This window comes from Xiphophorus hellerii, chromosome 1 (assembly GCF_003331165.1).
Source record: "Xiphophorus hellerii strain 12219 chromosome 1, Xiphophorus_hellerii-4.1, whole genome shotgun sequence".
Lineage (NCBI taxonomy): Eukaryota > Metazoa > Chordata > Actinopteri > Cyprinodontiformes > Poeciliidae > Xiphophorus > Xiphophorus hellerii.
The window spans coordinates 19092253-19228073 of NC_045672.1; the positions used below are offsets into that span (position 1 = coordinate 19092253).

Here is a 135821-nt window from a genome sequence, read left to right on the forward strand (position 1 = left end):
TGAAAAAACTGATATCGGCCAAAATTGGAATCGGTACTTGCTGATCGGCCAGAAACCTGCAATCGGTGCACGCCTGCTTTAAACGTGTCACCCACTGTGTCCCTTTCTTTGGTTTTCATTATGCTGTTTGTTCACTTATGTTTGCTTGCAAACTACCGAAGCCTTCACTTTGCCTAGCAGTTTTGCGACCAATGCAGGCAAACCGTCGCACAAAACTTTGTTTACAGAGATCAGAGTAAAGGCAATGAATAATACAACACACTTTTAAAGCTTTTATAAAGAAAGATTTATAAAAATAAATGAATAAATCTTGGAAACCATATATCTTATTCCTACATAACTTTGCATTACTGTATGTCGGTCTATCACATAAGAAGACATGGAAGTTTGCGTCGTGACATGAACAAATGTAAAAAAAAGTCTACAAGGTATGAATACTTTGCAAGGCACTGTACAAGATCATGTGAAGTGAAAACGTAACTGTAGTTGTCCTTTGTTTGCATGCAAGAGGAGGAAGCTATGAAAAAGTCTTGGCAAGTAAACAAGCACTCTTGTGGAAGTCAAATTGCCTCCCCTATTGGACATTTCTGCAGCTACAACAGTCATCCCACCTTCCGGATGAGGTTATCCCCTCGCCAGTTCTCTGCCCCTCCTTTTATCCCCTCATGCATGCCCACTGAGGTTTGATTTCAAATGGAAAAATTAATGGGAGAATAATAGCCCTAGGCGTCGCTTTCCTCCATGCACATCTCTGTAGGTCTAGAGGGGCGTGGAGAACGGGGAATAAAATTAAGATGGAATCGCCTCACTTGGTCTGCGATTCTTCTGTGACATATTCTCACATGAATGCATAAATGCGCCTGAGACCATCGTAACCCCACCCACTGTTACACCCCAAAGGGCCGAACTTTTAAATATTAGCATAGGGGCTGTAAGGATTTAAAATAAATAAATAATGAGCAATTCTCCTGATAGTTCTGTCAATTCATATTCAGTTTTACAGTGAGTTTTGGAATTTTGCAACAGCTCACCAATGACTTAAAAAAACAGATTCATCAACAATTCTTGTTCTCTTTAGAACAATTAGAACTGTCAGATTAGTATGCTGACGAATTTTAAGATTATTATAGTTCTTGAAGCCATAATATTGGAGATTTTAAAGGGATTTTAAAGGGAACAAACTTCTGCACACTCACACAAGACGGAAAAGATTCAGTTCAGCTGATACAGAGCCAGGCTGGTTGCAGGCGATACTAAATCAAAGTTAAGAGTCGATGCTCTCAGGCAAGCAATGCAAGGAGTATGCGTGCGTAACTAGTGTCGGGGGGGGGAGGTGCGCTTGTTAAGAGTTTAAAAGCGGAAGATGAGTTGGTGTAGAACTCGCATTGATGTTGGGGAAGCCCACTGGCACTTTCTGTTCAAACATTTGAAAGGACAGACCTGCCGAGCTGCAGCAGCCTGGATCAGGATCCCCGCTCCTCCCGTTTCTCCTGACTTTGAGGAATTTTTCGGTGAACAAACTCCCAGCGCTCTCCTCTTACACTCCCCGCATCTCATCCCAGAAATCTGCCTCAGCAAAACTTGAGAAATGGTCTAACAGATTGAACTTTCCAGGGCCTGTCTCTCTTGCTCGAGACAAGAGAGAGAAGCACCTTGTCTGCCCAATGACCAAGTTCTGACATGAGTCTGGTCATTCCTCTTAACTAAAATGTTAGAACTACCTTAAACAGTTTTTTTTTCTTGGCATATACCAAACTTTGATTCGTATAAATTTTATTTTACACTTGAAGTCAAGGTCATTCCTGAAGAGCTTGTATGTTTACCTGGACTAACAAAACAAATTGTGATGTGTTTAAGTTTATTGGGGTAGTATTCCTTCATTATTTAAAAATATTTTGATCATTGCACCTCTGTCATACAATTATTTTCTACCCTAATGTTAAAAATATGTATACCGAGTATACAAAGCAAGTTAGTGCCTTAAATTAGCTCTGAAAAGAAGGATTTAAATTATTCAGCCAAAATTATGCCAACACCAAGTTTGCAGCCACAAAGAATTTGTGGGTTTCCTGCAACTTGCTTAGAGACGTTTATCCAAATATTACAGGGTAAATGGGTAAATCAAAGACTCAATTCAGTTGACTGTGCTTCCTTGGAAAGGAAAACCTTTTACCAATTGACAGAATAAAATGATCTTGATTGCACTGTGTTATAATTAGGATGCAGTCTGAATGTAATATAATTCAATCTGACTCTATACGATTGTATTGATTTGACTTTATATTTGTGGATGGAAATTGGATCCGTCTGTCTTGTAAAGTGCCTTGAAATAACATTTGTGAATTAGCCCTAAAGAAATAAACTGAATTAGCCCTTAATATCGGGGCCATAGATAGAGTGGAGAAAATGTACAGCTAAATTCAAACTTGTTCACCGAAATGTATTTTAAAGTCATTATGCTGCTACCCAAATTCAAAAAAGAAAATTCGTTGAAAGCATAAAATCAAATTCTTCAATTAATAAAATGTAAAAGTTCTGACTAAAACTATAATCTGATATCTTTCCAAAAACCATAAATAAACACAGTAACTTGTGGTAGAAAGAATTTATTCTACCTGGTTTTGTTCTACATTGTCTATAAAAAGTATTCACCTCCTTGAATGTGTTACTCTTTTACCTATTTTACAAATTAGTCATGATAAATAAAATCTTTTTTGACAAAAAAAAACCCTTGTAAAGTGAAAACTGATTTCTACATAAATAATGAAAATTGAATAATAATATGTAAGATAAAATAAATATTTAGAAATATTCATCCCCTTTAAATTGACTGACCGAATTCAACAGAGGTCCAGCCAATTAGTGTTAGTGTTAGTGTCTCACAATGAGTAGAATGGAGATCAACTGAGTGCAGTGAGTGATTGCAGTGTAAAGACACCTGTGTCTGGAAATCCTTTCACTGGTTAATCGGTATTCCTGGATACTATGACAGCATGAAAACAAAAGAACAAATCAAAGGAAAACTTGGTAAGTATAGATCAAGGAATGGATATAAAAAAATCTCTTAGGCACTGAACATCCCCTGAACTTCAGTTAAATACGTCATCAAGAAATAGGACAACGGTGCATGTGAATGTAAATGAATGCAGCAAAAATATAGGAAAATCCTAGAGGTCATTTTGTTTTCATCTGGAAGAGAATATTTATTTTCCAGCAAGACAACACAAAGCATCCAGCTAAAGCTACAGTGAAATGCTTTGAAGACAAGTGGACCAGTCAAAGCCCAGACCTCAATCTGATAGAGAATTTGTGGCAGGACGTGATTTATGGCAGCTGTTCTCCACGCAACCTGACAGAGTTTGAACAGTTTAGCGTGCAAGAATGCAGTTAGGCTTCAGTGTCTAGATATGCAATCCTGATTAAGACCTGTCCATGTTCCACACACATCATGCTGTGATTGCAGCCAAAGGTGCATATACTAAATACTGACTTGAAGGAGGTGAATATTTAAGTGCTTTTGTATATGAAATATTTTCTATTTGTCTTTATTTTGTAGAAATCTGTTTTTACTCTGACATTAAAGAGTGTTTGTGCTTGTTTTTTTTAAAATCATGATTGATTTGTAAGAGCGATAATGAAGATAAACATCCAAGGAGATGAATACTTTGCACAGCACCTCCACCTCCATATAATTATAGCACAGGTTTACTGCAATGTTTCCGAAACAGTCTGAATTAGAAAGAAAGCGTTCTTGGTGCATTATCCAAAAACGTCCTTTTGCAAGGCCCTTGTACTGTACCTGTTCTGCCTGTTTAAGCCGACCAGCTCAGGGATCCAAATTTGCAGATTGAATGATTTTGCCTTTTAAACCATCAAAGGAGAGCTAGACAAAAACATTACACTGAGTGAAAACAAGAGCTGTGGAGAAATGTCTTGATTAGTAGTGGCATTGTACTCTTAATCCAAAACAATCCAGCGCCATCCCTTTGGGCACATGTTGCATTAATTGCTGCCTCCATAGAGCCTGCAGACTCTACCATCTAATGCTCTCATCAAAGAAACAACACAGAGAACTTTATGAAATTTTTATTTAATGTTTTCCCTTCTCTTCCTTCCCCTCCCTGTGCTTTCTTCCTTTTCTCTCTTGCCACCTTTGGCTCCCTTCTCCCTCTTAGGCGGCACCACCAAACAGACAAGAAATATTTCTTTCTGCCATGTTTTTCCATGCGACTTCCTTCCTGCCCAGAAGCACTCAAGTGTCTCGTTAGTTCTCTCACAGCTAACATCACTCCTGTGTCTGCCAGGAGCAAAAACCTGATTGGAGGGGGGTAAGAAAACATAAGGTTTATAAGGTTCTTTGTAGAGCTATAAAGCCGTAGTATTATTTAGCTGCAGTGATTAGAGCTACAGAAGGCTCTAAAGGAAAGAGATGTGAGAATTTCCCCTCCCCGTGGACAGTGTACACTGAAGAGCCAAAGTTTCATCAGCAAGTTGTTACATTGCAAGAACATTGTTAGTATGATGTCCTCATTTCTTAAAAATAAAACAAAGGTTTATAGAAAGCTCTTATTTCCATAGTTTCTTCCCTGTGAAGCAATTTTTGTCTTAATTCTAACAGAGAAAGCTACCATGACTATTCTTTCGTGCATTGATTTCCTTTAAATATGTACTGTAAAGTGTTTGCACCACTTCAACTTCCATATATTGCACATTTAAAACCAAACCAAGCAACACAAAGCACACAGGCGTGACTTCAGATTGACACATGGCTTTAATAGCAACAAAAAAAAAAATGTCCTGAAAAGTATGACATGCATTTGTATTCAGCATCTTTTAGTCTGGTGCCCTTCCAATGAACCTGCCTATGAGTTAATAAGAGAAAAATATACAGATGTTAGGGCATTATAAAAATCAAGGAACACACCAGACACCCAGCTGAGCTACTAGTTAGAATAAGCCAGTCAAAACCCCACCATAAACCTAACAGAATGTATGACAAGACCTGAAAATGCTCACAGATTATGATCTTGACCCAGACTATAAATAAGAATGGAGAAAACTGCAGACTCTAACTGTGCAGAGCTGGTACACACATACCCTAAAGTACTGACTCATGGGGTCAGTACTTGAATGTAAAGTATGACTTTGTGTTGGGCTATCACATAAAATCCCAGAATATTAAATAGAGGGGTGTGGCTGTAATGAGACAAATTGGTATGAATATGTTTGCAATGCACTGTAATCAGTGATTGAAACACACACAAACACACCTCCAATACATATAGGTATAAATCACAGCACCTGATATCAGAGTCCAAAGCTTAAATAATTAAAAATCTTTAATTTCTTGGGACTTAGCACACCCTGACAGCAGGGCTGATGAAAGAAAAACAAAGGTATATTGCAAAAAGGGGGGAAAATATCACACATTAGAAACGCATAGTAAAATAAAAACATTACTACATCAGAGGAGGACAAAAACGTTCACAACAGGCCTTATAAGTAGGACCAAACACTAGATAAAAGAAAAAAACACAAGGGTTCGGTATGGGAGCTACTTAATCTGCTAGCAAGGATATTCACGTATCAGTTGGTAAACCAAAAATGCATTGCTTCCATGTAAAAATTTGTATTACAGTCTAAAATTGATCTGAGACATCAAAAGTTATTGGGGAAAAAAATTACGCAAAAGCATACAGGCAAAACGAAAAAAAATAATAATAAAATAACCCTGCCCAGCCCTAGAAAACACAAACCACTGCTGGAATTTTCTAACCCTGCATGCAAGCAATATTTGGGTGGCATTCGATATAAGAACTAAGATTTTGAAGATATAAAAGCAATGTATTTTGGATTATTACAAGTTTCTATTCCAGCAACACGTCACAGCACTTTACATTTAAAGTTATAATACCTCACCATGTAATTTAAAAGTTGTATTCATTGTATTTCCACTAGGACTAAATTATTTCACTAAAACCTATTTTTGTATATCTGTGATGCCGTCATATAATGCACTTAAAACCAAAGAGCAAAATGAAAATGCATGTGAAAAAACACTTAATGAAATCTAGGTTGATCTAGTGTTGTCACAACTAGAACTGTCAGGGAAAGGTAGAACTCTAGTGCCCCCCACTGGCCAAAATAACCGACACAAAAATTAGGGGGGAAAAAATGACCCACACAACTAATTGATGCCGACCTTCTTGGATCTGCTAGTCCCCAGGATGATCTAGATTAGCCCTGTTAACTTTAGAAGTCAGAAATAAGATTTACTAGAAGGCACAAAGACACAAAGGGAGGAACATTACAATGAAGCAAACCACCATCTCTGGTTCCGTTTGACCCTACACAAGTTATCCGTTTCAGCACATCCTGGAAAATAAAATGGAAAAAACACTCCAACCAGAAACAGCATAGATTTAAACATACCCCTTTGTCCCTCTCTCTCTCTTGAGGCGGTTATTTTATAAGCACAGCCATTCTTGGCTAGCACATCATTTATTACTGTTGCTAGACAACATTCCCTCATAAAGTTTATTTGTTGGCGATATTGAGCCACCTAGTGGTCGAACCCTCTCATAACATCAAGACTTCTTTTTCCCCCCTCTCAGCCCCCAACAACTTTGAAAGCTTTTGGTCGTACGACACTAGATTATTACTAAATAAATGACTGAAAAGTAGTTAAAGTGATGCAAAACTAACTACAAAGAACACAGACTCAGTAGAGGGGAAGATAAAGGATTATCACACTTGATACACTCCAGCCCTAAATCAAACAGTACAATATGTTTCAATCACATACCATTATTTATTGTTTTATTTTAAATCGTTTAGATTTTGAAGATGCAACCCAATGTGCCCTTTAAATAATAATTATCCATAGTGATTCAGTACAACCGTCCTCTGGATAGATAAATTGATGATACAGTGTGTTTTTTTTTTGTCTTTCCAAGACAATCTCCTGCTCTCTTCTCTGGATTCCTCTTTCCCTGCTGCTACATTGTTCCTCACACTTCACTTGTCCATGAGGGAACGCTGTAAAGCCTCTTGAATCATAGTGGCCTCATCTGTGGCGTAATCCTGCAGAACACCACAAAAGAAGAAATAAAAAAACGTCGCACAAGAGATTAGTTGAAAACCGAAGTCTATTGCTGATGGTGTTGTACTCACAACAAAAGTGTCATAGGAGAAAGTGTGTCTGATCTTCAGGTGCTGGAAAAAGTCAGTACTCCTGTAGTTGGGGTCTCCCCAAGGCATTGAGGCACAGATAGGACACACCTTACAAAATGAGAGCAACAAAGCAACCATAAACAATTTATTGGTCATGATTAAAGGGAAAAAAAAAACTAACAAAAAGGATCACATAACTTTGTGGATTTCTCACCACTTGGCGTGTATCCCGTGCATGTTGGGTAGTGCAATGTTCAACTAGGCTGTCCTGATCCAGGTTCGGGCAGTTGCAGAAGGGACAGGAGAAAGTGAAGCGGTTTGGCACCGGGCTGAAGTAAGGGAATAGAAATAATTCTGTGATCAGTCTTTTTACCCATGATTACAACAAACTGGAGTGTAAGGCTGAATTTGTTATGAATTCGGTTTGCTAATTAAACTAAGGAACTTCTGGGAGACAACAAAAGAGATGGTGCATAATTTTTCATGTAAAAACAAAATCCATAGTTTTCTTGACTTACATTCCCAGAGTTTCCCCAAACATTTAGCTCTTTTTAAAAAATATGTATGTATTCCCTATGAAGGGATAGCAGTCACTAGCTACATGAGAAAACTTTTATTTATGGCACAGGCATAGACCAGACAAAAAGGAAGGAATGGAAGACACACCAAAGAAACAAAAAATAGGAGTGAGGAAGGAAGAACAAGGGAAAATGTATAGACAGATAAAAAAAATGATATAAGAAAGAAAAGAAAGAGACCAAGAAGAAACAGAAGGACGGACACCAAGAATACTACTGTATAAAGAGGCAATAGAAGTGAGGAACGGACACAGAATGAGACAAGGAGGATACAAGGAAGACAGGAAAGAGAAATATAGAAGGAAAGAACAATGCATGCTAGAAAGGATGGGCACAATTAATGGGCTAAAGATAAAGGCAAGAAAAGAATGACAAGGATAGAGGGCAGCATTAAAAAGGGTGAAAGAACACATTGACGGACAGAAGAAAACAAGGAAGGGCGATAGTGAGGAAGGAAGGACTCAACAAAGAAAGTGAGATAGGGAAAGAAAGACAGGAAGAAATGCAAGGAAAGCCAAAACAGATGAAGAAAAAGAGGAAAGTAGGGAGAGGAAGAAACAGGAGTCACAGAGAATGTCATGCAAGAAGGAGAAAGAAAAGGAGACAAAAGGAAAGGGGCGATTAAAGGAAGTCAGAGAGTACGGGATGGGGAATGGAGCCTGGAAATACAAATATTTTTTCTTAGACTATTTTCTTTTCCATACTTATCCAGACCTGGAAAATACTTCAAATCAAATTCCATACTTTTACACACAGAGAAGAAGCACTATACCCACTTAATTATACATTATACTTCTATGCTTCCAATATATTCCTTTTGTCATTTTCTATATATACTATTCATTTTTTCCTGGTAAATTGTATACTTGTGAATTGTGCTATAAAACAATCTGCTTTGTTTTATAGTATTTTTTCTTTTCTTTTTTTTAACCAAATGACCTAAATAAATACTTCATTGGCAACTCTATACCTCAGTAATTCTGACATAAAAAATTTATTATTTAAAGAAGCATTTTAAATAAGCAGGATACAGTAAGATTACCGGTGCTCATTAAGCTTTAAACTTGAGTCACTTGCCTGAGCCAATGCGCTTTCAAAGATGGCCACTTAACAACACCAGCAGATCATTATACAACCTCAGATAAAAAAGCAGATTTACTTTCACTTTTATCATAATGCACATTTTACATTTTTCTTTTACTGACTTGCATCTTCAACCAAAAAGGGATTTAAATGTACCAACGCTGTGTATATTTCAATTGTATGGCAAAAATACTTTTTACTATGCAATACATTCTGGAACTTCCTTGCATTAAGCTTTTTGCTTTCTTCACTCCCCAAATATTTAACTGTAAGCAACAATACCAGTTTGTCAAGAACCTGGTTTCAAATTCCCTTTACTCGAGTGCCAGCATTTTCTACCTCTATCTTTAAATCTCTCTTTGCATGCAGTCTACACCCAAAAAAATAAATAAATAAAAGGACAAACAACCATGCACACTCACACCTGGGGAGAATTTAAAGAGACCAATTAACCTGACAGTCATGTTTTTGGACTGTGGGAGGAAGCCGGAGTACCCGGAGAGAACCCACACATGCACAGGGAGAACATGCAAACTCCATGCAGAAAGACCCCAGCCGGGAATTGAACCAGGACCTTCTTGCTGCAAGGCAACAGTGCTACCAACTGCGCCACTGTGCAGCCCACCAAAAAATAAATAAATAAATCAAATTCATACCTGTAAAATACAGACTTTCAATGTGATTATTCCATGGATTAATTAAATAGCACAACTGTGCAGCAAATATGAAAATAATAATAATAATTAGTTATACTTGAGGTTAATAATAAGTTTCCAATAAAAACAAAAATGCAGCTTTTATTTATGGTGTCAATGAATTGACTGTAGAAAAAGAAGAGCAACAACCTCAACTATCATCAGTTTTTCTTGAAGTTTACAATCAGTTGCAATCAATAAACTGGTATTTCTGTAACATTTACATTAAATTTTCCCCACTATATCCTGACCCATGTCAACGTAAAATACATGCTCATAAAATCCTACGTGAATATTTTTCACCCTTTATTTCAAGAAAAAAGAAAAAAAAATCATAAAACAAACCAAAAAAAAAAAAGAGAGAAAAAGAATCAAAATACTACTTTAGCATAATGTCGATGCCTCACCAACCAAGATAACAAAAGTTATTTTGCAATTATAGGCAAATATTTTCTATAGGTGAATATTGCCTGTTCTATCTGAATAAACAAATACTTTGCTTATTCAGTATTGCCCTCTCCAACACTAAAAGTTAAAACAGTACCAGTGAGGGAATCATTTGTGCAAACAATTTAACAGTTGGTGTTATTTATCCTATAGACATTCATGTCAATGTTTCTTCTAGGATTAAAAACAAAGAGTAATTCCATTTTATTTATTTTTTTAAATACACCCTCATAACTTAACAGCTTACTGGAACCATAGACATCTTATGACATAATCTCTACTGCAGTTGAGTGTGTTTGAAGTACTGTCCTTTCACACAGTTGTGATATGGCTCGGTTATAACTCCTCCTGCTGACTGTCCTTAATACGCTGGGCAAGGAGACAGTAAATGTCTGAAAGGATATCTTACTGAATTAGAATATCATTGAACAGTTATTCAGCTAACAAACTGAAACTCATAAAGTCTTTACATACAGTATAGTGATACATTTCAAGTGTTTTCTTGTTTAATGGTGATTATGGTTTGCAGTTAATATGACATAAAATTCAGTCCTCTGGAAACTTCATACTGGACCTCTACAAATTTGGAATCTGTGTCTCTCTACCAATTTCCCAGATGCCAGGACCAAATGCAATGCTATATTTACTTTCATCCAAGAAGAGGACACTTGTGACCTTGTTTCTGGTTAAGCGCTACCCCATGTCCCAGATGCATCTGGGTGGTGACTCCAGCCATGGTCCAAGGTTTGTGAATTTACCCCCTCCATCCTTCACAATCCTCTAAAGGCTGTGGTTATCCCTGTTGTGTGTGCAACTTTTTCTGCCTTTCTAATCAATGGAGTTGCAACAGGTAATGTAGAAGTGGGTTACAACAAGACTATGCTCCTAAATTAAGGCCAGAGTGTATATCAGTGCAGCCCTAAATTTATTCAACCAGACAAAAGGCTATCATTAGATACAAAACATTTTCTTATTCTTCTAATTAGTGTGAAGCAGTATGATTTTTTCCCCCCTTCCATATAACAGCAATGATTGTGCAGCATTTCCCTCACCTGATAATGGCAGGCTGACTTTGGGCAGTGCTCCTCACCCCCTCCTCAATGTACTCCTGGTATTTTGAACAAGCAGCTGTGTGGCTCCTCATCTGAGAGAGGCCAACCTTGTAAAGAAACAAATAACATACCACTTTGTTATGTTTATAAGAAGTCAGTCTTTGTGGTAATTAACACAATTATTACAATTTCAAACTGAACATAGAAATTGTAGTCACCAGGTGTTCTCAAATATACAGTATTTCACATGAAGCTGGCGATAGTCTTGGCTTACTAGAGTTTCAATTAAACATACCTGAACTCCACATCCCTTGCAAGCTGCCACAGACGAGTGGATGAGGGTCTCTAAATCAGCAGCTTTAGTCCAGTTGGTCACAGCTGTCCTACATACAGCACACACAGGCTTCTGTGGACGCAAACATTCTTGCAAACAGCTCTGGCAGAACCTGCCAGGAAACAGAGGAAAGAATGCGATAATGGTGTGGTCAGAAGGAAATAAACTGAATATCATATGTTTTAGGGTTTTGTTATTCAAATCTAGCTTTTGTTTATTCTTTTATTAATAATTCAGACACTTTGTTAGCGGAGTCATTTCTTTTTTATGCTACTAACATGAGCTTTCCGTAAAACCGAAGGAAAGTACCAAACTCAAGAAAGCGCAGGGAGTTGTAGTCTTTTACAGCACTTCTGTCAGTCATTGTAATGGAAAATAAGACTACATTTCCCGACTGAGGCCTCCTTCTTGATGTAAACAAAACTGAAACTGATTTAGCAGGTTTTAATTGGGTTTTCCACATAATTTTAGAATAAAGTAGAACAGCATAGTCTCGACAAAAAGCAGACGAAGGAACGCTTAACGTTTTGAGACTTTATCCAACAATGTCTTTAACGCCATCCCTTTTCTCTCATTGTTTTTAACTGCTATCGTTGCATCGCTGGTGGTAGCAGACGTGGGATAGGGGGAGGGAGATGTAAAATTAGCACGAAATACTCACGTATGACCGCACTGTGTTGTTAGAGGAGTCTCGAAGATTTCAAGGCAAACTGGACAAACGAAATCCGACATGTCGCTGCTCCCGTCAGGGACACTCTTCCTGGGCTGTGCTGAGCTGAAACCTCCGAGCATCGCCATTTCTTTTCTTCACTGTGTAAGTCCCCAGCAACACCAACTGTAACAAAACGTCACTGGGTTTGGGTTCTTTTTTAAGCGCGAGGGGCGGAGCTTCGGGAATTACAATCACGACAACATTACAGCAGATGTACTCCTGTAAACATGTCACAACTGAAAGTAATACAGTTTAAGGTTTAAGCTGCCAGTTTATCTATTGCCCGTAATTTAGCAGGTAACCCTCATCTATATATATATATATATATATATATATATATATATAAATGTGCAATCCTTGGCACAGCCAAGATACTGCGCAGAACCCTCAAGCTCCCAGGCCTCTGGTAGAGGACCCGAGCTCAGAGGATAAGAACCACCCGCGGTGGGTGAGAAGGGAATTTTTTTTTTTATATATATATATATATATATATATATATATATATATATATATATATATATATATATATATATATATATATATATATATAAACAAGAGAAAGAATCCAAATTATAGAATTTATAATTTAATTGTAGAATTAAATTATATAGAATTAAAAGTGTTACCTACCCCATGCATGACACTCTTGCTGAACTGGAGAGCTCTGAACTTCTGCATAGGTGAACTAAAGAGTGTTTTTGTAACTCCTTCAGCTGTTAGCATATAGCCATCACTGCTCCTAACAAACTCAATGAGTGTTTACATTCCTGGGGCATTTGTAGCTTTTTCCATTTCAAATAACATTCCTGCTGGTATTTTGCACACAATTGTTTGCACAGTTTTTTCACTTTAATTAGTCCAGTATTGCTTTTTTCATTAATTGCACATTCATACTTTGTACATTTTTAAATTATCCTACTGAGTTGTACATTTCTTTGAATTGGCGTATGCTGTTTTAATAACTACAAGGGATTTTCTTCTGCTATAAATTTGTCCTTACAGTTTGATATGTCAGCATGAATCTCAGCAAAAGAGATATATCCAGAAGATGTACAAGGGTGTACACAAAAAATTGTCTTATTTGTATTTGGTAAGTCTTTTCTGACATTGGTTAAAGTCGGTGACTTTAATGCACTAATTTGTTGTAGCTCTCAAGCCTGACAAATTCCATAAATTCAATAATTTATCTTGAAGAATTAATTTAGCACTACTGGGAAGATTATAGATATTCTGGGGCAACACAAATAATCCCCTGATGGCAACCAGTGCTGATCTTCTCTCCATATATATATTGTTTTGATCTGAGTCAATCAGAAAACCTGCCTTTTCCCATCTCACATAATCATGTCATCTCTTCGTCTTGACTGTCTTGCTACTATTATCATCAAGCTTCAGATAAAAAGTAAATAAAATAAAGAACACTGTATATTTTTATATGTATACATTTTTTGTTAAAGCTGTTTTATTATTTTTGTTGAAAAAATCAGGACTATACAAATAGCCATTCAAATTCAAAAGGGAAAATAAAAAGTCTGAAATAAAAAATAAAAACGAAATAGAACTTTTCTAGATCTCCTAATGCCGTTTTTGCTCTGAACAAGCAAAAAACATCAATAATATAGTTTGTTAGAAACTGATTTTATATTTGTGTCTCACAGTGCCCTCTCTTCCTCAGCACGTGGGTCACACCATGCTGACGCTCTGAGCGCATGCGCATTGCGATGAAGGGAATTTTCAACAGCTGAGGAGGCGTAACTAGCCAGGCTAACATTTGCTTAAGGTAAGATACACGGGTGGCGAGGTTTCTGTTCAAAAGGCGGCGGGTTTCCCTATGAGAAGCATATTTACTGCAAATTACATAGGTTTTGTTTTATAATCTTCCTGTGTTGATAAATGACTCTCTAAACCCGATAAAGAGATCCTGGTTACGATGGAACGCCCTGCTAGCTAGGAGCAAACGTTAGCTAGGCAGCTGTGATGAAATGGGCGTTCACTGCTTCTTTTAGTTTGGGGTCTTTCTCGATTGCTGTTTTCGGGGTTGAGATTGAGAATCCACCAAAAAGCTGCTGTTGTGTTTTCTCCTGGTCTTTGTATACGGCTACTGATGCTGTCGCAGTTGATATACGCAGTGAAAAGGAATGTTAACACTGCGTGCTAGCTGGCTACATGATGCTCACTGTATCTGTAATGAAACTGGTATAGCCAGCTTGCGAAGGAACGACAAGTACGTTCTTCCTTGTGGTTAACAGTCACACGATTGCAAACAGATAAACTACACATTGGAATTCCTTCATTAATCACTTTGGGGATTGTAAGTGAATAGCTTCATAAAGGTAACTGCTCTTTGCCATAGCCCACATTTTCACTTGCCCAAATTTAAACAAATAAGTGTGTTACTCTCTACCTTTAAATGTGCTTATCTATACTTGAACTATCCAAATCTGTGTAGCTGTTACAAACATGACGGTAATTGAATCAGTCTAGCTGTATCGGTGGTTTAACCAACATTCAGGAACCCACGCAGTGCATCTTCAGCATCCCACTCATGCCACAGAGCTGTACTGCCTTACTTATGGTCCATACAAGAGAATACTGTGGGACTTTTTTTGTCTTCTCCTTGAAATGATTTTAAACTGTACCTTGAAACCAATAATCAGATCAAGACTGTACCAATTGGCTCTATATTTAGACTCATATAGCATGCCTTTTCTTATTTTGATATGTGTGATAAAACTGCCTTTTTTGTAATTGTCCTTTGTGTTTTTTTTGTTTTTTTTTTTTCAGTTTGGAAATGTCTGAGAAGAACCATTCAGCTAAGAATGACTTGTCCGAATGAGTGACCTCAAACTCTACAAATATTGAAGCAAAGGGACTCCATAAATCCAACTTTGAATTGCCAGAGAGCAAATCTCCTCCTTGCTGTCTGTGTGACACAGACCTATTTGTCTTGAAACAAGTTATTCTTTGAGATTAAGAAGAGATGCCCAGACAAAGACAACCATACAGGCTGCTGCCTTGCTCCGCCAACTGAAAGCTACCAAAACACAGTTTTTTGTGGTTAGAGGATGGGCTATTGAGTCTATCTGCTCCTCTCTCTCCAGAACATTGGAATTTAGTGTGTGCCAATGTGCACGGTAAATTATGCTCACCTAAAATGGTGCTTGAATGTGGCATCTCCAATCGAGGCGTGCCTAAAGAGCTGAGGGTCTCTCTGGTATCTGAATGATTGTCTGTTGCAAATAATGGATGCCAAGTTGAGAGAGGACCTGTTCCGGAGGTATGTGACGGCACTGGAAAGGCGTCCGGAGGGGGGATATACGGGAACTGGAAGTACGTTGGAGGGAGACAGAAGCAGACACAAGGACAGCGAGGCACTACTCTCCACAGCGACGGCTCTGCTCGGAGCCTATCAGCCAGATCCTGGTCAGCGATTTCGCATGGTCCGTTTCTACGAGATGGTGGAGAACTCGCTCCGATGCCAGAGAGGAGGCAACCTTAAGAGTCTGGAGAGGGCCTTTCACACTCTGGAAACTATCTGCACCAACCTCCTGCTCTTCCCTTGGAAGAAAGAGTTTCGATGTATAAAGGTGAGTGTAATTTATTGTCATAGTTTTATTATATATCACAGGTGTCATAATAAGACTTAGTATTGGAATAATACTTGTGTGAGCTACTTATTAATAAATACCAGACAGTCATCGGGTTACACCTTTGGTAGATTCTTACCTCAAAGTTTCAGCTCAAAAAGGTTTCATGTTTCAGAGCTTTTTTTTCCCTCATCATTTTTTATGGTGATTTCTGATCACGTAAATGCATTGATTGTAACATATTTTCTTGTTTAAGTCCTTATTGTTATTTTAGTTATTGCAGATATTCCTGAGATGGTGAATCTAAAATAAAGTCAGAATAATTAGCTTTTTATTTGAATACTTGAGTACTTTAAGGACTGCTAGGTTGTATCCAGAAGCTTCACTCTAAGCAAGGTTTTGGAGACTTCCCAGAAGTTCCCAGACCAGCATTTAGGGAGGAAAAGGAACTATAAACATTTATTTTTATTTCGATTGTTGTAAAATTTTTATTTTGTCTGTATTTAGATTGTGTTTTCCTCTTGAAGGGGCACTGTAGTTGTCTTTACCCATTAGTTTCCAGAAAATTGATCAAAGTAAGGTTTTACATACATCCGTAACTTTTCGGTAATTAAAATGATTATGATTTTGCATTCTGAATGTTGAAAAGAGACACAAAACAAGTATTACATTTGTTTTTAGAACAAACTCTGGTTGCAATCAGTATCTTAAGAATTGTAAGAACCTGGAATTAGGAAATAGTTTGACGTTCTTTCTATCCTTGTATGTTTGTTCACATCTAACATTGCAAATTCAGCTCATGTATTGCAATTCAGTACTTTCCTTATTACAAATTATATCTAAAAATGTACTTAAGTGGTTTTGATTTATGAATCTTTAGATTGAGCTGCGGTCATGCTGATTTTTAGACCAATTGCATTAAGGATAAAAATCACACCATGAACTGATGTTTATTTTATATTGTGCCAGTGTTTGACAGATGTCTCTCTCTTTTAGACCTTCACAGGCCCTTATGTGTATCACCTGCAGTCTGCCATTTCTGACGCCGAACTCCGAACACTGATGCGTACCATTGGATATACCTGTGAACATGATTCGCAATTCCGTTTGTTGGACCACCCAGGAGACAGCAGTCATCTCCGCCAGTTAGCCTTTGAGCTGTTCCTGGCTCAGGCAGAGTGTCGTCTTCTAGGGGAGGTGGTGGCTCTCGCCCGCGGTTCCGCCTCGGAGCTGGAAGCTCTGGAGCTCCGCCGGGGTTGTAGAGATGATGCAGCTGGTTGCGCTGAGGCGCTGCGCAGACGAGACAGCCTCGGGGCAGATATCGCTCGGTTGTCTGTTCGACCGTTGGATATAGAAAGGCCTCATGCCCACCATCTGAGACGAGGAAGCCGACCGTCCAAGTCTGTGGATGTTACAGATGGAGCAGGTCACTGGCACCCAGCAGTCAACAAGCCTATCCTGAAGGCATCTCTGAGTCTAAGGAAGGAGCCTCTGTTTGTGGACACAGAGGAAGACATGAAGGATGAGATCATCAGGCCCAACACCTCTGCATCTTTTTTCTCTATTGCTGCTCCACCTTCCTACAGCCCTGTTGCAGACTTTTTCCCCATGCAGTCTCCTCCTCCAGTTGACCCCTACACGTCCTACCATATGTCCTCCTTAGATGACATTGACTTGTACACAGAGAGAGGTGGTGTCGGGACGGGAGGAAGGCAAACTCCGTCTCGACCGCCATCCAGAGAGCCGCGTGATGCCAGAGATGGCTGGCTTCTCAAAGCTCATGGTAGTGTGAAATGTCAGGGTTGTGGATTGGGATGCTCCACAATGGCATCCTGTCAGAGGTGTGACATGATTCTTTGCTCCGCCTGCCACGATATAGATCCGTCCCCCTGTTGTGGCCTCCAGGACTACCACTCGAAATCCCCACGCCCCCTTGATGGATACATTCCTGTGAAGGAAAAGCTATCGGTCTACTCCAACGCCCAGCCTCACCCGCATCTCCATCCACACCCTCTAACCCTGACCCATTCTCATTCCCATCCCCATCCTCACCCCCAGATGTTGGAAAAACCCCTCATGCCCACCAAACTGTTTCCAAGCAAGTCAGTTGCTATGACAACACCAAAGGCAGGGAGCACGGAGCGCATAAGTATTGGGGGGTCACGATGTGGGTTTTGCAACAAGCCAGGCGCATCACACACCTGCGTAAATTGCTCTAAGGTGTCGTGTGACTCTTGCATGGGCTTGTATGCGAAAGATGTGTGCACACGAAAGAATCCTCAGCACAACTTTGTGCCCAACCATCAGCTCAACTTTAAATCTGGCACCATATCACACCTAGTGTATCGATGAAGCAGGCAGGCGGAGTAATCCCCTTCTGTACAATCCCTTAACATTTAATGTAGTTTTGCACTATTGCTTTAAGCTTGGCTTACATAGTTCATTCTCTGGTTTCTGATTTTATCTAGTGGTTTCTTCTCCAACTTGTACATTCTCACTCACTGACAGTAGACCCACGGAATACACATACCACAGAGCCATGTCATTAACCCAGCTCTCCGCTAGGCATGGGGCGGTGTGAGATTCTCACGCTGTGATGATCTCGGGTAATGAGCAGCTCTGTCATGGTATACACACACACCATGATAGAGCACACACAGAAAATGAAAACAATAAAATGTTAAACATGATATAATCAATTAAAACAGAAGCATTAGTTCTTCCCAATGTGGCTAAAATAATGAGACATTGATCATTATAAATATCTTTACATTTATTTTTACACTTGTTAAATTTTTGAGTAGTTTCTAAGTGTTGACTGTGCATAATACAATATTTTTACAATTCTGCTCTTTAGAGTAACAAAATTAGTCAGGCTATCTGCCCGTGGAGCCAGCTGCTTAATGGGAAAGTCACAGTTAAAATGGCACTACCATACTGTGAAAAGGAAAGGGGTGCACTGCATTACCCCATGTATTGTGGCATCTCATTATAGGAACTTTATTATATAATGCAACTTTGAATTTTCCATTGGGATTAATAAAGTATTTTGAACTGAAATTTGAATTTAATATGAAGGAACAGAATGAGGCAAATGTTTTTTTTCTTCTTAGATTTAAAATTTCCATTTTGTAACACCGTCTTATACCTCAGTACCTATAACTGGCCCATGCCTACTCTCTGCCTTGTAAAGCTGTAAGCCTTTTCTCTATTTATTGGTTTTACCAGATGACGTGCTTTTCAGTCATCCTGTGTTGACGTTGCGCTTCCCACTGTTCTTAGTTTTTTACTCTCCGCATGGGGAAAACTGGACAAATTAGTTAAACTTCATCTCATTTTAGTCAAATCTGCCCCAATGAACATTATACACTTTGCCTAACTTCTCAGCTAAAAATTCTTCTTATATATTAATATATATACATAAGTAGATACAGTATATATTTATGTATGAGTGTGTGTATGTATGTGTAGAAAAGACCTGAGCTTGCCTAATATTTAAAGGTAATGTTTTAGAAAACTTGAAAAATGTTGGGAAAAAAAGTAAACACACTGGAAGTCAGTAACTCTCTGTTCTCTAGGACAATGTGAGACTGTTAAATGGGCATGAGGTCTGGCATTTTCTGGATGTACATCTTACATATGTTGATATGGGGTAGAAGATATCCTGAAGAGACATATGTTCTATTTAAAATATTATGCCTTGTAAATTTACCCTGAAATATTTGTAATTTTCTTTCTTTGGATCAGTTTTAAACGCTACTGTGAACTCGAGATGTTGAAGATGATTTCCGTCAGACCGTTGGTGTCAGTTTCAGGCCTCGTCCCTCTCATTACTTCCCACAAACCCCACATGATTCATGATGCCTCCTCCGCAAATTAGTGACTCTCGTTCAGCTTCAAGTGGGGTCACAGGAAATCTAATGCTTGTAAACATGTCTAGTGACTAACAAATGTAAAACTGTTGGTTGGTTTTCGGCAGTATGAAGATTTATGCTCCTCAATGGTTTCTGTCTACCTCAATTCATATCAGCTTACACCCAGTTTGACATTGTGGATTAAAACTAGCCTCAATATTCAGAGGAAAAAATAAACAGAACAAAGCATTTAATTAACAAGTTGTCTGTGTTTAAAAAGTGGTGCGGTAACCTCAAAAAACCATCCAAATGTATTATAAATGGAATCAGGTTCAGATGTTTATTTAGTGAAGGAGGAATTGTGTAAAATATTCTTGTTCCAAATACTTGACTCCATTTAATAAGTAGCAAAACCAATTTTAATTTGTAATTTCTACTTTTCCTTACTTAACTGGGTTGCATTTATGTTTTTCTCTTGGTTGGATTGGCAAAAATAGAAACCACTTATGTTGCAGTTCAGCTCAGCACTGACACCGGCTCAGTGTCTCATAATTAATTTAGACTTTATTGCTTTCTATTATAGAAGTATTTAACGTTAATAGCTTTGCAAAGCAGACTTTTACTACACTACTTTTCGGGGATGCACCAATCAACGAGGTCAGAGTTTAGATCTGGATACTTTTCCCTCGATGTGCTGTGAAGGATGATCGGTTGGTTAATTCAGTGTAGAAATGCATCAGCAATCAGCATGTGGCTTGATGCACTCAATAAAAATTAAAGATTGAGGGTTAATGTTTTATTTCCATTATTTTCAAAGCTACAGCTGCTGTCAATGAAGCTATTGCACATTTTATTTTTGTTGCTGTGCAGAAAAAAATTGGAAGCTGTCAGAATTTATAGGTAAAATGTCAAAAGACGGAAACACGGAATTGGCCTGGAAAAACCTTATTGGTGCATCTCTAACTGAAATTTAAAGTTTGAGCACATTTATTGCAAGTTTACATTGATTTAACCAGTTGGAGTCTTTCAGCTTGCTGTAAAACACTCGGAGCCCCTCTGCTATATCTGTTTCATAGCTGGGTGTTGGAGATATGCTGCTTCGGTTTAAACATTAGCCCATGCTTGAATGGGTCCGTGTGGTGTTTACTCTTGTTCTCCATGTAAAAAGTCTATAGTTACCAAGGGCTAATTTTCAGTCACTACTCATAAAAAATAAAAGTCTGATTTATTTTTGACAGACTGCTTGGGCTGCTCGAGCCTTCATGTGCTGTCATGATTAACCTCTGAATGCCTTAAGACTGTATAGCTCTCTTATCATAGAATATTTTGATTCATTTGTTAACGTTGTCAGATACTATGTTTTATCAATCTGTTGTTTCAGCATTGCTATTTAATCTCCAGACTCCAAATGTAAAGTTCATTTCTGGATTTCAGAAAAAATGGATTAAAAGTACAGAAGGTTATAGATATTTTTTAAAGTGCATCTTGATTTTTTTTAAATTTTTTTTTTAAAGCAGAATATTGTACACCTGTACATGGGATGTGTTGTAATGACCTTGTCTGACATTGGATTCAGGAAGCAATGTCTAATTTTGAACCTTTTTGTTCCTTTCCTTAAAAGCTAAAGTCAGGTGTTGTCTTAAACATATTAAAACGGATCAAAAGGGATGTTTTGATATCAGTTTGAAGTAGATGGAAGGGTCTTTAAGAGATTTCAACTTCATCTAAACTAGTGTATCAATAAGTCTTGTGACCTTTGGGGAGATGTGCAATTTTTTTTCCATCCAATCAAGCCTTTTTAAATGTTTCAGAGTAGTTGTGTTTTAGTAGCTGTTTGCAATTCATAACCAGCATCACCGAGGACTTTCAGAAGTATTGAGCCATGTGTCAAGAGTGATCGTTTTGCCAAATGAAGAACAACTCTCACTGGAGTGGAAACAAATACATTGTATGGCTTGTCTGGATGTGAAGCTAATGTAACATATAAACCTGTGATTTTTACTTTTTATTTTTCGTTAAAGTTGAGTTTTGTCTGTAGATTGTGGGCTTTTTAAGAAGCCTGTGAAGAAAATCAACATAGATGGCCACTTACACTCCATTTGATGTGGCTCTGACTGTAAACAATAGACTGATGACTTGTGTTGGTCACTACAAAGGGCTAAACAGTCTTGAGGGCTGCCTTTAGATTAGTTGGCTCTATTTCAGAAGTTTGAAAAACTGACTTTGTGGAGTTTACATTTATCAACACAAATTGCTGATTTCTGGGAAGAAATGATGTTATACATCAATCTCTTTAACATGATTGGTCTGACTTGCACCATAATTACTTAAGACATTGTGGAAGAAGATACTCCCTTTACCTTTTGTGTGGTTATCTTACTGGTTTTCATACAGGTGTTGTAGTTAGGCTGCCTCATTTCCATGCCCTGTTTCTGTAGCCTTTCTCCTGGCATGCTCTGTTCAGATCCATCCCCAAACACCCACCCACCTACCTTGGCACTAAGGATCATCATCGCACAATGTGTATGTGAAGGGGTATTTAACTTAGGATCAGTGTGTGGGCATAAATGGGGTAGAAAGGGAAAATAGCCAAAACTGTTAATTGGTGAATATTATATATATATATAAATATATACATATATATGGAAAAAGAAATGTAAATGAGATTTTACAAAATAATTTGAAGAATAAAATTCTAAAAACACAAGTTTATTGCTTTGATGAAGACCTTTATTTGCATTTTGGTGTCTGTCATTCATCTTCACGTGGATATGGATTCCCTTCAGAGGTCTGTACCACAATGATTTTTCAAGAACCCATATGTTGATGGCTATATATATATATATATATCAGACCTGAGCAAGTGCATCGCCAAGTAGACGAGGGAATTAAAAAAGAAACTCAAATGAAGACATGTATCTACTTAGTGTTCACCTTTATTTGACAAGAGTAAAGTCCTTTTTGCTTCATTCAGGCCTCTTGCCTCCATACCAAAAGAATTTTTTTTAGAAACAGGAAGTGGTAGTCTTCACAAATGATGAATAAATCATTATTTATTCATCATTTGTGATCAATATGTTACATTTTCCGTAACATATTCAGATAATGTTACAATTATTGAACTGCAGTGTTAAGTTAGTTAAGTCTTCAGTCTGGAAAACTTAAAATGATCCAAAACATGCAAATAACTGCTTTCCTATTGTAGCATAAAATATGGAAGATGAAGTCTGAAGCCTCTCAAATAGGGTATCACTGGAAAGCTCAGGATGCCCTGTTCACTGTAAATTCATGGCTAGATAGTAAATTGGTTATTGATCTACCTTTTACCCCATCACCTTTTGCTGCAAGGTGTTTGGACTGTTCACTTCTCAATCATCCTTCATTGTTTAATTTTCCAAACTTGACCACCAGATGGCGATAGACAACAAACAAGACTTTTTTTTATTTTTTTTGTGGAATATAAATATATTTTGTGGAGTAGATATAGCCTTTATTGTCCCACAGGGGAGAAATTCAGGTTTAACAGCAGCACTAAGACATACAGGTTCACACAAAAGATCAAAAAGTAATTTAAAAAAAACAACAACATATGTATAAATGAAAGAATTACCAGAAATAGAAATATCCTTCTCATGATCCAAGAGATGTGAAACTAAGTATAATGCTTTTGTCTTAAATGTAAATAATGTGCATGTGTATTAAACATTAAAAAGACAGACTGTTTACAATACATATGAGTGCAGTACAGAAACACAGACCTGCAATAACAGTAAAAATGTTATTTAAAAATGAGTAAAACAGACTGAATGATTGCCCAACTGCCAGTAATGGGTGTAGAATCTGACTGCTGCTGGAAGGAAGGATCTCCTGTAATTCTCCTTTGTGCATTTAGGATAATTTTATCTGCCACTGAGGGAGCTCTCCCGTTCAGCAGTAGATTCATGCATGGAGTCGAAGACATTGTTCATCATGGATGTTATTTTACCCAGAGTCCTTCTGTCTCCCACTACCTGCACTGGGTCGAGGGGGCAACCTAGCTGGCCTTCCTGAGTTGCTTATTTAACCACTTCCTCTCAGCTGTAGATAAGCTGTGGCCCCAACATACTGCACAATGGAGTTAATGAAGGACTTCAGGACTGCCCCCCTGTACTTCTGTGAAAATGCTGTATTTAGAAGATAATGCATCTTATTAATGCAGATAAGTGTTTGAATGTTAAAGAGGACTGATATTCATAATTTATTATCATATATACCCCAGATAACATTGTCAAACAAACAAATGTTCATCAGAATCAACAGAGAACTTGTCTACTACAGTTTGGGAACTTTTACTTTCCTGTTCTACAGTGCACTGTTTTTTTTTTTTTCTTATGGATTACTAAAGTTAAAAAAACGACATTATTTGCAACCTGGATCAGATAAAATCTTTTTCATATTTGCATTGCATAACATATCTTATTCTGTGCTTATGTGGGATATTTTTATTGACTTTAACAGAGACATTTTAGAATTTATTCATCCTTTGGATTGTCTTGCAGATGGCTCAGGGAGATTTAGCAAATAAAAACCGGAGTACGGAATGTGCCGCCAACCATAATAACACAACAAACTGGGAATCATAATGCACCTGCTTCCAGCAACTGCTTTGAATAGCAGTAAGGGTTTTCACCAATAGGGTAACAGCAGCGATGGATGTTATTGAGATCTCTGTAGGAACTGAAATGCTGAAGTAGCATGAGGAGTGTCCTTGCATCATCCTTTCCTCTGGGACATGTCAGAAGTGTGCTGAGTAACAGCGTTTACATGCCTTGAGGGAGTCAGAGACATACTGAGAAGAGAACATTACAGAGCAGCAAGACAAAAAGATAGAGACTGAAGGCACACATTTTAGCTTTTAAAAGTATAAGGATAAAGTGAGAACACAGTATAAGAACATGTTGTTATTTTCAACAAAGATATACAATTTTATTGTATTTTGCCCTTAAGTAAAAGTGAAAAAGTGTTATTTTGCAATTCTCTAAGTTAATACACTGGCTTGTGAAGCCAGTATCATGACTCGACCCATAAGGACTTGGAAAAAGATTTTAGCCATTCTTATTTAAAAGTCATTTTAAGGAGTCTTATGACAGTTATCTTAAAATACACACATCTTTTCTTGTAGCAGGTTCACTACAGTTTCTTGCAAAAATACCAATATCATTTAAAAATTTTCACAGTTTGACATATTCCAGCTACAAACTTTAATATATTTTCTTGGAATTTTATCTGATCAGTCAACACAAAGCAGTACATAATTGTGAAGAAGAAAAAAATCTGAAATTGAGAAATTATGTCAAAGAAGTGTGACGTTAATTAATAATCAACCCCATTTTCTTGAAGATCCCTAAACACAACCTATTTTGCTGCTGTAGTTATCAGAGGATGACTTGTGGAATATTTTAGAGTGTGAATACTTTTGTACTTCATAGGTGATAATATCACTTGTCTGTCTGAGTAGAATGTATATAAACCAGATGTACCCAGCTGTGGCATTTCCTTTCTTTCTTTCTTTCTTTCTTTCTTTCTTTCTTTCTTTCTTTCTTTCTTTCTTTCTTTCTTTCTTTCTTTCTTTCTTTCTTTCTTTCTTTCTTTCTTTCTTTCTTTCTTTCTTTCTTTCTTTCTTTCTTTCTTTCTTTCTTTCTTTCTTTCTTTCTTCCATCCATCCATCCATTCATCCACTAGTTAATTAATGAATTAATTAATTATCAAACATAATTATTCTTGCAGGATCGCCAAGGGTTTTGGTGCCTATCTCCAGCGGCCTACGAGCGAGAGGCAGGGTTACACCCTGGACAGGTTGTCAGTTTATTGCAACACAGAGACAAAGAGGACACACATTCATGCACACCCACACCTATGGAGAGATTAGAGAGAACCCACACATGCATGAAAATTCTGTGCAAAAAGAACCAAGGCCAGAACTTGAACCCAGGACTTTCTTGCTGCAAGAAGACACTACTATATTACTGTGGCACTTATTAGAATGAATCCAGTGAAACCAGTTCACTAACCATACCTGTAACAATTTATTTTACATTTTTTCCCTCCAAGCTATTGTCGTCGAAGCTGGAAAGCATAAAAAATATTAATCATACAACTTAAATGCTTTCCAAATGTGTCCTTGCCTCTATTTCATGCATACTAAAGGCTAATATCCGCTCTTGTACTCGCTCATCAAGGCTTGAAAGGTATTTTTCTTTCTGTCCTTCAAGGTCTGTTTGTTATATTTTGTCAGATGAAAATATTTTTTCAAGTAAGTCATACATTGTGTTGCTGAACATAAAGCTTTTTGATCCAAGGATGACCAATAATTTAATCTCAGCTCTGAAAAGTTGTTCTGGTTTGGATATTTAACATATTTTCCATCAGGTTTCTGGGTGGAAAATATGATCTGATCCTAGCACCTTAAATCTCTATGTTGACTGCAGGTTTTAGGGTTCCACGCCAACAGCACTAAACAAACAACCCCTACAATTTATGGCCGTTCCCCTTCTCCCAGTGCAGCAAGGAACCCTTTTGTAATTGTTCTATTTTTCAATCTTCTTCTACTCTGCAAGCTGTGGGAAAATAATCAGAAAATGCTGGGAAATGTGAATATAACAGTCTAGGAAATTGAAAAATGAGGCAGCTGAAAATTCAAATACCTCAGTTAACCAAGAGACAAAATTATGATCTACAGTGCGTTTTGGTTTACAAAAAATCACAAAGTGGTCCTCGACCATATGTCATAGGCTCCACCCACTTCCGCTTTGCCAAAATATTTGCTATGTAACCAAAAAGGCCAAGCCTGTTTTCTATACTCTATCATCTCCTACATTTAAAGCTTGATTACTATGAACCACATTCTATCCATATATACACGGAACAAAATTATTTAAGGAAAAAATTTGACATTTTTTAAAATTGTAGAAGCTACATGAGCACAATTTCTTTTAAAACTAGCACAAAAATTTATTGATTATCGTACATCCCTACTTTATACCACGATTTCCTGAAGAAAATCCAGTCTCAGTAAGAAGTATGAACTCCTGTAGTATGTATTTAATTTATAAAATTACAGAAGTGGATCATAAATGTAGTGAAAAGAACTGAGATCTTCAGCGTCATCATATCTAATTTCCCACAGGCTAATTTAGAAATATTTTGCTCTTAACACCAACAAGATAAAATTCTCTTGCATCTGTAATTGTGATTTATTTTTTTGCATCTTATTACATTATAAAAATTTTGTAAGAGCATTTAGAATAAACTGGGAACTTACTGTAGCTGACAAGTCATCTAGTAGGTAGAATGGAGGGTTGTTTCATTTTCATCAAAAATGCTTTTCCATCTTTTTAGTAGCAGGTATATTTTTCAAGGTTGGACTGGAGTCAGTTGAAAGCATTTCTGTTTACTGATATTCTTTCAAAATAAAGGAAAGGCAATTTGTAAAAAAGAAAAAAAGTAACATGAAAAATAAAAACTTGGAAGCGTTGAAAAATGTCACTACGATTTCCTTTTGTCCCCGTTTTGTGGATTTGGTCCTTTTTTTTATCACCAAGGACTTCCTAAAGTTATATAAAAAAGAAAATTCAGTCATAGCTTTTGACATTTCCACAAGTTCAGAGTATAGAGGGTTTTCTTTTTATGTGCTTAACTTAAGGTCCAATGTAAAAGTCACATTCTTTGTGAAATTGTTTTATAAGTATACCGTTATATAGTTATGATGTTTTTATATATTGGAACATAATTGGGAAAAATTCACCATCTTTTTTCTGAGAGGTTTGATCAATTAACTTTTGTGCTTAGGTTTAAAACAAAACAAAACAAAGAAAAAGTAAGAAATAACAATAAAAAGCAGACTTCTATTCAAGCTGATATTTCTAAAACCAAAATGCCAAAGGAGAAAGAATGATGGTGTTGTGCTCAGTCATGCTTCAGATTCAGACCTCATCTTGATTAAAATTCTGCTGCAGGACTTTGGGTGGGTTCTGCATAAACAGATGCCACACCTCAATGAATTACAGCAGTGGAAATATGGGTGAGGAAAAGTACCTCTGCAATGTGACAGAGTAATTTCAGGAGATGTGCACTTGAATTTATTCCATCAGTGTTATGGAAAGGACTTTTTCACAGTGTTTCTACATTTTTTGTATAATTGTTTGTCCTTTGTTCTCATCTTTTCTGCGTGGAAATTGAATGCTCTGTCTGTGTATGATGGTTTTTCTTTTGAATAATGTGTTTTTTCTCCTCCCTGCCAAACTCCTGAATGCTAAATTGGCTAGTGTGCAAGTGTGTACTATGAATAATCATTTGTCCCGTATATATATATTTTTTTATTTGGTCCGTGCTGGACTGGTGACCTGTCCAAGATGTCAGCCTCGCTCATACTGACTGCCGGAGATTAGCACCAGCTCTCCTGCAACCCTGAACAGGATGAAGTCGTTACAGGAAATGGATGGATGTAGGACTTGATAAGGACCAAGGATCTTATTAAGAAAAAAGTCTTTGAAATAAATAGTTAGGACTGACTTTTTTTTACCATGACTTTAAAAACTCAATTACCTTAAAGCCAAATCCACTATTAGAAAATTTAATTTTTTTTGTAATATATTGTTACAACTAAAATTGCAACAGATCATTATTTTTACAATCCCAGTTATAAGAAAACCTTTAAACAGGCACACAGAACAATTGCAAACATTGAAATATAGCTGAACATGTCAAATTTATATTCAGTGTTACTGTCCAGTTCTGCCCAAATTAATTTTAGTTCAAGCTCCTTAATGCCAATAAAATCCAGTCAATTCAAACCCAGTTAGATATAATCCAATTTATTCAACATTACGAAACAATATTCAAATTCAGTTTCTCACTTAATGCCAGTTGATAAAAAAGTTATCTGTCTTAGAAAGTCCAATCAGTTGAATACAGTTGTTGACTTTGCAGCAATCCTTCATCCAAAGCAAACACATGGTGACTGTGGAGAGGAATGATTCCCTTTAACCTGGAAGAAACCGCTTGTTGAACCTCACTGAGTATTAGCAGCCATCTATTTACCTTGACTGGAGACTGAAGGGACAGAAAGGAGAGACCACAGAAGCACTAGTCTAGGAAAACGTTTTATTTGAAATAACAGAAAGACATGAGCAAAATTAATTGTAGTCTGATTATGTCATGGAGAGAAACACAGTTAAGCAACAGCCCAGACCAGGATAACTCTATGGCAGAGAGAGAGAAAAAAAACATTAACTAAGAGTTTATTGTGGTAATAGTTTTCTCAGTGGCATTGGTACAGAAAGCAATACAACTAACCACAGAAATATTAAGCTAAGACTACTTTATACAGAAAAGAAAAAAGTATTTTTAATATAGATTATATATATAAAAAAACATGTTATCAAAGATATAAAAAGAACCTATATATACCTATATACAGTATATATATATATCTATATATAAATAGGTTCTTTTTATATCTTTTTATATCTTTGATAAAATGTTTTTTATATCAACAAAAGTTATAGATCTGTATGGAAACCACAACTGGATATTGCAGCTTGTGAGGATGAACAAGTTCTGCAACACTGACAAAAGTGTATAAATTAGTTACCCAGGGAACAGCAGAGAAACATGGGATGCAGGAAGGAAAGAAAGCAACAACTATTGCACTGCCGATAACATCCTGCCAAGCTGCTTCACATGTTGCTACAGTAACCGCTGCTTAAATAACTCACAGGAAAACTCTGTTTTCTGACTCGAGACTTAGCGAGTCATTGGAGAAGGAGTCATTGGGGTCTCACTTCCCCACTTTTGAAGAAATGTTTTTAGAAGAAAGCCCTTTGTGTTGCGAGACATCATTCTCCTGCTTCCCTATGGACTTCTTAATCTCCTGCCAGCTTTAAGATGATGTTGCTCCAGTGAATCAAGAACAGCCAGAATGTGCTGTTCTCATTCAGCTGGCAGTAAGTTAACCTCTTAGTAACATGTATGCGTTTGTTCTCTTTTGTGTCCTCATTTGGAAAAGTAACTGTTTAATTTGAATATGTGAAACCAAATACAGAGCTCTAATATGAAGTATTTTCAAAGAAACATACATTTTTAAAACATAAATTTTTTATGTAAAGTGCTATCCAGTTTTTTAAAAAATGCATCTGGTTTATAGAAGCAAAAAGTAATTGTGCAAAATATACAGAAAAAGTAGAAAAGTTGAAACGTTTCTATGATTTAATAGAAGAAAAGAAGGACGTGTTCTTTTTAAGGTGAACATCTGTGCAGTTTGTCGATGTTTCATTTTCTGGAATAAGGATTGTACTTCTCTGACCCTGAAAGATGTTTGTCACGTCTCGTTGTTACAGATATTGTGATTCTTAACCCACCAAATAGAAAAAGAGACTTTGTCATTGGACTGTTGTGAAGTTAATAAAGTGCAATACTTAAGTTTCAAGGTTCTTTAATTTGCTTACAAAGAAAGTTTTCACTTAATGGACTACAGTTGGATAACTGCATCATTATTGGACTCTGAGTACACAGATTGAATTCTTTAGGTGTTCTTTCTGTGCTTCTCTAAAGGAATGATTCAGTAAGTTGCTCATTAAAAACACATTACAATAAAAGCTTCTTTACTCTTACCCAAAAATCTGCAATTCATATCCATAATTTAAAGGGACAGTATTATATTTTCCAGGCAGATAGTGCCATTTTGTAGCACAATTAAGTAACTACGTTACCTTCAGCTGTTACAAAAATGCTCTCTATGTAAAATATCACATAAAAGACATTTAACTTTGTAATTTAAAGCCTTGAAATCGGGCCTCTGTCTTTTTAAAATCTCCTGTTCTTTCTGAAACCCCGCTTACGGGAAGTAATCTCGACAGTGCTCCTCTATTAACCCTTTAAAAACGTTTTTTTTTCTGTCTTACCAGCATTGCAGATGCGCAGTTCCAACAGATATTTGCTAATTGCTGCTGGCTAGTCTGAAGGAGCTGAGTGGGGGAGTGACGTGGGAGGGGCGGTCTGTGAGGTGAAAGCGCTGTAATTGTATCACCAATGATTTAATGAAAAAATACGTCACCTCCCTAATTGGTTATTAATTTTACCATCTCCCTATTTTCCTTCGTGGCTCCCCCACTGGTTATTTCTTCTTGGACTGCTTTCACAAGTCTGCCAATGCAAACAGCAGCATTTCCCCCTCGCACATGGCCTGCCAAGGTCAACTGAATCATCACTTCATGCAGCCTCGACATTCCCTTTTCTCTTCCCTCCCTGATAAATCAAATGAGTCAACTCACTCTCAGCAGCAATCATGGACAGGATTTAGTAAATATGTTCCAATAATTCAGTGCATTAATTAATATTTATTGTGCATATTTTTTTCTTAGCATTTCATAGGTCAACAAAATCAGTGGGGTCAGTAAACTAATAAGAGTAAAAAAAAGAACTATATTTTTATGCAGTGAATCATATTCTAGATTTGAGAAGCATTGTTTTGGTGTTCTTGCAAGAAGAGACATTATGGAAATCTATTGCAAGTCAGCAATTTAGAAACATTGCTAAAATCAACCACAGTAACCAAATTGTTACATTGAAACAATCACTGTGTTAATTTTTTGACAGGTGTTATTTTATACGCACTTCATGAAGTGAGAAACAGTACGCTTGTAGTTTTTGACATGGATTTTCTTTGTTTTCAGCGTCACTGGCAGCTGTTCAAAATGTGGGGTTGCAATTTTTATTTATTTTGGTTAACTATTTTTTTTTATATAACTTTTTTTCAGATATGCATCATCGGGTTATTTAAAAATGTTTTATCTAAAATAACTAAAAGTGTGCGACATACATGGAATATGAATCCTGACATTTGTATCTGGGATCCCGTAGGTCACTGGTGCTCATCTGGCCAGACTCAAGGAAGATTAATAAGCCAAGTGTGGGAGATTTAATCAAACAATCTATTTTAAACTGCTATTACATTTTTTCTTATCTTGCCATAGATGTCAACTCATCTAAAAACGTGGGTACAAATTCCTCGGCGGCCTGGTATGGATGGGCATGACATTTCTTACGCCACAGTATCAGATATATAAAAAGGTGATGGCGGAATATGGTTTTCTTATTGCTGTGTACCTTGATTTCCAGTTGGCAAGGAAGGCAGGTACACAATCATGTGATATGGGATTTGAGGTGAAATGAATACTACGTGCTTCTGTAGTGATGAGATACAGTGCCTATTAAATGTATTCACCTCATTGGATGTTTTACACTTTTTATTGCTGTTGCAAATCAATCATGATCAGCAAAATCATCATGAAAACTGATCTAAACAAATTAATGACGATCAAATAAAAATATTTAGCTGAAATAAGTGACTTTAAGGCATTAATAAGCTGACTCTAGGTTCTCATTTTTTGGGACAGGCCAAACTTAACACTTCTTTTTCTCTATGACTAAATAAAGAAAAATTCAACCTGAAAACCATGACTGATCTGCACTCAAGATGAGCTCTGTAGTGGTGTTAAAATCTCTACAACTCATTAAAGCCTGTGGAGTTTTAAGACTAGGAGATTTAGTGTAAAGACACTCGTTAGATCTCTGTAGTTCCAATACTCTTGGCTTCACCAATTTAGTCTTACCCTCGGCTGTGCTCTCGGGTTTGACTGTCTGGTTCATTTTCATATTCTACACACTGCCAACTTCTCTTTTCCCACAGGAGGCTTGTGCTTACATTCCATTTCATCCTGAGCAGTTCCACCAATCTGTAACCCAGCAGGTGTAGACGGGTTACTTGGATGATGAACATTGGTTGGATCTGAACTACTCAATGGGTTTATAGTGTTGGCACACTCTCAAAACACCCGCACCACTGCAAGTTCTTATTCCAATCTTCCGAGCATACACAGGAGTAAATGCTGCATCTTCTTTGTTTGGTCAGTCCATTTTATCTCATATAGTCACTTACATCTATACAGTTTGGTTCTCCAGCAGTGATGTAACCCAATATCTGCTTGGCTCAATGTGTCCTTTCCATGCGTCAGTATCAGGGTGGCTCTGAAACACAACACCTTGTTTTCTTAAAGAAATATTATAACTTGCTGATTGTGGCCTTGTCCTTTAAATTTTACTCACTTGACCCAAATGACTTAGATGTTGTTCATCACAGGCAGACATAATAAGTATTGAAGACACATCTGTATGATTGTGCATGAAGATAAGTAAGCTTCAGAAAACAGTGGGTGTACTACCTTGAACACACTGATATGTATAGTGTTATTCAATGTTTATACAATGTGTAGTACATCAACATTAAGGTTGACCCTTTTATGAAATCTATGTAGTGGTTCATTCTCTGACTTAAGTTGCACTTGACTGTGACATGCTTAGTTTTATAAGCATGTCACATGTCTAAATATTTAGGCCAAATGTTTAGGCCTAAAACTCTAAAACATTTGGACTCTTTTTATATTTTCTGCCATTTAGTTTTATTTTTTTTTATTACAATTTTCTTTGGCACTAGTGGCCTTTATGTGACAGTAGTCTGAAAGGAAAAAAGCAAAGAAAGCAAGGATAGGAGTTGAACTCGGGCCTGCCGCGTCTGGGTCTAAAACCATGATTTAATATTTCCTTTTTTTTGACAAGTTTGGGTTTATAGTTAATTCTTGCAATCTGCCTGGTTTGTTTTTCTCAGTGGATTCCTTGTTTTTTCCATGTCCCATATTTACAATGATTTTCAGTGTCATCTTGTGAAATCTTGATCAGTTAGCTCGGTACTAGGTTGCACACGCTAACATGGGATCAAAATTTGTCAAATTAGTGATAGGCAGCCACATATTGGATCACTGCATAACTCATAAATAAAGTCCAGCTTGAGGACTTCTCTGCATATGTTCCCCTTCAATATTTTCCTTTTGCTGTCAAATAAGAAACACTTGTGCATTAAAATCATTTGAAAAAATGCATTGCACTGCAAATATGTGTGTTTTTCTCATGCATCCAGATTTATATCACACATTGTAACCTATATATGCAATATGAAGACCATTGAAGAATAGTAATTTAGCTACACAATTGCATTTAATGAGGTTAGCTGTCTTGAATGTGTAAAGTTCATAACTATTATTATTATTTTGAGCGGTTTGAAAATACTTATTTTGTGTGTCCTGATAACTGCCGCAGGAAAGAAAGTTAAGTTAAAATTCCTCTTATCCGCTGCTAATCCTTGGCATCAGAACTTAGCTGCAGTGCACAGTTTTGTGGATGATGACACAATTACTTCTCTTCATCCCATTTCAAGAAGTGAGCTCCGTTCAAGACATTCCATTGCTTGCTCAAGTCCTCAGATGAACATCTGTAGGCCATAACAACCATAATGTAAATAATTTGGCTGTTTTACCTTGAAATCATGTTTATAAATGGTTTTACAATCTCTTTCTTTGACTAATTTTCAAATACACACTTATTCAAGACGAGAAAAAGAGAAAAAAAAATCCTCATAAGCTCTCAGGGCTAGCTGACCTAGTTTTTTATGTATTTTTTGGACTCCCTGCTACCTCCCCACCCCATGGAGGAAAATAAAAAGAGACAAAGTGTTGTTGACAGGAGGATTTAAAGAGGAGAAATCATCCGGGGTGTGATTTTATGTGCTAAATATTAGAGAAGCCACAGCCGGCTGTGTAACTGTGACTGCTTATTTAGAAAGAATGCTGGGCCTTAAAACTAAAGCATGCTTGCTATCATCCTGTCCTGAGACTCCACATTAAACCAGTCACTGGACATGAACACCTTACGCGAAGCTGCTAGTACTGTAATGTACAGAAAAAATACCTAAAGAAATGCACCTATCCAGCATGATAATAAAAATAGAATAGTCAAACATTCATTTATACATAAAATTGCAGAAGTGAAGCAAGCATTTAACTTTAACTCAGATTTAAAGTTTTGTTCCTGACATATGTCCTTTTTTGACTTATTTACAGCAGAGTTTTCCAGTCAGGTTTTAAGCAATCGTATTAGCCAAAATGTCAAATGACGCCTGAAATGTCAACTTTTTTATAGACTAAAACCTGGATTCAAGAAAACAGGAGATAATCCTTGTTATATAAATGATATTTGACTGAAGCTTAGTTGTTTTCAGCCAAGGTAACACAAGAGTGAGTCTGTTTGTCTCACATTCTTCAAATATGGGCATTCTGACAAGCCTCTGTTTCCCTGTGCTTCTTTTTTTGGCAATAAAAAGAAGGTAGTTTTATGGTTGAATATATTTCTTTTTGTTTTGTTTTTTTTTGAGTAAAATATTCTGACTGGATGCTACACACCAGCTCCCAGTCGATGGCTGACGACCTGGACTCTCTACCGGAGAAACTGCGTGTGTATGAGAAGAACATTGATGAATAAATCTCTTTCCCACTTTTAAGCATTTTTACCCCTCATTTAATACACTTTAAATGGGAATTCATATTTTAGAGCCACAAAACCTAAAAATCTTGAAATTGTGAAGCTTCCATAAATTACAATACATACTTTAGAACATACTTTTCTGATACAAAATGGACCTTTGGAGTTAACCTCTATAAAACAGGAAAGCATTATCATACAGTATGTAAAAAATGAAGTAGCATGTATTAAGGCTTAGTCTTAAAGAACGTTGCTCACTAAACTGTAAAAATAATACATTTTCTTAAAAAAATAAGACCATTTAAAAATCTGTTTGACAGATATATGGTGGCTTACCGAAGACACTAAAAATGGGCATAATGAGTACCTGCTTGGAAAACCTTTTGCTTATTTAACAAATGGATTATTGAATTTAATGGAAGGACAACCCAGAGCTGACAACACAGTTTATGATTTCTTTGACAGATAGCAGTCAACAGCAGTGGTGAACATATGGAAAAATGTAAAAGCAAAAATTTATATTATGCGGAGACTCTCTGAATCTGCCCACATACCATTGGCATTTCCTTTTTCTTTTGTTCTCAATCCAGCGTGGACTTTGTTCCCATAAGTTATGATCTACTTATAAATGTTTATGAAAATGCTATAAAAACAACAAGAAAAAATTGTTAAGTGAACCAAATAGAGCATATCATGCATGTGTTCTCTACCTCACCACAAAAGGTCAAGCCAATTACTTTCAGCTAAATTTAAAGTGGAAATAATGAAACACGGATTTTATTTAACATAAAAAGCGACGTTGCATAAAAATGTACTTAATAACAACATTTACAATGCAAAAGTCCTGTTCGTTTTGCTTACTTCAGAGGACTGTTGAATAACAAGCAGCTCCCACTCCTCTATTTTGCCTTTGGTTTGCATTCAGCAGGTTTCTTTGTTCACTGCTAATTGCTTTCCACAGTGTCATTTTCCAGGAGAAATCTATAAACAACACAACATTTCAACACTTTTCAAAAACTAATTTATTTTGTCATCATCAATCTACTTGTCTGTTTAATAAGGGAATTCGATTCATCATCCTTTACACATGCAGCACCAAAAAGATTCCTGTTCACCTTCTGATGCTTACTGAAGGATGGAATAGATCTTTTGTAGCTACTGATTACATTCAGTGGATACAGTAAAGGGAAAATTAAATCAATTAGAGTAACTTTACTGGTACAATGGAAACATCATTTTTAGTTCGTCAAAGTGTGTGGTAATGTAGGTTCTAGGAGTTGGATGTGCAAACTCTTTCAAATGTTTATCAGGACTTTTCAAATCAGCACAGGGTCATGGCACTTCTCTTTCATACTTTCATGAAGTGATCAATAGAAGAGATCAGTTTTTGATCAATTAATGTCCCAACTATGTGAGTGAATGTAAAGGGTAGTTTATTTTATATTTAGACGTTCATTATGTAAGTTTTCTGAGACGGTGATGTGTGTCAGTTTGAGCCTTTGTGAATACACAAGTGTGAAGAAAAATCCTGATTAGTTAAAGAAGAGTCAAGTGTGTAAAGAATAAACACTGGAGTGACTTTTATGAACTTTTGTGTATATATTTATATCCAACACCGACACAGAGTAGGGTTTTAGATTTACTGATAGGTAAAGAGCTAAAGAGAGACATTTGCAGATGAGAATGAAGTGATGGGAAATAATAAGATTGATGAAATTCAGCGGTGCAGTGGAGAGAAAATGGAACTTGAGGAGTACTCAGGGAAATGAGACAGATGTGAGAGAAGGCGAGCTGGAAGGAGATGACGATCAGTGAGAGCAGTCAGCAGAAGAGCTTAAAGGAATGAGGAATCTGCTGATATGAAATGATGACGGACAGATGTGTTGACAGAGAGAGAGAGAGAGAGAAAGAGAGAGACAAGAGATGACAGTGGAAACGCTTGAAGTATGAAGAGCGAGAGATTGAGGGGCAGGAAGAGAAGCGTGGTGGAAAGATGGAGGTTCAAAACTGGTGGCTAATTCTTGGTGCATGAAACTATTATTCTGTATAACAAATGATAGCCCAGATCTATTCTCTAGACAAAACAGAGATGGTAATTCCTGTTGTGCTCCCTATTTATGCAAGCTATATTAGGCAATCCTGCTTAAGGGAATATACAGCAAACATGACTGAGTGTTAATAGCTTCACCGCAGACAAAAAAAACCTTTCTGACAATTATCTTTCAGCAGCTATATCTTTACCAAAAAATTAATAAAAGACATAATTTTTTTGGGTGATTTTTTTTTTTTTTTAACTTTTTTTAAAAATGTGATATTAGTTCAAAATGAAAGGTTTAAACTGCAAGTATTTTTGCTAATGTTTACACTTATTATAGTGGAAAGAATATCCTGAAAAACATGCAGTAGATTTTATATAGATTCTAGATAATAATATATTAAATTTGCACATTTTTTCAATAATTTAGCAATTGGATTATTTAAGACCTGAGTGGCATTTGATTGAGAGACAGGATAATTATTTAGGATTTATTTCTTCATTATTGCAATGACTTTTCCTGCAGGTTATTAAAAAAAAAAACTCATCACCTATTAAAGGCTGACAGCAATTCTGTTTGTTTATTTTCTGTCTCGAGTTTAACCAGTTTAACCTGAAAGCAATGTGTTTCAGTTGACGGCTCTAGCAAGCTATTTTAACTCTGTGGTCATTACTTCCTTGGTTTGACAGATATTTTATTTTTTTTAAATATGTATTTCTAGACTTTATTTTGATACAAACATACATCAGAAATCCCTAAATCTGCACATCTGTAAACTACTCAGTATTCATACATCTGTATAACGAAGGTCTCTTTGGGTTTGTAAGAGGATATTAGTAAACAAAGTGCCTCATGAATACAAAGCAACACAGCAGACAGGTCAGGGATGAAGTTTTGGAGCAGGGTTAGATTATTTCCTTATGTGCTGTCACAAATGTATAATGAACTGATTAGAAATTTATATTGCATGAGTTTACCGCACTGATAAATGCTACAGTTGGAGGGACCTTTGAGGATTTCTCCTTCGTTCTGCACTGGAGTTCTTGTGAAATATAAAATATCCCAGACAGAAAGAACTCTGTTCAAGTTCTTCCAGCCTTGAGTAAAAGAACACATTTCTCTGTTCTTGTGGGGATATAAATGCATACTGTATGTTGCTGTTGCTACACATGTCTTCAAAACAACATTTTCTAAGACCTGCAAAGTTTTGGCCTCTGATTTTAGTTGACACATAATTTTTTCAGTATTCTTTTACTTTTATATTTTCTCCAACAGAAAAAGTTCAGGGAAGGTTACGTGAAGTGCATAATAATAAGAGCTAATTAAACATATCAGTAACCATTCTTTCCCCTTGTTATTGTGGGCAAAATGAAGATGCAGGAGTTTCATTAATTCAGCTTTAAACAATTGTTAACTTCTATAATAAGTCACATCTTTTTAATGGTGCTGGAACACAACTGCTTAATCCCTTAAAATTGCTGCTATCCTTTATATTTGTGAATACATTATAGCAGGGGCGTCAAACTCATTTTCATTTTGGGCCATATCAAAAATTGGAATGTTCTTAAAGGGCCAGTTGTGCCAGAATATATTGATAAAATCAGTAAATAGCTGTTTCCTCTGGATTTTGAGATTGTATTAGTGTACTTTTTGCAATCAAAATTACAGCTTTTGTGGCACCAATCTAGAAATGTTTGTAAGGAATTTTAAAATATTCACGCTAATGTACGATGTTAAATGTGACTTTTTATTCTATCGATTACGGACTATAAAATCAAGTAAGGCTGAGGCAGCAGTCACTTATATTCAATGGTTTTGACCAATTTGCAGTAAAATCAGAAAAAAATATAGAGATTTTTTGATTTTGTATGAATTTTGCATATTTGTGAAAAACTGGAAGGGCTTATTGATGTAATTTGGAGTCCAGCGGGCCACATAAAAAGCTATGGTGGGCCAGATTTAGACCCCTGGTCTTGAGTTTGACACCTGTGCATTATAGGAACGTGTTAAAATGGTCAGCAACAATGACTGAAGTGAAAATAAATGGGTAAAGGAGCAAAGAAAAACTTTGAAAGACTTTCAGAAAACCTTAAGAACTGCAATGGAATAAAAGGCAGAACTGAAATTTATAGGAAAGAAAGGGAAGTAAAATGTGTGTTAAGACCTTCCCTATATGGTGGGTAAGAAATAGATGGAAGGCAAAAAGTGAACTATTTTCTTGAATTATTAAGCTATTCTTTGAAATATCTTTTACTGTGTCATTAAACGAATTTCACTTAATCACAAACTTTTTTTTTAGATCAAATTATCTAGACATCATGCTGAGAGAAGGCTCTGCAATGCATTGCAAAGAGGCATGTACTGAATTCTAAGCTTAGTAATTGCAATACATTTTTTGTTTCAAATCAGAACCTTTTTCTATTTACGGTCTTCATCTAATACCTTAGATCTGTTCACAGTAAAATATATTTCTTCCCTCTCTATTTATATATTCTTAATAGTTTTCAAAAACTGTTTAGGAGAGAGGGGAAGAATAATATTAAATAGCTTATGGGTGTTTTGATGCCATCCAGTTTTGCAACACTGAACACAAACTAATGCCCTAGCTGTTGAATAGCCTGACAACTGCCTGAGAAAACAAAAAGAGCAAATATATCTTCTCAGCATGTATTCATAGAAGAATATAGTTTTTATTCGGCCCAATCTGTCATCATGCCATCTTTTTTCTCTCCAGCAGATTTTGTGAAGTGAATGGATGAACCTAAGAGTAACAGTCTGAGAGGAGCTGCTTTAAGTTAATACCCTTACTGACACCTTGTGACTACTAATGAGCGTCATGATGTAACACTCAGAGTGACAGACAAGTATTTCCTCGCTGGAATGGTGGAAGCTCTACTTGGTGTCATTATTGTCTCTTCAGTAGCTGCTGTTGCATGACTGCTGTTAGTTCCCAGCAAGACAATTCAGGTCAGTCAGGTTTACAGATAATTTAAAGGCATTACTCAGTGTAAATGTCTGCATTCACTACTTTGCAAAGGGCAGAGAATTACTTTACTTTGGAAGTTTCTATTTTTATTCTCTGTGAAAGTTCGGGGTGTGATTTTGCATGCCAATTGGCTTGGATGCTTGTTTGTTTCTTTGATATTTTACTAATCAAAAAAACATCAAGTCATACTGCTACCATTGTCTATAAAATAAATATTAATTTTATCAATAAATACTCTTCCGGAAGGATTGCAGAAAATGAAAAAATAAACTTAGTAAGCACAGAAATAAAAACAATGTCAACACATTAATAATTTATTTACCTTCTTGCTTTGTCATGCATACATTATGTTTGGGCTGACGCAAATTCACTCACCTCGACATGCTGGATGCTAGGAGGAGCTACAGTTTCCACAGTTCAACCCACTGTCTGATATACAGAGGACCCTAACTATTCACGGTTCAGAATTCTCTCATTCATCTTTTTGCTGATTTTCCTTTGGAACATGATTCCAAATTATTTGTGGAATATTAACCTGTTCATATATATATATATTTTTTGTAAAGTACATATAAAAATTTGAAAGAAAATGCAACTCAGCAAGCTAAAATACCTAGCCGCAAAGCTACTTGACAGGTGTTTGGCATGAATTAACCTTACCCACAAGACTGGAAATAAGAAAGACTGTAAATAATAGCTGTAAATAATAGCCACAACCCCTGAGTTAGGTGACAACTATAAAACAACCCTGCAATGTGAATCACAGCATAGAAATGATGCAAAATTTTGTCTAAATTTCCTTGCATTAAACAAATAAGTTTGATATGTTTAACTTTCCTCTGTTTTCCCCACTTTCAATCACAGAGCTCCTGTTTTCCCCTTAACATGTCAGTCATGTCTCGTGTCTGCCTGAGTAGCTCAGTCAGATGTAATGATGGATGTAGGCATCTGGAAGTTAGGCAATACTAAGATAAGCTTTATCTTGATAAGTGAGTAAAGAGATTAGGGGCAGGAATCCCTTCACCGTGAAGCTGTAGATCCGAGTCTGGGAGATTAGCTACAGTCTGTCTGACAGACAGATGGAAATCCTATCATATCAATGTTGCATAATAATGACAGGAGAGTTTTCCAAGTCTACATGAAGGCTGAAAATGCTTTTCCTTTGAGAATTTTCAGTCTAATTTTAGTATAAATAACAGTTTCTCCTTGTTATGCTCCTACACCTAATTTGTTGTCAGGAAAAGTGCTTGGACAGCATCTCTGGAAAGAGGCCTGTGCTGAATACTAAAGTTCACTAATTGGGTATTTCTTGCTGGATTGCACAATATTATTTGAGCTTGATTCTAAATGTTCAGGTTCATAGACAGGTAATGACTTTTTAAAAAACTATTTTGCAGTTCAAACTGAAAGTAAAAAAAAAAAAAAAAAAAAAAAAATATATATATATATATATATAAAAAAAAAAATTCCCTTCTCACCCACCGCGGGTGGTTCTTATCCTCTGAGCTCGGGTCCTCTACCAGAGGCCTGGGAGCTTGAGGGTTCTGCGCAGTATCTTGGCTGTGCCAAGGACTGCACATTTCTGGACTGAGATGTCTGATGTTGTTCCTGGGATCTGTTGTAGCCATTGGTCCAGTTTGGGGGTGACTGCCCCGAGGGCCCCGATGACCACAGGCACCACTGTGGTCTTCACCTTCCAGGCCCTCTCCAGTTCCTCCCTGAGGCCCTGGTATTTCTCTAGTTTCTCGTGCTCCTTTTTCCTGATGTTGCAGTCGCTTGGTATTGGTATATATATATATATATATATATATATATATATATATATATATATATATATATTTTTTTTTTTTTTTTTTTTAAAGAATAAGCAATAAGCACCTAAAGGTCTGAGGCACCCCACTTCTTTCTCTTCAGCCTCATCTGAATTTCTTTGCTACACATCTCACAAAATGAGATGTAATAGATTTCATCGCACTGCTTATGATCTTTTTTCAACTTTTAACATTGTGAAATACCCCAGTTTGCAAAGGTTTTAAACCTCTCCTAATGGTCAAATGCATTAGATTTGTTTTTAAGTTGTCTTGATCAATAGTTCTCCTGGCTTCTTGTAGGATTGTCTAAAATTTCTGTTTAGTTGCTCTTTCACTTTTCTTCAGTGTATAGATTTATCATTTTAAGATAAATGATTTATTGTTTGTAATTTTATTAAGCTAATTCGCTCTGTGTGAATTGTTGAGGCAGAAATAGTGTTGGCCATAATGTTGTGGTGGTGCACCATAAACAAAAATTAAGAATAAGTTAAGTTCACCAAGGTTAAAAAAAAGGTCTACTATTATGCAAATTGCACTATTATTTCCTGTTTCTGTACTTCCATTTTGATATCTCTTGTTTCTAGAAACAGTCCAAGAGCAAAAAAAAAACAAAAAACAAAACAAAACAAACAAAAAAAAAACAAAACACCGAGCCGTTTTGTGGGAATAAATAAATGTTCTGCTGGTGTCTGTAAAACGACCTATTTCAAAAACAGGTTGAGAGATGTTGAGAGAAGTGCTTCTCCTGTAACTTTGCAAATATATATATTTTTAAAAAAGGTCACAATTGTGAGCAAAACACACACACACACACACACACACAAAAACTGTTTAAAAAATCCCTGTTTTGTTATTCTGGGTTTGCATTGGGGTCAAAGATGTATGGTTGTACCACTGTGTATGTGTTTGTAGCCATTTCCATGTGTCTGAGGTGCTAATGTGAACACAGAGTTGGGGGCAATTTTTTAATATTTTCTATGTTGTTTTCATCAAGTTAGTTTTATACTTTCCCCTTCATAAATAGATGCAGGGACACATTTTCAGACATAATTCTGATGGAAAAGCTCCATGCTAGTCACTGGCCTGACCTTCAAAAATGAATTCAATGTTTTTATCAAGGACATTTTGATGCCTGGATCAGAAGAGGGATTAATTAAACTGTCAATAAATAGAAAATGATTAATGTTGTGGTGCACCTAAACTTAAATCAGTTTAAGTGCAGTGATTTAGCTGTATATAGGAAACCTTCAACCACTTCATTCTTGAAGAGTGTGTCCAGCTTTTCTTTTGTCTAGGTTTTCCACTGAACCTAAGGCAGAATAGGCAAGCCAAATTATCTGTATAAAATAAATAAGGCTTGATCATAATAGAAAAATCAAGAAATTTAAAACAAGGATTTGCAATGTAACTAATAGTGTTTTATATCAATCCTATGACAATTTACACATGCGAGCAAAAGTAGATCAAAACTAGCTAGCATCCTAAAATTGATTTAAGATCATTGCACTGTTCGAAGTTGTAGATATAGAATGGAGGGTGGATAAAAATGATCAAAAAGAGTCAAATGATGCTGTGCAAATAACAGAAGGGAAAGAGGGCTCTATGTTAATACGAGGACATTCACAAAATTCATGCTCAGCAGCTGACACCAAAAATATAGTGAAAGAGAAAATACCCTTCTTGCTTACAAACTCTAGAAGACAAACTCCTATTGATTTCATAAGCTTGCATTAATTTGAAAGAATCATTGTCATTTTGCTGTGAGATACTAGCCAAATGAATGTGAAACTATTTTAATTTTTCAATCTGTAGTCAGGGCTCTTCTTATAAAAATCCTCTTTCAGCTGTGACGTAAGTAAGGAAAAGTGGTGATAAAGAGATTAGCAGGCAGCTCATCTATCTTCACGTCTTTAATGAAGAGGACTCTCCCACCCTCACCAGAACAAATCTTCTACACTGATATGTTAACCTATTGTGGTCATGTTTCTACTCTTATTAACTATGAAATGTCATTTATTTTAGTAATTAAATGTACAAAGAGAAACTCACATTTTAAAGGCTGTGTACATAAAGAGTGATACCATTAAAAACAGAAACATAGTTGATCCTCACAGTATTCTACTGAGATTGTTTTGATCATTCTCTGAGCTTCAATACATTGAAAGTTTTGAAATACATCAAATATATCTGCCCTCAAATTCACAAGTCATGTTATTCACAAGAAATATTTTATATTCATTGTAAAGTATTTAGTATCTGCATATATATTTATTCTGTATGCAATATTTAAACTTTCAGACTCTTGTTTTACAAAACTTGCTTATAATATTTTTGGATTGTATTTTTATTTCTGTTTGGCCAATATTTGTCTTCATGTTAAGTATATTTTTATGATCTCAGACAGTTGCTTTTCAGTCGCCCTGTTTGAGTCTCATTCACTAATTGTACAACTTCACTCTTCAGCTCCCTCAGCACATTTAATCCGGGATTTTCAGTTGCCCTTTGTCAGATACTCGTCTGTGTTTTTGTCTGCACCCCCCATGTTGGTGCTTTATAGTCCTCCATTGTTCTCATGTTTGTTCAAGTTCCATTCACTTCTCAAAATATTTTCATTTTTCTCATTGTTCGCCTGCTCATGTGTCTCTGGACTCTGTCCGAAATTTAATAGCTATTTTCTCTCAGCTGTATAAAACTAGAAATAGCAATACTGACTCCTAATGTCCTAAGGAAGCGTACATGTAAAAAAAAAAAAAGAGACACTGCAATTACCAATTACTTCTGTTGTATCAGGCAAGTTATATATGTGTAAGAGAATTTTTTATTTTTTTAAAATTTTAGCCATTAACCTTCTGTCCACAGTGAAGTTGGTATGCCTAGAAAACCAAAATCAAACCAAACTGCAGAGACTCGATCTGTACTGTAAATGGAAATGAGGCATTTTTTTGTCCAGTAGAGGAGAGATGATCTGTCCAACATGTAATGACTGCTGGAGATAGGCATCAGCCACATTTGTTTCCAGTTTTTGGACCATATTTTCAATTGTAAAACAAGGTGCAAATAAATGCAATCCTTTTGATTGCTTAGCTTAATTTTCAAGTGAAAACCAGCAGGATGGGCAACTTTATGGAATTAATGTCTTGGGAAACATACATGCACCCTCTGTGAATATTTGTATGCAATGCAGGACAGCTAAAAGGCATTACATAAACTACATAAACTGTTCCTTTGAAAACATAACCTTTGAATTCCCATAATCTAACAGTACATAGCACTTTTCATCAAACATGTGGTTTTATGAAAAATATTCTAAAGTTGGTTTGACTGTGAAATTGCTGTTCCAAAGGAAGACTTAGCTGTTTTCTGAAAAAGAAAGAAGAAATGTCGGATGAAGTTAGTTGCTGCCTTTCCAGCCCTGCTGCTCTCACACAGGAAGAACTAATGGAGAGATGGATGCTGCTGACATTGCCAGTGGGAAGCCTGATATATAAGCATGTCAGTGTCACATCACAGGAGACACAACAGTCTCCCCAAGCTTGCTTCAGGCATGTCTCCAGCAACAGCTGCCAAACATGTACATCAGTTTAAAAAATATTTGTTGTTTTTGTCCACACTTTGTTAGCCAGTGTAGAGTGGGCGACCCTTGTTTCCCTTGTGATCACAATCTCTATCACAATATTATTTTCTATGAGATATATCCAAACAAGGGTATCAAGAAAGACTTTTGGCTTCCTATGGTCATTAAGAGCTGTAAATACTACCCAAGCTGAAGAAAATAAACTTCAATAAGTGTTTTTTTTTTCTTGGAGAGCCCCAAGTGCTGATTAAAACATATAAAATCTTTCAAGTAGTTCCTGTCCCTGAAAGACAGCAATTTCAGCAGAGTGAGGCATAAACCCTCTGTACACTTTGTTTTCATGCATTTATCTTCACTAGGCTGAGATAAATGCTAACTGCTCATTTGGAAAACACCACTATGGCAACAGTAAATTACATTTGAGCAGTATAAAACAGTTTCTTGTTTCATATCCTGGCACGCACACAAGTTTTGTTCTGTCAGTTTAGCTCAACTGCATTTACTCAAGTACTTAAAGCAGCTGCTGATGGAAAACTGATAGCTGGGAGTCATCTGATTTCTGTGAGTGTCTGGCAACTAAAGTGGACACATTCCCTATCCATGAGTTGGCTTTTCGGCTATCCACTGGCACTTGTTTGATCTGTAGGTTAAAACTGACCAACTTCTATTTAAGGAATAACAACCCTAACCCTAACCCAAATAACAAGCAGGTCTTTTTTCCATTGTGTGGTTTTAAGTGGTGCAAACACTTGGCAGCTAAGCTTAGCCTAAGTAAACGTAAGAAACTCATAAAAATATTTATAAGAACTTTGGGGATTTTGTTTACTAAAGTTAATTATCAGATGGAAAACTAACATTTAAAAGCTGTGTTCAAGTGAAGCTTAAGAGAAAAGGGGATTACTCGTGATAGCTTAGTCATGAATGTGAGATTTTAAAACCTGTTAAGAGATCAACCATTGGTGATTAAAAGGATTATCATTTTGCAATAACAAATTATACTAATTAGAAATGTACATAACAAAAGCCATTTAGGAGGATTTTCAGCAGCAGAGGATAAACAAAAGATTATTGCACTAAAAGCAATAACCTTGAATCAATTCTTGAAAGAAATAAACAAAAAACACGAGGTTAATGAAAAAACGTAATTTATGAGAACAACTATTTACAAGTGTGTGTGTGTGTGTGTGTGTGTGTTTATGCAGGCATGTGGAAGGTGTTGTTTATTTTTGAGACAAATAAGAAAAACAGAAGGCATCAGGTGCTGACCTGTGGAGGTGGTGATGAGGCTGTGTAGGTGTAAAAGCGAGGAGACAGGTTTTCTGTTTGTTTTGTTTTTTTGACTAGGTGGCAACTTTCAAGTCATTTTGTTTGAGTTTGTTTTAGATTTAGTTTAACACCACAGCTGAATTGCCTGAGTACAAATAAATGGTGTACTTTAGAAAAATAAGGAGTTGATGCAGAGAAATGAAAAGTTAGTTTTAGGTGAAAATAAACCTTTTTTATTATTATTTTATTTGGAAAAGTCAATTATCGTCTTGTTGATCCTCTCAAACACATCAAGAAGATCAACAAAATCATCAGGAAGGCCAGTTGTGTCGTAGGAGAGGAACTGGACTCTAGTTGGAGAAGAGATTCAATTAATTTCAATCTTTATTAAAGATGCAGTAACCTGGTCAATAGTAGAGATAAAAAAAATTACCAATATGAGGACAATGTTAAAGAATATTCTTCACTACCTCTCCATTATATGATGGACAAGTGTGGGAGCTCATTGAGCAGCAGACTGACTGCCACAACCTTGGAAATCATTCCTGTTAATCACTGTAAAACAACTTTTCCACACTAATGAATTACTTTAACGTGAAAATCCATTTTTTAAGAAATCTTCAATCTTTTTCTGGTTGTCAGGTGTTTTGATTTTGTAATTTTGAGAATTTCCCCATAAGGATTTATGTCACTGAATAAGAATCTAACATCGCAGAATACCAACCCTCAAGGATTGACCTTTGACACCTCTGTAGAGCCTTGAATTTTTCGAAGTGAATATTTCAGACATGCTTTTATATGTAAAGTGCAACCAACACAGAAACTGTTTTTGTTCAAATCTATGGCACATTGGCGTATCATGCTTTGACATACATCTCTGTCCTTTCCAGTCAGAAGAGACATGTTGATAAATTTAAATGGCTGAGTTAAGATAGATTTCAGATAGATTCTGAGCAGAGGATGAAATCAAGAGAAATATTTGGATCAAATGCAATTTGTTCTACCTCTACAGAATATGTAAGAAAAGAAGTTCATCTCTGGCGATTTGATCAAGCTATATGCAATGCACATTAAATAATTCAAACACATGAACTACATTGTGCCTATAGTAGGATAAGATTGTGAATTAGTTGGCTTAAGATAAAGCCAGATTTATATGAAAATTTAGTTTTGTTGATGTGCTTTAGACAATAGTATTACAATTTCATTTTATTTAAAACTTTATATGAAATGACAAATCACCTACAGTGACACTGAACCAGAGTAGAACTTAATACATTTGGTTAGAGTAAATCTAGATTTTCTTATGTTGACTTCCATTTACTTAATTTCGGTAGCTCAGTTAATGATCACCTTGTTAGGTTTGTTTGGTCAAATCCTTATTTGCTATATTTTTTAATCATAATTTCTAATGCTCTTCTGTGTGACAAACTTAAACATTCCCATAACTTGAGTGCAGATTGTCATGTCTTCACAGTATGCCTTTTCTTTCTCATTTATCTCCCTTCACCTACTTGCTTAATCGTTCCACCCTGCCTCCATGCTCCTTTGGTTTCTATTGATCAATGTCAGATACCCAGTTGCAGTGAGGTGTGACAATGTTCTCAATTTTCATTATCTACCTGTCTTCAGCATGCTTGTTCTTGTATGTGTGCCCTCCATTCACCAGAGAGTGTGACAGTCTTGTGTACATATTCAGGAAACCTAAAAAGATACAATAAAGGTACTGAAGCAAAACCAAATGTGTAATAGTCTCAGTGGACCAAACAACAGCATGAAAAACTGTTTCCCACTGCCCTTTTCAGCAGCTCACACCATCTGAGAGGGCAAACTCAATTATTCAAAAAAATATAAAGTTATGTCATTCTGTATGAACTGCATAATTTTCTTTGCAGCTGCAAAGTAGTTTGTCACTTGAAACAAAATGTTCTCATTTCAGTTGACTCCAGGAACAGGGTGTAGCCATTTTTATTTCTAACAGCCCTCAGGGAGACATCCACTGCAATTAATTTCTACAGTGCATAGAATATTTTACATTTATGTAAAGCTTCCATCAGTTTATACAACTTTTCACACCAGGATATCAAATTCTAAAGTATTTCAGGAATGTCTTTTTTTGTTGCGCCTACAGAAATCTTTGATATTGTTCAACATCAGCATTGTCACAGTGTTCTCATAAAAATATCTTCAGCCAATATTTCTTGTCATTGCAGTCAGGTCCATGTATTCTTTGTAGATGTTGATTTTGCAGTGTCATTAAGTAAACTAAGTTTGACCTTTGCCGGTTATTACCTTATTTTAACCACTAAGCTCCTACAGGAAAAATTACATTCACAATTTATTTTTTTCTCTGTACAACATATTTAACTCTTGATTAAAATATGCTTAACAGTTCTTTTTCTAAACTTGTGTCATGTTTTCCTGAAATGGCATTTGCTGATAATTTGACTAATTAATCTTAACCTCTGTGCTGAGCTCATTTCACTCATTTATTAATACACAACTCTGGTCTGAGTAAATTCTCAGTTCTGATTGGCTGCCGGGTGCTCCATTAATTCCTAGTAAAGTGCACCCACTGACTAGCTTAAATTAAAATGTCTGTTCACTATTTAAATGAATATGTTGGCTCAGTCTGCATATAACAGCCTGGGATGGTAATGGGGATGGAGGAAAAGCATTGATCTATGCTTTCCAGTGCTATTCCATTTTAACACTTAAATATTTAGATTTATTTCTATTGCTTCACAGAGCAATGGTCCTATGTATTTAGATTATTGCATCTAAATAAAGCTCATTCTCATTGCATTTAGGTAGTTTCAGCAGAAAAGTTCATGAATAAATAACTAACTTTAAATGTCACCTGAAAGCCTTTTCAATAGCTTTGGTCAAGAAGGTTAAGTGGTTGGTTCAGTAGGTCAAATATAGGTTTTTTTTTGGTGCATTTCACACATAAGAATAGGTATGTTAGGATTATTTACAAATAAATTAATTATGTGATATGCATGTGAGGTTTCATTTGAACTATTGAAGTGTACAGGTTTAGGGAGAAGAGTAAGGAGAAATACATGGATGTAAAGAAACTGAGTAATTGCTGGATTCAGTAGAAAAAAACCCTCAACATTATAAGGTGAAGTGACAAGATAAAAACAAAAATTATTTCATCAATGACATAGCCATACATAGTTCCCAGCAAAGAAGTCTGTACCTTCATCAGTCATTTTTCAAAGCTCTCTCTTTCAGTCCTCTGGTGATTTACGTCACACATTTATGTCCACTCAAAAAGAGTTACACAAGTAAACATTCAGACATTTGTTTGAGTTCACGAGTCTCTGTTTTGAGATGCCTCAAGGGTTTAATCCAGTTAAATGTGCACTTCTTAGATTATTAAATCCACCATGAGGAATGTCAGCTGAGAGTACAAGGTCAGCAAAATGTAAAAACCAGTCACAGAAGAGCAACATTTCTGCCCAAAGGAATGGATCACTTTCTAAATTTAGGATTTTTCAGTGTCCCAGTATAGCTCTTACAAAAAGCTGTGTGTCAGTAGGAAATGAAAACCTGCAGAGGCAGAAGGTTAATCATTTGATTAAAAACATGAAGTGGTTTGTATGCAAAGTATTTTATTAAAAAAAATCTGCCAAGTAATTTCTTACTTGGCCACACGAAAACAAGCTTCCCTTCCCCTGGCATTTATGTATTCTTCACTTTACAGAAAAAATAATGTCAACATACAGTATATGATAGTATTACAATTTGAAAAATTTATTAAACTTAACTTCTTTTTAAACCAAGTGCTGAAAAAAATGCTCATTATATGATAACAATGTCATTGCACCATTTCATTTAATAAACAAACCAATTATCAATGAAATTGTATTAATAATTTTAGCGTTTGTAGCAGAACTATTCAATTGAATGCATTTGCTAAATGCATTTATTTCACTCAGTAGCTATCTCAACAGGACTTGGAAAATAACCCAAACCAACAAAACCAGTGGCAGGTAGTAGTCTTTTACTGAGTTGTTTTTATAAGAAAGTAATATTTTGTTAGGTGTTTGTGGCAAATCCTGCTAGATCCTTCCTGATTATTTTCTCACAACAAGTTGAATCCATCAGGCCCCTGAGCTTCTACCAGGAGATGAAGCAGGGTATTTGTTTCTGACAGAAATACCCCTGGACAGACTGTGCTGGTAACCCATTCATTCATTTACTTTTTTTTTTCTTTTTTCTTTTTTGGAGAAAGTAACTAGAAAAGGCAAAATAAAAAGGGTTGTTGCACTATATAAAAAATTGACAAAAACAAACAAAAACAACAAATAAGAGAACAAAAGATGATTCACGTAAGGACTTAAGAAAACAACAATAAGAAAGTTTGTATTACACAAATACACTGCAGTTGTGTGACACAAGAAATAATACCTCAGAGGTGAAGGTTGAATAATAAATCCACAGTGAACAGGAAAACCTTCAGTAATTGCTTTGTTTGATGATTAACCAGTGAGTTACAAGGTGCTGAATGAGTAATGATGGAAAAATATGTTCCCGACTAACAGTGCCAGCTCTCCCAGCAGCTGATTTTCATAAACTCATAATACAATACAGGTGTAGTGAAGATACACATATCTCAGAGTGAACTTCAGGCTACTAATCTCTCTGTAGATCACTCTTTTGTTTTTTTATTTAGGTAATTGACAATAGATACAATTCTGTTTTTAGTGCTTCTTATCTCTTGTCAGTTTTTACACTTTTATTCAAAGTTTTTGATTCTTAGATTCTTGCGGCAGGTTATAATAAACTTGATCTGCAATGCACCAACTGGTAATTTGACGACAGCCAGATTATGACACTGTGCTGCAGTCAGTTCACTTACACACATTACCATCCATCCCACCCAGGTGCAGACCTGGCAGAGTGAAAATATTTTGGCAGATGGTGTTCAGCAGGGACATCTTGTTAAGGTGAAGCAGGCAGATCTCACCCATCTGTCTGCATATGGTGCAACTTGCCCAGTTACATCCAAATCTGGAGGATTAATGCAGTAGGCCAGGTATGCAAGGACAAAATAGGAAGAGGAAGTACAGTACATAGAGCAGTATCCAATCACTAAAAAAAAACTTTGCTAAAAAGTGTGCGAATGAGTTTACTGTTGTGGGAAGGTCAGAGCTGTTACTAAACTGAAGATTAAAGATTAACTTTAAAACAGAATATCTTTTTTTCATGCATATTGGATTAAAGCCTGTTACGTAATGTTGGTGGTTTCAGTTGATTTCTCAGTCAGTCTTTGAATCGTATACGTTCGAAGCATGACTAAGTTCTGGGAAAGTTTGATTCAGATGTCTGTGCTGTCCAGAACACCTTGCTGAGGCTCGAGGTTCTGACAACTGTTCAAGCCTGTGAAGCTCAGGAAAAAAGGGAGTAAGCTAAATAAAATTTTCAGCAAGAAAAAAATAAACAATCTGAAGGCTGCAGAAGGCTTGCCAACTTTCAGGCTTTAGTGTGAGACACTTGCTTTCAAGCTTGCTCCCTTGCATTCGCATTGTTCAAACTAATCTCGCAGCAGTTGAAGAAAACTTCAAAGACCCTCTGTTGAGAAATAAAAAGCGAGGAAAAAGGTTGTCTCAAGGGTGCACAATGAGACGCTAAATTAAGATTTTGTTTTCCTTTGAGATGGGCGTCCTGAAAAATAGATAAATTGTGTCACACCTACAACAAAAGTTGTTTTAATACAGAGAATTTGTCCTACTGAAATTACAGCATCTGCAGTCCCTATAACAGGAGTCTTCAAATCTACGTAGTTATTGAGGTTTTTCGTTTTTTTTAGTATTTTAACATGTTTTACATAATTCCTAGTTAATTGTGTTCAAACGTTTTTGGGAGGTAAAGTACAAATTAGAACTTCTTGTGGGATTAGTAAAATAATCTTCACATTATAAAATTCTTTGGGACATAAAAACGGACAGTGATTTAAAAAATAAAACACCTTGCAAATTGAGACCACACAGATCTCTGTCACTCTATGGATTCAGCTGACAAAGGCAATCAGAAAAACAACAAATATTGGGCATTGAGTTTAGTCAGGTACTCCAATACCGATAATTTAAAAATGTCTCAGTTGGGATCATGATCAGTTGAACTATTTAATCTAGCAGGTTAACAGCTAACCTTTATGGAAGATGCCCCCCTCCCACCTTACCCACACCAAAATCCTGATTAATATTTTTCAAATCAAGCAGAGAACATAATTATAAAATCAGCTTCTAATCCGCATACTGTTAAAATGGTGATGTTCAGCTTTTAGTGCACATCCAGTGAAACACAAATGAGTGGAAAACAAATTTTCAGGTGATATTGATATAAACCTCCCACTGAATTTTGCTGATTATCAAAACAAATTCAAGCAACAAAGGTGTGCAGCTGCCCATAATTATTATAATCAAACATAAATTATCTGATCACCCAAGATCTTCTCTTCAGCATCATTACTTACAACTGAGGCCTTTTCTTAGTAAAAGAAGGAATTTGCATAAATTAATTTCCCAATTGTCTTTATTTAATATTTTTATTCTAATCAAGAACAAACGATTTGCCCTTGGATGGATATATTTTACACTTTTCATACAATCGTTTATATTTATTTCAACAAAAAATAGGTGTAAACATTTTCACAGTGCATTTGTAACTCCACTGACAACAATCATAATAATTTATTAAATGCAAAGTGATCATTTTAAACTCTATATAGATAAATATTTTCTTATATAAACAGACATAAATGTACAACATGTCACATTCACCCTTGACTGTGTCTTTGAAACTGGGGAAGAAGGTCTGCATACCATCTGATGTGTTATTTTGTCGTAATACATGTGCAAAGCTAAAATCTCCCAACAGCAAATTGTTTCTCATCCAATTGTTCTGTTTTCCCAAATGTGACTTTCTATTTTCATGTTTCTGCTTTTGTTCGGTAGTTATTCTTTTTCAAAAGCAGCAATCATCTCGGATTTGTCACAAGTCTAAAGAGGTGTTTAGAGTACATACACATTGAAAAATAGACAACGCTTTAGTTTTTCAAAATATGCTGATTCAGAATCTCACAGTCAGAAAGAAACTAGGGGAATCGGGTTTATCACAATCTCATACTCGCATCTTTCCAGACAAGACTCAACGTTAAGAAAAACATGCTTAACAAAAGTATTGATTTGATGCCTTGAGGGGAACTGCTGAAAACAGCTGAATTCATAATGCAGGGAGTAATGACTGCTGCACAGAGCCTGAGGCTCTCCATGAACACTGCTATATCAGCACTCTGATTTTGCTGTAATTAGGCTTCTGTGCAGTAAACAGCTCATCCATGCAAGTGTAAAGAAATGTTTGCACTTTTTCTACCTGGATTTCCTAACAATGAAAGCTCTTTGAATTCAAATTCAGCTACAGATAATGTATGTTTCAAACTACCTACAGTCAAGAAAAATCTCCCATTGTTATTCAGTGGCACAGAGACATATTTCTCATATAAATATTGTCACTCTAATGGACTTAGTGCAAAGAACATTGTGGAACACTGCTTTCCAAATGTCTTCAAACATCCCTTTCAGATTTTGTCATGCTACAACTAAAACCTTAATGTATTTTTGCAGAGGATTTTAGGTCTTTGACCCGCACAAAATAAAAATTTCCAAATAAAAACGGTAAAAGTTGTGGCATGCATTAGTATTCAGCACTCTGCATTCTGATACCTCTACAAATATGCAATGCAATCAAAATGCTTTCAAAAGCTATGTCATTAATAAAACAAATATTTTTCTTAAATGCTTTATTAAATATTTATGGCTTTTCTGTGAAGGCTTCACAGTAAAGGTGTGCGAAGCTGCATATTTTGGTGTCAATCTGATACCAAGTAAATACAGGGCCTGTATCACAGACATCACTACTGATACCAATATATTTTATCGTTTAATTTTGTTACATCATCAAGCATCTGATCATTAGATGTTTTTGTGGTTTTTCCTTTGAATTATTTTGCTAAAACCTAGGCACTAATTTTAACAAAGTTGATTCAAAATATGTTTAAAACATATCAACACAATAAGCAGAAATAGAAAACAACACAGAACAGGTGTTTTTTTTCTAAATAAAGTGCAAAAATATTATAATTTGAGAACAAATCAAATGTTTTTGGGGTTTTTTTTCTTGGTAAAGCTTAGAAACTAAAATACAAAAATAAAATACATTTCAAGGGGGAATCTGAAACTAAAGTATCAATTTTACCTCACAAGTATTGATCTGAAGCTGATACCAACTTTTTTATCAATATTATGGATTGATCCGCCCACCTCTACCTCACAGTTTTATTTATCAACAAAGGTGAACAAACAACATTATGAAGACCAGTGAACACACCCTATAGTTAACTAAGGAATGAACATCAAACCAATCGAGAACCGGCCCCTTTAAGGGTTTTTAGAGAAGCTGCCAAGAGACCCAATATAAGCAGGGTAGAGGAAGCAGGAAGTATTAGCAATGCATTGCTCCACCATGGCCTTCATGGAAGAGTAGCAAAGATAAAGATGCTGTTAAAAGAAAGCTCTAAACGTTGTGTGTAAATTGTTTCTCCAAGCCATGTAAAACACAAGCAATTGTGAAGGAGGTACTTTGGTTAGCAGCTTAGTGAGGATGCTTTTCTACAGCCGGTACAGGGGAGCTGGTCAAAGTTGGTGTGAAGATGGATGGAGCTAAATACAAGATGGCCCTGGAAAAGAAGATGCTGAAAAGATGGAAAAGAACAGCCAGAGCTACAAAGGAAATAATTACACCCCAGCATATTTATGTATATGTTTTAAGGGTTCAAACAAAGTCCAAATCAATTCAGAATCTGTGGCAAAACTAAAAAACACTCATGGTAGCAAATGGTCATCTTTAGATGAGAAAGCTGACAGAGACATTTCTTAAAAGCACAGAGTTGTAATTGATAACATTTTCTAAATATATTGTGGCACTAGTGGCATTCATTTACAGAGTTACAGGCAAATAATGGGCAGAGAGAGAATGGCAAAGACATGAAGGAAAGCTTCTTTTGTTTTTAATCAAACCACATATGGACTGACAGCCTCAGTATTTGAGGGAACTGCTGTACTACTACACCACAGTGAGGCCCTGTAATGGATTTAATTCTAGTAAATACTCAGTGAGGCGAAATTAAAATGCAAGCCACACATCATCATGTTCCTTTTAATTCAGAATAAGACACTGTTTAGTGTTTGTATGTCACTTAAAATCCCAATAAAAGACAATGACATCTGTAGCATTGCTTGTGTTATTTAGAAGTGTTTCTATCTCAATATAGTACATTTACACTACAACATGTGGGCACCTGATGTGTAACAATGGGTTGGGCGTACCAAAACCTTTGGAACTGACCAATTACGGCATATTTATGTAAGACTTGTCCGACAGAGAGTCTTATACAAATATGCCATTTGGCTCCATTTATGGAGGCATCGTCTTAGCAGTCTCATGGAAATTTTAGACAAGCTTAAGTAAAATAGACCCAGCTGCAGAGAACGAACCTACTAATCCGACAGCTTACACGCAACCCAATCTCTTAATGACAGACATTTATGGAAACACTTTGAATGTGACTCTGCTAAAGCTCAAACTACATAAAAATAAATAAAAAAACCTTCATCCCCATTTCAAGACACTGGAAGAGACATTTTTCTTCTTATTTATACAATTTGGCTGATATTCATGAATTGTATTTTATCTATAGATGGCATCTTTACAAACACATATATACACACTTATATTCACACATGCATCCCTATACAGTATGTACACTATATTATCTTTATGAGTAAAGCCAGTGTACATGACCCAGGAGGGAATGGCTCATGATGCAGAATAAACACAAAGGGAGTTGTAGCATTTAATATTGAAGAAGAAAACAGTAGAAAAGAGACATCAGAAGCAGATTTTCACAGTTGCATTTCCTGGTTTCAGTGTCCATCTTTGCCCACAAAATGTAGGGCCAAACAAACCTTCTCAGCTCATGGCTTGAAGCCGAGTCTCTGATATGTATATTCTTCTCATGTTCATCTGCATATTGGTAGAAAAATATGAGCGTTGAAAACAGCATTTTGGCTTTGACGGAGAGTCTGAAAGTGACTGTAACCTTTGGTTGCTGCAGACTTAGCTTTAAATGCCTTCATTGATCCTCAAGTCTTAACAATTGTTTCCTTCTTTTGTAATGTCCCAGCCACAAACAAACCACCATCGGTGTGAAAACATCACAGATGTACAATCATTAAGTTGTTTTTTTTTTTTCTGGAAATGAATACCATACCAAGCCACGCTTTAATTATTCTTTTTTTATCCACTTTATTCTGAAGGTTACAGAAAAAGATAAAGTAATGAGATGCCACCCTGCACATGTAGGAGTTGATCAATATGCAATGTAAAGTAAAAGCTGTAGATGAATGGACTTTCAGCAGCATCTTTATAAAAGCTTTAGAAAAACTTCACTTTGCAAATGGTGTTTCTTTTTTCTTCTTTTTTTAAACTTTTTTACAAATACAAGATTTTCACATGAAGCTACACGTGTCAGGTGAAATAAACTCAGGCTACAGACAGCCTGAGGCGTCGTTCATTTTATCTCACAGCTCGGTGTTAAAGGATTCACACTCAAGCCCCACAAGTCTCTGCTGTCTGTAGAAAACTCATAGAATAAACTCGTTTGGCTTAAAGACCACAGATGCTCGTTGGCCTTTATTCTTCTGTCACAGTTTCTTTTAACATAGCATTCACAAACTTATGAATAAGTATATTGACTTTAGTTAAGGGGTTAGGAAGCAAAAACCTGCCTGGGGATATGCCGCATTGAGGGTTTGAAGTAGGTATTCATACAAAACACAGTTGTTTCTAATGTAAAGAGTTGCAGAGTGTTGCTCCAAGTCTACTTTTGGATGCAGCAATAATTTATGTTAGGGTAGGTCCATGTTATGCTACTAAGGGTTATGTCTGTGGACATGTTTTACTAAAACCACTACAATCATAAACCATATTTACTGATAGAAAAAAAATCATAGGCTTTACTGTGAATTAGATTCACTGAAAAATTGTTAAAAATATATAGTCATAAAATATAACAAAAACACTTTCAGCACAGCTGTTTATTTTGTTTTAAGACACACTATAACAACTTTTAAAAGTTGTCATAGCAGCATTAGTCTATGTCCTCCACTTTGAAAGTAAAGAGGTAGAAATGAACATTTTGAGTTACCAGAAATTTGTTCTTATAGTAACATTTCAGTGTCCAAATAAATGGACAAACACCTGCAGAAAGATGAATTTCATGCATTGTTTTTCCCAGTCTCTAATGTTCATATTGACCATATATCAGTCACAACTCAAGTTACTCAGAAACAAACAAATCAAAAAGTCAAAAAAGTAAGTGGAGTTATATAAAGAATTGGGATTAAACACCTTACTTATTTTTTTATAATTAGAAAAGTGCATCATGATGAGATCTGTTTTTTTATGGTGAAACCAGTAGCATGCATTATTGTGATGCAACCGATTTTTCAAAACCAACTGTCTCCAAATCTTTCAGGTTCAGAGAAACGTGTCTATGTCTAAACTGCTTGATTCAGTTCTTTCACAAGATTTTCAAATTTAATTTAAATGGGGGATATTATATATTTTTCAGACACGTAGAGCCACTTTATGGCACAATCAGTTACATTCAATTGTTATAAAAATTCTGAATATATTAAAAATAATTTGAGAACAACTTCAGAAATTTGACTTCATGTCAAAGCCGATTCTGACACCTTGAAATTTGCCTCTGTTCCTTTAAGAACCTCCCTTTCAGTACGTCATCCAAAGAAAGTTTCCCCATGCCGTCCATTGATGCTGTTTACAGCCATACTTAAGAACATTGTAGTTTGTGTGATTAGCTCAGCAGACTCACAGTTCCACCAGGTGCTCGCTGTTCCCTGCCGTCGCTAGTCTGGTGGAGCCGTGGAGCTCAACTGGGGACTGAAGCTCCAGGGTGGAGCTTTGGGGGAAGAACTAAAAAAACAAGCGCATTGCATGAGCAGGCGTTAAGGCTCCGCCAATTGGCTGCCACTCGAAATTCAAGGTTTTCTTAGACATGCATAAATGAGCAACAGTCTGGTTATGTGTTTGATGAGGGAATGACATTGTAACATCATATAAAGCTCTAAACAGTTGATTTTGCATAATACGCTTCCTTTAAGCAAGAGATTAACTGGGACATTTTAACAACCTTGATTTTGTTCTCTTAACCCAATTATTGTGTCTTTATGTTTTTGGAATCATTGTCTTATATACACATATGTAATTTTTAAAGCCAGATCATTCAATCACATCAAGTGATAAAATTGAAACAATCCCAGGAAATGATGCTTCCATCAAGTTTCACTTGCAAGTTTCACCTTTTGTATGGTGTTTTGGCGTGAGGTGTTATGCGTTTTCTCCTTCCAACATGGTGACAAAAACAATTACATTCAAAGACTTACATTTTTTTCTCAACCAACCAGACTAGATTAACCCACTGTTACACGGGTTGTATAAAGGGTTTAGAGCAAACCCTTAACAGCTTTAAAAAAAAACCTTTTTCTTGAGGGGGAGTCTTGTGCAGTAACTGTGCAAAGAAATCTTTGTGATTTAGTGAATTACTTAAAGAGAAAAACTGTACTTGCTAATTCCAGATCTCTCTGAAGCTCTTCATGATTGCCCTTCAGCACCTGATTATTTTGAACTCTTCTGATTAGTTTTTTGACTTCTTTGTCAGAAATCTAGTGAGAAATACTTGGTTAAGATTGGTTTATGTTGAAGTTTTATTGTTTCCTTTGCAGTGTCATGGACTGTGGTCACTGGCAAATTTCTAAGTTTAATAATACCTCTGTAAGCAATCTTATAGAGCCTTTTGCATGGGTCTTTACCTCGGTAATGAAAATCCTTCTTATACACCATCAACTTGCACTAAACCAGCTGAGTTAATTTGGACTAATAGGAAACTGGATGGCAAATACAAACAGAGCAGTTTTCTTGGATTCTTAGGATATTTTCCCCTACCATTTTTCTGTGGGTTGAACATGCTCACCACTTTATTTCTCAAAAAGTAATTTAGGGATAGGTTTGTTGTATTTTCTATGTATGTGTTGAGTATGTACCCCAGGCTATGTGTAGTCATAGCCTTAGCTAGACAGTAGCCCTTCAATAACAGGCCTCTCGCAAACCCGTGGCTAAATGTAAAAACTATAAAAATAAAAATATAAAACAGCAAGAGGGCGGTGTATTATTACTGCTGATTTTTTCTTTTTCTTTTTAATTTTATTTTATTGTTGAATTTGTTAGATTTCACCTCTTACTGAGTCATTAGGGAGTTGAGATCATTTCACGAGATTATCTGCAACATGTCACTTGATTGTTATATCACCTCAAGCAGAATATAAGGTGATCATGTGAAACAGCAAACATCAAATATGAGCTGCTTTCGTTGTCAGGTAATTTGTGAAAACTAGAAAGAGCCGGAGCCTTCCCCGCATAATGAGTAAAGATATCACAGAAGCTATGCCAGTCAACAAAAACACACACTCAAGCAGATCTAATTCATCTTGTACATTGCATGTCTTTTTTGACTTCCGTTGATGACCTTTGCTGCCAGGAGAAAAGAACAAAACTGCCTGTTAGGCAGACAGTGCTCAGCCATGCTCAGTGAGCACTTTTATTCGGATAATGTTGGTATCTGCTGAGTCAGCCTTTTATGTCTCATGTTACCAACTTTTTTTTAATAGCTGGCAAGAGAAGCAGTGAAGACAATATATCCATATTCATGTACAAGCATAGACGTTTTCTCCTGTTTTGTGTTAATTAAATAAATCAGCACCCTCTTGAATGTAATTTTTTTTTCTCAAGGGGAAAATAACTGAAATATTTTTTTTCTCAAAGTAATTACACATTATGAATGTGGATTTATTTTATTTTTTTTGCTGATCTTGTGAGTGATGAAGACTAAACAGCAAAACCCATTCTAGCTCAGTTAGAATGGATAAAATTATTTTCATTTGCTAACTGACTAATGGCAGAGTTAATTGGAGGGTTCAATTGTAATTTTATTTTGAGGTAGCATCTCAAACAAACAACTTCATTCACTTCATGAATAAGGACGAATTCAAAAGAAATAATGCAAGCACAATATCAAGAAGAGAATTGTGGATTTTCACAAGCCTGGATCATCTTAAGTACAATGTTCAGATGCTTGAATGTGCCTTCTGTTTAGATATTTAACACACAAGCAGCATGAGGATGTCCAGTCATCTTACGGATTATGAAGAAAACTAGTTTGGGTCCCAGAGTTGAATGAGTCTTATTGTGAAGTGTGCCTCTCAGTTGTAAATTGCTAAATTGTAAATTGTAATGCTTGTAATCACCATTCTAAAAATATTTTAGGTGTGCCTTTTGTTTCTCCTGAACTTGTCTCTATCATGGACCCAGTCTGACCAACAGTTAACCCTATTTTAGTACAAAACTTCTTTTGTCATTTGAATCTCTCTTCTGTCAGTTGGAAAGGTGCTAATATGTAAGAAAAACAAAAAACATTTATAAAATCTGCACAAGCCTGTTAGTTTAATTATTTTTGTGATTTTCTTTTGTTTTTGTTTTTTTTAGAATGAGACAACTAATTGGGTAATCCATTCATTATGCATTTTTCCTGGCTTTTTTGCCAGAGGATCTAATTTTATATCACAAATTATAATATTTATTTAATTGATGAACCTATTTTTAAAAGGTGAGCCTCAAGTTCGGCAAATTGTAGGCAAATCAATTGAGGCTTCGAAAACGTTGTTCTCCCACAGCAATCGGGACACAATATTTACTTACTTTTAGATAAGAGCAGCAACCCTGTTGTCCTTCAGTTTGAGGCATGCATTAATAAATACAAATATCCCATAATGTACAGTACTTGTAAAAACACATAAAGGGTTGATTAGGGAGTAGTCAGTTTCAGTATCAGTTCCTCCCTCTAAATCCAGCGTAAATTGATTTTGCATTTTTACTCTTCAGTCTTGTTTCCTAGATGTTGATTGTTCAGAGCAATAAAATAGTTGATGCTTGTAACTTTGACCTGACAAATCATCTGAACTGGTTGGCTTGCTTATTTTACTGTATTTGCATCTAACTGCATGATCAAATCTTGATTTCTTTTTTTTATATATATTTTTTTTCTATTGGCAGTATTAAATATTTGAGGCATAGAACAAGCTTCAAACTCAAGAATAATACTGAATAATAGTCTTTTTCATCAGTAAGTACGTCTTGAGCCTGTGACTATTCCTGAAATTGCAATTAGCCTTTTTCTTTTTAATCCAACGTCTTGCAGTTTTTTGTTGCTGGTTTCTTTTGGCAGCTTTTGTCTTTGAGGCAGCGTTTTTCTCTCTTTAAAGAAAGTCACTCTGCAGCTCATTGGAGAGCTGACTGACAGCGACCTCGGTTTGCACAGATCCTTTCAGTATTCTGGCAGTCTGTTGAGGACTGTAATCTGTGAAATTTTCCTTGGCACCGGAGACTGTTTCAGTGCAAGGACAATGTCTGCAGGTCCGGTGGTTCTCTGGCAGTCCGTTAGACAACCTTGTAGAGTTGCACTCGTCAATGTGATGAGATTGCCTGCAAGTTCCCTTCTGTGCAGAGCTGTGTTGACAAAAACATCTGCAGAATGTGCTTCTGCAGTGAGCTACATCCCGACACAGAGACTTGCGGAAATTGGGCTTGAAGACCAGATAGACAATGGGATTGTAAAGGGTGGAGGACTTGGCAAAAATGGCTGCCAAAGCAAAAGCCATTGGTGGTACATCTGTTGCTTTCCCAAAGGCTGCCCACATGGAAACAATCGCATATGGACTCCAAGCTGTGAGGAAACCAATGCAAACTGCCACGGAAAGCTGAAAAGTAAACATGATGATACTTAAAAGACATTCCTCATGGGAAAAAAAAGCAAATTAAGACAAAATAAGTGTTTCTAAAAAAGTAAGCTTATGGAGTTACCTTAACTATAAGTGAGTGTGCATTGGTGATCTTGTTCTGAGGAGACATGTGCTGCTGCACGGCCTGCCGAGAGCCTCGCACTGTCACCAAGATGAAGATGTAGGACAGAAATATAACAGTACAGGGAATAATGTAGCAGAAGAAGAAGAGACAGATGATGTAGCTCATCGCTGCAGAACTGTGGTTGGGAGCGTGCCAGTTGATGCAGCACGCAGTCCCATAAGGTTCAGCCCCATATTCTCCCCAACCTGACAGTGGACCCACGGCAAACACTCCGGCGTAGCACCAGATGCCTGCGACGAGTAGGGAGGCATGGCAGTATGAGAACTTGTTACCTGTAACGGGAGATGGCGGATAAATCAATGGCTATTAAAGACACAAAATGTGGTAAAAGTGTGAAACAGCATTTATTCAAGTGGTAGTTTGGTACGGCGAATACATTTTTACTCCAACTAAAGTATATTTTTTTAAATTTTGAAAGGTTTTTCAGCACACATAGGGCATCACATGTGTGGTGAATAATGGTATATACAAATGTGAGTTTGCTTAATGTGGGTAGATGTGATTTGAAAATCACTTGAAGGTAAAAAGAACAAGTTTAAAGTACTCTTTAAAATACTCTAGACGTACAAACAATTCACAATAATTACAGCTACATCCAACTGATTGTCTAATATTTGTTTTAGCTGTTCAAAGACCTTAAACTGGGGCTACAAAATGTGGTTTTTGAAGTGATGAAGTTATAAACTTTAAGTGGGTGATTAAAACCAACAATAATCACAGAGTAGTCAAGTTCTTTCAGTGCTTTTCTGATGTAGTTTGTTTGTAATGGTACTGTTTATTCAGCTTGCAAAGCATTCAGTAAAATAGAGAAATTCTAAGTCTGGCAGAACACGAGCCAAACAAAGCAAGATATTTTCAACACAATTTTTATGAAGGTCTTTTTTTTTGGTGACATGAAACCACATGCTCAGGTTCTGCAGTGTCCACTTTAAGCGTTTCCACCTAATTTTCCATAATGTTATATGAGAAGTTGTGCAGAATTTTTGCTGCAGCGCTCGTGCCCGAGTTTGAGTAAGAGGCTCTGTAAGAAATACTGCAACAGCCCTCACCGCATTCTGCTATAATTGATTTAGGCAAGGGCTTTTTCAGAGCACATTCAATGAAAAGGAGAACACGGACAGTCTTATCTGGCACCACACAGCCTCTTCAGCAGGATGTCAACCCCTCTTACTCTTCAAGCTGAGGGTGGGGGAGGCGATTACACCCAGTGGCCCTCGCTGAGCTGTGTGGACTTGTGGAAAGGGTATAGCCTTTACAGATGGATAGCTTTTTATCTGTGGTGGAACATTACTCCAGAGAACAAAACTCCAACTATCCAAGTGACACATCAAGGCTTAATCTCTTTTCAAACTGAACTGAATACCAGTTCAGAGAAAAATCCACACATTTTTGCTCCAACATTTTCAGCGATGATGTCTCAATCTTTTTTATTCTTCTAATTGCAATATTGAAATGCTAGCAAGTTAAAATTAGATAGTGCCAGTAGTCTTTGTTTTCTCAGATTAACATTGTAATAAACATTTAGAAATATATTAGGAGAAACATTATATTAGTGAGATGAAAGAAGCTCTTATGACAAACTCAGATAATTATTAGTTTGAAGTTAGAATCATCTGGATTGTCATAGGATGAAAACATATTTGGGCTGCATTTGTAACAGTGATGTTTTATTTAGTCCTTTTATTAATTTAGCCATTTTGACAGCCTATGCAGAAAAATGTGAAATGGACACATAAAAATTAGTGGAAGGCTGTAGTTTTTCTTTGTTTTTTTTCTGTCTAAAGATCCAGCAGTGCTGTCCTCTTATCTACACATATCAACATATCGACTCCAATATCGGCAAGATGACAAATCAAAATTACTACTACAAAAAAGATAGCAACAAATAAGTACATATAAATAAAAGAAATTAAAATAATAAAGTAAATCAAATAATAAACTTTAAGTATCAAAGGAAGAGCAAAATAAAGAAATAAATGCCCTGTTATGTTCATTCTATTTAAAAGACATCTCCCATGTTTGCGTTAATTAAATAAATACTTTATTTTTTTTTTACACTGAAATGCATTTAAGAGAAGATATATTTGTTTACTATTATTTTGTGTTAAAGCGTGTGTTTTTGTGGTTTTGTCATGAAGGTCATTTATTTCAAAATTACCCTAAATAAGATGTGTTATAAATTTTTAACTAAACATAACTTAGAGGCAGCAGGATGGCACAGGGTTCTTTGGCCTGAAGTCTCATAAAAGTGGAATAATTGGAGCTCATTTGCACTTCAGACACTATTTATAAGGCTCGATGTCTCTTGTGTTTTACACACTTCGTTATAGACCATGTTTACCTGCAACTAAGCAAGCAGAGCTCTTTGAAAACACAGACTTCAATTATAGTGAGCAAAAGTTAAACCTGATTGAGGGCAGAAAGCATATTTCACTCTGTTGTAATTATGTCGAGTTGCAGAAAGACGAGGTGAAATTGAATCTGTTCTGACAACAACAAATTGTTCACAATATGAGATCTAAAAACTTACATTCTGTTGCATCATTGCAGTTAGGTCTGTTTCTCTAGATTTTTGTGTCTTCTCAAACCAATGCAAGTTTTTGCTGCAGTAATTATATTTTGTCAAGCGATATCCAGTGTCTGTCAAGCACTGATAATGCAAACTAATAAATTATGTTAAAAATTTCCCTCTTCAGCGAACCCCTGTGGTGCAAACAGACTGGCATAAATGTGTGAGGAATATGAACAGAAACATCTCTATCTCAGTTAGTTATAATGTTTTGGGTGGAGGGCCAGTATCATAAAACCACTGAAATACAGACATGTGCTTGGATTGCTTTGATCCAATTTAGCTTTCTGGGATATCAAAAATATTAGCCTAATCAAAAGCTAATCAAAAGACCACATAGCAATCAAATTATTCCCCAGGAAGATAGACCACATTGCCCCAGTTTTAAAGTCCCTACACTGGCTCCCTGTAGCTCAGAGAATAAACTTTAAAATTCTGTTGTTAGTTTATAAATCACTGAAGGCTTAGCACCACAATACATAAAAGATCTGCTGCTGCTGTATCAACCTTCCAGACCCCACATATCTTTTGGTTCTGGTCTGCTCTGCATCCACAGAAACAAACATGGAGAAGCAGAATTCAGGTATGCACCACAAATCTGGATCAAACTTCCAGGAAACTGCAAAACAGCTGAAACACTGAGTTCCTTTAAATCTAGACTAAAAACCCACTTGTTTAGAGTTCCTTTTGAGACATAATAAATGAAACATTGACCACCATATCTGATGATGGCACTTGACAAAATGTAAAATGTTTACTGGCTTTCTCAATTGTTGATTGTTGGTGTCTTTTATGACTTTGTATTTTTGTGTTTTTGTGATGTAAAGCACTTTAAATTCCTTGTTGCAGTTTAAAGTATAAGTATGAATCAGTCAGTTGATTGATTGATATGAATAACCCATCCTTAGTAAACAGATAGGCATTTAGGGTTGCTGTATTTAAACCTTTAACTGAGAAACCTACTCTAAGTCAAGAATCCTTAATAAATTGCAGATTTATAACTAATCTATTTTTATTGTTTAAAAATGGTTGCTCATCAATAATGTGAACTTTAAACAGGCTGAGTTTTGGTGCAGGTTAACCAATCAGATGTTTATTTTTTAGTTTTTTGAGACAGCAGCAACAAATAAAAAAAAAGACATTTATATGTACAATTGAAATTTTAATTAGATTCCCCAATTTAACAAATATATTGAATAATAAATTAGGAACTTCTATTTAATTGTGTCCATCTAAGATTTCTCTGCCCTGGTTCCAAGCATAGCTGGCCTGTTGAAATGCGATGATATAATTTATCATGAAGTACAGCATGTCCCAAAAAAGCTCTGCCCTGCTGCAAAAAGTGCAAGGTGTTATTATGGCCCCCTGGATATACAGTAGGTGAGTTGCTTAAGTAGCATGGAGTCAGCTACTAAAGACTGCATGTCAGACTCAACACCAGGACTCGGTTACATAAACAGAGAAAGAGCTGCTGCCACTCAATTTGCTTGGTAGATTTTTGGGACCCCAGCAGGAATATAAAAAAAGGACAGAATAACAGACAAGCTGTGACAATTTTTAAGCATCAAAGTCTAACAATTTTAAGCATCACCAGAATAACACATCTGGTGTGATAAGCAGAAACTAAAACTGGAACATTTAGTGGTTAAAACTGGACCTGTTCATTTACAGAACTGAGATTTTAAATAGCACAGCCTGAGATTAATGGTTTTGTGTGTGTGTGTGTGGGTGTGTGAGTGAGTGTCTGAAAAGATAACAATTTAGCATTTTCTATGCTTTATAGCATTAAGACAGGAATTGACTATCATTATCTCATTTACTATTATTAGGATATGTAAATATTGTGATATTAATAATTTATCAGTTGATACCTAATAAACTTTAATTGAATTTGGGCTTCAAACAATAACAATGGTATATTTGGAAATATTAATGAACATTATTATGTACTATTTAGTGGTGCAATCACACAACTTAATATATTTGGTGTATTGAAGTATTCCGTTTAGTAATGGATAAGTTGTTTTTATTTAGCAATAACTTATTGTGCGGCTTATACTGTTGGCTCTGACAGATGTATTTGGACAAATATTACGGATATTTTATAAACTGTTTTTATAGTCATTTTATTACTACAACAACAAAATATTATGATGCCTTAGAATTTAATACTAACCAAAGAAACAATACATGGACTAGTCAAGCTTGGAATTAGTTATTCGACACTGATTAATTAATTGTGTAAAACACAAGTTTAAAAAAAAAAAAAAAAGTTGGATTCTCAGTTTTTACCAAATGTTACTTTAATCCAGGATGGCTATATTGTTAGACCTTTCATGTTAAATGGATCCTAATAAATGGACCATATAGTGCTTACTTACATATTGACTGACTTATACTAGAGCCACATTCACATTTATACACCAATGCACAGAGCAGTTGGCAACTTGGGGGCTAAGTGCCTTGCCCAGGGACACATTGATGTAATGGGAGGAAGTTGGGATCAAACCTACAACCTTCCAGTTGCAAGACAACTATTCTCCTGACAGAGTGACTCCAAGCACAATAAAAATATCCTCCAAGTTTAGATGGAGTTTTGGATTCTTGTGCATGAACTCTGCTTTATTATTAACAGACCTGGCCCATAAAAATCTACTCTGAGTTATCACAGCCATTTTACAGAATGTTAGAAACTCTTTCTGTTCTCTACTCTTTGACAGAAAGGAAAAACAGACCTTTTAGCTATATTAGATTAGAGAGATGGGAATTATAAAGCAGAATTATAGAGAGTTGGACAATACAATGACAAGAGCCTGAGACAGAGAAGTGGTTTTATTCAATTACTTTTAAACTAAGTTATGGCTGGAGACAATCTAGCTGGATCTTATTCAGGATCAAATATTCCTGCCAAATTCCTGTCATTCACAAAAGTATGAATGACAGTGTTTAAATAAATGCAATTTGTTTACCTACTTCATATACTTTAGTAAGTGAAATTAGATTATACACAGTTTAGGTTAAATGATTATCCATGTTTCAAGTGTCCATCATGATTAGTGAATAAAGGCTTGCAGTAACAAACCATCGCAGCTCCTCAAATAAACCTGAAATGCTGGTGGAAAGGTTTAACGAGCAATTTGGAAAAAAGCTGATGAGTCATAAAAAATGACTCTGAGTTAGTCTCTTGGAAAATCTGACATAGAAACATGCATAGCCTTTGGAAGTGTCCTTGGAAGTCCCTACAGAGTATTACAAAAATATGTCAACTGTTTGTGCTGCTGAAAGATTAGACTCAGAAAGATGTAATCATGCAAATAAAAGCTGAATAATTAAAGGGTCAAACGGATGAATTGTGCATTTGGAAAATCCACTACTTAGATAATTTACCGTCACAGCATGTCTATGCGAACTAAAAAATCCAAGTTTTATTCCAACAAACAGTGAAATCGTTGATATAGGAATTTTATATTCTGGATCTTTTTTGCATAAAAGATAAACCCAAAGAAACAACACTGAAGGTCTGAAGGCAAAGTATTTCAGGTCACACTATTATACAGTAAGTATATTTTATGCAGACTATTAACACTGTGCCCTTTGTTGTCTAGAAAACAATATTAATTTATGCAACAAACTTTTTATATGTATTTTTTACATATAAAAACAGAGGCTGTGAGCCTCTGCTGGTTCACAGCAAAAATGTCATGGGTTCATATCCCAGTCAGGTCAGAGTCTTCCATTATGAATTTTGCATGCTGTTCCATGTAATAGTATTTGTCAGTACATATTGTCAATAAGTTAACTTATTTTATTCAAAATATTTTAGTTAAAATGAAACTCACATAGACTTGTAATGCACATATTAATGTGTATCTCTTGTGAAATAAACAAATATATGCAACTAATAAAAAGGATGTGTAATATTTAAATGCTATGGGGAACACAATAGGGGAAACTTCTGATTTGGCAGCTATCTTGCAGTCATTGACACCCTGCAACAGGAGGAAAAGCCACAAAGAACATTGAAAACAAAACTGTTTACAGAGTGCTCCATCTTACCAAATTAATGGAAAGCTGACTGGAAATAAAATCATGGTGTTACTGTGCTCGAAACACGCCTCACCTAAACCCCAAACAGAGATTGTAAAGTATTGTCAAGAGGAAGATTAAAGACAGAAAACCCAAGAAAGCAAATGAGCTGAGCTGTCCCTGGACTTCTTGGCACTTCAGACTGAAAACAGAAGACCTTGTCCTCTTGCAGCAACATTTACCATATGATAAGGATAAGCGAAGTTTCACTCAAAATGCAAAGCAATAATAATAATTTTACATGATTAATATTTTTTGCCCAAAATTATAATAAAAACTTCTGATGTCTGTCACTTTTATTTGTTCTATTCGATCATTTCCGTCTTTAAAACAAACTGATGATCACACTTTATATTGTGTTTCTGTGATTATGGTTGGTTTTCGCATGGAATAATAATAAACATATAAAAAAATGATTTGATTACCATAGTTTGGACAGCAGACCTTGAGCCAACAAACACAAGAGAGCACCGTGAGATTGGACAGACTGCACAGGCCAAACAAAACACCACAAAAGGCATAGACAGTGCAGGTTGTCAGGTTAAATAACCACCTGGAAAGAAAAGCAGAAAAGAGCATATGTCACTGAATAACATCTTGGTTAAACAAATATTTATGTGCAAACTCTCTCTGGAAACATTTTTAGACAACAAGAGAGAGGCAATAAATGTAATGCCATTCTACTGGTCACAAGTGACGGCAGGCAGAAAGCGACACACTTTGACTCAACACTGGTTGCTTTGACGCCTTACATCCAAAGATCCTCAGAGGATCAGATGAAGATATTGGAGAAGGTCACCAGCTGAAGTGGGAAACATATGGATAATAAAAATTGCAATTCTTGTGACGGTTTTAGTTTTTTTATGCTAAACACAACTGTGTTGTGAATCTATAAGTTGGTGCCATTATATCAAACAGGTCTTGTGGCTAGCAGTTTAAATCACTTAAAAGGCTCTTGGAGTACGCTGGCAGCTGGTTTTGGTCTTACTGTTGAATTGCAACTGTAATATAAATTATGGCAAATTAATTTAATTTGATCAATTTGCAAAACACTGTCTTTCACTGACCATTGAGGCAAACTGCACTTCTTGTTTTAAATGTCTTCTTCTTCAGTGCATTTAATCCTGGAAAACTTCATTTGTTTCAATTATGGTTTGTTGGAGAAAAACATGCTGGACAGTGTTTTTCAAAGAATAGGGATGATAGTCACCTTAAAAGATGGAGATACACTGTTGCTCTACTTGAATGCCAACTAGTTTTTTTTGTATTATTTTGGTCCTTTTGTCTCTTTGGCAAAAACTGTCATGTTAAGTAAAAAGCTTAATTCAATAGGTTTAGACTTTGTAACTGAGTGTAATTTCATTTTACACCGACTGGACAGTGACAATAAAGTATAAACTGTTATCAAGAAATGAGTAAAAATTTAAGTACTTTCCAGTACTGGATAATATCAATGAAGATTTTCATTTACTGAAAAAGTTTAAATCTACATTTTTTTCTGCAGTTTATGAAATTAAGCTCATTCTATTGATGCCTATGGATGCAAGAGAAAGCATCGACCTCTGAACTGTGGGAATCAGGCTGTTTGAATTGTGATAATCACACATGGAAAATGTCTGTTTTAGCTCCAAAACCACCAACTCTGACAATGGATTAATAGGTACATGAATAGATGGAAAAATGGAGAGATACTAAGGGTCAAATAGTTATGACTCATTGGTGTTAGAGTTGTTTTTTCATTTGGATTCTGTTTTGATCAGTTGTTTAACTTTTTAAAATCCTCTTATTAGTTAATTTCTTTGTATTAGTTTATTTATTTTCACGTATTCCTTTGAGTTTTGTTCTCTGACAAAAGTTTGATTTTTACTTCTGTGGTCCCAGTTCAAGTTCTCTGTTATATAATAACCTTACTTCAGCTGGCCTTCTTTCTCCCCTTCAAAACTGGTCCTTGTCACCTGGCTCTCACCACCTGCACTGTCCTTCAGCTTTTTCCCCTTCTGCCTCTACAGTAATTTGTTATTCTGGTGTGTGGCAACCTGTCCAGGGTTTGCCTGCCCAATGACCGATGGAGATAGGCTCCAGCCCCCCCGAGACCCAGCAAGGATAAGCGCGTAAAGATAATGGATGGAGAGTTCTTCTGTGTGGTTTTTCACGTTCACCACTTCCTCTGTATTTTAACTCGTCAGTTTACATTGTTCTTCACTGTTTCCTTCCATTTTCTAACCCTGTTCTTTCATGCTTTTTTTCCGTTCCTTCTTTTTGTGTTTCAGTAGAACAACGATCCCAAATACACATAATCACTGGTTTTGAAATGAATGAAGCAAAATGGGGTTCCCAAATCCCAGAGCTCAGGGTTAGGGTTAAGGTTAGGTTTAAGTGGTTGAAATTTGTATACTTTTTTAAAAAGCTTGGTCGGCTCTAGGAAGCTGATCTATTTAAACAAATACTGTTTCTGATCTGAAAATGGTTGATTATTAAAAAATAATTAATCCAGAAGACTGATTATAACTACATAAAAAATATTGTCAGTGATAAATGCTGTTGGTAAATTTAAATTGGTGCACTCAATTACTGATTTAAAAAAAAAATATCATTGACATTTGATCAAATCACCCCAAAAAGACGGTTTCAAAATGCATCACTATAAATCCAAAATAATATGACATCCATTTTTATGATAAGTACATGCAAATTTCTTAACTCCAGCCTGATTTAACGTACTGAAAAAGATCCCTGGTTAGCACCTCAAAAGTCACTCACATGTGAGCGTAGGCTGAGGGAATGGCCAGTGGAAACAGAGTTATAGTCATGCTCAAGTCACTGATGGCCAGATTGACGACAAAGAACTCTGCTGGCTTCAGAGAGGATTTCTTTCTATAGGCCACAAACAGCAGGATCCCATTCCCCAGTATTGACAACACACCTGGAAGACAGAGAGGTAAAATAATAGGGAAAGGTTTGTTAATAAACAAATCTTTGTTATGTTTATTAAAAGGTGAGGAGTCTAATCAAGTTACCAAATATGGTGTAGAGTGTTCCCATGACGAAGTCATTATCTTTTGATATTCTGGACACGAACTGAAAAATTTCTGAGTCATTTCCCATCTTGAGCGAAAAAATGAGAAACAGAATAGAAGAAATTACAGTAAATAAAAGTTTACAACAGTATTAAGTTCAAGGATTTCTGAAAACGAAGCCGATTTGTTTGTCACAACTAACATACAGCCGTTAAAAGAGGTTTGAATGCATCAAAATGTTTCTAAGTAAATATATTTCCAATATTTATATCAATATGAAAATAACACAAGATGTGAATGACAATCCAAGTAATCTAAAAATACAAATAAATCCAACCATGACTAAAATACTAAATTCTGTCATTTGTGCTGCTACATGCTAAACAATATAAGCTAATTTAGTATTAACTTCTCCATACCCAAGTAGAGTGCATGATAAATAAAGGGAAAATACCTTCATAAAATATCTCACTGTTGCAAAAAATAGTAATGACATTGATTGTAGATACATTTCTAAACTTCTGAAAGATCATCATTTCACCATAAACCAACCCAACAAGAAACGTCTTGTGAGATTTTTTAGAAAAGTCAAAAGAATCATCAAAGTAATTTGTTCAATAGCCAAGAAGCAAATTTTAGGCAGCTCCAGAATAACCTGGACACAGCAGCTATACCTTTCCCCATGAAAATCGTAAGCAATGCACTCAACCATAATGGCCTCCATGCACACTCAAAAGTAAATGTTGTAGAAAAAGTCTATTGAAGCTTGTTCAAAGTTTTCTGCATGGTAGTTGGATAACCCAGTGAAAGAATGTGAGAATAATGTCTTGTCAGGTGAGTCCAAAGATAAACTTATTGCAATCACCATGTTTGGAGGAAGAATTGTTCTGCACATCATCCCTAAAGCACCATGGCACAAGCAAAGTTTGCAGGTTGGAATATGGTACGGGTTGTCCTACATACAGGATGTGGAACTGGCAGACTTCATACTTAAAGTGAGGATGACAATCTTTAAAAGTGTTTACATAGTTTATAGTCACACCAATAGATAGATCTTGTCGTGACATATCTCACTTGGTTATACTTAACATTGGACACTTATCAGATCTATTCTATTTTTATCATCTTGACAAGTCATTGTTCCACCAAACTAAAAAAGAAGAGGGGGACAAAATTAAATGCCATCCTTCACTTCAACATCAGTGTCAGCTCAGAAACCTGTGAGGGATTTGCATACTCAGCATGACCTGCTACATGACCCACTGCTAATACAGAATACATTGTGAACAAGACAAGGTGCTGAGGCAATCTTCCTGATTTTTTTTTTTTTTTGGAGAAAATGTATTCATAGCCTTTCTATTTATCCAATGATTTTACCTGTATTTACATATTGAAGGAAAAGAGACAATCACCTGGGGGTTAAACAGGAGCAGCTTTTGGATAAATCAGAAACTCCACACAGAGTGCGTCTAATCTTCAAACACGACAAGAGATAATGTGGATCTTCAATTATGACTTTATGTGGCTTTTATGTAGCTCTGAAACAGACACAAATGGGTTTATGTAAAAGAAAACCAATATGGCGTGTATCCTGTTTTTGGCCTTATTTTCATGACTGCATATGTTTTCCTCTGAACTACAGCTGACTGTGAGACTCTGGGCCATCCTGGCACCACTCTTCAAATATCTCACAAAAAGCATCTTGTGATATTATCATACATCTGCCTTTTAGGTTTTTAAATGTGTTTCCTCTGATGTTTGAGGAGGTCTGGTGACTATAAAGAAAATAAATGGGACGTGATGGGACTTTACGAAGTCAAGAAAGAAGTTCACCAACACATGAGTACAGAGAGATAAGTTACAGATGTGAACATTGACGTCATTTATTTTGTAATAAAATGAACAGCATCCAAAAGTATTAATAATGTGGGAACATGATCAGCATGTAGAAAATTAGCCTCATGAATTTTACTGTGTACTATTTTGACAGCAGGTGAAATTACATGCGAAAAGTTGGCACTTAAGTAAATACTTACAAGTTTATATACAGGAATACCAGCATGCAAATTACTTTAAAATGATTCATAAACAATTATACTTCCAGTCAAACTGAGTTTTGGCAAAGGTACTAACAAATCCACAATATTTTTGTGAGTCATCAAGAAATCTAGTAAAAGCTGCAACACAGGTAACACCCATATAACATAAATTAGAATCTTGGTGAAAATTTCAATTATTTTAATAACTTATTTCACTAAGTAAAACACATAGAGCTGTCTAAACTCTTATCTACACTCAAATCATTGTATCCAGATGAACTGCCTGTGCTGGCACACCAAAATCACAGAGGCCAAATCCCATTCCCATTAACTCTACCCTAACCTACCATTTAGCTATTTAACTATTGCTGCAACATTTATTTATCATTCAGATTCTGTATTGTTATTGTTACTCTTGAAACTTTTATTTTGTATTTAACAACTCAGGAAAGCACTAATGAAAATAGCTACAGTTGTACAAACAAATCCCAGCTGAAATATTGGTCAAACATCAAAGCTGAACAAAGCTGGAACAAAGGAGCTGGGCAGGGCGACTATCTGAGGTTGCTCGAGGGAAGCTACAGAAGCCCGTCGTCAGGGAGACCTCTGGGTCTGGGTTTGCTTCAGTAAGTGAGGCGAGAGGCCTTCATGTTGTAGCAGGGCCTGTCTGTCAGGCTCCCCGTACCAGAGAACTTTGTGCTGTATAGGTTATCTCAATGATAACCAATGGAAAACTTGATGGAAAACTCAATGGAGTTTTTCAAGAAAGAAATTTGTAGCAGCCTAGCTTAGTGGGTTATAATATTTAATGCGCTATAGCTCCTAATGTGTGCGAAGGTCACACATTGTGGCGTCATTTAAAGATACAAATGGTTGTAAAAATTTAAACGTCCCAGTGTTAACAAATATTTTTTACAGGTCTTGTGGCTGTTAAGTAATAACTATCACTGTGCAAACATAGTGGACCTTTCCAAACATTAATCACTGCGCTATTAGCTGGTTCTGTGTAGGCACATGGACTCCTGTGACCCGTGGTTACTGATGTCTAAGTTAGCACACAACAAAGTGCCAAGATTAAGGAGGCCATTCTTTAAAATTTACTCAAACAATAACAATAATAACTATGCACATGCATTTCTGTAAAATATGGCAAATATTGTGATTATAATTCACCAAGCCTTTTTTATATTCTTTGAAGTGCTGTTCAGAAATTGTAATACTGTTTTTTCTGCTTCCACTTAATGGGGCTGATCAATATTTAAATACTGATATGAACCACTTGAGAAAGATGCATTATTACCGTTGAAAAAAGCAAAGCAGTCAGCTAGCTAGTAAAATACAGTTAGATAGCATTGTCAGTTTGAAACAAATGCGTTGTGTTTTGCATATTTATAATATTAGTTATAAATATGCAAAACAAAGTGAAAGGAATAGTTTGCATTTCCACTCTGCTGTCATGAAACCTTGATTCCACCCTACTTAAAAATCCTTAGCAGAAAATCCATATAAAAAGCAATTATATCATGACATTACCGTTCAGTGGAACATCCTCCGTCTTCAGCATGTTTTTTGCAGCTACTGTCAATCACATGTGACATATTTTCATGATATCATTTTCGTAGGTGATGCTTGTAATTTAAGCCAATCCATCAGCTTAATCAAAGGGGACTAATGCTTACCACAAACAGGAAAAGAAACCAACAAAAGAAAAACTGATTTGTGCAAAATAGTATTATTCTAAGATGATCTGTATCTACAGATTCAAAACTCTGTAAGTCATCAGTTGGAGTCAGTCTGCCTATTTAAGTGGTTCCTAAAAAGGTTGTTCCCGGCTTTACCTGAGCAGAACAGACTAGATTGAGTTCTGTGAAAATTCAGCAAATCATCTGTGAAAGAATAAGCGAACCTTGCAATGAACACTGACCTGTAAGCATTTGCTTTTACACTGATGCTTATAAAAAAAGAAGACTTTTTTTTTCTCTATTCCATTTAACTTTTGCTTTTGAAAGTAGAGGTCATTAACACAATTCACACTTATATGCCGAAGAAGAAATAGTGTTCCTTTTATCTCATGACAGAAGCAGTGGCGGCGCTAGACGTGTTTATTGTTCGGCAGCCAGAGTGAGGCAAAGCACAATAATGACATTTAACATACATACACACATACATGCATACATGTACAAGATGATATTCTTTACTACTTCATCACTGTTAGACTGAAAAATATATTGATATACTGTCATCTACAGCACTTGTTTCATTACCGACACCATAATGACCATCACAGATTTTCAGGGTCCCAAACCAAGAAACTAATATTTACAGCCCTGTCTTGGTCTTTATATTCAACTAGTGCTGTCAACTGATTAAAAACAAATAATCAGATTAGTCACATTTAGGCTGGGGGGCTTTTCTGCATTGAGCTTGCATGCATGGATTCTCTTTGGGTACTCTGGCTTCCTCCCACTGTCCAATAACATGAATGTTAGGGTAATTGGTCTCTCTACATTGCCCTAAGGAATGAGTTTGTGTGCATGGTTGCTTATTTAAGTTTTCTCCTGCCATAACTATCCACTGACATCCATCAAAGGTCTCTACCTCCATGCCGGAGATAGAGACCAGCCTGCCCATCACCCTGCAAGGATTTTGTCAGCGTGGAAAAGGGATGGATTACTAACAACATCATATAAGCAGAGATGTGTTTGTTCTTTTATTTACTCCTTAACCGACAGTAATGCATATACTCTTGTGCTCTCACTTTGCTAGTTTGATACAGAAAACATTTGGAAACTACAACTTTAAATACTTTATTTTCCATCTTGTGTGATTGTTGACCACATCCCCTCATGCACCCTCTTTCTCCCTCTGCAGTGTCAGCAGTGCAAAGGGCATGGCTGGATTAACAGTTTGAGAGGATGAAGTCTAGAGAGAGACACTTTGAATAAGTGTGAGGTGGAGCAGTGAGGCAGGGCTCAAGAGAAGAGAAGAACCCATGCTCATGCTGATTTGTTCAAGAGGAGAAAAGTGGCACAAAGAGGGGCTGAAAGTCATAAAGTGCCTGTCAACCCGGTGCTGAATTGTGGAATTGAGGGTAATCATCGGAGAGGACACCAGTGACAACTTAAGCCTTGCTGTCATATGAATGGAACCTAGGGCAATGGGGCAATATTGCAGAGAGGAGTTGAGGGAGATAGGGATGTTGTAAAAATCATTTGAGGCTGTAACAAATAGGAGAAGACTAGTGAGGGATGAGACAAATCCCATAACTGAAACTGTCAGAAGCATAGAATTGAAGGCAGAATGATGGCGATTACCCGCAAGGAAAATGGGACAGAGGAACAATAAAGTGGAACTGAAAGCATCCAACCAGTGCACACAGATGAGTGAACACCCTAAAGACAGCAAAGCCATTGTGAAAATCAAAAACAAGGGTGATTTTTCCACTGAATATATTTGGAAAGCGGAAATATATCAAGACCCCCTGGGTATGAGTTTACACCCACATTTCAATTTACAGATCCCCAGTTGAAACATAGCAGTTGGCAAGTTGGCAAAAACAGTTGGGGGAGTAAAACAATGTCTGAGCTGTATCCTGTTTCTTCACAAGAATTATCTTCACAGCATTGTTTGTTCATTAAATTGTGTCATAATTAGATGATGTACTTTATGCTCAAAGCACTCTAAGAAAAATCTCAACTCAAGTTCTTTACAAAATGTAGCTAATGAGCGAAACGATCTCCTTGACATCATGGAGTCAGTTTTCATGACAGAAAAGTCACTCTGCAAACAGGTAACTTCAATGTTATGTGAATTTTAGAAAGTGAGTTTATTTTTCCTGTTAAGAGTTATCATTTCAGCTACAAATTTAAACATCCAGATCTTTTTTTCACAAGTACAGAGTTTTTATCAAATATATAAATATCTTTAAGGTTGTCAAGATCTTCATAGATATATTGAAAAATTAAAAGTATGGATAAGTGAAGAAATTTTGTAATAATCGAAGGAGTACCTCGTTTTATTTCTGCAAAACTCAATTATAATTGCTGTCAACTTCCATTTGGCTGCTCAAATCTGTTGATAGTTAAAGATTAAGTTTGTTTTAATGCTTACACAAACAGGGGTGATTGTCAACTAAAGAACTGGGATCTGAGCTTCAAAACAGAACTAGTGGTTGATAGAAGTAGCTTCAGGTTCAGTTTGGGATTCTTAGTATCACCATGCTGGTTTAACTTACACCTGGATCTTCAGCATGGTAGAAAATGCTGACAGATCTTAACTGATCAATTATCTGAGAAAGACGTTAAGAACAACAGTGCATGAACAGCTTGCACTTTTGTTCCCCACTAGATCTTTGTGAGAGATGCTTCGGCACAATTGATGGTTGTGTATCTAAAACAAAGATTGATTCTCTGAAGTTTCTCACTCCTAGATTTTAAAGATTAAAATCTCTGAAACCTTCTTTGTTCCTTGTCTCTGATACTGAGTCTCTAAATCTAACACTCTGTGTTTAGCATGACTATGCACACTCCTTGATTCACTTCCAATACACTTTAGATTTTCATTGTTAAGTCTCGTTAAGTGTGATCTCTCAAAGGAAGTTTTGATATGTCAAACCTAGGCAAGGACTGGATAAGTGTATTAAATTTTTGCTTAGGTAGTTCATAAATCATTGTTCATTATAATTTTTTTTCATCTGACTTCAACAAATTCATATCACTTGCTTAGGTGATCAAGAACTGACCAAGCCAAGAGGAGTGAAAAATGACATGAAATGAAAGCCTCTGTTGACTGAAGCAGCCCAGCAAAATTCAGGATGCAACTCCAAATTACATTGTTCTGCTTCAGTTCAATGACAATGAATGAAAGTTTTTTTCAATTTACACACTTTTTTATTAAGATGAAACTTCTCTTGAGTTATTGATTTAAATATCATTATGCTTGCTATCCACTACTGCTGTTCAGAAGTTCTATTCAAATACTAATGCCTCTTTGACTAAATGCAGATCATTCATTGCAGTCATTTTTCATTCAGCTGTCATATGTCGTCTTCAATTTAAAATCCTAATTTATCATTGTGTGCCTGCTTTTATGCGATTTTCATCATCATTATTCTTCAGAAGCAATCTCTCAACTTGCAGTCAGCACATTACAGGAGCTGTTAAGTTAACAGATGCATATTTGAGTGTGTGTTGACTGGAGGAACGATATGCGAGTTGTAATTTTCATTTAAATTACAAAGCATTTAGACCTTTAACCACTTTTTAACTACTGAGCTATTAAAACATATTTATTCATACCTTTTGTCTTCCCAGTATGATTAGAGAAGAGTAAAGCAGGTTATCTGCAACTAAGGCAAACATAGAACTGAATCTGTCTTCTGGCAAAAGGTGCAACAGTTTCTGTTCAAAAGTTCACAAAGGCAAAATTTGCAAATATGAAGTTATCAAAAAGACTGACCTAGTGAGGTAGAATCATAGCTTAATGATAGCTTTAAAGATAATTTTGTGTGAACCTTAAAGAATTAAATGTAATCACCTAAATTTGGCCTGTAATCATCATAAACCATGACTGGTGTGACCCCCCTGTGATTTTTGATTTTATGACGCTGAGCGGCTGCATATATTACCAGCTAAAAGAAGAAAGATGAACAAGCTATGAGCAATTATTAATCTATCTGTAGCAGATAACTTTCTACCAATCTTCATTTTGTATGAATCCAGGTTAGTTATTCCTGAAAGCTAAAGCTAATAACTAGTCCATAAGGGGCAAAGACCATAGCATCTTTCTACCATCTTCAAAAGCTATTTTATGAGCCGTTAAAGTGTTGTCAGGTTTACATTGGGAGACATATTTATGCAGAATTGATTATTATTTTCATGGGAAATGGAGACAGGAGAATCAACATTGATTTTTTTGTGTGAAACACTTCCTTAGAACACACAACCATTTGCAACCACAAAAGTTTAAAAGTACAAAATCTGTCAAACTGTCCTATAATAGTTTTGTTTTTTACACCACTCCCCTTCAATATCAAACACTTATTTAATGCTGAGTAGATGATTGTTATATTCCGATTAACTATGTTACTCGGTTGCAGAAAATAGTTTAGTGATTTATTTTAATGTTATCTGACAAGTCTTGGCTTCCAGTAATTGCGATCGGCAGTTTTCTGTAGAAGAGAGTCATGGGGGTTAATTTGGCTCAGATTTTGCAGGTAAGTGTATGGATACAAGTCTTATTTGTTTCCTGAAGTGTTGTGGCTCTGGAGTGTTGTATGCTCTGGGTAAAACACTGGCACTGGAATCCTGTTGGCAGCATTTGTTCAGGTGGGTCAATAATGATGTAGACCAGGGAAGAAAAGATCTGTTTTGGGAGTTGAGCATTTTATTCACTTGTTCTTTTTCTTGCAGGAAAGTTGCTTGAAAACCAGATAAGTTACAGCAGCTCCTCTGCCAAAGGTAACTTTCCAGGTAGATATTCTGGAGATGACTGGATTCCATGAAGCAGGCGTTGAGCACTGAGGTACCTCAATGTGAGTCCCAAAACATCTAGCTTTACACAGGAGTTTATTCATTAGTTAAATTTAAACGGGGACATAACGTGAAAAAGGCTTGAGAGCTCTAACCAATAAAACAATAAGACACTGGGTGAAGAGGTCTGAATCCAACAGGTAATAAATCAATCACTTAAGGGTGTGACTGCTGACAGCAGGCTAACCCCATCCAAAGAGGAGATTTATTCCTCACGAGAAGAAAGAAGGGAGAGAAGAAAGAACAAAAACAAAATCACACAGAGTCCAGGATCATGGTCGTGTTTTGTATAATAAAATTAGTGGTGGTGCATCAACTCCTTCCTCCATTCCTTGTGTAATCATTGCCAGTGTAACTCTGATCAGGGTTTTAAAATGGTGTTTCTATAAACAGCTCAGGTTTTTTGAGATGGGTTATTTTGCTACAAAGGAAACCACTTTGTCCCGTCTACACTAACCATTAGCTTCAGCCTCCAAGGCCAAATAATATGGCTTTATGCTAAATGAAGACAGCAAGAGAATCACCCACTGAAGGCAAGCTATTACCTGCTGTCAAAATTTCAACAGAAATGCAGTTAAAAAGCTATTCCTGTAAGCTCAAGTGATTCTTGACATAATTTTAAATAGAAATGTACCTAATTAAATTATTCAATGAACTAATCACTACAGTTACAGACACATTTATGATCAGTTTTCTTTATATTTTTAGAGAACATGACATAATATTAATTTTAAGGCAAAGGAGAAAAAAATTATTCTATCATAATGTCGCATTCGCTTTAGTAAAAAATGGATTTGCATTCTCTGTCGTGATCGCTTTTTGCAGTTTTAATTTGGGCTGTGAGTCATGAAAAGATTGTAGGTCATGTCCTATCTAAAGGTCATGGAGTACTTCCATTCTGAGCCTCTTCTTTCCAATAAAAATAGGATTTGTCAATAAGTAGGACAGGATTATACCATATTCTAGAGGTCGTGTTCAGGGGTCAACACTGCAAAGTTTTGAAGTCATCCTTCAACCTAGTCTGGGGAACGCAGACAGTGACTAGCGGGAAGACAGACAGACTGGGGGAAAACCGAGCACAAATGAATTTTACAGTGAACTACAGGGGAACCGTTCTGTGGGGCGTAACCACAGTGTGAAGAGTCATGGGTGTCATTCACCTATCTCTGCTAATGCATGTCATGAATAACTGAGGAAGAATTTGCATGAAAATCCCTCTAAAGGCCATTGTATCATAAAAAAAATGTATTCAAATAAAGAGCAACTTATTATAGAGTACAACTCCTAATACCTGTAAGGAATTTATTAGATGACGCAGCAGTGCAGCATGAAAACTGAACTTTAAAATCTCTGTTAGCACATAAGTTCTCTCGTTATTTTTGCATGCAATACTGATACTGCATGTCAATGTATCAGCACCGCTGTTGCCATGGTACAGACACGCAAATCAAGCAATAGTGTTAATCTGTGGAGGTTACACACACCTCTTTTCTCTTCTGACTTTGTATTTGCCCACTCTTCTTTACCAATTAAAACATAAGTTCAAATTTTCCCTCAGAGATTATAAGTATGTCATGCTAATAAAAAAAATTTGAATGGTGCTAATTTTATGTTTGTTATAAATAGTTAACAAACATTGTGGCTTTGAAAATTTCCTTCATTCTTTCTGTCTTTCTCAAAGTAAAAGGGCTCTGGTGCCCTTTCTGTTTATCTATACAACTTTAACAGAATTAAACATCCTGAGTGAGAGCTATGAGTTTAGTAATCTGTTGTTGTACTTCTTAATAATTTCCCTGAACACTGCAGATCTGCAGATACCAGCAACAAAGCCTCACCCACACTGTGATTACATCTGAAATGTTTTGATTTAAGGCCAGAAAACAAGCATTTCAAGTCTCAAAACAGGAAACAATTAAAAAGACAAATCAGAAATATATATATATATAAACATCCTTGTAAAATGACAAAACCTCTCACATTTAATACACCTTGTTTAGAATCACCACACCGCAACATGGGTAGCAGGAAGAAGCACCTATTTGCAGAGTGGACAGAAACTAAACACATTCCATCTACAACATCAGTACTCATGTGTAAAATACAAAGAAAAAAAATATATATATTCTTTTCAAAGACAAAGCAAATACTAATCTGTAGAATCATTGTTTGACTGTTACATACCACAGTAAACTCACACACAAAACAAGATTTCAATTTTAAAGTTCTAAGGAAAATCTCAGAATAGTTTGTTTTGTCCTCATGGAGCCTTTAGCTCATCAACTGATCTGTGCATTTGAGATCCAGTTTGAAGTTTCATCACACGGTAGCTTAGCCATAATTTAAAGAAATAAACTTTCCTCTTTGTTATTTAGATATTCCTGTGCCACAGCTAATTTCTGAATGTAACTTAAGTGGTGAAACAGAGCTGCACCGTCTATTGAATTGGTAATCGCATAGTAAATGCAAAATTGCAGTGACAAAAGACTTTTTATTTGGATTATTTGGTAAGTCATATTATTTCAAGAGCTATGCATTAACATAGACTCATCACTCTTGATGCTCACACCTCATATACACTAAAGGTTCACCTGCTCAATTCTCAATACTAATAGCAAATCAGCCAGTCACATTGAAGCAACTACATGCACATATGTCACATAGCCAAGATGACTTGAAGTTCAAACTGAACTTCAGAAGTTACATGGATGATGGTATCAGGTGGGCTGCTACTCCAAATAAGCTAATGTGCAAAATAGGGCAGATTGGTTTGAGATGTTAGAAGGTCAACAGCTCCTCAAATATCCACTAATTACAAACAGATTATACAGATTGCCATCTCTGAAGGATCGTACAGCAGGTGGACTACAAATAGTAACAGACTACAATTGTGCCACCACTGTCAGTCAGCTTTATAAACAACAAGTATAATTTAAACACTTCTACCTACCTGAGTGTTGTTGTTGACCATGTCCATTCCTTTATGACCACAGTAAACCCATTTTCAGATGGCTGCTTCCAGCAGGATAACGTGCCATTTCTCAACGTTCATATAATTTCAAGCTGGTTTCCTGAACAGATAAATGAATTCACTGTTCGGCCTCCAGAGTCCACCTGGGCACCTTTAGAAAGTGGTGAAACAGGGAATTCACATCATGAATGTAGAATCAAAAGTTTGATGCAACTGCAGGATTCTATCATGTCAACATGAAACAAAACATTTGAAGCATATTTTCAACAATTTCATGAATCTATGCTGCAAAGAATTATGTCAGTTCTGAGGGCAAAAGGTTACAACACCTTACTAATAGGGTTTTGTAGTAATAGTTCTGCCACTGCTTGGAAAAGCAATGGCAGAACTTAACCCTTCCTTGTTTTGCCTGATTACAGTCTTTGCTGTCTTGTTTGCAAGACCACCTATGTGTCTTTAGTCGTCTTCATTGTCTTTATAAATGCCATGTTTCAGCCTCTGCACTCTGCCAGATTCTTAAACTGCTTTCACAGTTATAGAATAGAATAGAAGTACTTTATTCATCCCAGCAGGGAAATTACTTCGCAGTTACAGCATAGAGACAAGACACAATAACACCTACCACTGAGTAGTAGTTGTAGATAAAATAAAAAATAAATTATAAAATGCTATAAATTGTAAAAATATAAAATGCTGTTAATATAAGAAGCAACTTAAGAGCAGTCCTTGCAAGATTTAAAAAATGAAGATATGTATATGTAAATATATGTACAGCAAGTGTGCCACAGTGCAGTTGTGCAAAATTGGACTGATTAGTGCAGACAATGATTTAGCCTTTATTGTACAGTGAGATGGCATGTGGCAGGAAGGATTTCCTGTATCTGTCCCTACGACAGCGGAGCTGGAGCAGTCTATGTGAGAAGGTGCTCCGCTGTCTGTCCACTATGTGGTATAGAGGGTTCTGTTTATTGTCCATAATAGACAGAACCTTCTTCAGTGTCCTCCTCTCCACCACAGTTTAATTAATTATTCAAGAAAGTCTAGCTTTTTTCAGCTCTGACATAAAGATCTAATACGCTGTCTTGTGTCCCTACATATTGGATGACTAGATATCACTAAATTGTTGGTGCTATTAGCCAGTGTGTCTCTTGGCCAGGTGTCTTTCGAAAAAGACATATTATCCCAAGGGACTTCCTGGTAAAATAATGGTTATATAAGTAAATTCAAAATAACTGTTGCACCAAAATTTAAAAGAAATAACTGTAAAGTGTTGATGTTGGTGGCTGAGATATTAAATCTTACGTAGAATGGTGGGAAAATTTTAATTAAAAAAAAGAAATTATGAATTAATTGCAAAACATATAAGCATGATCATGACAATAGGACATTGCTAAGTTTTTTTAACTTAAGACATCACAAATGTGAATAAAGATTTGGAATAAAGAATTTTATCTTGAGTCATGAAGTGTAGTTCATTGATGAGAATTTAGGCACTGTGAGACTCAGAGTTAGGTGAAGGAATGAGTTTAATGATGTGCACAAGGTTCACAACACTGTGGAAATGCAGGTCAGGAATCAAACTAAATCACCAAATTCAGGAAGACGTACAATGACGACCAATGACAGGACTATGACATTCATTCATCCATCCATTTTCTTACACCTTTGACCCTAGTGGGGCTGGGAGGGGTGCTGGTACCTCTCTCCAGCGAGACATTTTGGGCAAGAGGTGGGGTACACCCTGGACAGGTCGCCAGTCCATCACAGGAACTATGACATGACATAGGCTAACTATGACAAGCTGGGAGCAGGAGACACAGGTGAGGTTAATGCACAGGATAATCAGGGGAACAAGAGACAGCTGGGGCCAATCAGGAGCTAGACATGACAGCACAGGGACTAAATGAACTAATAAACACAAAAACCCACATCCTCACAGTGTTGTTTTACCAACAAAAATATATCTCATGTAATCAAAAGGCATTCATCTTTTTGGCCCAAATAACTCATAGAGTTGAAACCACAGATGCACATACACAGAATAAAAAGACAATTTGTTTTCTCACTTACTGAAATTAAACCAGGCCAAGTTTCTCTTGTTTAAGTCAGTTAGCGTAACAAAGATTCTATTTGAAAAATGTCGCCACAATGAGTAAAAGAATATGTCAGAGATTTATGGACTAATGTCTTCAAAATCAGATGTTGCCACACATAAAGAATAGCACAAGTTAAACAATGACAGAAATCTGTTTTGGTCCAAAATGGGCAAATTAACCCCAGAGCAAAACCCAAAGACCTTGTGAGGATGCTGTCTAAAGCTAATAAAACAGTTTCACTATTCGCAGTGAAGCATGTCCGATACTGACATGGGCTGAAAGCCACTCAGAGATGAGGGACTCAAAAAGCAACCAGAACTTCGGCAAACTATTGTGAGAAGCTTAGCCAATTATTACAATTGAAAGGCAATGCTATCAAATACTGGAGAAATGTATATCATGTGATTTTCAAGACATTGATTAAGTAAATCACGGACACTTATGTCATTATTGTAGCATTTAGTAAATAAAAATATTTGTGGTAAATTTAAATGACCTAACACAAGAGAAGTTTGGACTTATTTATCTTCAAATTGTGAGAAAATATGTGTCTTTTTATTTAGTGTATATAAACTTCTGGTTTCAACTGTAAATGCTGACGCATACATTCCTCCACTTTTCTTGAGAGCTGTGCCTCAGATGTTATGAAGAAAGTCAGATAGGCACAGAGTTCAGAAAGCAATTTAAAATCTGAAAGGTGCCCTATGCTGGAACAACTTGGAAAAACACAGCAGGGGAGTTAGACTCTCAAAATGTGAGTATGAAAGATGTCATTACTTGCAGTGACAGTCACAGTCAGTGGTGGTTTTTTTCACTCACCACAGAGTCAGAAAATTTCAGCACTTGTGTTTTCAGTGTCTGTTGTATGTCACATTTCACACTTGTTACAAATCACCTGTTAGAAGGTCACTTCATCAACAACGTTCGCACAACAATGCAGGGGTTTCTCAGAACTGTTTTTTTTTTTCTTCCAGTCTTGGTGTCAGAGTTACTGCTTTTTGGATTTTTAGTGAACAAGTTGATGTGACAAAGTAAAATTGATAATGTTTTTAAGAGTCATCTCATCTCTCCTCTGCTCTCATCACCATTTAATGTCTTCAGCTTTCATTTCCTTGTTTTATCCTTAGGGCTTTCATTCAGCTAGTCCCCAGTTTCAGTCTACTTTCTTTTATATTGTTTTAAAATATTTACTTCTGTAGCTAAATAATAGACTTTTTGCACATACCTATGATCATCCAACTTTATTCGATTTGCACAAATGGAATTTACATAACAAAGGCAAAGCTAACAAAAATTAGTTTATGAAGAGTTTTTTAGCAATGGACTGACTACGGTATATTAATAAGAACTGTATATTTATTCTAATAAAGATCAGTATCGATATGATGATGCTCCGAATGTTGTGTGTAACTTTTTAACCTTCATACAAATTTTAATTATACACTGTAAAATGTACGGTAAAAAGTGCTAAACTACCAACAGTTACTGACTGTAATATCCAAAGCCTTATATTACTGTAGAACGTACATGGAATTGCCATAACTCAACAATGCTATGCCTCGCACAGTCTCTCGTGAGAATTGTGCGAGGCGTCAGGACCAGAGGCCAGCAAGGCAAGCCGTGAGGGTGGTGCGGAGCTCGATGTGGAGACAGAAGCAGATCCTAGCTGTGGGCATGGAGATGGAGTGAAGTGCACCTGATGCAGTGTGAATCGGGTGATTGTGGCATCAGATTCGGAGCCCAAACCATGCTAGAATGATGAAGACTTCGGGAGTCTGCTGAGCTGGCAATCCAGTAGTTGGTGAAGAATGACTTGGAGCAGTTAATGTCATCATTTGACTCTGAGCCAAAGTTACCCGACCCATGCTGGACTGGTGCAAGGCATCTGTAGCCGGCTGAGTAGAAGGCCCAGCAAGTGTTGCTGTGTGTGACTGCGGCACTCGGGCCATGGGATGCCGTTGACCACGTGATGCAGGAGGATCATGCAGTGACAGAGCAGCTTGTTTCTCTAGGCATCTTGGACCTACCCCTGGAGGGCAGATTGCCAGCCTGGTTCCCCCGAGGATACATTTATGATCCTTCATCTCATAGAGACAACTATAAGCTGGGGACACAGAGGGCGTAGGAACCAAGACAGGCATCGATCAGACAGGAGAATATCTTCCCTTCTGGTGATTAGGAACGATCCAGGCAAAGAGATCATCATGGTCCTCATAAAAAAAAGTCCTTCAAGTCCTCCTCTTTCAAACGAGGAGGAGACTTGAACCTGAGTCCAGGTTCCCAACTGCCTCTCCATGCCAAAGGTCATACCCACCACCTCAGTGAGATGCCTGGACTTTGACCCTGGTCCAAAGGAACCGTTTACTTGGCTCGGGTACTGGCAGGATTCTTTTGTCAGGTTTGGTGACGAAGGAAATAAAGGTGTGCTAAAATGTGAACAGCGGCATGGCATAAACCTAGAGACTCGACTTGACTTAACTTGACAAGACATGAGCGTTCACCAAATAACAGACGCAAGGTGCACAAGAATCCCACACCAGACAACGGCAATACTCGAACTTAAATATTACGCGAGACAGGTCAGGGAATTAAATGATTAGCTATCACAGGTGAAAAACATGAGCTAAACTAAAAGGAAGAACATTGAGCGGGAGAACTAACTACTGTGCAAACAAGAAATCAAACCTGATATCTGAAAGATAACAGAACCTATAGAACACAAAACCCCATGACAACGGCAAAAACATTGACATCATGACAGCAATTCCCGAATGAAACAAATTTGCCATCCCATCGTGATTGATGGAGACTAAGGCAAAATTAATACAGAAAAAAACATTATAACCACAAAATATTTGCCTACACATTTAAAAGTCTGAAATGACCAAACTTTTGTATTTTCTCTGTCAGAACGTTCCCCGGTGTGTAAGCCTCTCATTTTCTCCCACAACTAGCCAAATTCTCAAGACTTCTCCAGTCTGTCCCATGCTATATATATATAAATGTAGCTAGCATTTTTTGACAAAAATGTGTTCCATTTTCTTTTGAGGCCTTTGAAAATGTCCAAAGCACATTTTTGGCTTCCCCGTTGTGTATCCACCCCATCACTCCAGTAGTTTGGCTTGAGATATTTAAAATTCTTTGGAACAGGTTTCCAGAAAACTTGATATAGTGTTTTGTGATGGAAAAGGCCAAAACCCCACTTATGAAGAGAAATGATCTGTATTGTCATTTGTGCGATGATGGCAGTCTGTGCTTCTCCTGGTAAGTAAGCCTCCACGGAAGCGGCCAAAAAGTGGTTGCCAAATATTCACAATCACTGCAAGATGTAAGAGAAGGTGATGTGGTGGGGTCAGGATATTACTCACTAGTCAATCAGTTACAAACTCGAAGTGAAAATGTGAAACGGTCGCCAGCATCAAAAAGAAGGCAGCAGAAAAAGGTGTCTGAAGAAGATGACACAGTACCACTTGAACAAAATGTAGCTGTTCAGGCTGTTTAAAGTGGGACATAAAATTCATGGCAGTAACTGAGACAACAGAAACCCAAGAGGAGAAGAAACTCCAAACAAAGATGTTCAGTGAAGAGACTAACTTCAGCTCAGATGAGGTAAAAAAAATCTTAAGAAGTGTACATACTACTCCCAAAGAAAAGACATAAACCAAGGAACAGATCTGCAAACCATGGCAAAGGAGTGGTCTTTCCTCTTCAAGGAGCTTGGTATGACAGCCCACTTCAAAGAGTACCAGAGTAATTCTAATAGAGACTTTTCTTACCAGCGTCAAAAGCAAGGGAAAACGACTTCTTTACTTTTTAAGAGCCATTTGTGCACAAAAGTCCAAACGGTTCTTCAAACCGTTATAAAACTGAACATTCTGAGAGGACAGGTCCAGGGCTGCTCAGAAAATTTGAAAGATATGGTTCTTCTTTCTCACTTGAACGAAAAAGAGGGGACACTCTTGCAACATTGTATGTTGTAAGTAAATATTAATTTTCAGTGAATGAATTTAAGAAAAACATTTGACATAAAATGCACTGTCTAAAGTTTGTATAAGACTTTAAATAGTAAGGACTATTATTTGTTCTCTACATTATTCCTTTTTTGCAGGAACCTCCTGTTATGCCTCAAACAGGTTCATTCTTAGCATAGACTGCAAGGTTGTCAATGACTGATTCCCAACCACCACCTCCACTGTATGTATGATGTTAGGAAGCTATTACTGTTTCAATATCCATTATCCCATGTAGCATCCACACTTGAATTACTTCAGAGGTAAAGACTTTTTGTTTTTATTTTCTCTTTTAGATTAAGTCTTATTCTTATACAGTGGTTACTTTTCATGTATTGTGTTCACATAGGTGCTTTCATAACATTAATCCAGATAGGGGCACAAACGTTGAAACCAAGAAAAACAAGAAGCAACTCTCAGGGAACCCAAGCGTCCTTACCCTCACCACTGAGCTCTTTGATCATGAGTGGAGAGAAGCATGTTAAAGACAGACCAAGTTCAAATGTTAAAAGCGATGTCTTAGACACCACTTATATGGCAGAGTACAAATTTGACTATAACAATACATTTCTCAATCTGGATGGTTAGAATTTACAATATTTCTTAGTTTTTAGGGTCCTTAGAATTTATTTGAACAGGCTTATATATTTTGCTGGAATTACAAAGGCATGTGTAGATAATAAATTAAGGGCAACAGCTACTTTTTTGTCATCTTTGTGAGAGGCTGTTCTTTTAGTTAACTCAAACGAGAGGGGAAAACTGACGTGGATTATATATTCTAAAATTATGCAGTTATTTGATTTAGATGCTTATAGCTCATGTCTGCACGTAGACATAGGTACTTAAGCCAAAATGTATTTTATAGCTACAAATCCTATAATTATTTAAAGTGTAAAACATAAATAAATCATGATCACCCTTTAATTGTTTTTCAAAGTCTTTCTAGCTCTGCCACTTTTAGAAACTGAGGAAGTATCCTATTTGAATGATGACGTGTAATGTTGATATTCTGTGCCTGATTAGGGTCAGGCTTTTGTTATAATTAGGATTAGGAAAGGGTGTTTTTTTATTAAGCCTCTGACTGCATTTTAAAGTTAAAGAACTTAAGCTCAGTCATTTTGTTCATTTAACTTTAATCACTTTGTGGCTTGATTCACAGTGGTTTGTTTAGTATCATTTCCATGGTTTGCTTAGTATTTTCTTTGCCATCTGAGTGAAATTAATTTATGTAAACTTAAATAATACAGGTTAGTAATATTTATTTGTTCTTCTTTTGGGTTTGTTTAAGGTTTTTTTTACCTGCTTCTGCATCCAACTGTAAAAGAAACATTCTGACACACTGATAAATAAATGGAGGATAAATGAAGAAAACTGCTTGGTGTTTTGAGTGGAATCCAGTTAATTAAAAAAAATCTGTCTCAATGTATCCATCCCGTTTCAAGTGGGAAAGCTCCACAAATTAAAGGAGAACTTGCTCAGACTGTCATCCAGTGTCACTTAAAATAAGCTCTGTCCGAATCCATTGTTAGTATTGGACTGGGACGCCCATACCTACATGGAACCTAAAAGCAAACAACCCTCCCCACCCCAGAAAACTCAGGCTATGTTTGCTTGCAAAAGGATTTGGACCTAAACTAAGCTTCTACAATGTTTCCTGTCTATTGGTTGGTAAATGAATAAAAAGCTACAGAAGTAGAAGGTTTAAAGTAAGAATAAAAGGTTGCTTATAGATCTCAACGCTTAGGACATCCTTGACTGACTGATTCGGTCAAAGATGTGATACTGTAGTAGTAAACTTTAACAAAAGCCTACCTGGAGTAACTTTTAACAAAGGTGGGTATTTTTAGTATTTAAATGAATTGATGATTCATTAATCATCCACAGAAGTGATTTAAAATATATCTGAATCAGTTGTGTTGGAACAGAAACACATCTACAACATGTGGGACACCAGATGCCCCAGGCTAATGATTGTTCAGCTCTGTTTAATAGGCTCTTTTTGAAGCTGAGGGTTTCAGGGTTGACAGCAGGGGCAAAATCTTTAGCTGTGGTTGAGTCAACTGACTTCACTGGTGTAGCTACACTGTGCTTTTCTTTAAGAGTCTTTGATGTTGAATGCTTTAAGGGTGGTCTATTTGTACTTTGCCAGTGGAACATTGTACAATTAAAAATTTATTTGGATAAAACAAGTAAAATATAGAAGTATAATAACTTTCTGCTGATGGATATTGGATATTGAAATGCTTAGAAAATGGAGGGCATTATCCATGGCTTTTCTACAGGCTTGTTGTTTCAATGTGGGATCTCTGTAGTCAATTGCCTGATGTTCTTTGGATCTTAAAACGTTACAACCACAAACTAAAATGTTTTTATTGGCATAAAATCACAGATTTTGTTTTTCCAGATAGGGAGTCACTCACTTCTTCATTAATTTAGAAGTAAATAGGGATACATGTATTTTTTTTCTTACAAAATACTGAATATAATTACATGGCTATAAAGATCACACGCAGCTGCAGCACTGAAAGAATATCTTTTTCTACATTATTGTCTTCTTAGATCCAACATTGCACATCTAAAATCCATCATGACACACTTCATCAAACCTTGAATACCTCTTGCTGCCATATCATACTAACATAACACTTCACTCTTAGTGAGCAGAGGTATTTTTGACTCTTCATAGTTTCCAGTGCTCATTAGTGAGGATTTTATTCCACAGTTTGGGTCATTATAGCATACATTCTTTTCCTCTTCTTGGTAGCCTGATGACCCAGCATTAAAAATAAAGTGGATGTCTTTTTCAATAAAGCTTAGAGCTGGCTCTGACAATGAATCATCCTTTAATTACGTTGTTATAGGTCCAGGCTGTTCGGGGAGTTTCTATGATGCACCAAGCTCCACATATGTACTCTAATCTTTTTCTATCATTTCATATTTATGTCATCATTGAATAATGCTTTAAAAATAAGTTAGAAGAATATGCACTATATAGACTCTGTACTTTCACGTAATGATAAATGCAAAATATTACCTGGGTTTTTCGACTTTTCTGTCTTGCTGCTTTGCCTCAAGTAGTCTGGCTTAGTGACTGCTAAGGAAAATTTCTCCTCCTCAGTTAATCACAACATATTAAATGTTCCACTAAATGTTAAAAAGGCTTTGGTTCTTCTATAAAAAATAAAAGTCCTAAGATAGCAATTTGGTGAACTGACCCTTAAAAAATTAAATGTACTGATTAGACATTAGCAGCATATTTTATCCTATTTCTTGTCACTAATATAAACTGAGTTATTCATAATTAAATCAGATAACTTAGTAAAGGAGCAAATTAAGTAGATTATCTGAAGAACAGAAGAGTCTCTTTAGACTGACTGAAGCCTAAATGATATTTACTGTTAAATCAACCAGTCCGACTTGTTGCACCAGGGGAAAAATAAAACAGCTGCACAACTTGTGGAAAGGATAAACACATTTTTCTAAATAAAGTCGCAGTTTTTTCAGATGACCTTTGGACATCTCTCTATAATGTGGAAATCTTATAACCTGCTGAAGACCAGATCTCTTTTGACAAACACACACACGTGCTGCATACAGTATATCTTTCTATTGTAACAGGGACGTTGCATTGACTTCCATTCATTTCTAAAGCCTAACCATGGACCTTACCCCAACCCTTAGCATTACCATTATATGCCTATCCTTAAACCTAAACCTAAGCTAAATTCAATTCACATTTTAGTCATAACCTCTATCCCAAAAGTAACACCTGTTCTTATGGGGTCTGGGCTTTGAGCCGCAGAAAGAGCAGTAGGTCCTCACAACATAATATTTGTTGGAAAAATGGTCCTTACAATACATCAAATACAAGGTCTCACACACTCTCACACAACACGCCCCCAAGCCTCGACACATAATCATATATACTTTTTATGCACTGTGAATAAGATGTGCTATTACCAAAAAGCATGAAGTTTTGACTGGTTTACAAGTCTAAGTCTGATAATAGGTTATTACGAAGACTCAGTAATTTAGGTGTAAAAACCCTCTTTTGGCTGAATTCTCTGCAGTTCTTATCTCCTAGTCTGAGAGAACAAAAAAAATACACTTGGCGTCCCTGTTGTTCATCCACAACTGTTTGTTTCCATGAAAGTCTTTTGGGCAAACTTCTTTAATGGGTGAAAAACAATTATTCAGTCAATTGTATTCAAAAATGGAAAAAATATATCATCCAAGCATCTTCAAAGAATCATTGTGGATGGTGATGCTGAGGGCAAAAATGATCCAGTTAATTTTGCAACAAATCTGAAGAGGACTGTAGACTCCTGCTGTATGAAAGTCTCATGACTGTCATGACATGCTACCAGCTCAATTCTCAGGTAACATGGGCAATATCCCACTTTAACATGTCCTAAATGGTACCATTAGTTGTCAGCAAACAGTGCTAAATTAATTTTGTTTACATATGGCTCTCTTTCTGACCACAGGTTTTCATGAAAACAAATAGTTGTTGAACTACATGGACACCAAGTTTATCTTTTTGAGTAATGGTCAGAAAGGCAGGAAGAGAGGCATTGAAATTGGGGATATGATTCTTTTCCTTTATGAACAATGGAAGAGATTCTTTTAAATCCGTCCTTGTCCTTTTGCTCTTTGGTTTTGCTCTGTATCCAACAAAGTCCCCTTTTCAACTCCCCTGGGATTTCGAGTTCATAGTTCAGGAGTCATTTGAGGTTTTGAGATGCAGCTGCTCCCAGTTGCAAGAAAAATCTGGGAGCAACTCCCCAAAAGTTAAAAAATAACAGCAAAAATCCTTCCAGCTGCACAGCATCTAAAACCAAAGGGAAAAAGTGAACATGAAATGCCTCAACCAAAAAAATTATGAACCAATGTCTACAAAAAAGAACAAATCAGAAACAGAGCTACCACCATGAGTGGTGTAAGTCAAGAATCAAGGGAAAGTTAAACTGAGGAATTTTTCAGACAAGTCAAGTTGTCACAGAAAGAAAGCATAATTTCACTAAAGTACAGAACTGGTATCACTCAACACCCATGGTTTTTGTTTGCCCTGATCTGGATGTCCTTTCTTCTCATCTTAGAGACTCCCCAAAGATATCAGCCTGTAGTACAACTGAAGAAGTTTCCTAGTTACAGTGTGTGGACAGGGGCATAATTTACTTAATATTCCAAATGGGGTAACATTGTTATTCAGTTTATCCTTTTGTTACATCTTCATTTCATTTCCTTTTTTTTTTTTGCTAAATTTGTTTTGCATTGGCTTTTACAAACATTTATATTGGGTTGTTATGTTAGCTTAAACTCGGGACTTTAAATAAAATATTTATTCTACTACTAGACACTTACTGTAATGTCATCATAGAGTAGAAATAATTAGTGTTTAGTTATTTAAAAAAATAATCCGATGTTCCTACAATAAAGGATAACGTCAGTAACTCATCTTGCATGCTTTACGCAAAGGCTTCAGGTACTGAAACATCTTACATTGGGTTTTGGTTGCTGGGGTTCTTTTTTTCTTTGATCAAGATAAGTTCAGCTTTTAAAACTCCCCCATTTTAAAAGCTATCAAGAAATTGGGGCGTGCTGTGGTGGCGCAGCGGGTTAGCACGCCCCACGTTTGGAGGCCTTAGTCCTCGACGCGGACGTCGCGGGTTCGACTCCCGGTCCCGACGACCTTTACCGCATGTCTTCCCCCTCTCTTCACCCTCCTTCCTGTCTGCCTACTGTGGAAAAAATACGAGCCACTAGCGCCGCAAAAACTCTTCGGAGAAAAAAAAAAAAAAAAAAAGCTATCAAGAAAAAGAATCAACTTCAACTCCATAGATGTAATTATTGTGTTCACAGTAATTACACTTACCCTTTAAACAATTTCAGTAATTATACTTGCCCTTTAAATAATTTCAGACTCTCACAATCTAACCCATAATTTATCTAATTAAATAACTTTTTGTTTGGCCCCACGAACAAAAAATACATCCAATAGGATATTTTATTAATTTTTTTATAGCATTAATCTGATCTGCTGACTACAAATACATATATCAACCTCCAAAGGGGGAGATCACATCTATAATAGTAATAGAATAAAACGCTTTTAGACATGGCTGAGTCAGGTGAGTTCAAGGTTGTTGTTTGATGTAGGGATGTTATCTCTAGCTTTGACGTATGAGAGCATTGAAGTAACAGTCAGTGCATTCATTGAGTTCCTTCCAGTTAAGAAACTCGTCTCCGCGAGTCTGCATAAAGAAAGTGGATATATTGTCAATATAAAAAACCCATTTTATATAGTGATTGTCATCTATCATGATAAGTTAAAGCTACTAGAACTGCTGAAATCCAGGCTTTCTAAACACCATTCATGTTTGTGTTCAAATATTTGGCACTGCCAGTCAAATCTCACACAAAACAGTTTTTTAACTTTTTGAGTAGAGTGTCTTCTATTTTGCTGGTCTAGATATAATGAATGGATGTCCTCAAGACCATTTTAGAACAAAAAGTTTGATCATTGTTGCCCCTGCTACTATAATATTAAAAATTAAACTAATTAAAGTAAAATAGGTTGTGCTGTGTCTTTACATTTTCCATTTACGAAGATACACATTTGGCATTAAAAATCTCATCCTAAGAATTTACAAATAGTGGCCATCTGCATCAACACTCTTTGCTGGGGGTCAGAGTTGAACCAGTTATGAAATTGTGTTGGGTTCCACAAAAAAATTTATCCAAAGGCAGTAAATGTCCCCTGGGCAGCATTTCTCTCCTGACGGAGCTGGTAAGGAAACAAGGGTTTTCTTTTTATCAGTTTCTGAAGCAAACAACAAAAAAAAACATTTTCAGGAGTGGATTTATTTATTTTTTAGTCAAGATTCTGGAAAACAAATTACTTCCAGCAGGGCTGTTCGCTTCCAGGCATCATGAGCCTCGTATGTAATAACATCCTAATTCCTTCTCCACCACTAACACTTGAGGAAAGAGTGACTGCTGCAGGAGTGTTTCTCAATAGAAGGAAAAAAAATTCAAAGAAAGGAACTGCAACTTTTTAGATTTTTGTATCATTAAGAGGTGTGGTTGCCTGTAACATTTAGACTTTTTTGTCTCAGACTAAATGTATCAATTTCAATGCCCAATTGCTGAGACTCAGGAACTACCTTAAGCTTCGCCACACCTCCCAGTTCAGGAAAGAAAATAGATTGAGAGCTAGGTTTGAGAAGAGACAAACTTTCACTCATTTTATGTCAATGTCTCATCTTTTGCCCTCCTCTCCTCAGCAGCCACTGGACTCCTTCAAAGCCTCCCATTGTCCACTATAATATCTAAGCCACAAAATGATTGGAAGCAAATTTCCCTTATAAGACGACGATAAAGGCAAAATTGTTTTATCTGTAAACCTATGAAAACAGTTGGCAGAAAAGATAACTCGATGCAAAGTCTTTGGAGCAACAACGACAGAATTAAAAAATAATTCAGGTTTTACACGTCTTCAGTGTTCAGTATGCTGGAGTTTAAAATCAATCATTTGTTTACTTAAAATATTTATTTAAAGATGTATTTAAATAAATGTACAAAAAGAAATAACAACCAGTTAAGTTAAAAACAAATTCAGAATAGACCATTTCAGCAAAGTGTTGCAACCAAATAACTATTTTGTATTATATCTCTCTAAAAAGGCACAAGACTGCAGCAGACAGACAGAGAACGTATGACAGCTTAAACAAAGGTGGTATTTTTCAACTCTGAGAGCCATTAGACTTGTTTAAGGTCATCTGGTGAATGTAACAGCCAGCACCTTAGTGTGGCATTAAATATGCTGTGCCCATTCAGCTGTGGAGATGCATTTAACACACTGTTAATGCAGCAAAGGCCAGATTCTAGAATCCTCATATCTATCTGTCCATCCTTTCATTCATATTTTAAGAAAAATAACAATGCAAAAATAAACCCCTGATCAAATTAACAATATTATGGTTAGACTCTATTTCATGTAACAGTATTTATTCCCTCATAAATGTCAAAGGATAAAACAATTTAGAAATCTAATAAGATGATTCTGGTTAAAACATTAGCTCCAACTCTGGAAAAAAAAAAGCTTTATTAAATTACTTAATCTCAAATAATTAGTTTTGGTTAAAAATATCATTATGGAAACTTCTTAATACCTTCAGGCTATAACCTCACATCCTGCTGGAATCCCATTTAATCTGATCCATGACAATCAGTTTAAATACATCAGCAAAAGAGAAAGATGCAGAAATACACAGTGACATCTGTCAATCCACAAAGCCTGTGGAGCACTGTTTATCACCAGCGACACATTTTTCTGCCCCATTATAAAACAACTTCGTATCACCAAAAAGAGACACAACACTTAAGAAAATGCTGCTTCAGAAAACTATGGTTGGTGTCCACACAAGAAACCAAGATATTGAGCAATTCTAGCCAAGGGCGTAGGTTTGGTCTACTTTTTGGTGGGACCTTACAACTTACTAAACTAATTAATGTAGATTTTCGTTTATTTATTTTGTTTTTGTTAAAGAATACATATGTTTTTTTTTTTTTATTAATATGGCAAAAATTGGTCGGGACTATTTTATATCCCTTGAATATTGGTCGTGACATGTCACGACCGTCCATACCCAAACCTACGCCCATGATTCTAGCAAATGCACTACAGTCAAGGATTTCCAGTAAAATGACTGTGGTCTAGTCAATAATCTGTTCTGAGATGTCTGCAGTATTAGAAGAAGAAGCTGTCACTCAGATTTGTCTGAAGGCAGACTGAAAAGTAATTTCTCTCCTCTGAATGCATTTGGAACAGGAAAAAGGCTACATATACAAACTAATTCATTTGTGCAGATTTTTTCTTTGTCTTTTGTTTGACTTTTTTTTAATAGTTGTTAATTTTTTTTTTTTTGATCCATGAGAAACTCTTTCAGTTTGCTCCTATATAACTACATGCACAACAAATTGACATTAGAGTTTGATTTGTTTTGATTTGACATTATCGCCATTATTGATTTGATATTATAGGCATGTCAAAAATGTCAAATAGGAACACAGGAGGATGAGATGGAACCTTGGATTATGTGTCACCTTGCTCCTGAACAAATTTATCCAAAGAAAATTGCCTCACCTCCACACGTATAATTATAGACAGCTCTATTTTAAATGATCGCGGATCTGAAGGAATTAAATCCAAGAACTTAACATAAGAGAGCACATTCTGCATCTTTAAACATGTGAATTAAAATACAACATAAATTATTATCTAAATAAAGTTATTCAGCACATTAAACCTAGTCTACAACTTGTGGTAAGTTCCTTCTCCGTCATTACACTTTTACTGTTCTCCTGAAAACATAAATAGTGTATTTGTCACTTTGAATTATGAGATGAAGGACAATTTATCCAAAATAAAACTAAAACTTCAGATTTGTTTTTATGAAACAGCTCTAAAATGGAGAGTGGCATTTGCAGAATTAAAATGAATGAACACAAGTCCTAGAAAAAACACAAACAAGTTAACTCACTGAGTGGATACAGAAAGAGCATATAACTCCAGGCAGGGCCAGGGGTCCTGTCATCTGGTTAAATGGCAAAAAGTGAACAATTCTGATCAGGGCTTTGTTCTAATCTCACAGAGCACACAACAAATTTACCATTTGGCCAGCCGCTCTGCACGAGGATGTCATCAAAAGGGAATAAACACAAAGCAAACAATGGTGGTGTTGTTCCTCTTCTCATTGTGAACTGCTGAACTGACCATTGCTACAGAAAACAAAACACACTGATCACATAAAGGTTGTCTAGCAAGACAGTATTGTGTAAGACTGACTATAATGAGCCAATTGTTTCTCTAAACCAGTCGGAAAGTAAAGCTTTTATATGTTAAACTAAAATTAATTTGTTTGTATCGTTGTACCTATACTTGAGATGATGAGTAGCAGCTGGCTCTCCAGACCAGAAATCACTATGAACCAGTTCCAGTCTGGATCACTGGAAGATGATTTCTCTGCTGTCTGTCATGAGATGATTTAGGCTACCCAACAAATCCTTCCACGTTTGTATGTTATTTGTATAAAATAATTTTTTATATGGAGAACGTTTTAAAGTAAGATAAAGATTAGATCTGCTTATTCCATTTTTTTTATTAATCTTTGGAAACATTTTTAACATCTAAATATTTTCCTTTTCCATCATTCAGTGAACATGCAAGAACAAAGAGAAAATGAGTGTCTTTCTCATGCCTTAGATTTAACTGTTTTTATCTTTTTATGCATGCATTTTGTAGTTTCACTCTATAATTTCTCTTTAACAATGTTCTTCTTTTGCCAAATTATTCTTTTTGTTCTGTAAAGCCCTTTGAGTTACTTGTAATTTTGGTCACACATAATAGGTCTCTTGTGTTTTATAGCAATGAAGCGTACATAAAATATACAGTATATTCTTAATTATTTCATTCTTCCTCCATAAAACAAGTATTTTGTAAATTTTCTGTACCACTGTTGCTATTAAAACAAGGTTTGATTTCCCTCTCTAATTTTTCTCTTGAAACTCATTTCAGAACATGCAAGCCACACTTTGTTTTTCTGTTCTTATTTGTACTTAAATTCAAATCCTTATATTAACATTTTTGACCTGCATGTATCTGGGAAAGTTCTGGGTTCTAACAACAAAAAACTAAGGAGCAACAGAGTTGCTGCAGCATGGCTTTTCCCCCAGTTCATTTAACACATACATTTTGTTTTACGAAGAACAATTAGCTCTGGTAAGAATTTAATAAACAATCTTATTCACATTCATATCACAGAGAAAAATAATCAAAATGTATGTGTTAGTTAAATGGTTTAATGAAGATCACCGCTGAAGGTGTGAGTATGTACTGAATAAAGGTGTTGATGTAGAGCTGCAAATTATGAAGCATCGACCTCTTTCACCATTTCTAATGTAGTCATTTTCAGATGTAAGGAATTGTGATGCTATAATATAAATAATAAGAACCATGTATATATAAATATAAAAAACAGAAATGGCACAGCATGAAACAACAAGCCATCCAACATCATGTTATATTTTCACAGCAATGAGATATATTGTATTATTCCAACAACAAAAAAAGAAGAAAGGATCTCACAATTTAAGTTTTACATAAATAGTGTGTAGATGATCTTATCTTTGCATTGTTGACATGGGAAAGCTTTGGCAGGACTAAGTTTAAGGTTATGAAGAGTCCAGCTTGTCTTAAAAATGAAGACCAGTGCTGTGAAAAGATCAAGGGAACCATAAATATAGAGGGCAAAATTCACCTGGGGTGTAGATCAGCAACCCAATGCAAGCTGGGGGTGAATTCCCTCTACAACAGCTTTCTGATCTTTTGGCAGAGCTCTTTCTCCACACTGTCAGACAAGATTTCTACATCACTGAAGATGTTTTTGGTGTCCTAACTAAGATGTTTATAGAGATTCAGTAGTCCTATTATGAAGAAAATCCTAAGATACTTAGTCTCTCTGAACAATAAATTCAAGCCAAAGCTTAATCAACTTTAACCATAACTAATGAAAACTGAAGCCCGCCAGTTAATACGAACAACGCAGACCAACTGGGGGTCATTTTTAAATTGCAAAGATGTCATCCTTCGCCCTGTGTCAACAAAAACCTTTCAGATTTGTAACAACATAAAACTATGCAAAAGAGGGAAAAATGTTAATTGTTTTTAATAATTGTTTTTTTAACAAAATCACTGTTGGCACAACTGTTAGTATGTTAGTATCACTGCTATTAACATTTTGCACAACCCTCTTGTCCCAGTAGAACTGCACATATGCTTCCTGTAAAACATCTCAGAAAGTTGGAGTATACAGAGAGAGGGCTCTTTGGGAATTACTTTTTGCACAATTTGTCTTGGGTTTTTTTCATTATGTTCTCGTGTCTTCAGCTTTCCCCGAATGTATTTTATCAGATTTGTGTGAAGGAACTGAGATGGCCATTAAAAAAGGTTGATTTTGTGACCATTTCTTTGGTGATGTGGTTAGATGTTTAGGAATGTTATCCTGCTGAAAAACAAACAAACAAACAACAACAAAAAAAACCCTAAAAAGACAGAAGCCAATTTCAGGACATCAAATTGCAAAGTTCATTTTACTTAAGTTATGTTTGACATAATTTCATAACAAGTGATGGTAACATAGTTACTTGATTGTGGTATAAAATAGCATCCAACTAAATCTCCAGTTAGTTATTGCATTCTAAAACTCTTTTAAGTCTCAGAAACCAATAAAATCAAATAAATTTCTGAAACTGAAAAATACTCTGTTTACTGCTGACCAAAGTAAAGAAAGCAATGTTTTTATTTATTGTTCTTCATCAAAATGCACTGACAACACACCAGACTGAGATTTTTAAACCCTGAAGATGTACCGAACCATTATTATTATTATTATTATTATTATTATTATTATTATTATTATTGGATAGAGTTTCATCCCTAATATTTATTAACTGCTCAACTCTCCCACATTTCTAACGTTTTCTTCCACAGAACCATACACTGATTACGATTAAAAGAAACATCAGAAAATTGTCATGGATTTGAAGTAAAACCTCGCATTCTTTAATTGATTCACATCAACTTTTACTCTGACTACATTTACCAAAACTGTTGCCTTTTAGAGTAGTGAACACCATATACATGAAACACAGTAAAGTGTGGACATGTCAAACAAAACCCACAGATTTCTCCAGAGTCTGTCCTGTTCGTGACAGAGGAGTATTTTTGATCCTGAGCAGATTGCCATTATGTCTCTGCTTTCATTCACTGAACTAAGAAAGAGTTTAGACTGAACAATCTAATCCTAATGTTGGTTAATCACATTGCTACAGGGAGCGAGATAAAAGACAAATGATTATATCCCCACCCCCACTGCACCCTGATTGTTTTTGCCATTTCACATGGGGTTTCCCCTTTTCTTATTAGTGGCTCCTGCTAGATGATCTGACTGCAGTGGTGTAGGAAGGGATTATTTTTTTATGTCTGCCTCCATGAAAGCATTTTATTCTGGTCCTTTACATTGAATTCTAGGCCAAAAAAGACAACATACAGTAATGGCTAGAATGTTTGCAAAATGCAGGTGAGTGAAATTAACCAGCCAATTAACTATGTTCTTTTTTCTTTGTTTATTCAGACACACAGGATCAAAGCATGGTTGGATTAAAGAAAGACGGAACGAGGGAAAAGGATTAGTTGACCTCTGTGTCAGTGTTATGAGCTCACAAGTTGAAATGAAAAAGCCTAAAATTGACTCTTTTTCCACAAGAAAGGTTTTTTGTCCTTTGGGTTCAAAGTCTTTTGTCTTTGTTCACTTAAGGATGTAAATTTAAGGGTCAGTAATAACATGACAAGAACACTGGACACTTTATTATGTATTTTTTGCTAGTACTGGGTGGGATATAATTTTGCTTTAATAAGTGCATTAATATCGGGTACAAGTTTTAAAAAAAATACACTGGAAGACATCTGCAAAGACAAACCCCTCTGTACGTTGACGGTAGGCATTCATAACACATTTTCTTGACATTTACTAGTTTATTTTCAAGCAGTGCTAATGCACAGTGTGGATGCACCTCAGACTAGTTTATCGTACCGATACAAGTAGAAGGACAAAATGATGAAAAGTTGTGGTAGTTAATTTTCTTGACACAGAGAAAATAAAAAAATAAAAAACAGAAAATGTTTATAAATGTGTAATTGTTCAACATTGTTGATTTCAATCTTTTGTTAAACTACTACTGAACTTCACTCTTTTTTGACTCTTATGGATTTTGTTCTGTTTTAAACATGAGTGCAACATAATAAATAATGCCTGACTGAATCCTATTACCTTGGTGCACTTTAGTGTGGGTTGTCTACTTCGCAAGCAGCATAATTAAAAGGATATGCAAAGAGGTTTGAGTGCTCACCTCATGATTGTGGTTATTCTTACCATTTTTTGTATTTCCACAACATTAAGCTCTAGCTCTAGGCCCATGAAAACTGGTACTAACTGAGTCAAAGCAAATTTGTCAGGAGTTTCTACCATACAATTTGCTGTTTCACTATGTGTGCTAACAAGCAATTGAATACCAAATGAAGTGGCTGATTAGTGTATCTGGGTATGATGGTGGCTCAGTTGGTAGAGCAAGTGGCTGCGAATCTGGAGGTTTCTGGTTTGAGGATAATTAGAGATGTGCCAGGAACCGCATGCAGTGTAAAATGCAAGAATAAACAAGTTGGAAACATAGCATTCAAAGGAAGGCAGCATCAAAATTTATCAAAGTAGACAATTTTATTGGCTGCATTTTAAAATTTACATAAGACTGCCTCTTTAAACAAACTCTTTAGGTTTGGCTGAACTGAACAATAAACCTTTATTTTTGTTTCTCAGATTATCATCTAAAGCCGTTTAGATTGTGCATGGAAGGAATTGTTTATCTGTCAATTTACTTCTGCAACATCGAATCATTCAGGTCATGTAGTTGTGGGTAAATAGTGAGACAGAAGCCATTCCTGACTGAAAGTCATTTGGGAACCTACTGGGAATTTGACAAAGGACATTTGGAAAATTCTCTGACCTTGAGAGGTACTTTATTTTGATTAGTTTATGGCTGAACTGGCTTTAATGTCCAACACCATTTGTAATAAAAAAAAAAAAAAAGAAATCAGTAATTGAAAGTTAGCTTTTGTATTTTAAGCTTGCAGAGAAACATGAATGTGGCATGATCCTAATGTGGGAATATATTTTCTGGGAATTTGGCTATAAAACTGATTAGGAAAGATGTAAAACTGAATGTTAAAAGAAAAAGCAAAAAAAAGCAAGATGCAAAGTTTAAAAACTGCAAAAAACATAAGAATGTCTATAGCAGTTCTTAATGTTACCATATTTACCAAGAATTTCAAAGTGAAGTTTCATGGGAATATAGAATAATTGAAGAAAACAAAAACATAGACCAATATTTCATAGTTTTATATATTAAGTGAGCCAAATAGCCTCTTGCAGCTCTTGAGCTGCAGTGCTTCAGAGCCCTTAACTAAAACCGTGCTCTTATCTCAAAATGGCTGAAGCCAGAAACACCTTAATTTTTAATTAGCTGTTAAAATAAAACCATGAAGGGAAAAAAAATAACTGATCTAAGGGACAATTTTTATGCCAACACATATCCTCATAAATTGATGTAGTGCAATCTCTTCAGTACCAGGGGTACTGGGTTGAATAGGACTGAGATTTGTTTCTTGAACCATCAAGTAAATTACTGTGTGTGCAACAAACCAAAAATATCTTATTGAGACCATAAAACAATGTCCACGGTAGGCCTAGATAGAAAAATGAGAGTTATAAAGATGATATTTAGTTGCAGGACCAAAGAATTGGCAATGGTTGAAATGCAGGCAGAATAGTAAAAATTAATTTTAGCCTAAGACTGGAAATACTCTTTTAGGTTGACAACAAATAATATTTTAAAGGCAATAATCAAATGATCAAAGGACGACCTTAAAAATATCAGACTTCAAACTAATTAAAAATTTGTGCACGAGTAAAAGATGCTGTAAAAATGCTGTGTGAAGTCATAATCTTGGGAATTAAATACCAGAGCAGTATTAAATAATTTGTATTTTATTGCCCAGATATTTTTCAAATAACATGTTGAACCTTTAAAGTGGCACTAAACTATATTGCTCAGACAAAAACAACAACAAAAATATATTATTACGTTTAATTCCAAGTTGTGGAAAAAATATTAAGCAGATTGAAACCTTCAGGCATTGTTTAGAGAACTGGGCAAATAATTAAATTAGAAAAAAATAAAGCTGGGACAGCTCTGTCGGGTAATAAAATGATGATGTTGCAGGGCAACAAGTTAAAGAAGATGTACATATTACTTTACACGCAGCCTTTTATATAGAAACTCACATGAAACTTAAGTTTTAGACCAATCTTGTTTTCCTTTGCTTTGTTGAAAATGTAACTAAAGAATACCAAAGTTGCAAATAATCTTTACAATTTTACATGATATGACTTGTATACTGCTTCTTTGTGACACTTTCTTTAGACTATTCTTGTTTCCAGTAGTTTTAACTTGAATTTCAATGTTCAACACCGGAAATAAAAGAAGCCCAGGGTGATTTAAGTCTTTCAGACTTCTCAAGCAAACAGCTATTCCAAGAAACAAAGTAGCATTGACTGGATGTTCCAGCAACAGGAAACTTCCCAAATAATCACGAGTGGGGTCAGAGGTGAGAAGACTGCACAAACAGCTTCCTTGACCCAAATATATTGTGTTTATTTGGCATAGCCATCCTGTCGGACTGTTACTTAATGCTTGTAAAACTAGAACAACATAGACTGATTTTGTCACCCTGAGAATGTAACATCTGTGTAAAAGAGAGTTTCAGGACTTGTTTCTATAAACCTATGGCTAATTGGGTCTAGCTGGCTTTTACTGTATTTCTTAACGATCATCTTTACTTATTTTTGCCTTTATTAATAAAAATAATTATAGTATATTTTATTTATAATGCACAACTCTGCAAAACTGGAACCTACGTAAAATGAAGCTGAAGTTTTAAACTATTCTCATCTTCCTTTGTTGACAAGGACTAAAGTTATGTTTCTTTGTAACACTTTCTTTAGACTTTTTTTGTTTTCAGATTGTTTTTAGGATATTTTAATATAAACTTAATGTTCAAGAGAGGAAATAAAATAATCTCAGTGTGAACGATTTATTGAGACAAACACTCTAGCCCATTGTAAATAAATGAATTACCCACAGGAAACAAAATAGACTTAGGTTGTTGATTTAGTTCAAAATTTCAACATTACACTGCCCACAAAAATACCTTGTCTCATCCACCTTCTCATCAAACTCTTGGGACATATTTTCAAGTCAGCACACCAATCAGTGAAAGCAGCATCGACAGTAGAGATTTCCACACCTTGACATTATTTTTTACTCTTTAGAGCAGGACATGCTGCAGAGTTGTAAACACATAGCAGTGGTCAAGGCGGGAACACAGCATGAGTTGTTGTTGTAGAACAACATAAATCTGATCCTAGTCTGAAGGTTTTATCAACAACAGTGATCCGAATACCTGATGCACTCGTCTCGCTTTCCACCCTCCGCCCTGCTTTTGTTTCCCATTTTAAATTTCATCTTGAAGTGCTGGGCATCCATTTTCCTTCACCCCTTAAACAACGTCTTGCTGTGCCATCCGCAGACCTCACACAGTGACGTAATTACACATGTTGAGAAAGGAAAGGTGGCAGTGAATCAAGCTCTGCATCAGACAGACAGAAGAGGCTCAGTTTCAGAGGGAATGCAACACAGACCCGATGTAATCTTTCAAACCTCAAAGTCATGAGATGAGAAGCTGAGACACCAAGGGATCAAAGATGTTCTGCTAACTTCAAAGTCAAAGTCAGGAGGATAAATAAGTGTTATTTTTAAATGAATAAGTACAAAGTTAATACAAATGCACAAAGAAGGGTAAAATACACGAGGCACTTTACAGTTTTATTTTGTATATTTTGAATATTAAGTTGAGCATTGTTATGGAGCGAGGGATAAAAACAACCATTTGGGGAGTTTTAAAATATAAATAAGAATAACAGAAAAATGTGTACAGTGCCATGTTGCCATGGACCCCGCTTATGAACACATACTTTTTTAAAGTCCCACATAGATTTTCAGAGATTAAAATCTTTTCCTCCATCGTGATAGCAAAGCATCAGGTCTACCAGAAAGCTGTTACAAAATTGCTTTTGGAAACAGTCACAGGTTTCTCTTTTTGTAAACCGGATGCTGTTAATGAGTACTTTATAAAGATGAAACAAAAAAAAAGATGTTTTAGTTTTGCTGCAAGTCAGTGGCTTGATCTGTTTGATTTCCTTAGAAAACATTGTTAAATAATTTGAACTGAACCAGATTGTTTGATAGCTAGAATCAAGTTGAATGTATGTGTGATGGAATTCACGACTTGTTTGTAAAAGTACGGTTAGAAGATATTTGTTGTGAATTGGAACTATGCAAATAAATTGAGTTGAATTGAAGCAAGTCTCTTTTAATGCTTAAACTTGAAGAAGTGTATTCAGTACTTGATCCTGATTCAACTACAAATGAAAGGCAAAACAACCACAAACTATAATCAAAATCTTAGACAAGATTAAGACAATCAAAAGTGTAAAAGTCCATCCATGCATGCATTTGTTGCCTTTTGATCATTTATCCAACATTGGGGGTAAAGAGCAGGTTCTCTATTTCAGTTTTTAGTTTTGCTATAATTTCTAGAGAAACAATTTTAGTCTCTGCTTGTGCAAAACTGGTAGAAAGGAAAAAGAGATGGTTCTACAAAGTATTGACTCAGCAGGGCAAAGTATATAAGCAAGCCACACTTTTCAGACATTCATTTGAAAAATTTGCCCTTATAACTGAACTTTCCTGTAAAACTTCCTGTGATTTCTATGTTTGTGTTGAACACCACATTAGAGTTGTTTATACCGTCTAAGCTGGGACAGACGCCCTCATACAAAAGTCATGAAGCAGATAATGGGAAGAATGGTTGGCATTTGGTTTCTTGTCATTCAGGAATCATTACCCTTGAGGAAATGACCACACTAGCCGATAATCATGCTGGCTTATTGACCCATTCACATACAGTACTTAAACCAATAAATGTCTGTCGATAGCCTGGTGTGAATGAAAGATGTCTTTCACTTCTAAGATTTGGATTCAGTCATAGACTGCATGGACTACAAGCATTTTTTAAACATCATTGCATATTTTCTTGGATGATTAAAATAAAGGAATAAATAAAATAGAGAACCAGTCCCTTTACCATTTAGGAAACCAAAGCCATAAATACACACAACTCTGGTTACAACAAAGTTGTGGAGAAGGCAGCTGCTCAGTCTGGATCACAGCATACTGTTGCAGTCACACTTTTATTTTTAAACTGGCAGTTTGTGTCACTTCAAAGAGAGCAGACCAAATGACAAGAGTGACACGAACCTATCACAACGAAGCTTCTTTAAAGAAATTGTTTATCTTTCAGAACTGTTTCTCAGTCCTCATTTTTCCTTTAATAACGCCACTCAACAGTATTTGTTTGACAGTCATGATAATTCAAGGAGAACCAGGGTATGTTTTTGTTTTGATAAGTCTTTCATAACCTGATTATCTAAACCATCATTCATCTCATATTAGTGCCACATGTCAGTGGACATTTTATCCAGTTTGTCTAATTATATTCACTGCTGTCACATTGCAGCATTAACTTGAACTCATGAATACTGAGCCTCTTTTGTCCTCAGACCTCAACAGTATAGCAAGCTGGAGATTTGAATGGGGGTTTTTACACAAAACAATGCTTTTTAAAAAAAACAAAACGTTTGGAGTCAGTGACATATGTAGATTAAGAGAAAGTTAAGATGAAACCTTAACCTGGTTCACGGAAACTAGTAAGTCATTAAAATGATTCATATTTAGCCCCACGTTCCTTTGATCTTAAATTTAACCTGAACCATCTCCATTCGACAAAACTGTGAATATTTAAGTCAATGTGCAAATTAATGCGTATGCCCTTTAATACATTTCAAAACAGAGACGAGATCCATGTTAAAAAGTGTTTCATTCAATATGCATTAAGCCAGAAAGTGAAAGTTGAAAAGTTGGCTGTGAGTATAATTAATGTAGCAATCTTCTCTGCACTTGCAGGAAACTATTTTATGTGAGCTGTGGCAACAAAGTGATGCTTGGCCCTCTGCCAGCTGAATAGATTTAGCTTTAGCTCTTCAGTGGGTCTCTTTTAGAAAGAATATAACCAGAACAAGGTCTCTGATAAAGTTTAACAATAGATTGTATTTTAAAAAGAACTCAAAATTATTTTAAACACATGGAGTAAGAGTCAAGCCCTAGCTTACCAAGCATGTTAACACTAGGATAGCTCAGTTTTCGAGTCCTTCCCATATCGGCTCACCAGGGCCAAAAGGCCGGAGTCCACCCTGACGACTCTGATGGCTCAAATTAGCATCCCTTCTTCAATTGTAAATGTGGTCGTTGACCGTCAGGCCAGAAGGTAGGAATGTGAATAGTCCATGTTGGGGGTGGGTGCAATCTATGATGGAGGCAGCTCTACAGTAGACTCTCCTGTAGGTAGTGCTCTTCAGTTTAGTTTTGAAGCATACATGAAGTGTTTTTGGAGAGATGTGACCTTTTGCAGCTGATCCATGATGTTGTGCTGCATTATCCAGGTCATTTTGCCAAATGTACATAGAGTTTGCAAAACATACAATCTGTTTCAAGAAATGTGCAAAGGTTTTTCTAAAAGAAATTAGTAATGTTTCTCTTTGAAATAAAGCTAAGAGGGTATAAAATGACAGTTTAGAAATAAACTAACCAAATTAATTGTGTTGATCCACCTCAAAAAAACATGAAAAAAGTGTAAGCAAAAGAGATCTGGGTCTCAGGAGGTTATAATGATTTCATTGTGCTTTGGTGCGCCAGTAATGGCTTTATTTACGGGACAAAAGCGCCTGTTGAAAACAGCTAATACATTGGAACCTCAAACATTGTCCTGAGCCGTATGCAACGAAATTCCGTTCTTTATACACCCTGTGCATTGAAAATGACAACAAAGTCAGTCTAAGTCGAAGTCGAAGTCTAAGTCTATTGTGCAACTGTGAGATGCGTTGAGGCCATTACCAGGGTACTGATAAGGTAATGGCCCTATTTACTGAACAAAAGCACCTGCTAGATAAAATCCTTCAGGCCAGTTGGACTATCGAAGCCGAAATAGGTATACGTCAAAGTGGACTAACTCAAGCTATTCTAGCCTTGAATAAATCATGAACAAAAATGAATCACCACATAATGACAGTGAAATTTGACGTATGTTGGATATGCTCTTATTTCTAAACAAATCTGTAGATTTTGTTCAAATTGTCTACATGCTTTAATTCTGCTACTGCTGCACAGCTGCAGCTGGGAAATAAAGTATGCTGAGCTAAGCAGTTCTCCTGCTCCAGACTGAAACTGTTAGCTATTAATCTTGCTACACATTTTTCATTCATAAATGGTTTCCCCATAAATATTAAGATGCAATGATGCAGCCAGTTTTCAGTGTGAGATAAGAGCAACAAGTGATTCAAGCAAAAACATTTCCATAGATCACAAACAGCGGCCCTAAAGATATTTTCTTTTGAAAAGTATATTTTAAATCAATTTTCATTTTCACTCAGTGAAGCAATCTGGCTGTTTGTTACATTGTTCTTAAGTTCCGTGACATTTTATGCTTTGGTTTTGGACTTTTGACTTTTCATTTGAGTGCAGTTCCTGTTTTATTTTAATATTCTACTTTCTCTGTGTGTTGTTGGTTTATGTTTTCCTTGATCTATTTTCTCACTTTTAGTAAATATTTCTTTCTCATCTTTGGCTTTGGTCATGTTTTGTTTAGTCCAACAATCCTACTTAATAAATTTGAAATGTTTTATTTTAGTAACTCAATTCACTGAGTCCAGCTCATTATACAGATTAATTACACACAGAAGTTTTTTTTTTGCTGTTGTTGTTTTTGAGTCAGTATTTTAAATAATCATGATGATTTTCTGCTTACAACAAATGAAAACACAACATTTAAAATTACAACATTACATCAGACCAATAAAATCATATGTATGCCAAAATGGGGCCTGAAAATCATGTTTAATACCTGCTTAAAGCTTGTTATCTTTAAAAGGTTCTTTTAATCTTACTGATGAATAGAAATATCCTTTGTTGTCCCACAACAGGGAAATTTCTGAATATTACACATTGTAATTTATTGAATGACCTAGCCTTGGAAAAAGTGGGGCAGCCTTTCTTCATGCAGATTTGAGCGTGGCAACACACACTGACATTTGGCTGTTTGGAGCCTTTGGCCTGCCTCCCTCCTGTGGAAAGCCCATTGGACCAGCTGTGGGACATGGCACCAATCACGGCAGAGGATTAGACCCTGCACCTTCAAAAGGCTCCGAGGGAAACATATTCATGGGACAGCCTTGGACTGAATTTGGAGCTTGTCCCTTGTTGCTTATTAAAGTCTGTGTGTAGTGAGGCTTGTTGAGACGTTGTGGTCTGACTGTCAAAACTTTGGTTGTGCTAAAGCTAAAGCCTGAATAGCCTGAATGAGTCGGCTCATAACATCTGTTTTGGGTTCTTCTTGAGCAGGATTTTGCAGCTTCACAATCCAAAGAGGCTGTATTTAGTTTTGGTGTAGCTAAATAAAACTTTAGAGTCCCTGATTTAAAAAAAATACAATAATCCAAATTTTAAGAAGTATCTATTGTAAGAAAATCCAAATTTTTAAAGAACCACCACTCTATGTGTATTTGTATGGTTTAAAAACAACATAAAACTTTTACAAAAAGAGGATGTATACATTTTCTTCTATGGTAAACATATTTAGGGAAAATTATGTATAAAAGAAAAAAATGTAAGAAATGTTGCTTCAAAGTGTCATAGATGGTGATGTTATGGGGAGGAAGAATTTCTGGTAGCAGTCAGTCTTGCAACCAATCTCAAGAGTCCTCTGACTAAAGACACTATTGCACATTTCAAAGTGCTTTATGATGTAAAGCACTTTGAAATGCCTTGTTGCTGAAATGTGCTATACAAATAACATTTCATTGATTTTGATTGATTATGACATGCTAACTGCTCAAAGTCCAGGCAGCAGACCGATAGTCCTTCCACCTGCACAGCATCAAAATCCAGAGGGAATAGACAGTATAAACATGCAATGACTCAACCAAAACATTATGAACAAAAGTCTAGAGAAAACATATCAGAAATAACGTAACAGAGCTGCTCCAACACGCTGCCACAAGATGACAAGAAAATTACATTTACTGTACTTAGAGCAGCTAACACAAAAGTTGGATTTCTTCCTCTCATATGATCTTCTATGACTTGCTATAAGTAATATCCTGTGATAAAGTCAGGTATTTCAAAGAAAAGAATAAAGCAATAAAGTCCCGCCTTCTGATGGGCCTTTTCTTAACAATTTTTTGAAGAAATTAACTCTCCAACTTCTAATCTTTGTAAATCTCTGCCAAAACTCTTCTTGCTGTTTCATACTTTACACAAGATATTATGAACTTATTTCTTTTGTGTACACCATCAACTTTCATTAGTGCATGTTTTTCTATGACAAAATTGCCACCATTCATTAATAGTTGCCTTCAAATTGTTGCGTCCTTCAAGTGTTGTTGCCATAGTTTCATAATTTTTTTCCTTACCCTGCATTTTCCCTCAGACTTTCATCATTTGATCTGAATATCTAAGGGATTTTTGCTTACAGCCTCATTTTGATATTTTATCTGTCTTTTCATAAAGAATACTCAGAAGTTGTAAATCAGAAATACTGTATGTCCTTTCTACTGGTGCAATATGACATGACATGGATAAGATTTCTTAGACTCTAATGCATAAATAGGCGTGTGTGGGGGTGTGGGGGCGTGGGTGTGTGTGTGTGTGTGTGTGCGTGTGTGTGCGTGTGTGTGTGTGTGTGTGTATTATATACTGTATGTATTAGTGTATACAGACATAAATTTTGTTCAGTTACATAGTATTAATTCCTTGCAAAGTCTTCTTATTCTAGTTGAGGGTGCTGCTAAGAAAGGGTGTCAGAAAGCTATTAAAGAACTGGAGGAGGAGGCACAGAGCTTTGGGCTGTAGCTGAAGAGGAACAATAGAAGTTGGGGAACAAATAAGCAAGGAGTGGTAGGTAGAGATCCCAGCCATCTCTCTTTCACCAGGAGATGTAGTGGGGTTAAAGGAGCAAAGCCTTAATGACTAGTGGTCCCCCCTGATGACCACATATGCCTAGTGAGGTGTTCAAGGGGGCACAGTTCATCGTATTTGTGTCTCCTAATAAAATCTTTTGCTTGTTACTCTACACATGCTGTAGGCATGTGGTAAAAGCGCCTCAACTGCTCTTCCCACATTGAGGCGTTTTAACGTCATGAGATCTCTGAATGAGATGTTACACCAATATTTGTTATTAAATGAATGTTCTCTTGGTTATAAACAGTAGTGTCAGATTTCTGATAACATAGTGAAAACATGCATATTATGTTGGTGTTATTTAACTGTAAAATTACTGAGCAGGATTTTGCAGTTAAGTTTCTATCACAGCAAATATTGCAGCTTTAATTTCAGATTGTTTTGGTACAATAAGCTGTCCAAAGTACAACAACTCCCCTCCCGGCTGTACGCTGGGCTCTTCCAGCCAACACAGATAATGTGCATCTTCTTTAATTGTTTTTACAAGATACGTCCTGCAGCGAAGCACTTCTTTTAACAACATGGTATTTTCAATTACTTGAGAAAAGGAAAAGCGCTGGATCCCACTGAGCTGCAGCGGCGCGACTCTCGCTGTTCAGTGATCAGTGCTTTCACTTTGATTATGTAATGTTAACTAAAGAGCCAAATTAATTTGTATTTTCACTGTATTGTTCTAGCACCCTGTGTGGAAGCAAACAGGATTTTCCCTCATGCTGAAATCGTGACAGGGTTAATGAATGTTACACAGCTGAGACAAATGATATGGTGAAAGCGTCGCACACAGCAGTTCACTGGTTAAAAACTGGATCCAGTTCGGATAAACTGCACATAGACGGAGAATGCATCACCCTTCATTAAAATGCTGCTGATGTTGAGTCCCGCTGTCTACTCCAGACTCCAGTTTGAATATTATTTATAAATTAAACATTTATGGTTGATGCATTTTACTAAATATTTTTGACAAGGTATTTAATCCCAATACCTTGTTTAATCCCAGCATGTTTCCTACTTGTAAAAAAAGAAAAGGAAATATGTAAGCAAATTTCTGAATTCATCCATAGTAATGAATTTATTGTGCTTCTACAGCAGTAAATGTGAATTTAAAAATACATATATATATGGGGCTATAAGAAATTTCCATTACCTATATGGAAAAAATGGCCAAAAAAAGTTTAATTCTGGCTGAAGCTGCCTCTGCAAGATATATTTACACAGTTATATGTTTGTACAAAACTGCAGCACACTCCCTACATACACAGTGGTGAACAGAATATAACCAGTATACTGACAGGAGAACAAAAGCACAAACATCTCTTGCCAAACCCTGAGGTCTCAGTAGAAGATGATAAATTACAGCATCATCAACGTTAAGGGGAAAAACACTGATAATGTTTCAATGGCGGCTTTGTGCTTGACCTCATATTCAACCACACCGTGTGGGAAAAAGAGATCATGGAAGAAAGAAATGAAATCATAATGATTTGGTACAATCAGGTTTGTGAATAGACTGTACAATTTCTTCTCCCCGTGGAGGTTAAGTGGTTTAAAAATGCAAGGCTCCTTTGTTAAACACTAGTCTTGCTTTGCGGAGGGTCCTCAGAGCAGAAGTACTGTTCCCTATTATGAAGCCACAACTGAAGACTTTGGTTGAAAAGATGGCATCCAAGTGAGACGGCTTGTCAACACAAACCTTCATAGGAATATTTGAAAAATTATCAATCATTATGTTTTCCAGTGTGTTTGATTTTAAAAGAACTTTTTCACTATTATTTAATATTTTTAGTAGATTATTTTAAATTGAGAGAGTTTCATTACTAATATTATTTATATGGTTTGCAAATTTGACCGTTTTGCAAAATGGGCAGACTGGAGCAAGATGGGCAAACAATAAACTATCTGCATTTGATGTGTGTTTTAAGAATTACAAAAAACTGTTACATTTAGTTTTATGCTTGACATGTAATAAATATAGTGAACCAAACTAAATTTTAGAATATTTTTTGGCTACCAATGACCTTTGTTCATTGGTAGCTCAACAGGAAGCGGGGGAAAAAGAAATAAAGAAGACATGCAGCTAATGAAACACATTCAGTCTGTCTTTCGTCAACAGTTCAGGCTGCAGGTGGAGGTAAAATAGTTTGAAGAATATTTTTTGGAACCCCTTTGGCCCCACTAAGTGTTGTTTAAATGCCATAGCCTAAAAAGAAAATCATTGCAGACCGTGTCCATTATTTAAATGACCACCATGATTCCATTTTCTGATATCTCCTTTAATCCATTAGATTAAATTAGATGGTACAACAAGTCGCAAAGCTCAAATTATCTCAAACTAGTTTCATAAAACCTCTTAAATGGCAATGCCCTTCTGTTACCATCTTGTCTATAATAGTTGCAATAGCTCATTTTATGTTATACTCCACAAATTATACTATATGTTCTTGTGAGGTCCATTTGTCAAGCTGAAAGTACTTTTTGAAAATAACAAGCATAAAGCAGGCATTGAATTACATTTTTATTAGTCTTATATTTCTGCATTAAAAAGCTTTCATTGGTCTGATGTAATGTTCTAATCTTAAATGTTGCATTTTCATCAGCTGTAAGTAGAAAATTATCATAATTAAGGCTTGAAAACACCAGTCTATAATTAATCTAAATAAAGTACTTCACTTAGTAACTGAAATAAATAAATTTTTCAATAAAATTCTACTTTATTGAAAATCTACACAGCTTTAACTGTATGACCCCTCATAGTTTAATTAACCTATTTTTATGCCTGCGTGGAGCACTATCACACTACGTTCTTATCAAGGCACGTTAAATTGGTCTTTTTAGAGATTGAGAGGGATCGGTATTATTTTCACAAACGATGTGAGTCCTCTGATTATCTCATCTACATGCTTTGTGTAAAAAGGTAATTTAAACACCCAATGGCTGCCATAAGTGTAGAGAAACATAGTAAGTAAAGTGATCAAATATCCGAATGCAAAACCTTTAATCACACCTGTCTAGTATTTACTTTAGTAACATGTCACATTGAATAGTTCATTCCCAACAATTTTTCTGAGACTCGATGCTTATTAAAATGTCTTTGCTTAGGTTTACTTTATAGCCCTTGCTGCTATTTTTTATGAAGTAGTGCAAATCTGTGACTATTGGGAATAAAAAACAATACAAGCAATGCAGCTACTGGGATAAAAAGATGTCCACGACAACCCCGGGTTTGGAGGGTTTTACTGTGTAACTGTGGCGTTGATTCTAATTTTAGACCTCTCCTCTCAACTTTAAAACCATTTCTTCAATAAAAGGCGACACTTAGAGAGTATGTATTGTGCTGGTTAATATGAATGAATCTGTGAAAGTGCGAGGTACAGCTGGTTTAAACGTAGGCTGACTGCTGCTGCTCTGTGTAAAGTTGAGTATGTATTTAACAGGTAGATGCATGAGTAAGTGCCCACAAGGGAACAATGGTAAACCTCCATTCATTATGCACTCCCACACTAAGTCAGTGACCTCTTCCTCTGAAATCTGCGTACAACCATGTTTTTCCATATTCTACTACAAAATAAATCAGAGCTTTATTCTTCCCTACAACGCTTTAATTTTTTCAACAAAAATAAGAATACAAGCCTTTTCCAGAATGAAAGTAAAAAGGAATTAAAAAAAATAAAGGAGCATTATCTGAAGAGATAACAGCACAGATGTGATGCATCTATCAGGCAGCAAAAACAGGATCAGCCTGTGGACTGTGTCCAATAAAACATCACCTTTCCAATTCAAAAGGGACTTCTCCTTCAGCTGCTCCATAAACCTGATTAATTGTGGGTTCAGATCTTTCAACATACTTTCAAGGCACTGGCTCTATTGTGTTAGAGTGGGTCTTTATGGGTTATGTCATGGGTTATTTATATAAAGTAAAATGCCTGTACCTACTTTATAAAAAAAGACAGAGGCAAGCACTGGGACACTTGCACCGAGCCCCGCCACACACAGATACATACAGCCGACTGCCAAAAAAAAAAAAATGTAAGAAAAGCAAAATCACAATTTGCCAGATGAAAAGGATGCTTTCAGTTGTCCAATGCTGTATTACTTCTTCCTTTCTTTGTAAGAAATCATTTATTTAAGAAAATATACATCTCTGTTTCCCAGGTGACAATCTGTGAATAGTTCCCGGTGAACACTGTAATATTTCACAATAAAAGGCATTGTATAACGCTACCTTCTGTAACTGCTTTGTTTAAAACAGTAATAAAACATGTATACTGCTGCAAAATCGGTCTAACGTCTTAATTGGTTATGATAATGTTATATGCATCATTAATACACTGCTTTTTTTAAGACAGTAGGGTGAAAAAGATTGAACAAACACCAGCTAAGTTTATTCTTTTTTAAACTAAATGTAAAGTTTATGCAGAATATTATCCTTTTTTCATAATTCAGTGTCCCGCCTTACCTTAATAAGACAGATGTAGGGCTCCCTTATTTTCTACACAATGACTGTGGGAGTTCTCTTGAACAGAAATGCTTCCAATTAATCAAATTCCTTTTCTTTTCACCGAGGGAAAAGTGGAAGAATCTTCTTTTAGCAAACTGATTGAATGAACTTCTCAGATAAAAGGAAAGACAAAAGATGGATCATATTGATGATGTACTGTACTTGCAATATATAATGAGGCTGTTATTCAAAGTTACAGGGGACGTGTAAAACAATACGTGCAATGCAGCTACTGGGATAAAACGATGTCCACGACTACCCAGGGTTTGGAGGGTTTTACTATGTAACTGTGGTGTTGAATGAATCGGTGAAAGTGCGAGGTATTTTTCTGTCCAGTTATTTTAACTCCCAATGAACATTTTCCTCCATACATGTCCAGAGGAGCATTGGGTAAAAATATAGCAAATTCAAAGCCACTGCAGGAACATTAACTGTTGGTATTGTGACATTTTCCTACTTTCTCTCAAGTTTTCATTAAAAGAAAAAAAAAATCTGGATGTTACAAAGGCATCTTTGACTGTTGCTTTGACATGCAGTTTGTCAGCTGTGCTCCCACTCTGGTCCTGACCGCCACGTGACTCTAAAATAAATTTGCCGTGGAGAAATGGGTATTACAGATTTCCCCGCAGCAATAATGACAGCAGGCAACAGCTAAGCTTGGTGTCCTAATGTTGGATTTTAGACATGGCCTGTCTAATTATTATTACAGCTGGCAACGTAATGCAGAATATCAAACAGCAGAATATTTTGGACGTCTGCTCTGAAAAACTTCACTTGACGTGTGTTGCTCATCCTCTTAAAATGATCACATCTCAGTCAAAATACAAAGTGTATCTGCTCCAACTATACATGCTGTTTCTTTGATAACCCCAACACAAGTAGTTGAATTGCTCCTCCTTAAAGTTAAAGAGTTTAAAGCACATCAGCACTCCATGTAATAAAGATTTCATTTAACTCTTATTAAATATGAGTGCAAAAAAGCTTGGAGGTTATTATTTTTGATTTACTGACGTCTTTGCAGTTGTGTTGTGCAGTACTTTAAGAAAGTTGCCTCAAAACTGTGTAGAATATTTTGAGCTCAGACAGTCTTTTTATACAGCAAGTCTTTTATGTTGTATTTATAAAATGTGATCATGTCATTCTGAACAAAAATGGTTGCAAAAGTACTCAATGTACTCCATCAATTCTAGACTTTTCATGTAAAAATCATAATTAGGCTCTGTAGATCAAACATCAATTATTCAAAACTAGATTATTACACCATGACTTTATGTGTTTGATAAAAAAAAAAAGAACTAAAATCCTAGAATTTAGACCGGGTGTACTCTTTCTTTCAAAGACTCTAACTTGTTAAGGGTGACTTAGAAAGAGATCCATTCAAAAGATACAAACTGAGCATAAACATAAGACAATGATGCAGCAACAGTGTTAGTTTCTGGTAGTTAAAGCTCACGTTACAGAGACATGTATATTTAGGCAGCTGCTTTAGGAGGTTGGGGGGCGTCTGTTTGTGCTGCAGAGATTCCAGTTGTGAACATGTTCATTGCAAAATCTAACAAACTAGAGTGACAAAAAGGGATTCAGCACGTGCCTTAATTTGTTTTCCTTAAACTTTCTGTAGATTTTTAAAGCAAGTCTCTCAGAACAATAAAACTCCAAGGGACAGGACTTTAACTCAATCAATTTCTCCTGCACAACAGATTTAAGATCTGGCTCAGTCGACCTATACTGAGTGCGTGTGCAATAGATAGTAGGGCCGACACATTCATTACGGCTCATCTAAACATCACAATTTATTGAAGTCCTGCAGGAGACAGACATGATGTGGAGCTAATAATATCATTTGCATTAAATGTGAAAGCACAAGAACCAGCAATATGTAGAGTAACTCTGAGGTCAGTGATTAATATTCATTACAAAACGCTGAAAACAGTGACAGCTTGACCTAACTACTGCCCTGTTTCTTGTTGACAAAGAATGCATACAGAGTAAACTTCTCACTAGTTTTAGAGCAGTTTCCTGAATTAATATATAAATGTATGACTGACTAGGTCAAATGCTGTTTGAACACCAGTTAGAGTCAGACAAAGTCTTCATTCCCTTACCTTAATGAGAGGGTATGCCAGAGTTGGCAGGGGTTCATGGGTGTTGAGTCAGGTCCAAGCTGGTCAAACCTTCGCTCATGTGTGCCAGTGACGGAGCCAGCAGAGGTTAATGCAAGCTGAACGCATAGCCACAGGGAAACTCTGGTGTGTGTGCTGCAAAAGGATCCAGTCTCCAGTCAGCAGCAGCAGCAGCCCGTCAGCTCAGGGAGATCCGACAGGCGGTGGTTAGAAGCAGACTCGACTCTGATGCTCCCTTACTCCTCTTTCCCCCTTGCCTGTTTCTCTCTCAGTCTTCAGCTCCCACTCTCACCCCAGTCCCTTCTCTGCCGCTCTGCTCTCGCTCTCCACTTAAATCTCCTTCCAGCACATGAATTCTCCACACTGCATCTCCTCCCTCTCTCACAGGAACAGACCTAGGTACACAGCACTGTCAGTCTCAGCACTTCATGCTCCGCATTTTTTTGCTTCACACCTCATGCCCTCTTTGTTGCCCACTGCTGTGGTTTCAAAAAGTGTTTTTTTTTTTTTATTTCTCTCATTTATAATAAGATTTAATTTCTATTATGAGGTTTCAGTGAGTATTGTGCTGCATATGGGGCACTACAAAACACTGAGGAGGCAAAGATTCAGAATGAAAGATGCAAGGAGAGAACGTTGGGATAGAAAGACACCCGGGCGGGTTCTCTGCATGGAGGGATTGAGACTTTGAAGTGCAAAACGTCATTGTTAATCTTTGCCAACAAGCACAGTTTATTGCCACTAGCAAAGGCAGCGCTGCCTGTGCCGTCGCTCTGCAGATTATCTGAATCTACCGGTAAATTCACTACCGGTAAATAATATAAATTGAATCTGTGTCGGAAGACCTAATGCAAGCAACAATAATAATAAAAAAAGAAACAGAAAGGCAGATAATGGAATGAAGACGTGTGTTACATCAAAGAATTAATACACCCCATATATTCTGTTCTGTTTTGTACAGCCGAGGACACAACTGTAAAATATGAAACCTTTCACTACAAAGCTGTTTGGAATGAACGCAGCATGTTCCCATCTGGTTATCTGCAGTCTGTCTATGTTGTCTTTGCATCTAACTCCTGTCCACCTGTTCAGTCTTGGCGGCAATATTTTGATTCTCCCAGAATCATCAGTAAACATAGACAGCAGCATCAGAGTCGTACCTGGTGAACGGCCAAACAGCTTCCTGACATCTGGTGTCTGCATTTTACACAAAAGAACAAAGAAAATAAGATTCAACAAGTTTGAAATTCATAAAAATAAGAAGACCGCTGTATTTGGTGGGGAATACATAAAACTCCTAACTTAAAGTACCCCAGACATCCCTACCTATAAATACTCCATCTTAACTTTGGCTTTTATTTCATGAAACTCTAATGAAAAGCTCTAGTTTTTGAGATTGTAACCCAATTAGAGGATTTCAGACAACATGGTTTGGTGTCCTTGGGCAGAGTACTGTCCCAATTTGGCCCTGATGTTCTCATCTCTGGGAGACTCTTGACTATTGACATACTAGGATTTTATTGTATCTCTTTTTATTAACATGCATTTTACTTTCAAAATGATGAGGGGAAAGAAGTTACAAAAAACTGGGCGCATTCCTTTCACTTCTTTGTGTTTGTTTAATCAGAAACTTGGAAGAACTGTCAAACTAAATTCACTTGGAAAAAAAACTTAAACGTGGAACTGTGTTTTATTGTCTTTTATGAGCGTTGCGTTTATCCTTTGCTACATTTTAATTAATTTATAATATTGGGACAAAATATAATTCCAACACAGAGACTGGTTTAATGGATAAAAAAAGATTCGTCCTTTTTACCTGTTTATTGATACATTTCCTGCATAAGTCCTTCTTAAACTGATCCTGTTTTATGTCATTAATTTATCATACTATTTATATACTACATATATTTAACATACTCCTATTATGTTTTTGTTTTGTTTTTGTAAAGAAAAAAAATCTGTTCTCTTCATAAATATAGATTGTGAAACAGTTCAATATTGTGCTCTTCCAATTTTAAGAGAGCAACTAAATTACTCTTCTTTTGTGTCAGGAAAAAGGGTTTAAAGTGCTTTTAGAAAACATTTTTGAAAGCCTCATTGAGAATTAAATGAAATATTTGAAGTTTTCTGGTTTCAAAATATGATGATTTTTCTTCTTTTTTGTAGACCTGGATAAATTGCAGGGAACTGCAACTAAAATTACTTAACCTGCATGAATCATAGATCACCGCAATATTTGATATTTAAATAATAAATGCCAGAAAACCTTCTAATCATCACAAATATCAAGAATTGGTCATTCTCACCAGTCCGATATCATAATGAATAGCACCGATAACATGTTTGATGGTGGGGGTGTTTTTGTTTTTTGTTTTTTTAAATCGGGCGCTCCCACTCCTGCATGAGACCAGCACGGAGTTTAAGTGGCGAAAGCAGTGGAAATAAATCATTTTAAAATTCCATCATGGAGATGATTGAGAGAGATTGTAGGTACTCATCCAGCCTAGCAGACTGTGATGTGTTCTGACTTTGACATTATAGGAACCTACACAAACTTTGTGTAAATGAATTTAATGGTTCAGTTGTTGAAAAAGCCATTCCAGCCTACTTTTTGATCAAATTAATCAGTTCCCGAGTTTCATCCAGACATTTAAAAATTAAACACAAAACAAATTAATGACAATGTTAGGAGCTTCATAACATATTCATAGACTATGATTAACAATGCATTGTCTTTGTAAGTGACCATGCAGGTTGTACAAGTTCAATCTGATCTTTCCTGATGCTTATTCGAAGACATGCATTCTTTATCGCATGTCAGTACAACATCAGGTATTTTGTGGTAATATTACATTGTTTGTGCTTCATGAATTTCATCTTTAAATCAACTTTATGTCGACACTTCGGTTGCTATAAGGACATACAATTGTTAGTTGAGCTCTGGATATGCTCATTCCTGGAAATTCTCTCTCACTGAGTCCCTCTTGCTTCATCCTTTCTTTGTCTTATTCATGAGTTGAGGAAAAGCAACCCTTCCAATATGTGGGTCACTATACTCTGTGCTTTACTGTATTAAAGCCAGGGAAATTAAGAGTTTTAGGAATAGAGAAACTCAATGAGGCAATAGAGACTCTTAGTGGCTGATATGGGCCACTTATATGTTACTGTTCTGATTCTGAACAACAGCATATTCCCTGTTTACTGCTTCAAAAAGGTGTCATAACGGAGTGGGATTTCAGAGCTAAGAAAAAAATAGTGTATGTTGACAGCATTGCTTTACGGAGCTATTATGATAAATTAACTATTTGAGGTGATGGATTGTCAGCTCCATATTTGAGAGAGAAAGAGAATATGGGTGTAATCAGCATAGTGGTTAAATTAGTTAAAACATTTATATTCACCTGTTCAACTGTTCAATCTGAGTCCGGTTCTGCTGTTGAAAGGAAGGCTGAACGATTTCCATGTTCAGCTTGTTGACAGATAAAATACTTTCCAAATAAATATCTGGGAAAAAAATACAGAAACATATCATCTTCATTGCTGTTGCACAAATTTATAGTGTCCAAAATTTCAACCACAAACAGGTGTTGACATTTAATATTCACATGTTGGAGTCAAGCCATTAAGAACTGGTCTGCAGAGAACAAAGAGACCTCTATAAAAAGAAACACATTTTCCCAAATGCACTGTGACATCATTGGTTAATATATATTTTTTCTCATTTATTCATTTTTACTGTTATACCTTTGGTGGTTTATTGGTTTTCATTCTTCTTTCATTTTTCTCTAGTAGTGTAGCTGATTGTTACTAGCTTAGCGAGTTTGTCGGTTAACATATTTTAACTGATGACAGGGATCTGGGTTTGTTGTGTGTGTGTGGTGTGTTTACACTGGAGGGCAGGACTCAGCAGTTTGCTCCTGCACACCCCCTCTTAACTAGTCCATCCTGTTGATGGACTAGTTAAGTCATCATTTTTGCCAATCATTTTTGATGCCTCAGTGTCAACCTTAGTGGCATTTCTAGCTCGCTGTGTCTCTGGTTAATTCTCCTAATGTTGTTTCAAGCCTCTTGTTAACTCTGTTTCTGCTCCAGATGTAACCTCTGGAACTACTTCCTAGATTTTTGTCTTTGAGACGCCTCCTAAGCGCCCTCTCCACTGTCAGCTCTCCCTCTAGCCAGATAATATCTGGCTTGGTTCAAGCCAAGCTGGATGTGTCTCCATTGGCAGTGTGTTCCTCACTTTTGCGTGTGTGAATACATGAACAGGCCATGATCATGCGAGAGGTGTGGTCAATGCACACGCAATGCACACTCAGAACACATGAGCTTTTTTTGAAAAGGAAAAAAACTCCAAAGAAGCATATGTACATCACTGCAAACTAATGTAGCGTCAGTGTTTCACAGTGGGCGACGCAAAATCGTAACTCGCTTTGACAGACTGTTGATCAGAGCTGCACTGTTCCTTGCGTCTTCATTGTGTGACCATGTGCTGCTTCCAGGGCTGTGAAATCATTCTGCTCCAAAAGTTGCATGTGCTCCCAGCGCTCCATGATTACATCCTCCACACTGAGCAGCTCTGTGATTGCAGACGCCATGTCTGCTGGTTCACAGTGTTTGACATGTTGTTGTTTAAGGAGCTTGTAAGGACCAGCCTTCCATCAGGCAGTGATGTAAATTTTCTGATAATCAGGTGGTTCCCTTTCTTTGTAATTTTAATAACCATGTTCTCTGCTATGCTACAGCTCCAGAGAATACCGTGAATACTCAGGCTGGTAAGCATGGCCACCGATAATGGCAGTGATAAGGAGATTTATTAATAAATTTTATTTTGATATGACACACTGTTCCAATTTAGAACAAATCAAAAAACACAGAATGCATTATGTCACTATTTTGTTCAAGGGTCAAAGAAAAGGAAATGAACGTTGAGACTCTCGGCAAATCCAAGAGTAAACAAACAAATAGACACATCGTTTTTTAATATCCACCAGTTACGTAAACACAGGCCTTCCCATCAGCTTAAGAAAGAAGACAGTCTTTTCACATCTCCGGCACAGCAGCTGTGTGACCTTGGACAATGATTCATGAGTTCAAAAAGACGACAACTTCTCAGAAAACCTCTGTTACCAAGTTCCCATTTCCCTCAGTAAATAAGCCAATGTTTTTTGTCACCACAGCAGAAAAAAAGATTTTCTGTAATGTTAGGATGTTTCTCTGCCATTAGCACAGCTGCAGCCTACATGAGCATGATTGACAGTGCTGAGACAGTCCTGGCTCTGATTGGTGATTTCTGACCTGGGAGCGGTGCATTTTTGCAGATGGCGGTAGGACCACAGGCAGGAGACAGAGGAGCTAGAATTTTTTCTCACAGAGTATCTGTTTCATATTATAACACCATGACATACTTTTAAAAAAAATCACCTACTGTAGCAGCTTTAAAGCATGACAATGATAAGCAAGGTGAAAACATGGAAAAAAATATATTTTCATCCTCAATCTATTTACATAAAGCAGAGGAAGAAATGACTAACTTCAATAAACAGAGACTTGAGAGCCTCTCTGTGCTCTGAAAAGATGAGCTTTTCTTTTTGATTTAAAGATGAAACTCAATCCACATGCTTCAGTTATGGCAGTGATGAATTTGCATGTCCATTCCAGTCAAATCCCTCAGAAGCAGCTTATCTACTCAGCCAACAGAAACGAAGTGATTAATGACTAATTGAGTTTTACAACTTGACAAAGCAAAGACAGTGACCTTGGGCAGGAGTAAACAAACTGCGTACATTTGCTCCAGGTTTGTTCAAAAAGCCACTAATCGCTCCAAAATTATTTCTGCAAATACAAGACCTCATTTACTTGAAAGACACAGCAAATCTTTGTAATTTATTTTTATTTTTTTTAAACACTTACGTGGTGCATTGTGTGACTTGGCAGTACACAGCAGTGTGTCAGTTTAACAGTCAGATAGAAAATGTGTTCTCATCCATCTTTGCTAAAAGTCAAGGTGTTTCTCATACTTCAAAAATAGGATGAATGAGTATTGTGTTCAACAGTTATTGCAAACTTCTGTGTAATCTTTTATTTAAGATATTCTATTACTTATTTTATAAACTGTGCAAGACATGGAAAGACCCATTCATAATGTTCCTCATTTGAATTCTGTAATAATTTTTCTTCTGTGCATTCTTTATTTTGTTATATGTGCTTCTCTTACCTACTTGTTCAGAAACTGCACTACATGCATGGCTGCTTACTCTCTTTATGCTACCTGTTTCACTATTCTTTCATGGTGGAATGGCTTTACTGGCATCACTCTATCGCATAAATTGCTAATTTTGCACCTGTATCGTCAACCGGTGTTGCAAACACCATTTCATCTTCTAGAGTTGTAAAGCAACCTTAAAATCTCCAGGCAAAGCACCTGACAAATATTCAAAAAGCAAAGAGAAAATACCCATTTCAGTTTTTTTAGATTGACTTAATCTATTCTTTGACTCAGATTCATTTTCTGTCTATCTTTTCACCGAGTATGACGGTGAAAAGATGAAAGAAAAGGAACGCTGGCAAGGCACTTTAAACAAACTCTGTGGTAGCTGGCCAAAAACAATACCTCATCGATGATCTCAAGATTTTTATTACAGCTGGATGAAAAGGTCAAAAATGTAATCAATTCTTACAAACAATTTGCAGTTTACGGCTTAAAAAAGAAACCCACTCTGTTTCAAAATGTATTAGAATGACTGTAAAAACTGCAGCTTGTTTGATTCGTGCCCAGACAGCATATTTTACACGTAGGTGAATGTGTGCCTCGGCACTGGAAAGGTGCTGCAAAAATAAAGATGATTAATGACAAAGACAAATATGCAGAACTGGTAATTTAATCTAATTGGTGATTTAATTAATTACTACATTTTACTGAATATAAAAATTGTCTTCTATATTAGATAATTAAGCAATAATCCATATAGGAATCTGTTAAGGGTTTCCAAGTTTAATCCCTTTCATCATATGGTTTAGCCTGAGTTCAAACTTTACGATTCTGAGAATGAAATGTGGAAAGAGTGAAGAGCGGCGCACCTGCCAGGTAATTCAAAGCTATTGAGTTATGCTGTTATGCTTCCAGTGACTGATGTACTGCCCAGCTATCAAGCCAAGAGCCAACCAAATAAGCACGTCTGGTTTGCTGAGCAATTATCTGGATATATCAGTTTTCCACCTACACTCTTTTGAAACCTTTCTGTTTGCCGTGCTCTGCTGATTTTCATTTAATATGTGGATGTATTAAGACTAAACAGAACCAGAAATCTGTACAAGAAATTTCTGTCTCTCTCTATCTGTCTCCGTTTCTCTCTCTCTCTCTCTCTCTCTCTGTCTCTCTCAAAAAGAGAGACATCTCTAAGTATCAAATGCAAAGACAATCTGACATTGTGGTTGTAGCAACTGTCTAGTGCAGTGTTTTAGCATTATTATTTTTTCTAAGACATTCAGTGATTTAATTTAATAAGACATGTCCTCATTCAAAGTTTTAACAATTCAGCAATCAATGTATGAAGTCAATAGATATAAATTATTTCAAAGGTTTTTGACTTTCTAAATGAGCAATATACAATTATCTAAGAACTATTTTATAATTTACTGGCAGGCTACATATTCAGATGAACCACATGAAAGAATAAGAGTCTCTTTCTACGAGGTCCATGACTTAAAAGTCAGCTTCTCTCTTTACCTCTGTTCAATGACATCCTTTTTATCCTTTTTGCTAATTATGACTTTAGCTAAAGAAAGCAAAAAATAAAAATAATATATGTATAGCCTATGGTTATTTAATTACATTCACTATGATTGATTTGAGTTGTGTAAACAAGAAGCTTTAGATATAAAATTGTGTCAAAGGGTAGATTTAGAAAAAGACTTTTGATCATTTAATATGACTGTGCATACTCATAATTGTAGCATACAAACTGCCAATTTCACTTTTAAAGAACAAGTCAAAATGCCTTTAAAGTCAAAAGACAAGCTTAGACCATCCTTTATAAGTCCTTGAGATCTACTGATTCAGACTGCTTTAAAAGAAAGTCAGGCGTTAAAGTGATATTTTAACATCTTTTCAGCTTCAGTGATAGTAAGTGTGCAAATCAATACAAAGTAAACACAGTGACACAGTTTGCTAAATTAAACACATTTAAAGGGACCTGTGGTAATGTGTGCAGGATAAAGGATAGACATAATAACTATATCTCCAGCCTATAGAGGCCCTGATTATAACGCAACTTTTTTGTTGTTTACCTTGAGTATCCACATGGATTTGGCATTTCGGGAGGCCAGAAACAATTTGCGAGACTGGGTTCTGGAGAGGAAAACTTTCAGAACACCAGTTTCATGTTTCCGTGTGGCCATGTAAGCTGCGTCTTTTTTTAAACTATGACGTTGAAGCGCCATCTCTCTATATTCCCTCTTACAAATAACAAACATGGCGCCCTTTGGTGTTTTTTATGTCATTCTCTGGGAGTGTTACGGTGCCGCCGATTGATGTGGCAAACCTTTCTGTAGCGCTTCATCTTGTTGTTGGACGCACATTTTTTTCTTGTTTACAAAAACATACAGTTCTCATCTTTGTGTGTGCAGGACCTAAGTGATCCCGGCTTTACTCATCTTAGCTTAACATGCAACGATGCTGAGAACCTTTCTTTATGGTTCTTGACTCTTGAATCCTAATGTGGAGATTCTCTTCTTCATCTCAGCCATCTCTCATCCCTGCAGGTACCATTCAGCAGCAAGGTCACATTCCAGCAGGACAGACAGAGATACGAGTCTTGGCATGCAAACAGGTAACAGAAGTTGGCATGGAACGGCCTAGGGACAGAACCTTTCAGATGATCTGTAGATATTGCTGTAGTTAATGATGTGGGTGAGTAATGAGCTACTATTGCTCCAAGTTACCTCTCACACCATTGAAGTACAACCTCTGTAATTAAACATGGGATTAGATAAGATGATGAGTCATTTAATGCAGAGCGGGGGGGTTAAAATAAATTTTGCAAATTAATAATGTTTCCAGTGTTGCTTTAGCAGTGGACGTTGCTATAAAGTCTCAATAAGCTTTTTGGGATTAAAGTATTCATGACATGATATGTGGTTGTTTCCAAGGACTTTTTTTTGGAGGGACTAACTGACTGGTGCTATCTACAAGGACTGGCGCTTGGATCTAGAACTTCATTAGTGCCTGTGGGTGGCTTGCTGCAGGTCAGGGCATCGATGGGTGGATGTTCTCTGTTCAAGGAAGGCGGTTATTAATTTTGTAATACTTTTATTCTGCCTTCTGTTGTTTTGCCTTTTATTTTTTTTAGCTCTTTGCCATCCCAAGATGAACTCACAAGTTGGCATTTTAGAGAAAACTGATAAGTAAACACAGCTGACATCCTAAAGGACTTAAGGGGTCAATAGTCAGCAAACATTCAAAGACAGTTCAACTGAGGGGAAACCAAAAATCCAAGTGGTATCACGTTTTTTTTCTTTAAAACATTCCATGCATTTATATTGCACTAAATAAGTTTTATTGATTAATTTTGTAAAGTAGTAATATAATGAATGAGGATAAGTAAATATAATTGTTTGTTTTCACAAGTCGTTGTGTGTTTCCCATGGTTTGCAGGTTTTATTTACTCTATCACAGAGTACGTTCAGAGAAGAGACTGAACTTCTATGTTCAGTCTCTACTGTACCTAGAAATTATTACGCTTGAATCTAAGGAAATCTGATATGATTCTGAACTGTGAGCTCCTACGTCTAAGACATTTTGCACAACCTGGATTTAGTTGTTGTAGACAGACCCAGGAACATCAGCATAGATTTGTTTTATAGTGAGGAAAGCATATTTTAGTCCATGTTGGTACATTTCCCTGTGTGGATAATAACATTGTTATACCAGCCAGGTCTTTGGCTTTTCCTCTGGGATTGATTGTCACAATTTTAGACCAAAACGCATTGATCTTACTGATGATTGGACATTTCTATCATGTCTATACTTTATCTGAACAGATAAACACAGCACCCTACAGCATCTGGAAATTGTCCTCCAGGATGATTTCTATTGACTATCCAATTCTGGCAAGAAAGCAACGTGTTTAAAGTGTGGCCTTCAAAAACATCCACAGGAATGCCAACCGATTACTGGAATGTATCTGAAAACCTGTCAGAAGTTTCCAAATTAATCCAGGACATCATCATATGGGCTTTCCCTTACTGTTTCAAGAGACTTGAATCATTCTGTGAATTTCAGATTTTGAAGACATGAATAAAGAAATCTCTGATGTATTCTCTGATATATTCTTTATCTCATTATTGTGTCAGTTAACAATTATAAATGTTGGTCATTCTAACTAACCTAAGGATTTAATATCAAACAGTGAGAAAAAAAATTCTCTTTACTTTGTGTAGATAAAACGTCTGGTACCATACACCCACTGTATTCATACATGTGAACTTGAAGCCACAGAGAAGCTACAATTGGAGTTGTGTAATTGTGTTTTTCTTTCAGCCTTTCACAAATACAAAACAGCAGTTACACCCTTTCAGATTCTTAAGCACAACTTCAGAAATTGTGTTCTATGAGTCAGGAGTTTCATATTTTGTGACGTTCAGAACATTTGCTTCGGATCAATAGGAGCAAAACTATGAATGTAAGAGGTTTTGATGTGTGACTCAGAAAACAATTTCTGGATTTGTACATAAGAATCTGCAGAACTGTTGTAGTTGTTTTGTGCTTGAGAAAAAGAAGAAAATTTATAATTACGCAACTAATACAATACAGCATTCTCTGTGACTTCAGAGTCACAATTACAATGCACAAAGTTTTGCACCAGAAACACCTCCACAGTCTGCAGTCATTGAGGATGGACTTTTGGCCTCTCCTCCTTGCCGGCAAGCTTATTTACATAGCACCACTCAGACACAAAGCAATCCAAAGGGCATCAAAAGGCAGACCAAACGTGAATCATAAAAGCATTGCATAAAATAATAAGATGTTAAAATGAGCATATTAATAGCAGAACAGAGCCTAATGTTTCAAGCAGACTGTTTGATCAAATGCTGCAATAAACAAAAAATATTTTCAGCACTGATTTAAAGGAACCAGCATTTTCTGTACATTTCAGAAATGTCCAGTAGGTGTTGGATCTGGAGTTTCTTCTTTACTCTGTCACCATGGACTGAGAGGACACTCAGTCCATCACCCTCTCAGTATCTGGACTGAGAGGGCACAGTTTTCTGTATATGATAGAGTTGGGCTTTGGCTCGTGGTCATTGAAAACCATATCTGTGCCAGAAAAGCATTCAGTTTTGATGAATTCTACCAACTCTGCCAAGAAAAGCATTTAAATCTCCAACCAGAACCACTAAAGCTTGAGGATGGCTATTTAAGGCCTGCTTGCTAACCAAACATCAGTGGACGAGCATTTAAATCCGATAATGTGTAATTGTGAACCTGCTTTGATTATGGAAAATTGAAACCGAGCCAAACTGACGTAGCAAAGTCTTTTTTAAAAAAAATTCTTAAAATATTTTGTTTTATGGTCATTGAGCCTGGTTAGGTTTCTAACCCTCTGGAGCTCATGGACAGTATACACGTCTTTTTTACATGTATGATTTGCGGCGACGTAGCGGCAAGACTCCGCCTCCCCCAGTCTCACTTTCATCTTGTGCTTAAAGTGCACATTTTAAACTACACACCAGCTTTTAAATTGTGTTAATAGGCCAAGTAAAACCGGAGTTATGCTAAAATAAGTAAACCATATTTTTCCGAATGTCAGAGAAATGTTAAAAACTGTCTTTTCTGGGAATGTGACAGGAAATGAGCTTCAAACGCAAAAAAACGAAACGCAACATTAGATTCCTTTGTTACTGGAAATCTCATATCTTCAACAAATAATTATGGGCTGTATTTTTGCAACAAGGCGAAACTGAGCCAATTCACATCACTTAACCAAACAATTGCCTTTAACAGAGTCTGACTAATTAGATACTGATGCTTGCTCTGCTACAAGATGCTACTGTGTTTCACTCTCCGCAGGTATTCAGCCTCATTTAATCCCATTTTAAAACTAAAGCACTCAAAATGGAACCAAAGGGCTAAAAAGTGTTATATTGTAATTCTTATTGTTTGGTGGGGATTTGGGGAAATACTGTGTTGTGTAGCTGTTTGATCACCTTGGTCTAAGCGATGGTGAAAATCAAATAGTAATATAGTTAAAACATGCAATGTTGAGTCATTTGCCCTGATTGAACAGAATGTTCCTCCCTGAAAAGAGCTTTTTCGCCTTGCTTAGCACAAACATTGTTACTGAATCTTTGAGCCAAAATGATTGAGAGTGGTTTAGAGAAACATTGAGCCAACATCTCTTCTGCAGCCAGACAATTTTCTATGACAGCACTGGTATAGTTATGCAACACTGCTGTAATTATACAAGCTTTGTTGCCATGGCACATGTGAATATTTGCAGTGTTTACGAGAGCACTCTTTCTGTTTCTTTTTGTGTGAAAATGTTTTGTTTTTTTTCAGCTCTCTCTGGTTTTACAAAAACCTTCACTTTTTAGTATTTAGCAACAAAAACCTTATGATTGAGCCAACAATGTGTAACAAGGCCTGCAAGATTCACTTTACTATCATTCCCTTGATAAGGTAATATGTTCCCTTCATTCGAATGCTCACACAAGCCTGATATTTAGTTTATATTCGTATCCATGAAGTAAAGGGTCACACGAGATGAAATCAACAGTTGAACTTGTCTATTGTGATATCTTGTTTCCGTTTCTTTTGCTCATGTGTTTTCATTTTCTCTGGCTGTGTAGTTGTAGCGAGTGCTGTTTCCTAAGCACTTTGTCTGCACCTTTGAGTTATTTACTATCGGAAAATGAGCGAGAACAATGACAAATTTAGTTTGTCCCTTACTACATAAAGAGTATTAGTACTGGTTAAGCTCAAGACAGAGTAAGTGAAAGAATACACAAAGAAAAAACATGAGCAAGAATAACCATATTTTGGCATTTTTGAATTGTTTAATTTTTTTCCCACTCTCCTCTAGTTATACTCTGTACATTACAGGTGGAAGTGCTGAATGGCTCAAAACCGAAGAGCAAGGATTTACGAAATAGGAAAAAAAACACATTTTTTCAAACAGTCCTTCATTCAGTCTAAAATCATCATAAACAAGCACACAGAGTCATTGTTACACTGCATATTTCTCTCATGTTTTGAAAAGACACCAGGTTCTTTTGTTGTGGGAATTCATTAAAAACAGGAAAATCATGGTTTTTGATTCAGTGTTGATTAATTTTAACATGTTAAATTTGGGCAGTCCCGAAACATCACTAAGACCAACTAGCAATGTATATTTTTAAGTGACATTTTTTCAGCCTAAAACATGTTAACAATTATGTTCACATTACGTATATCACATTGTATGGGAGAAATGGAGTGATGCAGGGAGATATGGAAAGGCAGCATCATGATCTGCAGAGTAGCTTTTTAGGTGATTCCACAGCATGAAAGTATTAACTCACAATTCTGAATACGCAAGCAGATCACACACAATCCAATAAAATATACACTGTTCCAAATTATTATGCAAGTGATATTTTCTCAGATTTTCTGAAAAGGTCAATGCAAATGATGGTCAGTATAATTTTCAAGTCATGAACTATTACAGTATAAATCAAATTGTACTGAACAAAGCTCCCCATGAGAACAGTATTTTTTTCAAAAATAAAAAACTCAAAATGCACTGTTCCAAATTATTATGCACAGCAGATTTTCTAAACATTTGATGGATTATAAAGAACGGTCACTCTTTGAATGTGCAGCATTAAGTGAACACATGTACTAAAATCAAAAGCTATTTCAATTAAAAACATCTTAACAGACCAAGTTACATGTTAACATAGGATCCCTTCTTTGATATCACCTGCACAATTCTTGCATCCATTGAACTTGTGAGTTTCTGGATAGTTTCTGCTGGAATTTCTTTGCAGAATGTCAGAATACCTTCCCAGAGCTGCTGTTTTGATATGAACTGCATTCCACACTCAGATGTTCTGCTTGAGGAAACTCCAAAGGTTCTCAATAGGGTTGAGGTCAGAGGAGGATGGTGACCACACCATGAGTTTCTTCCCTTTTATCCCCATAGCAGCCATTGACACAGTGGTATTCCTTGCAGCATGAGATGGTGCATTGTCATGCATGAAGATGATTTTGCTACGGAAGGCACGGCTCTTCTTTTTGAACCATGAAAGAAAGTGATCAGTCAGAAAGTCCTTTGCTGAGGTCATTTTCACACCTTCGGGGACTCTGAAGGCCGACCAATGATTCTCTCCTCATGATTTCGGGCCAAAAAATGACTCCACCACCTCTTTGCTGACGTCACAGCTGTGTTGGGATGTGGTGGCCATCCACCACCAGTCCACTACTGCGTCCATCTGGACCATCCAGGGTTGCACAGCAGTCATCAGTGAACATTTTATTGCATTTTATTTTTCCATTCCCAGCTTTGTCGCTTGTACGTTTGAGAAACAAGTCAACATTTTTTAAACCTCAAACTACAATGCCAATGAGGAAAAAAAATTCCTCAGATGTTGTTTTTTTTTCTGTTAGAGTGCTTAAAGTGTGCACAAAGTGAAACATGTTTCATATTCAGTTTTCTTATGTATGCATAAATGCATCATGAGAAAGTGAGTAATATAAAATTGAATCATCTTGTCGATGTTCATTTCTTTTGAAAAGTCCACCTTCAAACTGATTTTTAATAACTCCCGAAACCAAATCTCTTTCTCTTTCTCCTCCTCCGTCACGCATTGTGGGCATAAAATTAAAAGACATTCTCAAGTGTTAATTTGTGCAGGGCAGATCGCTGAGATTGTGCTTTGTTAGCAAAACGTGGCAGTGAGAGCTGTGCTCCAACCATCCAATTAGAAAGAGGGAAACTTATGGCGCCATTGTGGGCCTTCAAGCTGGAAAGGCAAATTTGAAAGCTGACTGATTAGAAAAAACATTTAAATTTATGCAGGGCAGTTTTCAAGACCATGAATGAAATCTGTTTGAACGAAACAAGGATAATCCACAAACATGTACGGGGAAGTGGCGCAGGCAAGATAAATGTTACAAAAAAAAAGATAGTGGACTATTGATGCAATTTAATTGAACAAACATTATAATTTAGGTTGTAGACATATGTTAGGGACGCTGACAGAAAGCAGCCCACCATCAGTAAAATCCTTTGTCTTGATTAAGTCTTAAGCTTTCTGTG

At 36.2% G+C, this 135821-nt stretch overlaps 3 protein-coding genes across 3 annotated transcripts; 1 reads left to right on the forward strand and 2 right to left on the reverse strand.

The window, feature by feature from the left end:
* Nucleotides 1–4752: 4752 nt before the first annotated feature.
* rnf114 (ring finger protein 114) lies at nt 4753–12230 on the reverse strand. Its single transcript, XM_032575994.1, has 6 exons — nt 12024–12230; nt 11324–11474; nt 11029–11135; nt 7388–7502; nt 7174–7281; nt 4753–7083 (listed from the first exon to the last, which is right to left on the reverse strand). The coding sequence occupies exons 1-6, from the start codon at nt 12158–12160 to the stop codon at nt 7018–7020; spliced, it is 684 nt and encodes a 227-aa protein (XP_032431885.1). The 5' UTR covers nt 12161–12230; the 3' UTR covers nt 4753–7017.
* Nucleotides 12231–13766: 1536 nt separating this feature from the next.
* On the forward strand, nt 13767–18394 carry spata2 (spermatogenesis associated 2). Its single transcript, XM_032576008.1, has 3 exons — nt 13767–13854; nt 14859–15661; nt 16658–18394. Exons 2-3 carry the CDS (start codon nt 15317–15319, stop codon nt 18011–18013), a joined length of 1701 nt encoding a protein of 566 aa, XP_032431899.1. The 5' UTR covers nt 13767–13854; nt 14859–15316; the 3' UTR covers nt 18014–18394.
* Nucleotides 18395–53124: 34730 nt separating this feature from the next.
* opn7b (opsin 7, group member b) lies at nt 53125–120885 on the reverse strand. The gene is made up of 7 exons (XM_032576035.1): nt 120508–120885; nt 83916–84087; nt 72400–72487; nt 72143–72305; nt 69808–69935; nt 62665–62999; nt 53125–62561 (listed from the first exon to the last, which is right to left on the reverse strand). Exons 2-7 carry the CDS (start codon nt 83940–83942, stop codon nt 62061–62063), a joined length of 1242 nt encoding a protein of 413 aa, XP_032431926.1. The 5' UTR covers nt 83943–84087; nt 120508–120885; the 3' UTR covers nt 53125–62060.
* Nucleotides 120886–135821: the final 14936 nt, after the last annotated feature.

What these genes read in the sequence shown, in the direction of transcription:
- spata2 (XM_032576008.1), top strand. Translation starts at nt 15,317, where the DNA reads ATGGATGCCAAGTTGAGAGAGGACCTGTTCCGGAGGTATGTGACGGCA. An exon ending in AAGAGTTTCGATGTATAAAG is followed by an intron (nt 15,662 to 16,657) that starts GTGAGTGTAATT and finishes TCTCTCTTTTAG; the next exon opens with ACCTTCACAGGCCCTTATGT.
- rnf114 (XM_032575994.1), bottom strand. Translation starts at nt 12,160, where the DNA reads ATGGCGATGCTCGGAGGTTTCAGCTCAGCACAGCCCAGGAAGAGTGTC. An exon ending in GCAAGGGATGTGGAGTTCAG is followed by an intron (nt 11,136 to 11,323) that starts GTATGTTTAATT and finishes TTTCTTTACAAG; the next exon opens with GTTGGCCTCTCTCAGATGAG. An exon ending in CACGGGATACACGCCAAGTG is followed by an intron (nt 7,282 to 7,387) that starts GTGAGAAATCCA and finishes TCATTTTGTAAG; the next exon opens with GTGTGTCCTATCTGTGCCTC.
- opn7b (XM_032576035.1), bottom strand. Translation starts at nt 83,942, where the DNA reads ATGGACATGGTCAACAACAACACTCAG. An exon ending in TGGTCAACAACAACACTCAG is followed by an intron (nt 72,488 to 83,915) that starts GTAGGTAGAAGT and finishes TTTTCGCTCAAG; the next exon opens with ATGGGAAATGACTCAGAAAT. An exon ending in AACACTCTACACCATATTTG is followed by an intron (nt 72,306 to 72,399) that starts GTAACTTGATTA and finishes TCTGTCTTCCAG; the next exon opens with GTGTGTTGTCAATACTGGGG.